The sequence below is a fragment of the Patiria miniata genome, unplaced genomic scaffold (genome assembly GCF_015706575.1).
Source record: "Patiria miniata isolate m_02_andy unplaced genomic scaffold, ASM1570657v1 HiC_scaffold_7, whole genome shotgun sequence".
Lineage (NCBI taxonomy): Eukaryota > Metazoa > Echinodermata > Asteroidea > Valvatida > Asterinidae > Patiria > Patiria miniata.
Genome location: NW_024037074.1, coordinates 42,512,829 through 42,657,007, shown reverse-complemented (window position 1 = coordinate 42,657,007; position 144,179 = coordinate 42,512,829). Strand labels below are relative to the sequence as shown.

Sequence of the window (144,179 nt, the reverse complement as noted above, 5' to 3'; positions counted from 1 at the left end):
TAGATAATGTTGGATTCAGCGGGCTTGGTACTTGGAGCAATATAAAATGGCTTAGCTTTATAATGGATTAATTATCCTTGAGTTCTGAATGCAGAGCAGACTAGACTTGCTTCTGTGCAAATTTGTGAAGCATCTTATGTACCTAACAGAGTTATAAAGAGTCTATCACACGTCCCCACAAGAACGTCCCTGCAAGTCCATCACAAGTCCATAACATCCCCTTCAGTTTTTAATCAAACCATTAGCTATTCAAATGAACTGTAACAAAAGTCCTTTGTTATTGTTCATCACGTTAATTGTGACTGGACTAATATGAACGGACTTGTGACTGGACTAATGTTCTACCATGGAGCTAGGGATCCGGCTCTGTGGTTCTACTCAGACCAGTGGATCTGGAGGGCTCAGAATTATTTGTGCAATTTCAACTATAGAGGGGGCTATTCTACTTGACTGTTCACATCTCTATCTTGAGGTCAGTGACTAGATCCAGTGGGATAGCACCAGATGTTGGCTGGCTTAGGTTAGATACTTTGTATTGCCACAGCATTACTGCCTATGGTGTGGGATCAGAACTGTTTGGACCATGAATTATTTTTACGCTATTATTTCACTGGTCATTCTTGCACTTGTAATATTTATTAGATTAGATTTGGTTTATTGCTATTTATATACACTTGTATACAATAGAAAGTGTCGTGGTTTTCGTGCTCAAAACATTAAAATACATAAAACTTTATATTAAAAACATTAAACTACCACATAATAAAACTAATTCCCCCTTCAGTCCCCTGAATGGAATTAAGTAACCTTACTGTGTTATTGTCGCCCATACAATGTTTTTTTTCTTCAGAATTGGGTTTCATCAATTCTATCAAATTCCTAAAAAGTGAAGTCTGATTTTTAAAGTAAATTTTAAAAAATTCTGAGATGAAACGTGTAGTTTCAATTGAAAAAAGATCCGATGACCAGAAAGTAATTGGTAATTGATACAAATGATGAATGTCTGAACTCTTTTAGTGTGGAGATTAATCCCCGATTTGGAAATTTAATCTCAACTTTAATATTTGAGAAAATGCTGTCTCACAGGCTCTTGTTTTTAAAACACATTATTTTTTTTACAACATCAGAAAATGTCCTCATGTTCGGGGCTTTGTTGCAATAACCGAAATGTGTGATACCAAGCACACTGCTGCCAGAAAAAAAATACATTTGTTCGTTCATAAAAGCAAAAACAGTGTAAGTGTTTTAGTTGGCAAAGAGCCAAACCTACCAGCTGCAAGTCCTGCCACATGTGGTCCAATGGACGGGGAAAATTATGAATGAAACCCTGGAAGCAAATCGAAATCTATTATGTTTGTACTTAAAGCATGATTAATTCATATTATGACACAACATGTAAACAGTCGTTTGGGTTTCTGTTGTCGCGGTGTTTTTCAAGTGGAACAGTTTTGGAGACAGATGCTAGGAAGAGCTGTCCACTTCACACAGAGGTTGGTGCAAAATAAACAAAAATTAATATTTTTGCACGGATGTTACAATAAAGTTTTATGAGCAAAAGATATTTGTGAAATCTTGATCGATAATTTTGAAGCTGTTTGTCTGGTATGGGAATGTTTTGGGGTGAAAACAAATTAGGGACAATAAGTGTATTGTGCAATATCATGTGGAAATGCAAAACAGTTGTATGCATTGAACAAAAAATTATGCAGCTTCTCTTAAAGAGAAGAATTATAACAAATGGAAGAAAGAAAAAAAAACTGTTTCTGATGAATGCCATTTGGTTATTTTCAAATTTTGTTCAAAGTTTTGTTCAAATCACTTGCACAAATTCATCGCTTTTAACTTCAGTACCGTAGATGGACATTCACTAAGACATTCAGTTACTTTTTTGGATGTCCAATCAGGGCCAGTCTACCTAAATTACTCACATTTAAATATTTGAATATTCATCATTTGTGGGTATGAGTAGGCCATACGTAGTCATCCCTCGGTTCTGGCTCTATTGTTCCTGGTGCGGGCAACAATTAGGCCTATATCACGATGAACTTTGATGAAGGACCCTTAATTGGTAGTCTGAGTACATGTACCTTCACCCATCAGGATTAACCACATTTTGTTCGGCATTGTTGACAGTCTCGCTTCCCCGTTTTGCCGTTTAATTTAAGTCAATATGCACCTCATCAGTTGTCTTAAGTGCTGTCTCAGCGGTCTTCTATTCATTGACTTCAAAGCTGTTGCAATTTCCTTGCAGCGATAGGTTGGAGATGATATTAAGGTTGTATTATGTGTCTAGGTGAGGATGAAGAATCCATCAAAATACAACCTGGCTTCAGCAGTACATACCCCTGCCCGACCTGATTAAAGCCAGAAAAAGGGGGGGGGGTAGGGAAAGCAAAAATACAAAGGAATTTTGTAACGTTATCATTGGGTATGGCTTTAAAAACCTTAAGGAATAGTCATAAGATTAAAGGGGTAGGCCTATAGTATAATTTCTTTTCAGACATAATATTTTTTTAGGAAAATGTTTGGAAGGTGCAATGTCCTTACTGAAGAACTAAAACACTTTGCAGTATTTCTGGCTGGGGCTTGTGCAGGTTTAGGCTGAGTTAAACAAATATTTACTCCTCTGGGGCTTTTTGAAAAATGAAGGAGGCAGGTGCTTTTTTTTTCCCCAAGATGGCAGATATTTTTAAGATAACAAATGGATTCTTCGATTTTCTCAACTCTTTTGCAGACACAATGTAAAATTGTGTCCAAAGGAGCCGTAACCCTTTCTACCAGTATATACCGGTAGCTACCAGTACAATTTTGTTGGAAACAATTAAGAAGACAATATATTGACAATATGTGTAAAATATGTACATGTATTGCAAGTGTATGAATAAAAAAAAAAAAAATAGGCGGGCGGCAAAAAACAAGCTGGTGGAGATGAGAAACTGGTTAAGTTTTTGACTTGGCCTTAATTACGTGTATTCAAGAAACTCACGAGAATGCCTTTCAGCTTTGAAAATGTGCCCATTGTGTGACGTTTTGTCCTGGGTTTATTGTAATATTGTGATTTAAATTAATGTTCTGCTTCACAGCCTCAGTCAATTAGATCATTTTCTCTCGGGCAGTCATCGTGTCTGGCTGCCAAGTCGTCCGTCTGGATCCTTGTGAGGAGGACAATTGATTTTTATTTCATAATTTGCTACTTGAACCACAATGAGTTTAATTACCAGTCCGCAGGGAGTCCCTATCAGAATGTGGATGATTTATTATGGATGCAACATACATGTGGCGGTTCCTTTGATCTTCTTTTGTATCAAATTTTTGTTTTAAATTTCTTCCTGTTAGTGTTAGGAAAATTCATAAATGTGCTCAATGTTGTTTTGTGCATTGTAGGGTGTAGGAGTTTCACGACGGTTCAAAAGTGACCAAATCTTATGTACATGTATGCTTTTTGGGCAATTTGTCATTTTTTCCGCCATTGTTCCCTTTCGAAGAAGTCCTTTTGTAATGTGATAAAAAAATACACACTAAAAATTGAATTTAATGTCAGTGGAATCAGGGCCAAATTTAAGCAGAAATTGATGCTATTAAATTTGTGTTCCCATTTAAAAATCAGTGGGGAACCAGTTGGAAGCAATATATGTCGTACAACTAATTTGGCTGGTAACCATTTTTTTTTTTTAAATTGGCTCCAATTGTTGATCAATTGACAATGTGACATTATTTGTTATTTAATTTCAGAGCTCAGTCAAGACTTTGAAATTCCATAAGTCCTTTTATTTTCAATACAACCACCATTTATGCCGCTAACCAGCTTTGTCAACAGTTGCATATGTTTCTTTGTCTTTTTTGTTTTTGTTTTTTGGTTGCCTTTTGCTACAGGTAGCAGTAGTTGAGTAGCCTTTACCTATATCAATTTATTTTGTTTTAGGAGAAAATGTGAGTGTGTTTGCACAACTTAGGAGAGTGAACCACTGAGAAGCCAAACCACATGTACATGTAACCCTGCACCTCTAGATTTCACCAAACGAAGAGTTCCGTTTGCGTTTGCTGCTACATGACATTGAGGGGATACATCATTGTCCTATTAATCATCATGTTTCTAACACTGCTGCCAATCTCCCCATCCCCCCCCCCCCAAAGGAAAAACATCTGAATGACCATTTCGATAATTTACCAGAAATGTTTGACTCTCCATTGAAAGAGGTGAGTCATCTGTAGAATGGATACGGTTCGGGCCCTGTGACGAAGCGGAGCAGAAACAGAGAAGATAAATTGGTGGGTACGGTGAGAAGGTGTGATTGGATGGGAGTTTGCATTGGTCAAAAGCGTAGATGATAAATAGGACTTGATGTAACAATGATACGCATAGGACCATGGGAAGGCCTATTTGGATTGTGCAATTGGGTATTGCTAATAGCGCAGTGTGGCACGTGCAGGACTCCCCACAGATGCGGTGGATCGGTGGTAGACAAAAAGACGGGAGAAAGACAAAGAAAAGAAAAATCCAATAACCAATTGGGATGCGAGTGTGGTGCGGCATCGCACCCAATCCCTTTGTTGATTATGATCAATAGCGATGGCATGAAACAAACTGATGTACCCAGTCATGGGTGTTGGGAATCGATGCAGGAACACAAAAGGCCTCAGAAGTGACGGCGACTGCCGCTGTGTGGGTGTAGAGGGACCTCGTGCCGATCGGGGCGGCATGCCCACAAACGATTCATCACTTCATTGCTCTGTAGATTTATCACGTTGCCGCCGTGTTGCTGGGATGGAACTCAGTGTAGCTGGATTCCTCTCACACCTAGTCAGTGTAGACGCCCCTTGTCTTATGTAGTTTTTCCTTTGTACAAACAGGGCACCAATTAATCTCTTTCACTTAAGATTGCCTGTCACTGGGAAGACTGGGAAGGCGTAAGTACCAGGGATGAGCCTCCCCCCCCCCCCTTAAAACAGGGAAAGACAAGCCTCTTCGTGAAGATACTTGAGTCATTTATCAAAATTGGAGTATTAAGACAATGAGTTTAATCATTGAAGTCACTGAAATTCTTCTCTGCTGTTCTGTGACAGTTGGCACGGTCGGCATGAGCAAAGTAGGAGGTACGCAGTGACGAACCTCCAATATGATTAATCTCTTTGATGCTCACCGACTGACAGTGCCGGGCTGGTACACTAGACCTTGTCTTTGTCATTTTATTTTTTCTGAGTGGCCTGTTTCTGGCAATTATTCATAAATTGTCAGCTTGTCCTGTCCCCCGGTGTGGACGGCGTTGTCATCACCAAGCAACTGCGCAGCACCTCATCTATAATAAAGAAATTAATTTCGAAAATTACATTATCACAGTTCAGTGAATCAAATCACCCCTCAACTCCATCTGTATTAATATCATTAAGTCAATTTTTCCAATTTTTCCATTCAAAAACTGTAATTCAATTTCATATTTTTTTTATGTGTCTGAAAAGTTCTCGTGACCCAAAAAAGGGAATTATGCTTTGAAATTAAGGGCAAATTACGGGCATCAATCTTTTTACAGAGTGTGCTGTGCATTGGTATTGTCACATTAATTCCGCTCATATGGACACCAAGTGGATAATGTGAATAAACTCATTCAGTGTGAAGTGTTGACTGAGTACCGCCTTTTCCATCATAATGTGGGTTCTAATCACCAAATGGATATTGTGTAAAGTGTTTATCCAGAAACTCATTGGTACAGTGTGTATATTTAGCTGTCTGGGTTTTCAAATACTGTACTTCACAAGACGCATCTCTCTTAACCAGAGTGTTCAGGCTTTTTCGGGTCATCACCCACCAACCCGTGTTGAAATCAACACTTTTTCACCACAAGTAGAATGGGGCACCATCAAAACATGGGTAGGCAAGGTGTACCGTGCACAGTTTAAACTAGGTTGTACATGTACATGGGTCAACTGTTGATTTTGGATTTCCTCCTTGGGTAGATCCTCATAACCCTGGTTCTGACCGGGGGTTGGATTTTACCTGTATAGCGCGTCGGACTCATTTAGAAAACGTGTTGGATTGCAGAGGGGTTCCTGAAATTTCCACATTGGAACCGAGCCTAACACTGATTTCTGGTAGTGTGAACTTGAAGGGCCTATTGAATCGGAAAGCCCCTGAGATTGTCAATTTAATAAAAATCTGAAAATAGAATGAAAGGACTCAAAGCAGGCTCGTGTGGTTCCGGCGGTTCCCCGGATCTAACCGGTTCCAATATGGGAACCTGAACCGCGAGTCCAAAATTTTCAAGAACCGGGTACCCGCTATCGTCAGTTCCGGGCCCAAAAGAATCGGTTCCAGATTAACCGTTATTCTTTACATGTAATTTCAAGAGCTTATGTTTTTCATTGAATTATCCGGAGCCGGTTCCAACTCAGAACCGGTTCTTTTTTGAGAACCGGAACCAGCTCCAGAATGTTTGGAACCACCCAAACCTACTCAAGGTGCAACTCTTTCTAGATACTAATAATGACTTTCCTCAGATTCGAAATGTCTGATTTCAGATAAAAGTCTGACAAATCTGATGCCTGTGCCTGACTCTGTCTCTTTCTTGAAATCCTACATTGTAGCTCTACTCTCTGCAAAAAAGTAAACTATCATTAACTTCTAAACCAAATGGTCTTTTAACCCTAACCCTAATGCTAGTTTTACTTCATGTAGGATTGTAAAACGCAGCCAGTAGTACATTATTTTGTTGAAATGTCCCCCCCCCCCAAAAAAAGTGATAATAATAAATAAAAATTGGCTTCTGCACAGTGCATGCGAAAAACCACAGATTATGTTTAGATGCACACAACATCTGAATAATATTTTGATAGTTTTATTTTACGATTAACTTTCGTTCTCATATATTCTTACTTTACTTTGATTAATGTAGTACTCCCGAGTAATTAGTAGTGCTGAAAAAATTGCTGAATTTTCGTTAAGAGATTCACGGAAATAAAAAGACTTTTAATTGCAAAAAGGTTTAACAAATAAATCAGAATTTAACAGGAACAACAGTTCCAGCTTCCCTTGGAAAAAAAAATTGAAAAAATAGATACTAAAAAAGTAAATTTTACTTGCATGTAAATATAAGAGAATTCTAAAATTACATATGATCACTAGTAATAGCTTCCTTCAAAAAAATTATTGAAAAGTAAATTATGCATTCAATTTTACTTAAATATAAGAGGTTTTTGTAGCGGGCCTATTGGCAGGCTTTTAGGTCCATCAATCCTAATTAGCCTGTAGCACAGGGTCTGCCACTCATTACATGGTCAATGACGAGAGATGCCAATTCATTAACCCTGGGGATCGCAGACTGTACTATGATGATGTCATCGGGGTCATTGTCCTGATGATCCGGGGGGGGGGGGGGGGGGGGGGTAGAGATCATACCGGTAGAACAAAGGATACTGAACATAAGTCTGTGTTGATGGATACCAATGCTGATTGGAAAGGGGGGGGGGTGACTGGGGGCACTGACAGTGACTATTAACCCTTACATGTACATGGATCTTTTATTTTGCCCTTTTTTTGTTAGGGATATCAGCTTAATGATCCCTCCATCGCAAGGTTACAAATTTCCAATTGGCTTTATTTTCTGGTTAATTGTTTTACCCCCCCCCCCCAAGAAAAAGGCAGAAATAAGTATTCACTCAGAAAAATAAAATACAGGTCTGATGATAACCGTTGGTATTTGTATAGAGCATTTTCAGATTGAAGAAATATTTCTCCATAATCAAAGACATTAAAGGTAACAAAAATGAGCATTGCATCATGCAGTAATATGTTTATTTCTTATTGAAGGATTAGTTTACATGTTAAAATCCTGACACTGCCAATCTTATCCCCTCCCTCATCTTTCAGAATTTGAAAAGCGATGATAAAAAGATGTTTAGATTAAATAACCGTTAAGGCATTGCAGCATGTGACTTTAACGACAGTTTGCACATTTTCAAGATACGCAGTAATCACTACGATCGATTATAAAGAGCAATCTGTCATGTCAAGCGTTAACCCTCAGATTACGCTCTTTTGAACCCTCGGTCCGTCGATGATGTCATCGGGTCATTGTCCTCAACCAGCGGCCGGTTGGTGTTTAAGACAAAGAAGACGAGGATTTTGGTATCTAGGGAGCATCCTCGGTTCCCTTGACAATGAGCCTACCACCTGTGCAATCACTCAGGCTGAGACGCAGCCTATAGTGGCTCTCTTCACTCGTCGCGATCACACAATTCTCAATTTCTCAAATTCTCCCCAGGCTCCCCAGCTTCTTTCCCTTACATTTGTATTTCTCAGTCAAGCATAGATCACTTGTAGATGGCGCCCCTCTGTGATTGTCTTTTTAGCCTCTGATTAGTTTGGTAGACTAGACGCTCAAATTGTCGGATCTGAAACAAGAATGTGTTTTTCTTAAAGCCGATTTGAAGAAACCAGATTCCGTTTTGACTTGGAGCTTGGTTTTCAGTCTCAAAAAAAAAAAAAAAAATCAGTCCTTCGTGATTATATTTGAAAGCCTTCTTCACAAGAAAATACTTGTTCCTTTCTTTGAGTCATTTTAAAATCGGGCTTAAAGGGAAATGATGGGAGTGATCTTGAGTTACAAATTAAACAGGTAGACATTACAAGAGTTTTGTTGGAAGAAATCTAAGATCAATTCAGAAAATTCCACCTTATCATCTGAAAGCATCACTAATAAAAAAAATTCTTTGATGAATTTCCTGGCTTCTATTCCTTACGTTGTTTACATCACACACTCACAATGCCCCACCAAAGCTGAAAACCATCTCAGCGGCGACCCTTTCTCCGTTTCCTTTGCACTGACCGTCGGTCAATATGTTATTCCAGTCAGGCCCTCGTGCAAATATTGCCATGTTTGCTTGGTCACTTGTGGAGGCAGCTGACTTTTCACTCATTGGTCGGGTGGCCATTAAGTGGACAACTGACTCTCGTATTAAACAGTGTGCGTCAGCTGAGAAAGAAAAAACTTATAGTGGATGGAGATAAGATTAAAATGAGTAGCAGTCTTTTCTTTTAATCTTAAGATTTGTATTAACTTCTTAAGTCATCAAAATCAGGGGCCAAATGAAAAGAGGGAAGCAGGCCAGTGGTTGGGATGATGAAGATTGATTTGGATCTGAAATCAGTCAGAAGATGAGAATGTTATGCAGGAAGAATTTAGGGTATTGGTTAAACACTGTGTACAAAATAGTACCAATTTTACTTTGTTCAAAACCTTTTTTTTTAAATAAATGAGTAAGTGTTTTCATCCTTGCCTCATTATGTGACATTTAGGACCATAAAAAGAGCATGCAGTGATCACTTAAAACATTACAGCAAAGTTATATAAAAGGAAAACCTGGCATTAATGTGCAACATATTTAAAGTGGTTTTCAGTAATAGAAAAACTGAAAATAAGTTATCAGGAAATTTGTTTATTCATTTACTATGTATTTTCTTAGTGGAGAGATGTCTAGGAATTTCTTGCAAACAATCTTTGAAGTCATACAGGGTGAGTCAAAAAAAGCGGAACCCAAACCCCCAAAAATATATTTCATTTTTAAAAAAATATGTAGCATCAAATGATGACTGGAAAGCCAATTTCTTAGGCTACTTTTAGATGAAGAAAATACTGAAATTGTTAAATCAGTTCAAAGAATATCACTATTTAAACGCAATGACCCTAAAACCTGTCTCGTCCAAAAAAAAGCAATGTTTGGAACAACGCAGAAAATGATACAGAATACTTGTTTCAACAACTGTTACCAACTGTGATGCACAATATCTTTATAACAACCCTGGTTAAGCAAACAATATGATTTAAAAAGACGGGCCTTCAAAAGGACTTTGTTGAATATTTTTGATGTTTAAACTGAGATTTTAACGCCGGTGATGTTTGAAGACAATTGTGACGGATGATTCTTGATATCGCATATTTTGGATTAGACAGGTTCTAGGGTCATTGTGTTTAAATGGTGATATCCTTTGAACGGATTGACCAATTTCAGTATTTTTTTCATCGCAAAGTACATGTAGCTTATGAAATTGTCTTTCCATTTATTATTATTTTTGGTGCTACATATTTGTTTAAATATGAAATATAATTTTGGGGGTTTGGGTTCCGCTTTTTTTGACTCACCCAGTATTACACAAGAATAATCCTCACAAAACCGATGCACTATTTGTCCGATCTACATCCTGTTCCATCACAAGAACGAAACTTGGTGCGGCGATAGCATAACACAATACCTTTGTCCACAGTAATGACTCCATCAAAAGCAAAACTGGGTTACCCCAAAAAAGACTGCGTGTCGCAGCAACCCCTTGCTGGCCTACTTTCAAGAACCATTTGATGAAAACACGCATCCCGTTCAACCCAGCAAAGTTTCCATTTCAGCGTATTTTGATGAAATACAAACAGGCAAACACGACAACAAGGTAGAGCCTTGAAAAGGGGGCCGAGGGCCGCAGAATCATAAAAGGCCCAATTGGATCAAGTAAACGATTCCCCTGCAAGTGCCGTAGCACTCATTGACTTTCATTTGAACATTTATCGTAAGCGTGACGGCTGTGTGCCGAAACAACAATGCCATCATATCTGGGCTGTACAAATTAGCTTAGAAATTGTTGTACATTGTACATAGTGGTGCATGCCTCGTCGAAAAATTGACTGATAAAAACTAAGCATGTTTGGGTGTTACGGAAGTTGAATTTGCACTTATACTGTTTGGCAGATGGAATTTTCAAGAGTACTTCAGAATGAATTGTGTATTGGTTCTAGGATCTAAACAAGGTCAAGATGGACTCAAATTCAGAAAATTCGAAAAGTTTGGGTGGTTGTCCAGGACTAAATTTAGTTGAATTAAAAGATTATTATTGGGTCAGATTGACAGTTTGCTTTGTGTCATCAATTGTGCCATGTCAACAATCTTGTTTTCTGTTAGCTTTAAAAGTAGATCAGACTTAACCATGTTTTCAACTCACTTTATTGGGTTTTTCTATAGTTAGACATGAGTTTTGTTTTCATAGTTCAGAACGTCGTTCAATAACGGACAGTCAATATGAACAGCTGTCTGATATGGACTAGAAGGGTTATGTTAAGGTCAGGATTATAGATCGCTGTGATTGGCTGTTTGATTGATTGATTGATAGATTGATTAATTAATTATTGATCATGTTGTTGAATATCAGTGACATGATCGGGTCAGTGATTGACGGAAAATGTTAGTGATTGACATATCAGGATAATTGAATGATTCATTGATCTATTGATTAATTACTTGGCTGATCAATTTATAGACTGTGGTAGCTTCTATGATGGAGTGAGATGGTGATTGATTCCCTAGTCTCTTGGGGGAATTTTGTGGCAACTATAAAAAGAAAAGGTAGTGAAACTTGTGCAGAGATATGCCGGCCCTGTAATACTAAGAGAAAACACCTGAAATAGTATCCTTCCTTGTCTGGTTGGCCCAGTGATGAATGAAACTGGTGACATTTTGTGAGCCACTGTCTTCCAAACCAAACACAAAAGCTGTTAATTTACGACCTGCAAAGAGTCCCCAGGTTCCCCAGGAAATGATTGGGGTAGCTGGTCTGGTATGGTGCTGATCTGTCCACAACAGGTGCCAGGATACACAACCCAACTTGTAATTAAAAGCAGTCAAGTGTTTGAGCCTGTTAATTCCATCCAAAGATACTCCATTTGTGTCAGAGTGTGTGAGAAGAATGGAAGACTTTCAACACTTCACCAGAGCAATTTATGGGCTTCATTGTATTAGGTGTCGGTTTAATGACTCCTGGTCTGTATCCTGATCATCACTGTACTTTTGTTTAATGGATGATGTTACAGTGCATTGTCTGGGGGGCTAAGTAGTCTCATCTGTTTTCTTCTAAGACTTTGTTTACATTCTTAGTACAGTTAATGTTTACACATATATACATTGTACATGTATCAATAATGTTGAAATATTTTCTAGTTGATGAAAAGTCTACTGTCTAATGCCTTAAATGGTAAAATACAATACTATTCTTTATCAGTGTGACCAGGTAAATGGAGGTAAGAATTTTTCTATTTTCCAATAGATTTTTTTCAAGAGGATGCAAAATCAGACATTACCAAATAACTGCAAAATGCTGGAACTTTAAGCAAATTCATTTCTGCCCAATTCCACCAGTGTGCCAAAATACAATTGTGTAGTTGTATACACAAAGGAAATAGGCTTAACAGTCACATTGCTGTTCCTCCATGGAAGAATAATGATTAACCCATGGTTTTATCGATCCATCAGGGAATAAAGAATGTACATTACAGGTGAATACAATGTAGCACAAGTGTGATCAGTGGGTTCTGTGAAAAAAATTAACAAGAAAAAAAATCTCAATTTTCAGCATACTTACATACAATACTTCAGCGATCTAAGGAATGAACTAAGACTGCATGTTCTTGGGCTTACCACACATTTTTTTTATGAATTGCCAACGGCATGTATGTACATGTACATGCATGTACCTAAAGCAAAATCTGCAGTGAACATACATGTACACATTTCTGTAACATGTCTGTCTGTCCAATGAATCAGCATTCTCCGCATCTGTATCTACTCACAGTGATCTCCTTGAGTAGCCTGGTCCACTCAGTGTGTCATCCTAGTTATCTCTGTGTGACATCAGCAGCCCAAACCCTACACCAGATGGTAGAGGTGGCCACCTGTAACCTTTCTCAACAGGTGCAACAGAATGTCTTCATCCCAGCTAATTCTGAATGTCCCGCTGGACAGACTATTAAGGGATGCCTTGTGTTCAAGGAAACAAGTTCCCCATAGCAGTACATTGTCTGAGCTGATCAGAAACATGCCTTATATGATCTACTGATTCCAGAAAGGAAAGTAAAGGATACAACAATTACCGGTATCTGGGTCCCCAGACCTTTTCCTTTGGGACATGCACATTTACATATTTGGCATTTATTTGAAATGTTCAAAGCACTGTAAGTGCAGAGCTTTGAGGGCTAAACAGAAACCTTTTACAAGCTTACTTGGGTGGAACCCAGACCCATAACCTTCTGCTTATTAGTGTACCGGTAGATGACTTGGCCACCTGATCACTGAGCTTGGAAGGGTCTGCTTGCCGATTCATATATGGGTAGACCACAATTGGAATTTGTACCAGTAAGTAATAGTTCAAAGCGTTTTACAATAATTACCCCTGTTCATCACGTCATGAGACTAGTTTTTACAGCATGTTTACTCCTGGTTGATGAATGGCAATTGTTGTGAAGTGGCTTGCCCAAGAACACAAACACCATGTTCTCATCAGGGCTCGAACCCACATACAGACGTACATGTTCCATTGCATAAGTGTACAGGCACTATGACCATTGGACTAACGCATACCCGTACTTTCCCATTTGTCATATTGCTCTCTCAGAGTGAGTGAACAGGACTTGACCTTCCAGTGGTGTTCACAGTTCACAAGGATTAACTTAATGACAACACGTGTCTGACTGGTTTTCTAACAGGTTGTTTCCATAATTTGAACAAACCAACTCTCGGATTTGGGATTAGTAATACTCATATCGGCCACCTGTCTCAATCCGGCATCCTTCAAAGTTGTACAAAAAGTGCACAGGGAGCTGGGAGCACAAAAGGGAAGTGTATGGATTAGGGTCTTGAGCCCCTCTCCCCTCCCCTACCCTCCCCGAGGGACCCCAAACCTGAACCTGTAGCAGTAAGCCATGGGTTACCTTTATCTAGCGACATGCAAGGCCCTGCCCTCATGTAACCTTGCAATTACTAAGCCGGCATGGCAATTAATTTCCCTTTCTTGTCTGGGAAATTACCCAACCTTTCCTCTCGCATGGAGGGTAAATCCTGGGCGAGTCACTGAGAATGCTACCCCCCCCCCCTCCAACTTTAAAGTTGCCATCAAGCAATTCTCTTCAGCAGATAGTGAACATTTTGCGTCGCTTTTGAAAGTTGGTTTGTGTGAAGGATTTGTGGCAATAACAGCAAGCTCAATAAGTAGGCGTTAATGGAATTTTTACATCAGGGGAAATACTAGCGTTTACTCAGTCCTGTCACAAGCTTGCTTAGGTGGGAATCGAACCCACGACCTCCAGCTCTCTGGTAGGGAACTCTACTATCAAATTTACCGGCTGGGGGGGGGGGGCGGCTGGTGGATTCGAATGCAATGAAGCAGTGGGTATCACGATCAGTAGTTTTGCTTACTAATGTAGTTGATTTTTACTTTGTTTGCTTTTAACTCAGTTGTTGACCAGCTCAGCTTCAGATACTTTGAACAGCGATTTTGTCTCTTTAAAGCCATTTTGAGGTTCAGCGTGTAGGTTGTAACTCTACATGTACTTGGATCACCATGCAATCCGCTGGCTTCCTGTGTGCGGATTATCAAGAGTAGTTCAGTATTTCGGGTAAGACCTTCGATGGGGTGGGTGTGCCAAGACAACAGGAGTGTCTGCTCCTACCTGTTTCCTTCAAGTAAATCTGTCTCAGCCAGCCTAGACACTCTTTGACTGGCCACATCCCTTGAACCAATCACAGAGCTTTACCTTACCCCGTGGTCCAATCAGTGGCCAGATTTTGGAGGTCTGTGGCTTGATTTCAGGCACCCCTGCCCAAGGCCTTTTTATTAATATCATGATAATGAATCACTGTCTTATGCTATTCTGTCAACTCACCCCTTTGATAGCACACATGGTTGGGGAGTTTCCTCCTGGGGTTATAAATAGCTACTTGCCCCCTCAGCTTTTGGGTGCAGTCTCAATTCAAGTCCCAGAAAAACTGGTTTTGTGTCCAAATTCCGGCTGACATGAATGCAGCAATGGTCAGACGTGAAACCTACAGTGTTTTTCTCAGCAGGGTATAATCATCGGACATAACAGAGAAGAAGGTGCCACTATTTGGAGTGCTGTACCCCTGTTGACCTGGCAAAGACATTTTCTAACTGGATTAGCTTGGACCCTGGTTTTCAGAGGTTCTGTGTACCTGGGGGTGTACTAGTGTACATGGTTGAGTTCAACTTTCAAGGTTTAAGGGAATCCGAGTGACTGGCCTGAAACAATGCATGTCTGCTTGGTGAGTGGAGGCAGGAAAAGACAGGGGTTGTTGGTACGTACATTAGTACAGTAAGTTCAGGATGATGGAAACGATTTTTTTTTTCAGTTGTTTACATGTATTAGTAGTTGACTGATTTTGAGTTATTTTAAATTAAAGGAAAGATAGATTTAGGTACACTCAGCAGTGGAATGCACAGAGCATTCCTGATGAATAATTTGATCGATATGCAAGGTTTTGAAATTGCCCTGGTTTAGTTGGTGCATGTAAATATGTAAATTTTCTAATTTAGATTCGCTTCAAATGATAAATACAACACATTGCTGATGCTAAATTGCATTGACTTTTTTTTAATCCGCACAGTTTAGAATTTTGTGAATCGTTCTGTACTCTCTACAACATCCGAAGAATTTCCCATTTTCCTCCCAAAATAAACATGGATAATTCAGAAAAGCTGAGTCAGACAACAATAAATCTTTCTTCCGCACTTATTTTAAGGTCGTCCTTTTAATCAGGATTTTTTTCAAACCCTGTTTATGATTCTGGGAGGTTTGCAAATTTGGATTTTTTTCTTCGTTTGCACCGGGAATTAGTTTTGCAGATTTACAGGGCTGTTTTGTTTACATTTCCGCATCGTGTCTCATCTTGCCGGTCGTTGCAGTGGCTGTTCGCATAAGATTTATGACTTGTTGGTTCTTTAATTAGATCAGTAAGTAATTTATTTCCTTTGTTCACTGGCATGAATTTTATTGAAATAAATAATAAAAATTTTAGAAAGGAAACTGAGGAATCTTGATTGTGAAAATGCTAAAGTGTAATTTGTCTTCATAACTCATAATTCATCAAAAATCTTATCTAAAATAATTTCGAAATTGAAGATGTAAGGAAAACTGCCCTCTTTTCTATGGAGCATTTTTTTATAGACTAAAAACCAAATCAAAGCTGATAATATGTTGATCAAAAGAAGGGGACAGATGTGAAAGGTTAGAAAAGCATTCTGACACCCAGACCACCCCATGCGATGCCATCCCGATTTCTGGCTCCAGTGAAGACAAGACCAAAACACAGCCTTCTACCCAAACAACTGGAGTGGTTGCCTAATCCTTAAATGCAGTCACTTACCTGGAAAACACGGATACAGACTGACTTATCTAAATGGACTTACTACCCCTCTAGAATGTCCTTGTAGTGTAGCCCATGTTTGCTGAGGAAACAACTACAAGTTTAGAGCTGGGTTGGAGATGAGACAAAGTGCATTCCTTAGGTACTTTAACTTCCCTAACAAAGCCAGTGATATGGGTTATTGGTGGTTTCCCTTTAAGGGTGTTAAGAAGAATGGATATTATCGTACATGTACCTTCAAGTATCGTGGATTCGTAGTGGGAGGTAGTGCACAGCATTATTCTTTCCACCGTCCTTCAAAATGCTGTTTTGTGTCTCAAATTAATGAGAGGGATCACAATTTTTTTCAGTCAGTAAATTGAAAATCGTACATACATTGTACACATACTTTTTTTATCTGCATGTACAATATCTCATTACAGTACAGTTTTTTAGAAGATTGACTTTTAGCTGCGGGATAGCAGCTCAACAAATCATCATGTCTCTCCGGTAGTCTAGTTAGTTATTTTGACATATTTTGACCTATTTCAACCACACTTTGTCAAAAGTATCAGTAGCCCAGCTCCAACATGTCACATGACCAAAGTGGGGTCAAAGGTCATCATGGGGTCACTGGGGTCAAAAAGGATTTTTTTTTTTACTCAAAACACTACTCCTTCCAGAAATTACATGGCACAATCGCGTAACTCATGCATGAACACCCATTCATTGGCCCGCAACTTCCAAAATATTTCCGATGGAGGTTGTTATTTCACAAAAGGTAATCAAGAACCTGTTGAGCTATTTTTAAGGATCAGTGTACTTTTTTCTTCTTTATTCAGCTTTGCTATATTTGAATATTTGAATATATGAATAATTTCAAAGATTTGAATAATTTCAAAGATCACTTTCAAACATCTGTAGTTTTTTTTTTTTTTTTTTTTTTTTTTTTTTTTTTTTTTACATAACTTCCATCCGTAGAGCTTGCACAGATTTCGCTGTGGTTTTCAGTGGTGAGTGCTTTGTCTCCTGTTTGGTTTGACGATTGTCTTTGTCATTTTGGTGATTATTTTGAGCTGTCGGTAAGATTAGTCATCAGTCTAGTTGCTGCTTTGATTGACGTGAAGAAGGACACAATACCCAACTGTGTCAACCTAGCCTGTTGACTTTGACCCAGGCTGTCTGGGAATCGAATGTTGGGCTGTCTTGTAGACCTGTTTCTCTTGTGCTGACTAATATGACCTTGCTACAGTGTAGGCATGCAACTTTTCAGCTGATTTCCTCTTAAAAAAAATTGCAATTTGCACGTCTGCCATTGAGAATGAAAAACACTGTACGAAAGTCATCTGAAGTCTTGGAATTTCTCTTTTTTGGGGGGTGGCTTTACAGTTGCATGCCTGATCATAGTGCGATCCTGTCTTGATGCCCATTTCGCCACCTGTGCAAATTGCCTGGAGGGCTCGGACATTAAATGTTTTGGGGTTTTGGTAATCCTAAATTGACCAATCAGACTTTCATCAGGAGATGATGAAAAACGAGCTTTAATCACCGGAAACTGCCCTCAGTCCAAACAAGCTCTCATTTGATCACCGTTAAAGCCCCCCCCCCCCCACACCACACCAATGGAACAGGTTGCTTTCAAATGACAAGTATTGTATCTTGTTTTGCAGAGTTTTCCTGCCTAGAGGCAAGGGGGTAATGGCTTTTCATGGGTATTAAGCAGTCCACTGGTCCCCAACAAAACTCAACTTATGGCATTCATAATCGCACCCATCAATAATAAGTGTCAGTGTGGTAGGGTGCACCATGCAAGTAGGACAAAGCAAAAGCAAGGATTTGGAGGCAAGTTATAGCTCCATGATTTACAGGTCCTTCGTATAGAAATCTGCCAAATTTAGACTTTTGTATTGAATGGAAGAAATGGTTTGGCTCCATCACATTTAGCCTAAATCATGTCAGTGCACAAAGTGGAACTGGGTTTTAGGTAAAGTCTGTAATTTTATTTCAAATGAAGATTAGTGGCTTATTTCACAATGAGTCTTGCAACTTTAGCCTAAATCATGTCAATGCACATACCCCCTGTAGTGGAACTGGGTTTAGGTACCTGTAATTTTATTTCAAATGAAGATTAGTGGCTTATTTCACAATGAATCTTGCAACTTATTGGACTACATGTACACGTGTACATGTAGCTGTGCTATACATGCAAACTATATACCAGAATTCTACATTACATTTGATTGTAAACATGTACCGGGTCTGTTAACTGAGTTTGTTCGGTCACTTGAATGGCAGACATTTCCTGACTGTGAATTTTGTTGTTATTTAACTCCAACTTGAGATCATACCACTGTGGCCATTAGATGGTTTGGAGGGGAACTAGTGGTGTAACCTGTATTGGTTATTATTGGAGGGACTTGTGTTTTCTGCGTTGTGTTTCTATGCATGTTTCTAATCTATGTAAAATATCTTGGTGATTTGATGTCTCCAGAATGACTTATAAGAATGGTAAAGAAGAAAATCCAACTGCTGAGTTAGTTGTACAGTTTGTCCTAAAGAAAGGAATGGGGATGTAATCCTTAAACTTAATCTCAGCCCACGCCAACAAGATGAGAGGAGCAGATTTAAACTGGATGATGCTGTTTAGTCCGTCATTGTGTTAAGCCATTCCTACCGGTACTATGTAAATCAGAACTAAAGGAAAGATGCAAGAATCTAGCTATACATGGAAAGTGGAGACTCTTGTGTAGTACACAAACCACCTCAAATCAGATGAGATTCGAAGTGGCAGTTCTACTCTTAGTCTTTTTCCCTAGCTCCAAGCTTGTATTCAACTGATGCAGTTGGTTTCTTGGCTCTGAAGGGCACTGACCAGCACCCTCTCCAGGCCAGAAACTGCCCCACTGCCTGGCCACCAAGAGGAACAACAGAAGGCCCACAGTCGAGCCCTCTGGGTCCTGCACTTGTACAAATTCACCATCAACTTATATGTTTATTGGCTCGGACGACCATTTTGTTATTTTGGTGTGAAACCTCACAAGATGCAGTCTTCTCTTTAGTGGTGTTTCAAAGGGAGGGCCTTTTGTTGGAATTTTCTTAGCAAAACAGAGCTACCACTCTGAGTGGTTGGTGGGTACGAGGTGTTGATTTGATTGATAGAATTGGCTATATCAGTTGATGTGAATGGATTGGACAGCTTTTAATGTTGAGGGACTGGGAGAAATGCGAACTAAACAAATCGCTAAAGACTCAAACAAGTTGGAATTTATTCTTGGTTAACAAATTAATGTCATGATACTGCCTTGTTTGACTTTGTATCAAGTATTGTACACAGAAAAATGAAGGATCTATTCATAACTTCATATTTATTACATCACTTTTTTTCTTTCTTAGGTGAGTCGGATAGAGTATGCATGCAGCCTAGCTGCATGTGTGTACACATTACTAGTTACAGCTGTAGTGAATAAGCATTCAGAGTTTGTTGTAGAATGACTGAGTCCACAATTCAGACCGTGATTAAAATGTCAAACGTCATCCCGGCATTGTTGAGTGCATGCTTGTCTAGTCATTGTCTTTGGTAGGTTCAGGTGTTTTTCGTCGGATGTAGGCCTACAGTGTACATAGAAATATTTCTGTGAAGAGAGGAAACTGGTGATTTTCCACTCCTGTGCATGCTCCTCAAACACACATCTCGGTACCCTCCAATGTCGACCACTTCACGATTTCATCGTCTGCCGACAGAAGTGTAGCATTTCTGCTTCCACAAGAGGTTCCCCCCGGATTAGTCACGGTGCATTTGTGTGTACCGACGGTGAGAACAATCATTTACTTTCGGATGCAAGGGGAAAAAAAAGCGGTCGGATGGCAGAGGGTACACACCGGTTGAAACAAAATCACGGACATTTACACGGGTTAGGCGGCGGGTCAACATTGACTGTGTGGGACATCGCGGAGAATTGTGCTCGTCGGTCATAATGGCATCTACATGTTATCAAGTTCAGTCTAAGAGGATTTATGTCAATAGATGGACCGTGTAACTTGACCATTTGCGGTTACTTGAGATGCAGTTGCTCGGAAATGATTTGCTACAGTGCTTGTAACTACAGACTCCAACAATGCCTTGAGTCTGTGCGTTTCCGACAGCTCAGGCAGTATTTGTGAGATGCATTGTGTAGGCCACTGTTGAACGATTTTCTTTTTTTGTGAATCCACTGATAAGCATTAGATTTTTACATGGAGTGGTGAGCTTTCTGTTACAATATTGATTTCCAACTGCAGTCAAAACCAAACATGGGAAACAAAACAGCAGTCATGGCAGTGAAATGTCCGTGTCCCATTTTACCAAACAATAATTTTAGCTCGGTAAATAGCTCTTGTCCGTAACCTCATTTGCTGCATCTGTTCCCAAATGCATAGGGGAAAAAAAGTAGAGGGGAAAAGGTGCATACTAAGATGACTTTCTTATTTTGGCAATGAGTACAAGTACATGTGTGTATGTGTTGGTCAAGAAACAAAGAACTTTTTTTTAAATGTTATTTCTTGCTAGTATAGGTGTACCAACCCTTCAGTATCCTTAGTGTGAACCGGAACTTGCTGATACGTATTTATGATTTGCCCAAGTCATTGTGACCAAGTCATTGTTAATGTTATGCTTGTCTGCTTCATTATTTGTTTATTTTCTGCACAGACTTTCATTTTTCCTACGGTGATATCAGCCAGATTGCATTTTCTCTGTGATTCTTTCCTGGTCAATTAGTGGAGGCCATTTATTTCAGCGGCCAGTGCTTTGGTCAAGCAGTCGGTCCTTTGTGTGTGACTAAGTGATGACCTCATACCAGCGCAGAGTGCCGAGCATGATAACATCTTTCAGATGGAGATCTCTCGGGCGGGCTGCAGTGATGACCAACTGCGGCAGCAAGACTCGTTACTTAGCAAGATTGACCATGATGCAAATTCATCTTGCACTTTTCTTAATTTCATTTCCCGATGACACATTCATTCATTTATTTCCATAATCATCATTAAAATCAGAAGTTTAATCAAAATTTTTAATCATGCTTGGCAGGGATTGATTGAATTATTGAAGATTGAAAACTTGGTGTTGATAGATCTCGTGATCTTTTCAGTGATATCTTTGCAAAAGCAAAAAAAGGAAGAAGTGGGAATGAATTTTCGGACAATCGGGTGTGGGACGCTAAAAAAAAAACCAAGTGGGGATGAACTTTTGGACAATTAGGTGTGGGACATTAAAATGATATGAGCTACGGTATTGCACCTTGAAACACTTACAAATAACTTAGTTCGGACAAACAAAAACCTGATTAATCTAAGGATATGATTTTCTGTCCATTTCTCCTGTATATTGAAAAAAAATAATTACGCTTTCACGTGGATTTTGAAATCATTGGTGCTTTCAAATAGATCTTTCATCATCGACAGAAGACCTTGCCATATGCTTGCAGCTTTAACAGTTGTTTCCTTCTATACTCTGGTCCTCTCTTTAGTTTCAGTTGATGCTGCCCAAGACTTGTTCCTGACTGACACAGTCCTGTCACACATCCCAGCAGCAGATGTCAAAGTTGTCAATCAACCCAATAATCCTGTCACTTCTGATTAATCCAGTCTGGTTCCCTGACTAATTAGACTTGACTAAAGTGTGAACTCACACACACACAGGGACTGATAAGAAAAGAAGGGACCATGCTAACAACCACAGTTCTCCAAACTTGCCAATCCAATCAGATAAAGCAAACAGAGTTGTCACTCCAATGGCTTGTCTAAAAATAGCATCTGACTCTACCATCCACTGTAGCACACGTTGATTGATCATTATCACAGTGTTATTACCGGTTATGATGTGGTCGGCTGTTATGATTTTTCGGGAGATAATTTTGACATTGAAATTGCAGCGCTGCATTTTTTTTACCAAGGTTTTAGCCCTGGTTATGACCCTGCCTTGTATTTTGTTGTCATTACTTAAAGAAAAGCTGGTTATTGAACCAAAGGCCCTCGAGTTCTCTTCTTCAAAACCTTGATCTCTGCAATTTTTTACCCATAAAATTGTAGAAACACTGAGATGAGAAATAAGTCGCGACACATTTGTGACACAAAAAGAATGTGTAACCAGTGGTGGATTATGTAAGAAATTTCTTTGCAGTGTAAGGTGTCTGAAGTTTTTTAATTGATTAAAATTATTATGATTATTGAGACACCAGTATCTCATTTGAGTTGACTGCTGAGTGTTTGAAGTTGGAAATGCACCTGTTCGTGCGGTCGACATTAGATAAGTCTAAAATATATCTTATGTACAAGGCTTTAGAGTTTTCATTCGTGATTTCCCGTTGGGGGGAAAAACTGCTGTTTCACTGGACTGGCTTCCAATGAGCAGAAGAAACAGGCGGTTCTGTGGATTTATAATATGAATTAACAGCTGTAGTTTCACATTGAATCATGTACAAATGATTCAAAATCTTGCGGTGGATCCTTACCAAACTCTTGAGATCTCTGCTACCGGTACTTTGGTATTAGAATACTGGGCCTGGTTACAGATCTGCACCCTCAAAGGAGTCCAGTAAGATAAATAAAAACAATCTGAAGACATTTTTTCCCCTGTTGGATGTATCCATACATACCGGTAGTGTTTTATATTTTTTAACAAGGGACCACATTCAAAACCGGTTGGGTTACAAAATCCTTCATTGAAAAACACTGACATGTTTGTCGCCTTTTTAAAAACTTTTACTTGATAGTTATGTTTGAAAAACCTTTGCCAGAACATGTTTCCAATGTCTGTGTGAATTCCACAAGACTTTACTATTTATCAAGTTTTTGGCACTCTTTTGTGCAGAAAAGATTACTCTGTCTATTGATTGCTTAATTTCAAATGGGGGGGGGGGGGGGGTAACTGTATGGATACCAACGTGTATACTTCAACAGGGCGTCAGGTGTTTTCTTGTCATTTTATTTGATGACCTTTTATCCAAGATAAGCACTGACACTGCTGCTAATTGCATTTGCCAGACTTGTTCAGAGGAATGTTAATTTACATGTATGCTCATCAAGAGAAGAATTTGAATGTATTTGATGTTTGCTATTACTTTGCTCAGAAAGGCAGCGTGTTGTTGCGACAATGTTGAGTGTAATGGGAAAGATGAACAGAGTATGGCTTTTTAGAAAGATTCATCACATGTGTAGAGGAACATGTACAATAATGATGTTTGCAAAATCCCTTATCTAGTTCAATGGCCCTCTGGGTTGAAACCATGTAATTTTTGTTTAACATGAAGGTTGACAAACTGAATTAAAAAACCTGTTTCTGTTAGAGCGCACATGAGTTATAAATTCGCTGTGAATAATACTGTACATGTATACAAGTACATTTCCATTTGTGTTGGAAATTGTTAATATAAAGGGTAATTGTTGGAATCAAATCAAACCAATATGACATGATTAATTTCCAAATCACTAAATTGAAATGTATTAATGCCAGACAAAATGGGGCATGTACCCTCTATAAAGAAATTACCAATCTAGAAACCAAAATTGCTAACAGCTCTTGACGCTAATCAGTTCTAAGCATTGCAACATTTGTCCCCAATAATGACACCTGGTATTTGATTGGCCAATTCCACCTGTGCCATCAGGTCACAGCCAATCAGAACTCGCATAATTCCTCCCTCAAACAACAGACAGTATTGTTCCTAGTAATACATCCGGACGAACTGCCAATCAAAATCCTTTGACTGTCATAACCAGATGTTCTGGAAGTACCACACTCCAACATGAAACACGTGTTTTTCTAATGATACATAACTGGGGGTATCACAATGCTCTCCATTGCCCTAGATTTGGGGTGTCCTGGACACAGGGCTCCCAACAGGGTCAACAGTTTGACCCAATTTTTAGTGGCAATATCCAGCAGGTGTGAAATTTGGAAAGCTATTTGGTGGCCAATTTGACTTCTTGATAGAACTATCAACCTACATTTGCCTGACTTTTTGCTGAGGAGATCTGCCAACACTTGTGTGCAGACACTGAGACACTGTTTTGTATTGTTCCCAATTTTTTTTTCCCCTTCCAAGATAATTTAATAAAATAAGACCACTCGTTTGTAAAACATCGCTCTTTATACTTGCTCAAGATTCAGTTTTCTTCATACCATGGAGGAATGTTCATACAGACCTCTTTGTGAGTTGTGGACAAAAGGTTTTGGCAAAGCTTAGGCCTATAGCACAAAGAACTTTTTTTTATCAAGATAGGTATATTAGTATTATTTTTTTTGTAATTATTATGTTGTTTTTTCCAAGTGTGTGTGCAAACTAGATCTTTGAAACCCAGAATATAAAATTATCATTGTTTCCACACTGCATGATTTAATTTTTTTTAATTCAAATATTGTCAGATCAAGCAAAAAGAAATGTCGCAAGTGTAAAATACACCATGTTGTATTTTATTACTCAAGCAAACTTCCTTGTTATATTAATTTTCTCAGAAATGTGGGGTCCCAATAACCTCAGGCAAAACTCCAGTGACCTTTAGACCTGGTGTTCATGACCTCACAGGCAGCACATGGGCTGGTCAGTCAGTCCATGGTCCCTTCTGGTCAATCCATGGTCACTGCTACCCTAATCAGGCTAATTGTTTAGCCAAACACTTTGTTTACTTTGCTGGTCACAAAAGGCTGTGCTTTCACCTATGCCCTTAGGTGTTAGTGTCCAACACAGAGAGCCATACCATGTGCAAGAGAGCCCTTCAGAGTGTAAAGTCTTCAGTTTTGTCTCCAGTGAAGTTTGGTTACAATGTCCAAACTGAATGATGTGCTACAGTATATACACCACAGAGCAATCTAGAAGACAGTTGTGTGGACTTCTCCAACTCCCTTCCTTTGGATACTTGTGATATCAGTGGAAAATGTTTTCATACAAGAATAGTAAATCTGCCGGTTACCATAACCATAACTTGCCATCTGATGCTAAATCTAGACCTCGGGTATGTGAAATCATATTTGTCTATTCTTTGATTTTTGACTTGAATTATTTCGTGTGATGACTTCTTGTAAGTTTTTGGTACGGATGGAACATAGTCTTCCTATATTTGTGTATGGAAATAGGGTTTTGTTTACAAGTGAGAAATACACTGTACGTGTACATGCATTTGTAAAGTCAGCTTATATGACACCATTTGTACCTTCGGACATGTCGGAACAAAGTGTCAACAAGATGTCTAGACAAATTGTGTGTGGTGAGAGACAAGCAATTTGTCTCTTTCTGAAATCTGTGACAGATCAGAGTGCATAACAGCAAAAACCTTGCTCTTCATAGAATAGAACGTATTAAGTTGTGTTTGGATTATTTAAGTTACACTCTATGATTTACTGTTTAGGTATATTGATGATTCCTCTTCTATTCAGACAAAATACCACAACAATCAACAAACGGTGGTTTCAAAGTTGTAACACTGTTGCCCGATAGTTACCCCAACTTTCCAACCACCACCACCACAACAGTCAATTGATCATACTTATAGGTTTTGTGGTTTTGATTGGAGCTTTCAGATGCTACGAAACAGTTTGATAACAGTTATGAATACCTGAACCAGCTCCTCAAGGAATGTCCCTCAAACTTGAGATAATTGCTGAATGCTGATTAGATAAACATTGGTTGGAGTCTGATTGACAAGTGGTCCCCTTACAAACAGGTAATGACCACAACAACTGCAGGAAAACATGCATGTGTTTGCTGGTCGGATCACCAAGCTGCAAGTATATATGCATTGGCAGGTTGCATGGTTTGTGTTTGATCTTTGGAACCCCACCACAACATCCTGAACCTGTGTTATTACCAAAGCGTACTTTTTACTTTATCCATGAGACATTAAGTATTATGGACTGGTCATACATGTACACCTGACTTGGTTGTGGTGATTTTTTCGCCAATCAAACAATGCTGCAACCAGATGTACGTCCAGTACATGAAACAAATTAATTTGATCTTGTGCTCATGCAAGCACTAACAATACATAAAATAAGACCGTTTGCTTCCAAAGTCTCTGGATGGAACCCACAGTATCTGGATTGTAAAACTTGTGAAATCCTCCTTGTAAGTTTGTGATTAATGTAGCTCTTCAAGTCAGCGATTTTGTCCCAGCTACTGTTGTCTGGATAATGTGAGGCAACAAGGAGTGGATGACATTTTGTAATAACTAACTTTGTTTTTGACAACTGAAACAGGTTTTCTTGAAAAGGAACTACAGGGCCAAGGAAGGAGTGGGAGTTGAGGGGGAAAAACTTCTATTCTGTTGGTCTCAAACTTTGTCCTTTTGATCCTTTCCATGCAGGATTCTTCTGCTCTGTATGACAGACTACACATCCCCAAGTCACTCCATGAAGCCTGGAACGGCAGCCAATGTGAAGTCTGCTCCACCCAGCTGAAGCAACTCAAGCACGAAGCAGTAGCCATGGTGCAATCTCTGGAGGAGGCTCAGTCTCAGAGTGAGGCTGCCTCCCTGAGTAACCTCCCCGCTCTAGTCGGATCTCGGGACCTGGCATCCTTACAACGCTACCTCTACTCGCAGCACTCTCATGGGAATGGATCAGGGCATGGTCGCTCCTCCCGTCAAGCCAAAAGCACCTTGCCGGCAGCTAGTCGTCTTCCTGCTTCAGTGCCAGTAGCTATCCAGGCACAGCAATACTTGGAGGAGAGTCTGGGTGCTAAGTGGAGGGGCAACCAAAAGTCTGGATCTGTCTTGACACAATGCCAAGTTCAGGTAAGTACTTCCTGTCTCTTCCTCGCTTGATCTGTGATTTATAGCCTGAATACAGGATCAATACTTCTCGTAGTAAGCATCGCTGTTTGAGTAGCAACTGGCTTCATTATACAGTTGTACAATCTATGTGAATTATTTTTTTTATTTGTAAAAATCAAAAGAGCCGAATTTTTAATACAATGTAATTGGACTTCAAGTACATTTTTTAACAGTAGTGTGTATTTGTTATTTCTTAAGGATTAGTTTCTAGTTCAGCTGTTTTCATTCCCGTACCCTGGTTCATGTTTTTCAAATTTAAAAAGATTGTCATGTTTAAACTGAAAGGCTGTGATTTGTGGGTTTTGAAAGGAAGTATGTTGTACTTCCATTGAGCAAAGCTTCTTTGATACATACATGATAGTTTTTAGTTTACAAGTTTCTAATTTAATTTAGAGGGGCAGATTTTTTTGAATACCTTTTCCTTTGTGAGAAAATGTATCAATTTGTTCCAGAATCCTTACTATTTTGACCTGAATACTTGTCCCCTTTCCTTGCTCTATATTCTTTTTTTTTTTGCCAGAACAGTTCGCAAAATCATAACTCACTTTTCCACATCCAGCTTGACATGTGAGAATTTATCACTCTGGATTTATGGAGTAAAAGAAAATCCTGATTGATTGCCCCTGTAAATTCTCCCAGTGCCTCCGCCAGTTACTAGAGCTGGACCAGGGACCCAAAGCAGAGAGGGCCAGCCTCATTTCCTGGGGTAATTAGGAGCCAAACCTGCAACCCACAACTCAACAGGTGTTGACATGGATTAATTATCACCTGCCTATCAGGGGGGCATTGTTCTAACCAATGAACCTTGGGAAGTGTGAATTCCTTTATAACCAGACTGGTTTTCTGTTTCTTTTTTCATTTCCAGTTGGGGAGGGTCTATTTCACACTTCAGTAATAATTGGCACTTTATGTTAAAGTCTCAAATTCCTTGAATGTGGAGGTTTTGTATTTGTTTGTCTTGTTGGTTGGTTTGTGGTATTTATTTTTCCCCAGGGCTTAGTTTTTGTTGGCAAAGTGCTTATCCTTTCAAAGTACTTGGAGCATTATGAATGAAAATGGACAGGGTGCACATACTTGCTGTATGGTAAATTTAACATTTAAACCTTGAATCTACTTTATGTTCTTGTTCAACACCTGATAAAGAGAAACCTGTAGTCCATTGATGATTTTTTTTTTTCATTTCAAATATTCTGTCCAAAAAGTCTCGCTCTGTCTCCATTGTCTATTTTTTTTTTATTAATGAAAAGAGTAAAAAGTTCCAAGCTTACTCATGCCCCAGAATGATACATCAATTGATCTAAGTAGGTTGTACTGAGGTTGATGTTTGTCCTTTTGCTTTTTATTCAGTGCAGTTTGACCCCAGGCTAAGAATAAATCCCCTCCATAATAAACCTATCATAACTAATAGACTGAAAAAGACGCCTACAACAACAATCTTATGTGAGTCTAAATGTTTTATAATCCCGGTCCAATTGTGTCCATTTCCTTGGTAGATTTCGTTCCATTGTTGTTGTAACCCTCACAATGAATGAATGTTAGTTAGATTTATCCAACCTTGATTTAAACACGAACTCCGGAAGAAAGCAAAACATGTCAGACTTCTCTTCATTGTGGAGATTTTTATTTTCATGTGACCTCGTTACTTGCCTAAGCTCCTCAAATACAGACAAGCTAAAAACACTGAGGTGACATTTACATCAGGATCCAGAAGGAATCTTTTGAGCCATGGAGATTGAAGAATCAAGTCTAGCTTTGTTATTATTGGCTGAGAGAACCTCTCATTGTTGGACCAGGGCCAACCTTGGGACTTGTTGAGTTTAATACAAACATTGGTGGATCTAATGTTTGGTTATAAAAGGTGACGACTGACAGTGCTGAGAGGTGGGAGTTATTTACAAGGACTTTTCCTGATTGAAAAAGACATTGGTAGAGGAAAAGTGCCAGACATTTCCAAGAAACTAGAGCTAAACTGCCAGCCAGTATTGTAAGAATTCAAGTCATTTTATCAACTTAAAAGTAGAGGACTCTATGGGCTCCGTGCGCCAACAAAAGAGAGCGTGTTTTTACCTCTTTTGAGAGCTCCGTGGACGGGACACACAGTGTGCGCATACTGTACTGTACTGGTTCGCGCGCGAAGTACCCACGACTTCCTGAATGTGCAAAAGCTATAGCCACCGCATCTTCGCGTGAGCATCAGGCGTCATCGGTGCGCGAATACGTTTGAATTCAACTTGAGATGGTCTCCGAGACTAATCCCCGGCTCCAATAACTTTGGATACATTTGAAATACGCAGTGGATAGATCGGGAACCAGCCTAGGTCTCCCCCAACTCTCCTTTTCTTGCCGTACTTGTGCATGGAGCCCATAGCCTTTTCATACTATAGCATCTCGCCTTCCCCAGTTAAAATCACGGACCATTTACAATGGTCCATGTTAAAATCAACACAGGACACTGCAAGTGGAATCGGTCACCATCGAACACTAGAAGGCAAGGCATACCGTTCACACTAAAGTACGATGGTGTGTTCATTGGACGGCTGTAGATTCTGGATTTTCTACCCGGGTAGAGCCTCTCAAACCATGGTCCCAACCTGGATTGGATTTTACCTGTGTAGAGTATCGGACCCGTGTACCGGTAGCCCAAGCCATGTTTGATTCTTGCTGTAGTTGTGAAAAGGATTCCCGAAATGTCTGTGTTGGACTTTGGAAATTTTGGATAGTGTGAAAAGCCCAAAAGTGTTTCAACCCATTTGACATTACTCCTCCCCACATTTCAAACCCAACACAAATAGGGCCTACGCCCTAGCAGATCATGATCGGGTACCGCGGTACATCAGCTTGTAAGCCCAAAAGTGTAGATACATTTTGTATCTGTAGATCTTGGCTTGAGCAGCTAGGGTGTTTCAGATGTAGAAAGTTGAATGGAAAAAATTCTACCAAAATTTTCAAATGCCTCACAAATTCAGTAAGAGTTTAATTTGAATGGTGGCTGGTACACAGACCAGATAAATGCATGTACTGTCACTAAGCTTGTTACTGTCCATGTGCTTCATCTACCAACATTTGAGTCTGGTGGTGATTGTGTCATCTTTCTTATGGTATCTGATACATTGTACCTCAACAATCGGTCCCTTCAGCAACATACCCATATCAGGTGATGTACAGTTTAGTACAGTTTGGTCAACTGAATTCGAATTGAAAGTGCACAAACGTTTTGTAAAACATGCATTTTACAAATCACAAATTATTTTTAAAAAAAGATTGGCACAAAATAAAGAGGAATTTTAATTATATGGAATTCATTTCAATTTTCAAAGAAAATATCTGTCACCCGAGCTGCATGACTATCTTGAATATATTTATCAATATTGAACAATGTGACAACACTATGCTAACATTCTTATGTTTAGTCACCACAAACTACAGTAGGCTACATGTAGCTAGCTTTTGTGTATAAAATATGACATGAAATGTTTTGCACTCACAGGTTTAGGTGCAAATTTTATCCCTCCAATTAAGTCTTAGCTGTGTTGGCAGATAATTAAACATACTTACACTCCAGCTGTGGGTGTAAACCCAGTCCACTTATCCAATTAATCATTGAGTGATCAACAAATGAAACCCCATCCCACTCTGTAATTAAGAAGTAAAAGCCTAGCGTCATGCCCGGGTAATTATAAAACTCCCTAAGCAATTATAACGAAACCCAGAAGCGAGGAACGAAGAAGGCTTTTTACTATTTTCCCCTGGTTTGGTGATTATTTTTCGTTGGACTGGGTTAACTCGGGTCGTGCATTGCGGCGCGGCTGCCAACTACGGCGTGATGAATCTCTCCTCGCATGGATGCACCGAGGATTACGGGTATGGTAGGAGGCAGGTGTTGGGCGGGTCGTTACGGAGTGTGTTATGGATGCGTAAGGAGGGTCACTTGGACGTGTTGTGGGTACCCAGATGGTAATGCCACGCCTGGGGTTGGCTTAGCCCTTCCGGTTGGATTGACCGGTCAGCTGGTATTACGTGGTCAAAAATAATGGCTCGTATGAAAATAGATGTCTCATCTTATGAATGAAAGAGGGAACAATGGGAGATGTGCTACAACACAGGTTTTTAATTACATCAACATATCGTTACAATTTTCACGAAGAGACAAATTTCCTGTTCCCTCAGTACACAAAATTTGCCACTTTGTGAAAACTGCTACGATATGTTACTGATCTTATTTTAGGTTCACTGAATGCACAAAAGGTTCAATATCCATGCCATACAAAACTATTGCCTCTAACTCCACCCTATATGCATGGTCTTTTGTGTTGATGATCACCATTCTATACAAGGCTACATTTATACATGTACAGTAGGTACATGTACATGTACATGTGCATGTATATGTATACATGTACACAAACTGAAATATCCTGCCTATCCATGAAAACACAGATTTTTCTGCTAGACATGTAGTTACTACTAGTTAGCAATAATTCAAAATTATGGGGAGGAAAAACTTAAATTTGGCCATGGCTATGGCGTATTTACAACCAATTAATGCATAAATTGAATAATAATTATAATAATTTATTCTTAATATAGCGTTTTACAAAAACAAAATGTACATTAAAATCTCAAACCTCTTTACAAAATATCAGAAACCGCATAAAAAGTAAACCAGTTACCAGTAGTTGAAAAGTTAAAAATAACACCTTTTAAAAAGAAATATCTTAAGCTGTGATTTAAAAATTCCCAATTTTCATTCATGTTTCTCAAATAAGTTGGACTGATGTTAGCAGGAATATCTTAATCAGTTCGAAAGCCGATGCTACATGTACAAGTACAAGCTATGCTTAGCCTGCGGATGATGCATCAAGACGTATTGATTAGGATTTCACAGAATTAAACAGATGGGTTTGTTTACAAATCATAATTTGAAAGTTGCAATGAACTGCACGTTGTTCATCCGTCCGCGTAGTCATCAAACAAATTATATTTACCATGACCAAAAAGATTTGCAAGTTTAATCAATCCGAGTTGTAAATCAAAACACTAAGAGAGACGAAACAGAACTGAAGATGACACTGCCATCGACTCTGCTTCCCCTAGCAACAAAGAGTCTCTAATCATGGAGTTCATTTGCTCAAAGTCCACATGTGTTTATTTACATCAGCGGGACCAAGAAAAAAAAAAGGGAGAGACAAAATAGAATTGACCATCGCTATATACTCCACTCTGTTGATTCAACGCGGGGAAGTAGGCACTAGTGCCGCCTCTTCCAAGTTAATAATCTTCCATCTATCAACCGTGGACAATCTTGGCTCTGCCAATCTCTAGATTAGAACCAATTATTTGAAGGGGAGAGAGAGAGGAAGGGGGGGGGGGGGCTCCGAGAAATAGTGGTAGTGAATCATCCTTGGGTGGTGATGAGATGGAGGGTTGTCCTGGTAGTGCGCATCCCCGGTACCCAATTCTGTATTTATAGGGAATGTGTGCTGTGTGAAGTATCTGCTAAGTGGTAGTTTGGGGGAAGGTGATCACTCAACTAGTGGTCTATGAAGTACAGGATGTATCTTTTATGCTGGTGGGAAAATTGCAATGGGCACCTTGATTGTGACAATACTACAGTTTTGGTAAACCAACAGGATTAAAATTCTTCTTTGTTGTGAAAAAATACTTGTTAATTCCTAGCTTTATCTGTCTTAAATACAAAGCTTTTAATCTGAAGAAGAGCTCATAGTGTGGCATTGGATTTGTACAAGATGCACATGGATGAAATGTTTCTCTATTGGGAAAAAAATGACACTGGTCGTTAGCACTGGAAATCACTGAGGAGTTTGTTAGTTTGAGTTCCTCCCAACCAAGCTTGTGTCTTTCTCGTAGGCTGTTGTGTGATTCATACATTTGTGATTGGCAAACCCTTGACACTACACGAATCCGAGGTTTTTTTTTAACAAATTAAAGAGAAGGATACGAGTCCATTACATTTGACATCATGCACATCTTTCTTTTTGTCACCCTCAACCAACCAATATTTTTGAATGTGGACAATAGGCCTACCAGTTTTGGTATTTTGTATACACTGTACATGTAGGCCAATGGTGAGTGCAGCAAGTGTGACACTATTTCAAAATGTATTCCCCCGTATCTATATTTCATTCAAAGATCTTCACAAACAGCCACACTAGTGTTTACACATATCAGCGTGCTCATGACAGTATTAGCCTACATGTATATGAATTTGTCTCTATCGAATCAAAATTAATAATGATTGTGGCGTCCCCCTCAACCCCTCCCCCCCCCCCCACCCCCACCCCAGCATAACCTGTCAAGTGTATGTACAAGTAAGATAATTCTTCAGAAAAAAACAATCAAAGTGTCCAAGAAAAAGATTTGGTATGAGGACCCATCAAAATGATAATGATCAGAAATCTGTTTCCTGTAGAATTTACACAAATTAGACTAGTGCCAGTTTGTGAAGATGACAAAAAGATTAGAAACATTCATTTTGCATTTCAAGCTACATTAATGTGTCTTCTTTTCTCTGAACTTTGTTCAAGTTTTGATGTTTGGTACAATCTGATTGTGTTGTTCGTGTAACAAAATGATTATATGTTGTCAAGGATATTTATGTGTTGTCAAATGAACGTGCCAAACATGTTTTTAGTAAATATTTTATTGTCAGGCGTGTCGTCACTTTTATTTGATGCGGCTATATTGGTGTCATTTTGCGGGTGTCACTTAAAATATAAACAAAATTAATATCAATTTTTCAAGAATCATGACATTTGCCTTACCATAATAGCCAGATTGCATTGCCTGTCCACTGTCTTGTCAGTTTCCAGCTCATTGATTTGTGATTAATTTGCAAATTAATCAAAAGAAAAGAAAATGCTGAGCAGTTCAAAAATTAACCGTGAGTAAAAATGGACCCAGCTTCCACCACAGTAGGTTCGGTTTACTTGCATGAATATTTATGACTCGTTGAAGTCCTGTTGTTGATATGCTAATGAAGATTGAATGAGTCAAGACCAGCCGTCATTACAACTATCAGTCCCACAAGACACCAGGGGTCTACTGTGATTGAATTCATTCCTTCTACCCTGCTGGACCGGTACCCTGTGCCTCAGGCCACTGGTCCCATGCCAGGACATGGTTTCACTGCCTCGGGCAATTGTGTTTCCGCAGAAGGTGTTAACAGCATTAAAATCACAAGCCCATGTGTTCTGCTGGTGGACTGGTGTCACATGCTCAAATTGATGCAAACTGAATTGCATTACATTGGACTACCAGGGAAGACATTGCCTTACTTTGTACATCATCTGTCAGATTTTTTCCCCTTTAACTTGGAAAGATGAGAGGGCGGGATATGTGTACAAAAACACATTGCAGATTTACAAATAAAGAATAATTAGATTTAACATTACATTTTGGAAATTCTTTTGCACAGTACAACATTTGTTTAACGCAGTGGAGATGTGTGGGGAATAAGTAAATTGTAGGCCTATTACATGTATGTTAAAACTAGTATGTGAAATAAACACAAATCGTATTCCGAATATCACCCAGCAGTGATTAGCCTATAGAGAATATGATATAGGCCTAATTACTGATTTCGCCATCCATAAATTTCTTTGAAAATCTTGTTCAACACAAAAAAGATGAAATTGTAACTGTCCTGCGAAAATACATTATTTGTCTTTTTTTTTTGTTTTGATAAATTAGTCTTACTCTCTTCAGTTGCTGTCTTAGTTGATCTGTGTTTTCCCCCTTTTGTTAGGCGCTGTGATCATGGTATAGCGCGATATAAATACTCTGTACATTATAATCATTATTATTATTATTATTAATACTCAAACATGGCAACACCTAGATGACATTATTTCTTTATCAAACCACTCCCCCGCCAACAAAAGATGTTCCGCAATCTCTCCTTCTAACATTTCATCAAGCCATCCCGATGTCAAGAGTGTGTCTTAATGAGGCTCACTAGATTCAGAATCACATTCCCGACCCAACTTTGCCTTGTCCCATCTCGTTCTCCGCGTACCCATCTTAAGTATTTACCCAGTTAGTACTCATCATGCGCGGTCATGGCCAGACATGTATACTTTCCCATCGTAAGAGGGTAAGGCTGCTGGTAAGATTCGGGTTCTGTTACAAAGTTGACTCGGTCGTAGCGGATGTGAGGCTCTGTCAGCAAATATTTTGACACTTTTTTTTAGGCTGGTACCGGTAGTATGAATCATGGAATTTTAAGGAAGTTTACATTTACATGTACATGTAGTTACAGTATCGGGAAGTTACCGGTACATGTATTCTCTTTTTGTCTTGGTACTCTTGAGGTCGAAATTGGTACACCGAAAAGTAGCACTCTAAATAGATATCTTTTGTGTGAACGTTTTGTAAAATTTGCAAACTTGTATTACAGATAATGTGAAACACATTTAATTGGAAGACGGAAATTGGAGTATAATTTACTAGATTTATACATACTTCAGCTGTAGTTTTCAGGGTGAGACATCAGGTATAAGGCCAAAAAAAAAAAAAAACAGTTCTGCTTCCGATTACATGACATTTGAAAATAGGGTACATGTAGGTATCGGTAGTTAGGGAAGTTAAGGGTCAAGAGTAAAATGTAGAAATTGTTACAGTAGTTTTTTTTTTTTCTCATTTTTCGCTTAAAAAAATTAGGGTAGGTGCTGTCAAAATAGGGTAGGTATAGGGAAACCGAAGCAGAACTATTTTTTTTTTGCCTAATGAAGAGTGCTGTAAGCAAAGTGAAGAATGGAAGAAGTGAACCATAAAAAACATACTTTTGATAAACAATTTTCCAGCATACGGTTAGCACAATTGAACAAGCTTATTGACAAACCTTAGCAACATATTGCTTAAGATTATGACATATTATTATCGGGCCGTATCAGTAAAAAATTACTAACATGGTTGTGGGACAGTTGTAAAAACTTTTAATCCATACAGCCCAAATGAGCCCATGCAGTTGGGTTTTTGTAATTTTATCCAGTTTTTTCTTAATGTTCCAATTCAATTCAATTCAGTTCTGTAACATTTATTTCAATGAGGTCATTCTTTAAAATATCCATGTACCGGGTACAAACAAATTACATGTACCGTACACAGAGATTAATAATAAAATTTGCATATTAAATGACAACATTTAGGTATTTAGGGTTAAGCAAAAATGCTTTTGTGCCCTTACCTATGGTCAGACAAACATACAACCAAGATTCCAGTTGTCTTATCAGTCTTTTATTCAGTTCTGTAGTCGTCCATAGTTTGTGTGGGTTTTTCTTTTCACTTTTGGGGAGAACTCTCAATTATTTTCCATTTTTTTAAATTTCAGTTCTTTCATTGCTCTTTATCCCTGTTTGATTTTTTATCTTCCTTTTTAATACGTTTTGTAAACCTTTGTAATTTTTATCTTAATTGTAATCAGGGGTATGGATGAACACATTCGTTACTTTTGTTCATTCCCTGACGGCCCCTGCTTACCTTCTTCTATAAATCTTTTTTTTCTGATTTTTTACCTTTTTAACTCTTACTCTTGTAATATCTAAATATTTAAAATAAATAACACAAAATAATGTTCTCCTTGTTAATGTTAGTGACACACTGAAATGATAAAGATTTTCCCTTTAAAACCTGGAAACCCTGGCTCAATCTGGCGAAGATCTGGGTATACTTGACCATGTTCAAACTACTCAAACTAAAACTAACAATCAGAAATGTGTAACTCGAGAGAAGACCTTGGCTATTATGAGGGCAATGGCCACACAGGCGCGCTGGCCATTCATGGTCCATTGAGCATTGCCTGCTACCTGTGTGTCATGTGCAGCCAGCCCCAGTGTGATTGTAGGGTGAACGTCCCCTGCAGACATCATAAGTATTGATAAGTCTGGGTAAAATATGTGGTCCTTGATGGAATCACCTGCGTTTGAGGTGGATATGACGAAAAAGACTTGTAGGGTACACGATGTGCTACGTAAAAAAATTGTGTGCAAAAATTCCTTTGCTGTCTTTGTCTTTTTTTGATGGCTTTTGTTTTGTGCCATTGCTCAAATTTCTATAAAAAAAAAAGTAATTGAACTGTTTCAATTTTTAAAAGTCTGAATGTGATGGGCCTATATTTATCATTTAATGAAAATAAGACAAGCATATCTTTTGAAATTTTTTCGTGTGGAATTCAAAATATCCCTTGACTGTGTTTATTAAACAAGGACAATCCTGTATGTACATGTATATATGAAGAATGTGCACATTTGATGAAATTGCGTTAGAACTACAAGATATGATAATATTTTGGTGTGCCTTAAGAGAATAAAAAAAAGTCTCCGGTTTCTGGTATGCGCGCGCGTCGCCGTAGCCATGCGCGTCGGCAAAATGAAAAAGTTTTTTTTTCAATACAAGATGATGTTTCAAAACCGCCAAACTCACTGGTTTGACTGGAATTCTGCTGCTGCACAATTTTAACGTGTTTTTAGATGGGGTTATGATCGAGAATAAGATTTATGTGGCCTCTCTGGACTCCCATATATATGCACTAAGTTTAGTCGGGCACCATTTGCAGTCATCAGCCGACATTTGAAGCCAAAAAAAACCAAAAAACAGGTAAAAAAAAAAAAAGCCGCGTCGCCGAACCACTTTTGGGGCAAGCTCCATACCAGAAACCGGAGACTTTTTTTTTTTGGCCTAATATGGACAATTTTTTTCGCTATTTCCATCAAACCAAAACCGGCGCATTTAAGTACAATGTATGAGATCAGAATGCATTCTTATCACACATCTGTGGCTAGGCATAGAGCAACATATTAAAACTCATTATGTTGCCATCTAATGGCTCGAAGAAAGCATCATGATAATCATTGAATTGCTGCATTGCGGCACGCGCATGCACCATGTTCCTCCTGTAAACCGATGCTGCGAGATGAAAGATGCATCAGGCATGCCACGGCAAACTCACAGAAACAGTGAACGCAGCGGAGCATGAAATAATCTGTTGCAGGGACCAGCTGCCAGATATGGGATGGAACGGACTGGAGATGAATGGGTGCAGAGGAGGGGAAGGAATCCAAGGTCAACATTACGCTGTCCATGTGACAAGGTGATGTCAGCTGTTATAGGAGACAATCAACCAGTTCTTAAAATGTAATTTTCATGTTGTGAATGTTTCACGTGAGTCTAGACAGACAGATGCTGTCGAGCAATTATTCAAACAAAGGGAGGCGGCCAGCGTTTTCAAATTCTCATTTAGATAAAAGGTTTATGTTGTTGGAAGAGTGTTTTTAATTTTAATTGTTCCTTTTTGGGGGGGTATGCTCATGGAAACATGAATCAGTGACCTGGAAAAAAGTTGATGGAAGATGGAAGGCATGGTTTATGGCAAATAATAATGGAATGAATCAAGAAATCTACAGCTCCTTACAAAATAAAAATAACCCCTTGCCTCCCACTGATTCTGTTAATTGCAGAAGTTTTTCAATTTTGTGTGTGTAAGGGGGGTGGGTGTTATAAATATAATAAATTTATTGGAACCACAGTTCAAAGTCCATTTAATTAATTTATTGTGTTGGGTTACGTAGCGTTTTCCACCAGTGTATCATCATTATATTCATCTGGAATATACTGTAGGATATCAATTTCTGTCACTTGCGTCCCACCATTGAGTAAGCAATTTGACGCCAAACGGACAGCCTGTCGGACTTTTCAAAGACATAAATCACCGGAGTTAACCCTCTCTGAAGACCAAAGATTAGGAAAATGTAAAAAGGTACACAAATTATAACAACTGTTTTGGTGACAGATCATCTTCTTCCTAAGCCGTCTGTAATTTGAGAAATTTCCACTTTAGTTAAAAGTCTTCTTTACAGGAAGCGCCGGTCTGGTTTAAAAGAAAAACAACCCTATCATTTATTATTTACAAAGTCGCCTCATTTCCGTTTTATTCAAATGCATTACAATTAACTCGGTCTAAGGTTTCCCTGAAATAAAGAGCTTTTGTAACTCTACACCGCTGGCCTCATTACGATTTATGACTCATATTATGGTTTGGTGGTTTTTTTAAAGAGTGAGTTTCATTGTCTTTTTGACCTGCTGTTGCCAGGTAACCTCACCAATAAATCTGGATTTGGAACAAAGACTGTAGGTTTAAGTGGGATCATTGGGCTCTGGTCCCCAGACTGCAGCCACCCCTGGTACCGTTATGATCCTTTTATGGTGCCCGGGCAATCCCGGACGGCACTTAAAAGGAACTTGGCGGTAGCGCGGCAGCCAGGATTGTTCATTAGACGAGAAAAACCAACATTTCGGTGGAAAATGACTTGTTTTATGACTCAGCAATAAATGGACGCAAGTCAGTCTTAATTGAAATGAGGAAGATGGACATTTTCTTTTGTGCTAACAGCTTTTTTTGACTCTCAGCCCCCGCACACACACACGGAAATTGCTCTCCCTCAAAAGCCTTCTTACAGGTACCTGACCCTCAAAATCATGGGATATTCTACCTCTGTTTAGGCCGACAGCCTACAGGTATTCTCGTTGTGATAGTAGAGATGAAAGATGTGCCATATTTTCTCAATATCGACAATTATTCACTTGCTTTATGCAGCATAGGCCTACTCCAAGTTAAACATTTACAGATTTGAATATTTTTCAGAAAGCTCAACCTAAGCTCCAAGATTAAAATGTTAAAATGTTCAGGTTGTTAAATTGCTTAATTGTAAAATTTCCGTACTGGTACTGGTCTTGTTTCCTGTTGAATTGTTGACAATGTAGACACCAACATTAAGCTATACTCACATAGTCATTCCCCTCCCACCCGAAACCCCACACTTGGCAACGTATCCCTTCTTTGCCCTATGTACCCCCCTCCTTATACACTTGATCTTTCTCTGACACCTCATGAGCATGCCCCCCACCCCCACCCCACCCCCCCCCCTTCACCATGACACAACAACTGGTACTCAACCCTATTAGGCTTGTACAAATTGACTGGTAGGCAAAGCCCGCATTGTTGCCGAGTACCAATCAATCAGTCTTGAGGCTTTCGAACCCTGCTCACTTCACTGTTGACATAGGTGCTCTGCAGACCCCGTTGTGATTCACAATTTCACAGGTGTTTGGAGAGAGTATTCATAACGTTTTGAATGCAGTTCAATGGTAAAATCAATGTTTTTCTGGAATGAATGGGTGGCCATTTAAAGGAAGAAGTACTGGTATTTGTTGTAGGCTACAGCAGATTTTAAAAATTGTGTTTTATGAGTGTGGACATCTTTCTTTGTAATTAATATAGGGATAGCTGATTTGTTTTGGTTTAGTTCTTTTTTAATTAACATTTAATTTTCTGAGTGTATAGAAATATCTATTGGATTTTTACTTACAGTTTGGAAAAGAACTAGACCATTCTGTTATAGATAATAGGCTATACACAATATTTTGATTTCTTTCGTATGTTTTTGTATGGATTTGCTAAGTGCTTCCAATATACAGGTATATATTTTCAAAATAACTGGTTTTCAACTTTGGCTGTCCGAAACAAAAAAAATACAACTTCAATTACAATTCAATTGTCGTTTATTTTAAAAACACTACAAATACCACCAAATGAGAAGTCATAGACATACAGTTAGTTGACATTAAAAAGTACAAGACAAATTATTTCACAGATATTTCAATAGACATTTAAACAAAAATTACTGTAAATAACTACATGTGGAGTCATTACAGTGTAAATTACAGGAAATACCTTAGGGAGCATCGATCTACTTGTAGCCTATTTGCGACAGTAAAATGTTGCCTATAAAGAGGAGTTGTGACATTAGGAAGACATTGAAATGTCTCCCTAATGTCTAATGTCTGGTGTCTTCCTACGGTACAAGTACGGTAATGACGACAAAATGTCTCCTTAAGGGTAAATTAACAGGAAGTTTATAATACTTTAATTTGATAAATAAAGTACAAGTGTCGGGGTTTTTTTGGTGGGATTTTTTGTGTTTGTGGGTTTTTTCTTAGGGGGGGGGGGTTTAGTGTTTCAGACATGCTTGTTGAGTAAAATACCACAGGCCAGCAAACAGAGAGGTATCTGTGGTAATTGAGACAAATTTCAGGAACCTCAAATGTTAAAAGCCTCAGCTGGTTTGAATTTTCTTCTCGTTTGTGGGTCAATATCCAGAGCGGGCAGAAGCCTTTGCCGTTTGGGTGCGTCTCGCCATTTATCCTCCTGTAGCTGAGCATGTACCGGTACCAGTATTAGGTTACTGTACAGATCCTAGCCTCTTCAATTTTCATTACCCTAGCATACTCATCCTAAACAGCCACCACTCCAGAAAATCAGAAAAAAAATTGAAAGAAAAAAGTCCTACATGTACGTGCTCCGTGACTAACTCCTGCGGAATGCACGTTTTTGGCTTTGTCGTCAGTTGGATGGGTGAGTGGAGGAAGGGAAAAACAGAGACATTTGGACAATGTGTCAAAACTGTTTTCATTTGTCTTGAATAAATGAGAATAAATGGTGTTTTGATTGAGGCCTCTGAAGCACTTTTTCTTGGGGATGGGGCCATAAAAGTCTGGGACTGGTTTAAAATTAATTTTTGTTGGGTCAACATGCGACATGCGTAAAATTATGAATGATTTCACTATAAAACATGACAGGAATTTTTTTTTATCACCAACGATGTGTTGGGGGAGACGGTGAATGCTTATCTGTCAATGGATAAGCGAGGTAAGTTTGCTAATGTGGAAATTGAAAGATGGATGGTTTATATTTTTTATAGGAGCTGTCCATACTCTGTGCAGTAAGAAAGCATTGTGCAAACAATGGACGCCATTTGAACAAAAATATTGCACTGACTTACCCCAGAGTATAGAAGCAGGAACTGTCTTCAAAGTTTTCATAATTAACTGTTTTTTCTCTCTGACTGCCCAACTTCAAATTGACCAAATGCCAATTAAGTCGCTTGTTGTCATTAATTTTCCAGTACTCACAAGGGACATTGACTTACAAGGTATTGTTTTCAAACCGTTTTTGACTCTGCGACCCTACGGCTTGTTGTGTCTGGCGAACCCCTGATTCTCAAAGCCAATATGCCCGCCCGAAACCCAATCTGCTTCCGCGTACCTTACACATAGGATCGGATCCATTTGAGATTGCGGGTACACGGGCGGCATTTTGTTGAACATTTCCCCTCTGTTCCTCTGTGGTTTTGTTCCCATTGTGTGCGCCACTGTATCATTTGTCCCCAGTGCTCTAGAATTTCCAGCGCTGAATTTAATTTTGTCACGGTTTTTGAGCCCTCGTTTTGTGCGGCTGAAGTGCCCATTGTTATGGTTGTAGTACTGCAGCTTGTTGACTCGTATTACATGCACTGCTTATTTTCGCACCAATGATTTGAATATTTCGTCAAAAGCACTGTCTAATTATAAGTATATTTGATTGTGAACTTTATGTTCTTTGTTAATCATTAAGTTGTACTCAGTGTGTATTTAAGCATCAAGTCACTTTGCCTACATTTGCAAATAAATCACCAATAAAAACATTATATATTTGGACAAAAATGTACCATTAGGCCCCCCAAAAAATAGCATACGGTTTCTGGTATGGAGCTTGCCCCAAAAGTGGTGCGGCGATACGGCTTCTTTCTTTTTTTACTTTTTTCTTCTTCAAATGTCGGCTGATGACTGCAAATGGTGCCCGACTAAATTTAGTGCAAAATACCTGGTATTTGGGAGCCAAGAGAGGCCACATAAAGCTTATACTCGATTGTAACCCCGTCTAAAAACACGTTACAATTGTGCAACAGCAGGATTCCAGTCAATCCAGTGAGTTTGGCAGTTTTGAGACATCATCTTACATTGAAAAAAAGAACCTTTTTAATTTTGCCGATGCGCATGGCTACGGCGACGCGCGGGTATACCAAAAGCCGGACACTTTTATTTTTTGGCCTTACTGCATATTTTTTCTAAATATTGTAGGCCTAGACAAGCATCCTGAATAATTCTAGTTTTTGACGTTGGAATCAGAATGCCTCTTTTGTTGGAAAGTCTTTGTCCACTCCATCATTGTCACTGCCAATCAGTTGATACATTCTTCATTTTCTTCACAATGTCAATAATTAATTACCGGACCCTACATCCATATCACAGATTTAGAATTGATATCTTGCCTTCCACCATCTGCACAAGGGTTTTGTTTCTGTGCGTCGTCCATTTCGGTGTCTTTGTCATCCACCACCTTCCGAAGATGAAGTCAGGTCAAGAATTCCCAACGGGAGGCGGTATATGCCGCTCAGAATTGCCGAATAAGATGAGTGAGGCTTGAACAAGGACCAAGCACAAGAGGGGATAAAAGAGGAAAGTCTCTTCCCAAAAATGGTCAGAGGTGATTCATTAAAGTCTCCAGAAAGTCTCAATGGGATTGGCAGATTGTGGGGTTGCATGAGTTGGCCGTCATTGTGGGCTCTCGGAGATCGTGTTGCAAAGTCAGGGGCGTTACAATGGTCCAAAGCCAGGTATTACTGGTCCTTAAATCAGATTAATGTGTTGAGAGCTTCAGTTTCCACCCTAGGGGATGTTTTCTTCCAGAATCCCAGGTCTTTTAGATTTTCTTCAATATTTCAGCCCCTCTTCTCTTTCCTTTGTAAGGTGTTGCCGATTTTGTATTCACGATGCATGACAACCAGTTGATGATCCAAGCTATATACTGTAGAAAAGGTAGAGGACGATTTGAAAAAATTCAATCTGCTTTCATGCAGGGTCTTAAAGATTCAAATTCGAATTTTAAAGTTTCCCAAAACAAACATGAGTAGTGAATCACTCACTTGCTTTTATACCTAAGGTAAACAAATGTGTCATTTTTGTGGTGAACTTATTTCATTTTGGGGTTAATGGAGGTTGGAAAAAGTAGAAATATTTTTACGAAAGTGAAGGAGTAATTCAAATTACTTTATCAAGATTTCAAACAAATTTCCTCTTTAAAAAAAAAAATCCAAAACTCATCTAGGAATTGTAAAAATGGATCCAGAGGGAGTGTGTAGCACTCTCATTATATTCATAGCGAAAATAAAATACTATTTAACTAGAGTTGCTCTGAAAATTTAACATAACGACCCAGAAAATGCCCAACTACTGGCAGTAGTCACCGTTGCTGGGGACTTAACGATCGGCAAGTTAATGAACTCCAGAAGATTTATTGGAAAACACAAGCTGAGCTCATACCTGCGTTGGCCCGGAATCCGAGTCAAAACTAATGCGTTGAACTCTGGAACAGTCGTTCGTTTGTTTCTGAACGCACGAACGGAGCCCCGCACAAGTCTATCAAAGAATAATGAATACAGATGCACCGTGATGAAAACTGTATAGGAAATATTAACTGACTGCTAAAATTAGTCTTTTTGACATTGTGAAGAAAACGTTCAAACCTAGCAAACAACGGATGACTGTTTATTACTAGGTGATCCATCGACCCACATGAAAGCATGTCTAGTTTCTGCATTTCCTCACATTTGTCACTCGTTTTGTTGTTATGGTGGGTTCATGTAGCAAAAGCAGCTTGGAGTTTTGGTCAGTCATACCGGTACATGTACACATTGTCCTTCATGCAACAAATCACAAATTACTATTGAAAAAAATTCCTTCAAACTAATCCCATGAATCACATTTTTTTCTTCGCACTATTGATTTCGATGAGTTCATAAAATGTCAAGCAATAATTTGGCAGTCCAGATTGAAATGCAAGTTATACATTTGTAAAATTTGCCCCCACCCCTCCTCCAACAAAAACATCATGTTGGTTTGTGGAATAATTTTCAAATCATTGAATTTGGACAACAGGGAGAACAAATCCATTACCCAGAATTGGACAGTGTTCGGCCCCATGTTTGATTCGGTTGAGACAATATTTGGCCTGTCCATACAGTCAACCACTTAGGGCTGTGTGCTCTGTACGCAGGGCATTGTACGCTAATGATTTGTCTGTGCCAATTTGGCTGTAATTAGGGTGCCCTAGAACACACAGTGATATCTGCACGTCGCCCTGGAGTCAGCACGACCTGTTTCTGTAAACTTGACGCTCGATGACATCATCTGTGCATCACTTTGAAGTCGAATACGTACATACTCACAAATCAAAATATATTTTCATTATTTTACATCTGTAAATTAACCCTGGTTACAAAGGCAATTTTAAATTTCTTCCTTTTTTCTCAGTTATTTAAATAAAAAAAATCACTTTATTGTGATTTTAACATTTTGCTTACAGTGTGCGTGTTTATGGTGTAAATCGAGGACACACACGTGCAACATCATCGATGAATTGAGGACAGGAACCAAATCGAGGACTCCTCTGTTGGAAAACGTGTACAAAACCAATGAGAGCTGTTGCGAAAAAGTATAGGCAAAGGAAAAGGGAAGAGGAACTATAAAAAAATCCTCGATTTACACCATAAACAAACCTGTGTGTACATGATGATGTACATGTATTTGTCATCAACATAAATATCATCAATGAGTCTTTAGACAAGCCCAGTGACACAACATGAATAAAAAATTATCAATAGCTTTATCAACAGCTTTTCAAAGCCTTGTACCAGTGTTTTATTCATTCCTGTCGTGGGACATTTTGCGCACCTATCATCCACCTCCGTCAATTCTGTATCGCTGAAATAGTGTGGAAGACAGGAACATTATTAGTTTGACTTCTTGGCCATTTACACCGAGCTCCTTCCTCAATTAGCTCAGCTTGATAATTTAAAGCTGGGAAACTCTGTTTGTTTGTCCACTCATCTACCTTTTCTCATTTGGCCAAGTCTCACCGCACTGCTAGAGTCTTATTAGAGCCGACCACATTAGTCTTTATTGCGTCAATAATGCCCAGCGTTTCCTACCCTAGCACCTATCATTTGTCTTGTCTCCACACCTTTATTGTTCGGCGTTTCCTGGCGAGCTTGGATAGCTCCGTTCTTTGATAGCTGCATCAATCCCCGCTGCTCAGGGCAGAATTAAAATCGTTCCTCTATGGGGCTTGATACTGTTGTCCTTTTCAATAATACAAGCACAGTCTAGTCATACACACTCGCACACATAGAATGCAGCGTATTCCAACAGCCAATGAGATTGCGTGGAAGCAACCATTATATCACATCACTGCTTTTGTAGGGGTGTGTAGGCTTAACTCCTCTCGGAGGGGCAATTTGCTGCAATAAAAGCTGACAGTGTTTTGTGTATCTCTGCACTTATGAGAGAGAGACAGCTTTTAGGAGAAAGTGGGCAGAATCAAGAGTATTGCAGCGTACTCAGTTCATGTGCAGAAATAACAAGTAATGGAGACAATTTACGTCATGCTGTTAGGTTCAGCGCAACAACCACTGTCTGTGTCCAGGAGTTTAACAGCTGCTGCATCCCACACAATGGATCAGCCCGGCCTTCTCACTCATGCTTCACTGTGCATCTGAGAAAAGACCCAAGTTGTAATTGCTGACAATGGTAGTTTGTGCAGACCAATACAGGGGCATGGAGACAGAGCACAGATGAGGTGAGATAGGATCTGATAGGCATCAGGACTCTTGGAGCCAACCTAGGAGAGACTTGGGCTACTGATGCAAAGAGGAAGTAAAAAAGGGGGATGCTACTGGATGCGGGGAGTACAATCATTGCCGCTAACGGTGCAGCAGAGATGAAGCATCTTCACTTATGATGGTCCAAAACACCTTCGGTTTCATCAGTCCAGCATTGAAACTCTTGTTTACAAAGGATTATTACAGATGCTGTAGTTATCTCTCTCCGAAAGTTTGCCTGCAGACAACAGCCAGCAGCGAGCCCATCACACCTTGATTGTCAGGGGAGTCTTGCTACCTGTCTGTCACCTCCTGTTACCTGGGGTGTGCCTTGGGGATTTACCCTTTTCTTGACACTTCAGATATCTGGAGTTGATGTCGGTAAATACATTTCTCCCAGCCAGGATGGTACTACATGTATATATGGCGACAGAACGATACGTTGTTACAGAAAACAACCCATCATTTCATTGTCTGTGACTGAGTTTCGAACCTCTTCTTGGAAGTTTAAGTCAAACAAATTCATCTCTTGAAATCAAAGGAAATTGTTTTTGTAGAAGCTTCATGTAGAGCTGTTTTTGTCTGGTTCAGGATCATTTTGCTCAAATCATGGATCTCTATCTGCGGAGCCTGCCTGAGCACCATCCCCTGGTAAGTCCCCAAAAATCCCACCAATTCAAAAATTAATTTATGAGTTAATAGTTTCGATCTGTTTTTGTACATCATTTTAATGCTGTGATGTCCCATTCTTTTCTTTTAAACATATTTCTGGAAAATATGATTAAATGCTGGACAAGATGAAGTTGACATTTTTACCATTAATGTCTTGGTAAAATCAAAGAAGAGGCAACGATTTAATACATTATCATACAACAGTAACTCTATACTTACAGTGAGCTGATATACATACCGGTAGGTTCAGAATGGCGCCACCTTTGAGCAGCGTAAAATAGATTGATTTGGTTGAATTATTATTTTCACTTCATTAAGTCTGCCAAACAATGCTCATTACAATGGTCATTAGTTATCTGGTTATACAGGCAAGGAGTTAATGAAACATGATTGAATGAAAGAAATGCAAATGGCAGCGAAAACGCAAGAGTTGTTCACAGCTCCTTACGGAGGCAAATTCCTCCCGTGCTCAATTGAGCAGAAGCGCATTGCCATCTTGATTGCTTTTAGCACCAAGCCTGTATTATAAATGGCGTAGATTTGCATAATCTGGAGGGCTTTTGGGGACATTTATCACAATTTCGGCAAAGAATCAGCCGCCTGTTGGCAAACAATGAATCCAACTACTGGACGGTGTGTTACGCTTCCATCTGTTGGGCAAGTGGTGGTATTAAGGTCTGGTCAGGCATATTGGATTGCAGTGGAAGGATCTAAAAATCAGTCACTAACGCAGAGAGGAACTAGGTCTCAAGGGAATGAATCATTTAACCTTGTAAGTAAGGTGTCATAGCTAATTTGTTTCATCTCATAAAACACCTTAGACCACCTCTGGAGGTTTCAAAGTTCACAATTTCAATAATTTTTGAGTAACTGAGCATCTGGGCAAGGAATTGAACTAGGGACAGAGTCTGTTTTGGAACTGTACCCACTGAGAAATTGATAGAGTTCCATGTTGGAAACTTAATAGTCTACCATCTTTGCTGTTGTTGGTGCTAGCCAGAAATCATAAAACGTTTTTTATTTCAATAGGCTTTTCTTTGGAGGAAAGAATGAATGAACTACTGAAATGCAGGCTTAGGTACAGTGTTGTAACAATGCGCACATAATGGTGAGACACAACTTGTCAACCAGAACTGGACTTTCTACTATAGGCCTACTGTTTGCCTCAGTTGTGGTAGTAGTTTCTACATTTGTATTCATTTTTATATTAAAAACATATTAAGACTTTGATTTCATCATAAATCTAATCTATTTACTGATAACTTATTAGTCAAATTTGTTTTTAGAATCTTCAAAGATCTGCAGGGAATGCTCAAAATGTAAATTATGACAATTGTGTTCATTTGATTCAAGATTGCTGGCTGCTGGAAAAAGAACAGGTCTCACTGTTTTTGGAATCTTAGTTGGTGGTCTGTCCTACTCATATATTCTCCCAATGTTCAATGGTGTAGAAAACTCTTTGATATGGTCTATTGATTTACTGTTTTTTTGTTGTTAGTCTGCAATTGGCTGACTTAGATCCAACAGAATGGCCCATTTCATTCAGATTTACTGGCCAAGAGTGGGGTTGAAATAATGGTTTGTGGTGGTGGGGGGGGGGGGGGGTAGTAATTCAGGCAAAGACCCTGTCTGCACATCCACTGGAAAAGACAACAGTGACTCTAACAATGCGATGAGAGTAATCGCAGCAGGGAGTGACCCAGTGCGGCCATTGTCCGTGATAGTGATACACGTTTGACTGTAGTCGGGCCTTTCAGCGTACATAAAAGAAGGGTTTAACTCAAAAAGCCACTGTCCTCTAAATGACAACAGGGTTAGACAAGCATCGCGGCTTGCACCCAGTTGGGATTAATGACCGATATGAATGGGGTTAATCGGCAGAAACCGTCACAACAGAGAAAAAAAAGAAGCGATCTGTCTCAGGGATATGTCGTACTTAGCTGGCCACCCAAATCTGCTGCAGCACAAAACTTACGGGATTTGTGGTGGTGTTCTTTCTTTTATTTAATGGGTTTCTCGTACCAGAGCAAGACCTGAAAGCTAGCAAAGAAGTCTGTCAATTTAATGCTTGATTACAAATTGTCACAGTGTGACTGCTGTAGATCAATCATACTGAACAATAGGTCGGCAGCAGGCTTGCCCACAAGGGACCCGATGATTCTATTGGACCACTACAAAAGCCTTTATTCCGAAATTAAAACTCGAGAACTTGATACGGAAAAAGCAATTGGGGTGTACAATGATCTTTTGCACAGGACATAGATTATTTCAATGGTGAAAGCACAATGGGTATTTCTTGTACCCAGAAATTGAAAATTTGTTGACGAGAACAAGAACAGGAATCGCTACAGGTTTCTCCATCTTTCTGAGGTCATTGGAGTGCATTAGTTCGTCCTTGGCGAGAGTTGTTGAAATGGATAGCGACTATTGGATCTATTGATATCGCCTGGCTTGAAAGGGTTTCTCAGCCGCGGCGGCATCCCTCAAAAGGAGTTACGGTTACAAAAAATCAAATTGTAGGATGCGATATTAGGCTGGGATTGGATTGCCGCACTTTACTGAGAAGTGTGAGTCTGCATGTGTTGACATTGCCGTCATATCCATAATAGTGGGCAGTGGTGTTTTCGTCCGTTCTCAAAAGCCCCTCGAATTGGCGCATTGTGCGAAACGAAATTGATATTATTGGCGGTGAGGGTGGGAAGGCTGTGCATGCGTAACGTTGTGTGTGTGCGTGCGTACGCGGTGTGTGGCATTCAGTTTCTTTATCCGTGTCACCGACAGAGCAAGGATGATCAGCGAGGGTAAAATCGTGTCAACCTTGGGTCGTGCGTTCCCCTGTCTCCTCCATCCAGATTCATTTGTCTCATTGCTCACTCGTCCTGAATTGCATTATGTAGGCATGCCTTAACTTATCTCTGTCTACACTGACTCAGAGCCTCTCTAAGTCTAACCATCTTTTGCTCTTAAAACTTCGCTCAAGGAATTTGTTCGGCGATCACTGGCCCAGCGCGGCAGAGGGCTTCTTGTTGTGTTAAACCCTGTCAAACACTCTGTGTCCATTCAATTGAATTTGTTCAGAAGGTATTGATCCTTGTAAGGTCATGCTGGCTCACAGTGGTCACTCAAGACACTGACTACAGCTCCAATGGATGAAAAATTTGTCTTGAAAATATCATCTGTATGATGTAGATATTAAGACACATCATTAATGTCCACAATAACCACAAGTAAAAAAATACAATAAATGTGCACAAGAGGGTTCACACAAGATATTAAAGCTGGTCTAAAATTTTATTTTCAACTCAAAAAGTAAACAATAATCCACTACATAATTTCTCTTCTTTCTTTTGTGTTCAGTTTTTGCAACTACAAGTTCCAAAGACGCCTGCCAACAAATGTGCGTTATCTTTCAGAAAGCAAAACACATTGAGCCTGTAAAAGCACAAAGCAGCCCTCAAGATCCACTCAGAAAAAAAACTTCACGGCATATATTTTCTCATTACCGGCACTGATGCAACTTGCTAAGTCTCTTTTCCCATTTTGTCTGAGTACCGAGGACAGGTGGAAGCAATACAACATGATGGCCGGTAATCCATAGTGCCATCCGATACACAATTTCACTTTGGAGCTATATCAGAGTATATTACTGACTCTAAGAGGTGAGCTCAATGTTGGTTCAATTTGTCACCCGAGTCCGCTGTCTAATGTTTCATCTCAGATCCTTCTAAGGATGGAAAAAAGAAATCTATGTCCATTTTTGTCCCCTGTGATTGACCCTAGGAAAAGTTTGTTATTCACAATTACGTGTTCCTTTTCAGAATGAATTTAAAAAGATGATTCAACAGACACTGTTATTTTGACTTAAACTATAATTTGAAGATGTAGTTTAATATTGTAATACAGTTTGCATAAATATGCAAATCTGACGTTGTAAACTTTGGGTTTTTTTAAGATAAAAGTTCAGTCAAGTTGTTTTAGTGTGTGTGTGTATTTTCCCAATCGATGAATCTGTTCTCTTGAGCAATGCACCATAATTGATTTAGGCCAATTACAAAAGACAGATCTTACCGAACAAGAATTCTGTGGATTTATTTATTTTTGTACGAGATGTGAATTCTTGATTAAAGAGAAGGTTGAAGCGATGATTCAGATTTGTCCGCTCATTGACTGCAGATAATGCGCCACTGTCTATCCCAAGTGTCGCGATGGGCTAAGGTTTCAGCTGGCCCTCTCTAGTTTCACTTGGAGGTGACTCCGGCTCTAACCGGGCAATCTGCCGCCCTGCAGGCTATTTGCATTAGCAAAATTGGTATTGAACTGCAAAGTGTGAACAGCAAGGGAAAGGGGATATCCCGCCCTCCCCGAACTTGAACCAGAGAGCCATTAAGAGGAAAGTTAACCGTGGGATGAGTCGTGTCTTACGGTCTGCGTTGTTGGAGGGGGGGGGGGGTTCTGGCTGAAGGTCTCTTTGCTCAGCTAAAATGAGACTGGATTACAGATGTACCTGGGCTGGAAGTGGATGAGATTGACTTCCGTGGATTATCTTTCTTGTGACGCAGCTGGAGCGAGACAAGAGCCTGTTTGATGATCATCTACAGTCTAGAGTCGGTCATAGAGGTGTCGATAGCTGCGATTTAAATGCCTTTATAGTCTGGAAAATCTGCTATTCCCTCAACTTCACTAAGATTATACTGCAATTGTTGGAAGTATTGGGGTTTACTGTGTCCATTGTTGGAGTGCTATCACCTTTTGGAAAAATTCTCTGTTGAACAGAGTCTACAAGATTTTTGTTTTTGTTTACCGTACCCGATCACACGTATACTGTGTGGAGTGCGAACAGCGACCTCACGCTGCTAAGCTAAAATATGCAAATCAATTTCTGCTGGTCAACCCCTTGGCACATCCATTCGTCTTTGTTTTTTTTTAATTTTGTCGCTGGATTTCCAGCAATGATCTAGTAATGGTATGCGAATAGAAATGAGCTTGTTATTCAGTGCTTAAGGCTCATATTCTACATGGATAGAGAGCTACATGTAGATACTAGTGTGGTTACATTCTCTAGCAAGTTTGAAGTTCACAGACCAAATATAACACGCTATTTTTTTTTAGCTATAGCACTTTAAGTACGTAATAAGCTATATAACACGCTATAGCACTCTAAGTACGGTATTTTTAAAGTGTGTAGCACTTTACATGTAAGTAACTTTCATATTTTGAGTATTTTCATCGCCCAAAGGTTTTATAATTTTTATTGTGAGGCGCTTTGAGGTATTTTTACATAAAGCGCCATAGAAATGCCTATATTATTATTATTATTATTATAAATCGAGCGACAAAATAACAAAAAATTTCATGAAAAAGCCACATTGTGCCAGGGCATTCGAACAGCATCAACTGTTTTGCATAGCCTATCGCATGAGGTTGCTGTTCGTGCTTAATATACAGTGCGGCTACCCGTACTGTTTATCAATATCATTTAGCGGCTGACCATGGATCATCAGAATTCAGATGCTAACCCTCGAATGTCTCTTGACCAAGGCTATACCTCTTAAAATATAGCCCTATGATGCAAATTTGCATTAATATACTGTACAGCCTGGCGTAGTGCATGATGTACATGTACATGTACAAGCTCTCCATAGTTCCCTCCAAATCCCAATTAAAGCAACCACCAGCAAGTCTTGCATGTTATGTAATTCCAGGGTATCCAGATAATTGAAGTGTAATTACACTGAGATGATGATAATACTGGATTAGTACTGGATTAGTACTTGTGAAAACACCCTCAAAGTGGAGAGGGAGGCGTTTGGTGGAGCTGTCTTTAAATTGTCTAGATTAAGGACTGAGAAGACATCAGAACTCCATGGAGAACACTAAAGGTTTTCCTTTCACTTCAGTTTAAATAGAATTCTCTGGGTAAACTCCTGCACTTGTTATGGTCACTGGAGATTGGAAGTATTAATATGTATGTAGTGTTCTTTTTTACATTTCAAAATTCAGTAGGCCTACATGATGCATAAAAGGCAAAGCTTCAGAAACAAGGATTATCTTCAGAAATTAGGTCTTTTGGTAGTGACCGGTACATATCAGGAGGTATGAATTTATTGGTGTTAAATCACTTTGGTTTTTTTTTTTTGAGTTTTAGAAAGTTTAAGTTTGTTGTCGAGAAGAGTGCCAAGATACGGTACAGTAATCTGTAATAATAAAAATCCCCCTACCCTACTTATGCCCATGCAGCCAAGGGCGGATCCAGGGGGGGGGGGGCCAAAGGGGGCCATGGCCCCCCCCAAAACGAAACGAATTTTTCTTATTTTTTCATGTGACATCGCAATAAAGGCAGGCAATGAGTACATCACCATCTTTTCCTCAAAAAACATTGGTTAAAGTGGTCAGAAATTGCCTCAGATCGCACCACAGAGCATCTAGAATCCAAAAAATTTTCGGGGCCCTTAAGCGGGACCCGAACCCCACGCCGTAATTTTTTTGACCCACTTTTTTGGGGGACCAACATTTTTTTTGGCCCCCTCCAAAATTGTGTTCTGGATCTGCCCTTGCATGCAGCTGTACATTTCCCTCCCATCTGTTAAACTTTTTTACAAGTTTCCCAAAGAGCCTAGAGATGTTTCCAATTTATTTCTGGAAACTTTTTTAATGCACTCGGAACCATTCTGATTTATGAAACAGGGCTTAATGGTTCACCACTTGGTAATAGTTTCGGGATTCTTGTAATTGTGGTTTCGTCTATAAATTGGATACTTGTCACAGGAAACGTGTGTGTCCTTTATGCACAAGAGATTGTGGTAACTTTTTGGTAGACACTTTGAGAACACGAACAAGCCTTTGTGGAGTCTTGCATGGGCTCACAAAACGGAGAGAGAGCCAGTAGGTTTACATCTGTTCCGTCACTGGCCAAAGAATATCTGACCATAAAAGTACTTGACCAACTTGTAGGTTCAGTCCTGCAGACCCATGGGTTTATGACACCTTTGTGTATGACTCAAATCCTTGACAGGATCCTTAGTGTAACGTGAAATGAAGCTGGGGTGGGTTGTGGGGGCTCATAATAATTCCCTTTTTGTCTTGCGGTTTATTGCTTAGTCCAGTTTTTTCCCACCTTGTTAAAAGCAAACACAATGGGCTTTGTCAGTTGAAGTGTGTGGGCTTGTTGGGTCTGAGTGACAGGCGTGAAATTCATTGATTACTGGGTTGTTGATGGAGACCCACATATCACTCCATGTAGAGATATATAGGGGGTGTAAAGCCACCTAGCTCTATGGTCTAACTTCTCTCACTGGAGTGCTGACCATCGAAGGGTGAACAATAACTGTGACTCAGCTCTTCACACAGTGGGCTTTGCTGATGTCTTACTTTGGACTTGTACTTAATAGTGTCAGTCACAGTCTTGGAGAATACAGGAAGATTCTGAACCCAATCGTGCTTGACTTAAAGGTGTTATCATCACATGGACCAGTTGTCATCTTGACGACTAGACTGCATCAGCCGTTGGGAAATTTCAGTCCCAGTTGTGGGGCTGAAATCTTAACACTACACAGGTTGTACTGTGTGCTTATCCAACTGTATTGCAGCTTTCTGTGGTTGCAATTTGTACGAAACTTGTCATCTTGTAGCTAAGAGTGACGGTACGGACGATTCTGCTGCTGTGACTGCAAATTCATGTTGTGTGTATACTATCATCAGAATGAATGAGTACAAGGCAAACATCCTCTTCAGTTTGACCCAAGTTTCACCGGTTTGTTGAGTTTCCATACATCCCCGTTTGGCAAGCAGTGAACTGCGTTTCAAGATAGGATTAAGCATCCATGGATGTGCTGTGATCTATATTGCCTGCATGCCTACGATACTATGAATGATGTACCACCCAAAGACGCCAGTTCTAATGGATATTACGTCTCGGAGAGACAAACGTATGCCGCCCACACGCAGACTATGTCAGGTAAAATTACCTCCCCAGAATAAATGGATTTAATTTTAAAAACCAATAAGCTTACTGCATGTTCAGCATGACTAGGCTCTGTGTATGTGGTCTTAGGAAACGAATCTCAGATTTTGAACAGATTAGTACCTTGTCTGCATAAATTTGTCGTGGTGCACTGTGCATTATAAAACATTGAAGCAATGCACTCTTCTAGTTACCGGCCATCATTTTTTTAAGGTGTATTCCTGTTTTTGTTTTATTTGATTGTTACTGTTTGTTGGGTTTGTTGGATTGGATTATTTGTTTGTTTGTTTGTTAGTTTGTTTATTTGGAGTTTCTGTTAACAGTGCACTTTTTAAAAATACTAACTCGACAAACTCGTCGTACGTTTCGCCTTTGTGAAATAATTTTAACTTATGTTTATATGCTGAGGGTGTTCTTTGTCGCTATTGTTACCATAAAGCTTTTTTTATGTTCCAAACTTGTTCCAAACTTATACAAAATTTGTCGACGTTGGGTTGACGACTGTTGGTGCTTGTTGACGCCAGTTGACACTTGTTGACGCATTTTAGTAGGACCGAAATGAAGTGCATGTTCAGTACTCTCTTTATCAAAATCATGCCTCCAGTAAACTCTAAGCAGAAACAAAGATCTGTTTGCTTCTGTGCTTTCCCACCCTTATACCATAGGTTTTATCTTATTTTCATTCTCATGGTTTGTGCACATTCATCTTCTCTCTTTTCTGAGTTTTCTGAGTTGAGCTCGATGCGGTTGACTTGTTTTCTTAGAAGTAGCAAACAAGGCAAACAAGGCAAACAAAGACACCTGTGGTTATTGTGGGGAACCAGCTGTTGATACCATGCCATCCCCAGCATGCATGCTGTGAGTCAGCTGGGATATGTCTTGTCTCTTCTGTGTACTCATCCAGAGATGCTTAGCATTGTGTGGTGAGGGTGCGAAGATAATGGGATATTCACTGCTGTTCTGTGTTGCAATGTGATTCGGCAACCTAATGTCTAACACCACTACCACCATGCTATAATGCTATCACTACAGTACAAAAATGTCTCAACTATCTTTCTTATTTTTGAGAAGTTGAACCAAATTGACTGGAGCGGGGTTTGAACCTGCGACCTCCGGATTACTGTTCAGGTGCTCTACCAGTCTAAGTGTTTGTTCAACTTTTCAAAAATTGCTATAATTCACCTGGTCAGTTTCCCTTTGAGGCTTTGTGGTTCAATTTCTTATTTTCAATTAATGTAAAGTCATCAAAATGCCATAAACCAGAAAATTTGGTGTGGAGTTGATGGTATTGGTTATTACAGTTCATTATGTAGACCACAAACCTCTCTGGAAAGATTTACAATGTAGCACATGTATCTGGAAAGCCAACAGAGCCAAGACGTTGACATGATCTACTGGTTGCCGTTGGAAGCATTGTATCATGTACAGCACAATACCATGGACTTGCATTGCCACTGCACAGCATATTATGCATAATGGTAGTCACTTTGGTGTGAGCAGGTCTGCAATGTAGTGTGGAGCCGGGGTCACTAACCTGTGACGTGTGCTTATTATTTCTCACCTCTTACTAGTCTTACAATGTATGCCAGCAATTTTAAAGCATGCAGCTTTTTGATGATGCATTCAAAGTCCAATTGTCTTCCATTCTCATTTGAAGTTTTGTAGATTCTGTTTACTCTAAAATTATTTACAATGGATGTTTTTTTCTGCGACTCAGTGTCTGTTTTGACAGGGGATTTTTATTCAATTTTTAAAACCCATGAATTTCAGCTGTGTCATTAAAAGCTAAGTGCTCTGGTTTATTAATAAATGTCAGAACAATTTCTTCAACTGGCGTGAAAATATTGAAGTGTGTTAAAATGTTTACGGTGAAAAATTGGAAAGACGTAAAGCAAATTGGATTAGGGAGAATAAATTAAAGCCAGGTGGTTCAATAACATAAGGTGCATTGTGGTCTGTAATGGTTTTACTTCTGTATGTATGGCCTAAATTAACACAGTGTTTGTCGACACCTGAATGGCATTCTGTTTTCCTAGTTCTATGGTTCAGCCAGCATGTTTGTGTTTAGACAGCTTGTTAATCCCTACCCAAAAGGTTATTGGGGCATACTGGGCATGAACCAACAAAATGGGGCAAAAATGGACAGACGGTTGCCTGGGGAACAGGGTACCAAAAACGTCCAAATGGCAGCTTAAAATGTGTGAATTACTGTCTAGCGTTGCGTGTAATTAATACGGCTGTAATGCCCTGTGGTGGAACGGTCGTCTGCTAAGGTTGATTAACTTGTCTGAGGCAGGGATGAGGGAGTGATGCATATCCTGAACATTCGCGAATGCTTTTAAGAATGATTTTAACTCGGTAATCAGATTTTTATTGAAGATAATCTTCTGGAGATGTTCTCAGCAGAGGCGCACACGTGTGGAAGGAATTGTTTATGAAACAATGATATGTATGAATAGCTTTTCCTCATTTTCTTATTCTTCTCATTTTACTTTTCCTTTAGCACTAGTAGCAGTGACATTGAAGTTACTGTTGTTTTTATTTTTTGGTCGGGGGGGGGAGGAAAATGTGTAAGTTATTGCCATTGAGATAGTAAATATTAACTTAATTTGCAGGGATCTGCAGTAGCACCGTCATTACCAGAATTTTCAATAATCGATATATCGGAAATCCAATATCGATAATTGTCGAAATATCGATTATCCATGTAAAAGTAAAAGACCATAAAGATGACCATTAGATTTTTTTTTTTTTTTTTATTTTTAATTTTTTTTTCAAAGTTAGGACCCAATTTTCCACGACTTTCTCTGGCGCATATTGCTCAAACTTTTAAGAACAAATCTCAGCACTGAGAGTTTGTCCAGAATGTGCGGTTTCTTTTGAGGTTTCACATTGGAGGAGACTGCGAATTCCAGCGAACGCAGAGCACAAAGCGACGCCGCTTGGCATTTCATCATGTTTTTTATTTTGAGTCACAAGCACAAGTTGTCGCCAAGTTTTGTTTCATTATACAGCAAACGTTAAATGCAAAGTAAAAGCACAAACTGGAGATGTTTTTTGACGATAATCTGTCGCATTTATGATATTTTCGATACTATTCCTCAATATTGAAAATTTTGGTACGGTATTTCGATATGATTAAAAAATTGCTATTGGCAATATCGATATCAAAATAATATTGAATAATGAAGTAATATCAATATATCGACGGTGCTTAATCTGCAGGGAATGGCATCTTCAAAAAATATTCAAACTGAAAACTATTTTTGCTAAATTTGAGACAAAAAGATCTCTGCCCACTCATCTGTTTTGCACAAGATGTGGGAGGAAATTATTACACCTTCCCAGACCACTCAATGAAATTTTAATGTAAGACTTCTGGCAGTTAAAAATAATGACATGAAAAGTACATACAGTGACTTCTTAATTTGCATAACCTGCATCTTTAATTAAAACCTGGAGATTAAAATTGATTCAAATTGTCTCTGGGGATGAATGTTAATGAGTTTTAGAGAACCATTAGCAAATGTTAACTGTACCCATGGTTCAATTTTAATGCAATCTTTCTGCCAGTGACAGAAACAAAAAAATAGTAATTTATGGCAGGGGAAGGAGTAACGATCGTGCTTCTCTTCATTTCACAAATGCAGCCCTTTGAGGCTTTAAGAAATTTAACATTTCAACCTCTGGATAGTGCATTGCCATTTGGGGCTCGTTGGTTATGCGGTAGAATAAACTACGGTAAGAAATCGTAAGCATCCGTGAGTGCATATTAAGACTTGAAGAAAAAAATATTTAAAGCGTGGTTCTGCAGTGGCGTTGACACATCCAGCTACATGGGAAGTCTAAATCATTCTGTCATCAGGATGAAATGATCGATAGCAGTTGTCAGAATGGGCAACACAACCACACACAGTGACAACTCTCTTAAACTTATTCCCTGTGGAACATCCTGTCTCCGACAACATACATTTTCCAGACTGAAACGTTTATAAGAGAGGTGGACAAACTTGAACTTTGGGGGGGGGGGGGGGTTGAGGTTCTCCTTTCTAAGGCTTGACATTTCCAGATTTGGATGTGAGTCCCGCCCACCTCTGGTTTATTTCTCAAAGTGGTTGTGACTAAGTTCAACTGAACTTTCGGGGTCACCTGACTAGAAGTCACAATCTAATTGGTCAGTTCACACTGTGTGATTTACAGGAAGGGACGGTCCCCTGCTCATGTATTTAAGTTGTCTCAATGAGATTCTTGGGTACCATTTATTTTTGGAAAACTATGTGACGTTAACCACATGTAGGCGAAGATTTAAGTTAAGTTACCAGTGCCCAATTACATGTAATTCCCATGTGGGAATATATTATGTAATTTGGATGATCTTGTACCTTTATTTGAAGAAGAAAAAACTCAAAATGATTTCTTTTGCCATTGTTTCATTTCATAATTGACTGGGTTGACTACAAAGAAATATGTAAGAACTCAGTATAAAAACTTTAAAGACTTTTATTGCAGTAAAATCATATGAGCAGAGTTAATGAAACAATATCTTTACTTATGTGTAACAGCTGAACTTAAAGCTGTCTGCAAAAAAATTGAAGCTGCACATAAACTGTTTGGTGAAATTCCGCAGTAATTGTCTTTGTGGTGTAGCTACAATTGATAATGATTAGTGAATTGTGTTACTTTTTGTTGCAAGACTAGAATAATTTTAAAACACTTTAATCACCCATTGTCTCGGTTTTTACTCAATGTATCTTTTGAGTTTCCTGATTGAGAAATAATATGAAAAAAAACTCTGCGTTAGCAACATTGTGGCTTTAACAAGGCAATATATTTAAATATTACCGCTAGCTTGTCAGGCCCTCACACCACAGGGTAATAATTATTATAGGACATTTGTCATACTCCAGTAGGTATCAGACTCAAAGCAAAAACAAGCTTCAAGGAGATTTACTTACCAAGAGAATTTGTACTGCTCATCCAAGCAAAATATCAGTGCAGGCTCTTAATGCCCGAGCCTGTCCCTTAAGTACTCTGGGTGGATGCTAACACATTTGACCTTCAACTTGATCCTGCGTGTTCCCTCTTCAGATGTTGCAAGTACAAGTGTTTTCAGGTGTTAACAGCATATCCACTTACTGTGGCTGCTCACTTCTGTTCAGAGTGCCAATAGATAGGAGAATGGCCAGCCATTTCAACTGCAAGTTGAGTTTAGACAGTCGATACAGGTGCTTACTTCTCCTAATTCTTTTGTTACAAAACTCAAACTGAAATGATTTGAATATCATAAATCTGGCAATTTTGGGGGCTCAGATTCACAGTTATAGTTATAAAAAAAACAAATGAAAGTAATTTTGGCAAGTAGTTTCGGTAAAGCGTAGAAAAACAGGCTCACTCCATTCAAAAGATACGGGCTAATTAGTTGAGCAGTACATGCAGTCAAAATTGAAGTTGACCAGCACAATTTGTTAAAAATGTGTATATTTTATGTTTCAATAGATTAGAAATGAGTATACATTTTTCAGGCTTTCAAGCAAACCCAGACCTTTGAAAAAGTAGGAAAGCAGTAGGATCAGAATTTTCAACCACCCCCCCCCCTCCAAAAAAAACCCAGAACAAAAGGACTTTGGACTTGGAGGGCAAAATCAGGATAAAAGTAGGACTTTTGCGGGCTTTCAGAGGTAGTTTTCGTTGATACTCTCCCGTGTCCACAGCATCATAAGCCTCATTTTGCATGTTGTGTACTCACACTTGTGCTCCATCCTCAACTAAGCTCTTGGAAATACAGTTGCAGTACTCCTGCCCCCAAGCCCTTCATTGTGTGATTTACATATGACAGTGTGTATAAATATTTGTTATGAAAAGTATTCTATAAGATGTCATTTTCCGTAGTTGTGGGGAAAAGGTAGGAAAAAGTGTGTACTTTTTATTTCAAGAACAATGTAGGAAAAGTATTAACAAGGTAAAAAAAACCTAGGAAAAGTAGGGAAAAGTAGGAATACTTGAAAGCCTGATTTTTCTTCATCCAATTTGGAGAAATTGAAAAAAATTCCAATGACGAAAACAAATGTCCGAAGGGAAAATAGCTGAGAACAGTCACTTGTTTACATTGTTTTTTTAGGGGGGAGGGGGTGGCTATCAGACATTTTCTGCACTCAGCGAAATGTTGCAAGCAGCTCTATTAATTTGACCCCAGTTATTAGACATTTATCAGGAAAAAAATCAAGGTAAAGCAGCGGAAACATTCACAGATTTTTAATATCGAGATCCTCAATGGTCAAGGAACGCATTGCACAGCATATGATTATAACATTGATACTGACAACTTATCCAAAACCTTGACAGGCCAGTCAATCCATACTGTGATAAACCCTGCCTGCCAGATTCATACCATCAAGATACAATGATAAACCTACTAAGTACACTCCTAATAGCATTTCCTAGACAATGAGAAGCCCGCTTATTTTATTCCATGTTTGTTTTCTTCTTGTCATCTGTATAATGCGATGGCTAGTCTGTCTGGTTGGGAAAAGCTCCAAACTGTCTACGAGTGTTTGTTTAAACAAAACAGGCTTTGTTCCGAATATTGTCCAGGATTAAATGAACTGGATTGGCAGTTCCAGTAATGAAATAATCTGTTCTTATCCAAACAGAAGAAATATTATAATACCACCCTGGATGCTATCGTAGCATCTGCTTATCGCGGACGCTATCTGTTCCATCTCAGAATCGGAGTCTTTTTCCGTCTGTGAAGAGATGATATCGTTGCCGTATGGATGACAACAAACAATATTGCCAAATTAATATTTCTCCAGGCGGAGCGAATGTGTTAAATTGAGCACGGCCATCACCAGCACACAGTGCCTGCATTGTTGGGGCACGGACTTCATTTCAACTGACAGCTCGGCGAAATACACACATATGCAGGCGATGCATGTCTGTATGTATATTGCATATTGATTTTTTTTTTTGCTTGTGGAATATTTTCAGGTGAACCAAAAGAATTGGCATGTGGGAAATTTCTTCCACAGTCTTTCTCATGCCCCCATTCTTCGGTGGTTGTGTGGTAATCATTAGGAGATGCATTTTTCTTTAGTGGTGTAAAATTTATTTTACAAGTTTAAAAAAAGTACTTATGATTTCATGAATCCATATTTGTCTGGGCCAATCAGAAGTGGATTGTCTTGTAGTCACAGTCTGTGATTGGCTGGTTTGATGGCTTGTTGGGTTAAGGAGCAAAGTGATTGGTCATGTTTCTATGAAGTGAATTCTTTCAATCTGTTTAGAAGATGGGCACTTTCTAAGCATTGCAGTGTTGGTTCATAGTACTCATTCATGCACTTCATATTGTAAATGTACAATGTAATATATGTACTACTCATTATTCATTGCTATTCGATGGCCATATCTTTCGTTTCTTTCCACCGCCCCGTTTCGTTGTCTTTGTGCGATGGTCTCCAGTGATGACCAAGACCAGCCAAACCAGAGACGGCAAATGTGCCCTTGAATTTGAAAACTCAAGCGGCGTTTATTGTCACGCCGGAACGAGCTGAGGCGGAGCAGGGCCAGCGTGCTTGAGTGGAAGTGGCTCCATCGCAATGAGTCATACAACTCCAGATACCAATGGTCTCCTTGCTCGGCTCCGATACCGTCAAATCATTGTATTGCGTTCGAGAGAGAGGCACAGACGCCAGCCTGCCACTTAACCCAGCTCTTCAAACCTTCCCCTCCTCCTAGCCCCACTAACCTTGTGATTATTGATCAGGCTCGTCGTCATTGTTTTCTTTTCTTGACATTCATGCGAATTTCCTAAGATGACTGTTTGCCTGCTCGAGTATACCACCCGCAGTTTTCAGGCATTGCTCACGTATATTTACGGAGACGCTGGCGTAAGCGTCAATTAGAACCAAGAACAAAAATCTGTGCCAGCAAAGACAAAAATACATGTATGAAATAATTCAAATGACAAGTCCACATTTTCTGGCAGACTACCAGCATCATTGACAGACTGTTGGTTTGTTTAGTCGCTCCACCTTTGAATGATTTCAGTTTTAAGTAAACCAAGACTGTGTAGATTACCTAGTTATGTCAGTTTCGTTTTCCCTTGGAATTTTTTGATTGCACATAAAAGAGACCAGACTGTACAGGATTTTGATACGAAGAAGTCGAACACTGAAATACGATACGTACAATCTCTGCAGATAGTGTCAATGGTTTTGTTAGACTCAATGTTTTTTCTTTGAAAATTGAAATTAAAAAAAGTAGAATTGCTACAGTCTTCAAGCTATATGCATCTCCAAGTAGCCTTCAAGCAGTATTACATCCCAAGTGCTCAGGATCAGGTATTTGTGATATCATAAAGATATTGGAATTCATAAATTCAACTTACTCAAATATTCCCCGCTGCCTTCCTGCGAGCATACATGAATGCCTCCATCATGATATGGCAGTCGTTGGAATCAATATGAGTGTTTCACACTAAGACGTCCAATCAATGAACCTTTTTGCATTCACCGAGACCCGTGGGGGTTCTTACAATGTGTTCGGCACATACAAAGGCGTAATGGGATTACGCTTAAGATCATGATATATTGTAACAACAAGGACTCCTGGAAAAAAGAAAGACAACTAATCGTAAAGATTGATTTGGCAAGAAGCCTAAAGCTGGCGGGTGATTTAAGCATACAACCTTGTTTCAACATTCAATTGTTGACTATGATAGTGTGTGCAAAAGGGATTAGAATGAGAATGTTTATTGAAACATAGAAGTTGTAACATAATGAATATATTCCTTGAGTAGTGCATCGTGTTTTAAGCTCATTTCCATGTACTTCCACAGTAATAAAAATGTGAGCCCTCACAATGAATGAAGCACACTTTCCTGGTAACCAGCGATTCTCAATGTGGGATTCTGTAACAGTGTCTGGTAACCAGTGAGGTGGAGTTCTAACTTGAGGGACCTTCCAAACTCTAAAGTTGTAATAATTATACAGTGTATTGCAAATCCGTTCAGGGAAGCATGCTCGAACCAGCAAATAAATATTACACTCCGATGTTTTGTCCTGAGCTATAGGGCTCCCTCTGTTGTTCATGCCCAACATCAATAGCATACTCAGTGGTTGAGCCATTCTCCAACATCATTGATTTTGCATCTTTCGCCCTTACCATCATATACCACGGGTTCCTTAGGGGATGCCCCAGGGGTTTTTTCCTCCCTCCAAGGGTCCTCGGGGTGATTTTGGCCCCTCCTCTTCAAACACAACAGCCCATTTCTTCATCAAACAACAAGGTGTTTTCTCAGGGCTCTATTGAAAGATGCAGATGTGATGTTTTTCTGTTGTTGTTTGCACTGGGGAACCTGTAGTCAGTGCCAACAATTGGGAAAAAATTGCTAATAAACCTTCAGCTGTGGTTGCCATGGGAACACTTGATGAAAAAAATTAAGAGAATTTATGTCTGTTGTTCTGCGGATCGATAAATGTTCGCGCCGCCAGAGTAGTGAGTGTTTATGTTAATAGCAGAATCACATCAACACTTGGAGACTGGATATTGAGTACCATTGTCATACATCATCAATTTTGTCATCATTTTCCCCTGTCTGTTGAAGTGGCATACGGTAGCTCTTCATGTGTGTTGGCCTTTGTCCAAGTCCAATAGTTCATCATTATTCCATTTTCAGCATACATTGTAGTTATAAATACAATTGATTCCTCTGTGCAATATAAACATGTACACACCACTTACGTGTATGAGTAGGATTTCATGTACGATATACAACATAAAAGTAGGTCCAAGCACCACTTCTGATGCTATTTTGGGATCCACGTTTACTGTGAAATCTCTAGGTTTTTACAGCTTTTGGTCACAATACACACACATAACAGAGATCACCTGACCTGATCTGGCATCTAGACTTCTTTTCCTTTTTTTCCTTCGGTTTTTCAGAATTATTTAGGGATTGTTTTACATGTAGAGTGGTGAATCATTTTGTTAAAACAAGATGATCCCTTTTTTTATTGAGCAGTAGTTTTATATGCAAGCTGAAACATAGGCCTATTGCTATGTGTAGTGTTACAGACTAAGCAAGATGAGGTGATATTTAAATAATTCTTCACAACAAGAATTCACAGGATACAAAATTTAAAACAAACTTTTAATATCAAATGGGCTATCCCATTCCCTGTTAAAGGAAACATGCAGTGGAAATTCAGCTCATCGTGTTTTCATGCACATTACTGTGTGTTGCAACAATACCTACATATCTTAATACTTGTTTTCATTGGAAGTGACAAGAAAGTGGTATTTTTTTCAATTATTAGCAAATCCTTTCATCAATACATGTAAGAGGGCGCTATTTTGCTTTTGTCACACAAGGTACTCCTTGTCAAAAGTGCATTATGAACAGTACAAAAAATAGTCCTTCAAAATTACCCACAAAAAAAGTTTTGAAGAAATATTGGCTACTACGATTGTCCAAACAAGCTGTTTAACATGATAAACAAGTAAAAAGTGAAACTTACTCCAAGAAAATGAAGAAAACTTTATAGAGACACTACTGTTCCGCCTTGAATGACATCACGCTTTGGCTCATGAATATGGACATTTTCATTTGCATAAGAACTAAAAGTTGAAATTTCTCCCTTTAATACTGCTACAAAGGAGGTGGAAAGTCATAGAAGCATGGCAGGAAAGCTGTTTTAAATGTATTTAAGTCATAAAAATCCTAATTATGGCATGTTTCCTTGTAAAAGATTTGCACAGGTGTGTACACACAAAAGTGAGAAGTGAATGTACTGTAGTTGTGCGATTTGTTCAAGTATTTGAAGTCTACAAATCTGAATAGTTCACTGGTTATAAGAACTATTACATGCTCTAAAAACCACTCATAGAAATGATTGTGTCTATACATGTACATATGATGTCATTCCAACAAACACTGATACAGACTGACATATTTTTTCTCTGAATCGTGTAGTTTTTTTCCGAGAATGTATGGCCCTTTTTTAATCAGTTTGTGGTCAAGTACGTAAAGAATGCTTTCTGCCTGAACTCAGTGCCTTTTGTGTTGTCAAATTCAAGTCCTTGTACTGGTAGCTTGAACCTATAACTTCAGTTTTGCGAGTGTACTTCTTGAGTTTATACTGTACTACGTAAACCGATAGTGTGTCAGTCCCTAGTAAAAGAAAGTGTCTGCTGTGCAATCTATCAAAATATTGAGAAAAAAATGTCTGTTCTATCCACTTAAAGCAGATTTGATACTTTGAGTTACCCCTAAGTATTTTTCCAAATGAATGTTTAAACGTGTGTAAAGATGTACCGTGCAAAGATGTATCGTACAGTTTAAAGCTGTTCTTCTTTTCACCAAACTCTAAAAAAGTGGTACTTTATCCTTATAGAGGAAGTCAATATAATGTGGGCATTGTCACCAAACTCAACCGCAAACACAACACTGAGTGACTTCACCTCTTATACAGGCAATGTGGAATTTCTCACATCCTGCCTAAACCTACCAGAGAAGATTCCAGACCGCATCTTCAAAAGAAAACAATAGATGAATAGTGTGACACCAGACCAAATGGAGTCACTGAGCATGATTCAAAACGTTTTCGAAATTGGCAACCATTTGAAAATGGAAATGGATATATTTGTAATACAAAGGCAAATTTAAACGGGTCAGGCTCTGAGATACATGTAGTTTGTAGCTGTACAACCAAAGTTTATTGAATTGTTACACATTCTGGTAAAAGGTTCTTCATCAACAAGTTTTTCACTGGAAAAAAAAAGTAAAAAAGAAGTGGATGATTCATTTATCAGGCCATAGCAAATTGGACTAAAGTTAAAAGTGACGTACCTTGAGAATTGTAATTTGGAACTTTTCCAGATTTTTGGAAATGATTTGCAAGTGAGGAGTCATTTGTTTGAAGCATGGACAGACTGTGACTGTCTGCAAGTATGCTGTTTTTTCCCTTCTTTTTCCCCTCTCTACCGGGTCACATTTGGAGTCAGCAATTTTTTAAGTGATCCTTTGTGATGTGCGCCACTCACAACTTTACGACGGCTGAAGTCTGCTTTTTATGGCCAAGTTCATTCCGACGCAATCAGCGAAGGGACAATAGGCGTCACGCACTGTCAGCAAAGCGTGGAGTCCCGTCTAGCGCAGTGCGCCTTTTGAGTTGTAAAGATTAATGAGAGAACGTCAGTGGTCCTGTGTGGCATGTACCAAAGTCGGAGGACAACTGAAGATTTTGCACTCATTTGGGATACATGTGTATTTGACGAGAGAGCACTTTTGAGTTTACTTACTGTCAGTTGGATACTTCAGCAGAGGAAGTTGTTACTATGGAGCGATTAGTCCTGTCCTGTGCCCATGGATCCTCAGACTCTGAGGAATCTGGTGTAGTATCTGGAGAACATAGTGGGACTGGGAGGTCTCTCTGTGTTTTGTCAAACCAGACAGAGGATTTCATTCCTCTTGAAGCTGATTGCACTGAATCCCAGAACCTTTCGGTAAGGAATTATTTTCAAAACTTGCTCATCTTGGTAGCGATTCAGTTTTCCTCTGAGAAGAAATGAATCTTCTTTATTGATTTTTTATAAAATGTCCTTTCAGGGAATGAATTAATATGTTGCATGTACATTGTATCTCCCTGGCAAGCCATCATTGTACCTTTTAGTTTTAATATCACGATGTGGAAATAGCGCATGACTTATATACTTAATCCCCTTCCCCTTTTTGAAAAAAAAAGAAGTACTCGAGCCCTCTTGCCCCCTCCCCCCCCCCCAAAAAAAATTTGGTTCTGGATCAGCCCTTGGAATGGGTTGATACAATTGTTACACTATGCATTGTATACCACTCACAGTGCCTTAGAAAGGTGAGAAAGGTAACTAAACTTTTTAACAGTACTATTTTTTTTTATTTGATTACATGTATTTAAATGTCAAAGTCCCATTGCCTATTTACAAGCTGTTTGAACAATTTTATCTGGAAACTGAAAGTAACAAAAGAAACAAAAAGTGGCACTTACGTGTAGGCCCTACTATTTCTGTTTTTGGTTTTTGGTCGTGACGCACATTGTTGAATTTGGTAAGGAGTTCAGGAAACCAGTTTGAAAGCTCTCTTGTTAGGTCTTACAGAATTACCTCAAGTATAATAGTAATGTAAGGAAGGCCCATGTCATACTCCAAAAGCCTAATCAATCATTCTTTTGTATGTGGATGTAAGGATTTCCCAGTAGGCTACCTTTTCCAAAAGATTGTGGTTTCTCTTTTTGGCCTGTGGTTTTATTTTATGCAATTTTACAAAATGTACATCTGTTTTTAACAAAAGAATTCCATTTCCTAAAAATTCTAAACTTAACTATGCCAATGCCTGAAGGGATCTTGCATAGAATAAGGACATGTCCCGGTATTTGACAATGAGCAGAACCTCTGTTTACCAGCTTAACTTGGATGAAAACCAGGCATCTGGGATAACCACAATTATTGAAAAGAGATGCTCCTTTTTTTGGGGGGGGGGGGGAGGGGGGTGGACACCCAATGGAACCAAATTGATCATTGCCCGTGGGAGTGAATCCCATCTCCCATCCCCTATTGTTTCTGTTAGGCTCAACCTGAAAGATAGAGGTCTGATGAATAGGGTGATCCTAAATAGCTGTTGGCAATGTGATAGATCCTTCTGACTGATCACAACCCCGGAGACTTGGAAATCTAATAGAAATCTGAAATCTGGGTCTTCTTTTTCTCCTCCACAGTTTGATTTTCAGATAAACTGTCTCATGCCACAGGACATAGATTATTCGCATTTCGTTTCTCTTACCGTGCACGTGGATTTGTTACATCAGCTTAGCCTTTATTTTTTGTATGAGTCATGTTTACAGACTTGTATTTCAAAAACGTAGTTCATTTCATGGATTTCTTTCATTCTATTTTCTCAAATTTTTAGAAAGGGTAGTTTTGCAGTTCACTGTGTAAAACATGTACCGGCACATCTACTGGTATAACCATAGTATGGCCACTTGACTAGTCGTTGTATCCACCCGTCCATTGTGGCCTGCAAATTCAGTGGCCATTGTGCGATGGCCAGTTTGTACCTGTGGTGACATGCCCCAATCATTTTAGGGTATCCATCTAACTACCCATCGAGACAAGCAGGTTCCTTGGCGATTTGGTCAACTTGTCCATCCAGGCCACTCTGGCCAACCTGACCATCAGGCCTGCAACTTTTCGTCGGATCCACTGATTTCCTCATTTTTAAGCTCTGGCAGGAGCAGGAGCTTCTACATGTCACTTGGTGGTCGATCGGTCGGATGGTCTGTCTGTCTGTCTGTCCCTGAAAATTGGCCAAAAGTACCTGTACGGTGTTCCATATGTGCCATTGGCGTCGCATTTTTAAGCTCAGGCAGGGATCATTTTGATCGATTTCATGCAAGACTTTCATTCAAAACTTCTGGCAACACAAAGCTTATTTTGCACTCGCACTTATTTACTTCTCATGAATGCCATTACAAATTGAAAAAACACTGTACAAAGTCTTGTGTGGTTTGACATTTCCTCGTTTTTTTTCTCTCTAAATTTCCAATTACATGTCTGTGACCATTTTAACTGCTGATCTCTCAATAACTGGCCACCAGTGGTTTACCACTTTGGCCAATCGGTTTCCAGGATCTTACATTGTATCAGAGAGCTACTGGGTTTGTAGCTCTATGATTGTACGTGCAGAACTTGACGACTATATTTCTCTCCTCACTTTGGTCGGTAAACTTTTCTTCAGTCATCCGTGTCTGCATGCTAAAATCAAATTTTACTGGGGTTCCTTTGTCCCTCTTTGTTAAACTTTAGACAAAAACTTGACTTCTTCACCGTTCACTGACATTTGAAAGTCAGACAGGGGGCATAAAATCTTTAGAGAACTTTTGACCCTCTGCAGCTGCGCTGAAGTTTTCAACTCGTCGCTCTAATCAACTGTATCCAAAACCCATTAAAATTGAACAAGGATTTGTCAGAGCATGACATATTGAAATGAAACGAAGCCTTCAAAATGATTGCCAATTCTGTTTTATATTCGTGTCATTGTGCATAGTACGTATCGATACTGACAGGGGTGAATTCACCAATGATTTCATATGAGAAATTGTGAAAGTCCCAAGTGGAGTTTTTAAATATTTTTATTAAAATTTCTGCACATACACTGGCTTCAAAGGGCTTGGAAAAAAATGTTGGCTTTTGGAAAAAAGGATGATCATACCGGTACAGTACAATGTATTTAAATACATTTCAACTTATATTCAGCTCAAGAGAAAAAAAAAGATGTAAGTCCGTATACATGTACATGTACATGGTAAATAGCTTCAGTGGGATGAAGAATGTTGAGAATTTGAAAGTCTCAGCTACTATTTATTTAAATCCTTGTCAACTTTTCTCTGCATTGCACAGCTCATTCATTTTTAAACTACATGTAAATATCAGACTCCAGTATCTCTGTACTCACTGCATTCTTATACACCCACCTTTACTGTGAAACATTCTCGACTGAAAAGGAGGTTAGACAAAATAAGCAACCGTAGGTCTTCCGTAAAGGTTAATTGTATCAAAAACTTTCACACTTCATTTGCGACACAAGCCTGACACAGGGCGCGACTGATGAGAAAATATACATGGATATTAATAGTAAACGATACTTGCGTTGTTTTACGTCATTACCAAAAAGTCATTACTCGGCACCGGGCAATTTGGCACTTGCTGGGGTTCGGTTACCAGGTTCTGTTGGCCGGTTCCCATCAGATTGCAGAGTTGTGATCCGTGTCGACCGTTCTAGTCTTGGCTTCAGTTGTGCAACTTCACAAGAAGGTGTTGTAATGAAATACTTGTCCAGGCAGCTCATAACTAAAATGGATCACGAGCGGACAGCAAACAAGCTTGGATTGTGTAAAACTGTAAATTTGTGGTAAACAGTGCTGATGGTTAAATTTGCTTTTTGTCCCAGTTTCAGATGGGAATGAAAAAAGTAGTTTGAGACAGTATTTGAAAAAGAAATCAACTTGAAATAGTTGCTGTTATTTGGACACCAGTGTTCAGTACTTGGTGTACACAGTTTAATATTTTAATATTTGCAGCCATGAAAATCCAATTCAGGGTCAATAATGTTGACCTCTCCTCCGTGCTGTACAGCAGACCTGTTTGCAAATCTTATCAAAATATTTGTTTGCTTAGCCTAAATTGCCTTTGTGGTGGAGTTTTATCAGTTGTTTTGGCCCTCAGCAGAAGATCAGCAATCGTCAGAAATGTCGCAGATGGTGGTGATTATGCCCTGTTTCTAGTTCAGGGTATACTTTGTGCTTGATAAAGACTAACTTGAATTGGCATTTAGAGTAATTTGTGGTTTCATTTTGGTTATCATTAACAGGCAAGTTATGGGGGATCGGCGAGTAGCAAAGGCACCGCATCGGAGATGTCAGTTGGGAGACCGTCCATACCTCAAAATCTTCCTCAGAGCCTGAGCTACCTGCAGCACCATCAACAGATGCAGCAACAGCAGCAACTCAAGCAACAACAACAGCAGATGATGCAGCAGCAACAGCAGCTGATGCAGCAGCAACAGCAACAGCATCACTTGCAGCAGCAGCAACAACAACAGCACCACTTGCAGCAGCAGCAACAACAACAGCACCATTTGCAGCAGCAACAGCAGCAACAGCACCACTTGCAGCAGCAACAGCAGCAACAACACCACCTGCAGCAGCAACAGGCTGACAGGCTAGCCGTAGCCGCTGCAGGTATGAGACCGCCGTTTAACCCAGCTAATCTGCGGTCTGGCACCGGACCCCCTTTGCCTGTTGGAACGAGCATGGCTGGCACCTCGGCTGCAGCCTCTTTCTTTGCAAGGTAAGCCTTTTTAAACTACATACATGATATTCCATTGAAGGCTACAAGTTTGTTATAAAACCAAAATAGGGGAAAGTTGTCAAATAAAACAAGCAATACTGTATTCATACACCGGTTTAACTTAGACAATATTCATAAGGTCGTTGATATCCGTGTCATTATTGCTCAAACTCAGTCCATTTCCTGTCTGGAAGTCTAAAAGTGAACACATTCACACATTAACCCTTTCCCAACTTTGACGTCAGAACATTTGCGCACACACCATTAGCTCCCCCTCCATCACCGTATTCTTGATGCGTATAACTGCTGACATTTAAGGGCGGGCATAACAGAAATAATCTGCGCATGGAGAATTTTCCATCTGCTTCGGCGGGCTGGTAATCCGCCGTGGCTTAGCTGCGACATCCTGGTCGTAATTACGCAAATCTGAGCTCCGGCTTGCTCAGCTCTCTCGTGCCTCCTGGGTTTCTTGTGGTAAATCCACTCCCCGAGCCCACAGGCATGGCTGCTATCTGGCCATGATCATTTGCCCGTCTGGCCAAGTTTGCATAATGCTGAGGCCATGACACCAGGTTGACTGAACACTGGTATATTTGTAGAAGGCCTAGACATCATCAACTCTAATTGTATTCTATAAAATGTTCTTACGTTTTTGGTTTATTTTTTAATCCTTTTGTAACTTTTGCCAGCCCTCTGTTAAAAATAATTTTTAATGAAACTCTGATAAAAATAATCAAAACAAATTTAATCGAATCTTTCATAATTTAGGGCTCTTGTCGCAGCAAAACAAGTACAACACTTTAAATATTTACAGAGTGCACATTTCTCATGCATGTATATGTTGCCTTCTAAATGATCTCCCTATTTCCTGACACATAGAAATATCTTTAAGAAAAATAAACTGTAATAATTAAGGGAAGGAATATCTGGCGTTAAAAATCCTGTTATTAGTTTCACATCTGTAGAAATCTGTGGAAAGTTATGACTGAGTAACTTTCAAGGATAAAATTAAGACCCTTTTTATTGCAAGGCAACATCACAGTCAAGAAATGGCAAAGTGTTTCCTGTTCTGAGCAAAATTTCCAATGACTGTACTTGTACAACTCCTTTAACAAACATCAAGAAGCCACCTTTTACCAGTTGGATTCTGTCATGCATTCTGACAGCCCATGGGGTGGTCTTGTTTGGATAGAAGCTCAGGAGACAGGAAGTCACCTCTGACAGATATATTCCTGGCGCTTCAAGTTCATATCCCTTGGCAGCCCTTCTCCTTTCTTATTCCTTCATAACTCTATGAGGTGCCACATCTTATGGATTGGATTTCCTACACCAAGGGACCCCTGTGAATTTTGCTTTTTACAGGTGTAAAAGTGACCCAAATAGAGTGGGGTAATTGCACAGGTACCACCGCCTCGGAAGGACAAATCAGACACTGTTCGGCTGATGGGAGGCTGTATTCTAGTCACGGTGTCGTTCCTTTGACTTCATCGCTTCATTTGGGTTGTATACTGACCTGCTAATGAAAGACTTTTCCAGCAGTTCTTATCATTCCTTCTCTGTTTTCTCCCGTTGGGAATACTGGCACTTGACCACAACCCCCATCTTTGGGTTTCAGAGCTCACAAAGCGTTAAAGCTAACTGACTCAGGAAGTGACCTCCGTGATGGTCAACAAAACTGAACTTGAGCTCTTAAATTTGGAATGGTCCAAGGAGGTGCTAAAATACCCAAGTGTGTCCGCATACCCGGGGTTTAATCATCATTAAAGTTTAACAACTGTTTTTAGATGACAAGTGTGTACCCATCAAACCATCTGACTTCGGGACCACAGTGGCCAAATATTTTCAGTGAACAAGTCTGTACAAGACAATGGCTTCTCATTGGAAGACGCTGACCCTACAAAAAAGTCAAGACACTTATTTGGGATAAAAAGTATCACATACAATTTTTGCAAAGGCAATGGCAGCATAAGTATTGTGGTCGAATACTTTCAATGAGCTAATCTCGTCACTTCAAAATCTGCTCAACGGGAAGAGAAAGACCCTCAAAACAAGACAAGACAGTTAACATTTGGAATTGGGAAAGATTTTTACTAAATACCGGCACTTCTTTATTCCTGGATAGGCATTGGCGGTATAACTTATATAAATGCTGCATTAATGAAATACTTTTTAATTACCGTAAGTGAAAAGTGTACAGTACATTTATGTGGAGTGAATAGATGCTTTTTGACACCAAAAAAGTAATATGAAATTTTTAATTTTCATGGGATGATTTTTTTTTTTATTAAAGGAAGTTTAATATCTTCAAATAAAATTAAGTTCTCAAGTTGCATCACTTTGCAGTCCATGCCTTTACTTAGGTTAACTTCCAATTTAAGTTTGAATTTTATGGTACAGTACATGTACATGTAGATGGGGAACATTTTAAAAGGGCACAAACTTGATGAGGTAAATTTGTCCCACATGCAATTTGCCTGAACCTAATCAGATGGCATTTCCCTCCACCGGGAGTTCAAGTTTGGGTGTGGAATTCCCTCGAGTAATCCAACAGAGGATCAACATCTGTAATCCCAGCGTCCTATCAAGCAAGACCAGGAGTAACTATTTTTGCCTACATCACGCTGACTTTGAGCAGCCCTATATCCCTGCCGTTTGGAGAGTATTTTTAGACTGTCAACTCAGACCTCTAGTTGGTAGACCAGACCTGTGCCTGTCTGGAGAACCTTACAAAAGACAGAATTACACAATTGACCAAGCCAAAGAGATAGTGAAATCATCCCTTCCATCAAGAGGTCTTCTCTACTGTCCCTCATGCATGCCTGGCTCCATGGCATGCCATTCTTAATGACTTGAATAGAGATCCCTGAAGTCTCAGAGATGAAAAGGGCAGCCGACACCTCCGCCCCTGCACATCAAGGATTCCTTTTGTTGGACCTTCTGTTTGATGATGGTGTCAGACACCGGCTTATTGTCTGGTTCTGTTGGGCCAGGATTTGTTTGTCACTTGAGAGGGATTTGTGATGAGGAATAAAAAAAAAATGGAAAAGGTCGCTGAGGCTTCATACATGTTCCTCTGTTGTTCAGTGGAAGATGAACACAATTGTGCTTGGAACTTTGAAGTTTTTGAGTTGTTTGGCGTAAACCTTAAACTTTTTTAAAAGGATCTGCTCATTTGGCCAAAATGTTTGTTCAGTTGTGTCTTCTGTTTGCACTTTTTTTGAGAATGTCTACTTTTCTGTGTTTTTTTTACACGAATGTCGGGTTTTGTCTTTGTGTCTGTCAGAGTGTTGTTTCTGGTAGTGGTACCAGTATCTTGTTCTATTATTAGCCTCTTTGCCTTATTTTCCATTCATTTCAGAAACTTGATCTTTGCTGTTTGTTCAAAACTTTTCTTGGATCTCCATCTTGTCAACCCACAAGATCTCTTGAATTTGTCCTGAAAAAAATCCAAGAGTATTTTTAAAATTGCATTAAAGGGAATATACAACATTTGCAAACATCGAAAAATAAAACTACCAAGTTTTTGCGAAATACCTTAATAGGATGTTGGTAAATGACAGTCTAAAGCATCCTGTAAAATTATGGCACCTGGTATACTGTCATTTTCAAGAAAAGTGGTATTTTTGTATCAATTTCCAACGCTGATCGGCCGATCAGCGTTGGAAACAACTGGCTTTTTTTTCAAATACTGGCCCCAATTGACAATTGCACTTGTTTGCAATCGATTACAAACCTATGAACGGGTACGAGCCAGCTAGACTGGTTCCCTGACCTTACAATTCCCCAATGTATGTAAACTGCTCTGTTTCTTCTTATATGGAGTCAGGGGACCAGACTACAGGAAAATGATCGTTTTTCTTGGTTTTTATAGCATTTTCGAACCCAAAACCTCCAAAAAGTCAGTGTAACTATATTTGCTTTATATTTCCAACCCCCCAATTCCATCCATTTCTGAAAATTACAGCAAAAGCCAATGATGTACATTCCCTTTAACTTGGGCAGATACTCCCAGAGATGTAACAAACCAGAGTGGGAGTTTTGGCTTGCTGCATAAATCAACATGCCCTGTCTGTTCATGGGTCCTTGCTGTCTGCTTGACCCCATTAGAGGTCAAGTGAGGTCACGCCCCTTGAGTGGGAACAGATTGATGAGAACAGTTAAGAGGAACATCTGAAAATGTAGAAGTATAAGCAGAAACAGTATTAAGTTACTGCTAAATTAAGTTTGCCTGCTATATGAAACATTAATTACATTTCATGGTAACAAATATTATGTTCCATTTTCAGGTACAGTGATTTCAAATTGCATAAATTTCTAATGTGAAGCCCTGGGGGACTCAACGGACTATATTTAACATTAGTAGCTGGCAGGATAATCTAATTTGTCTACAACTGGAGATGGGAAGTGTTAAATACATGAACATGTGTGGCTGCGGACATTTACCTTGGCCTGCGGAGATTTCTTGGGATGTGGTTGGGATCTTGATTTCGGTCTGGCCATGGTCTGGCCTAGTTTATTCAACCAACATTTGTTAACCATTACATTGGGATGCTCAAACCAATGCTCACAATCTCTTTTTGGTCAAGGACAGTCGTGAGTGGAATGACTTGCAAAGTCCTCGCAACATGGCATCACCAGCAACACTGAAAACAGGTCAGCTGCTGACATTCTTACTCCTTCCCGACTAGGGCTTCATTTAGATTAAACTGTTTGTGACAGGATGGGTGGGTAACAGTGTCTTCCATAACCCAGAACAAATATTGTTGATAACCAATTTAGAATTTTCTTCCAGGGCTGCCTGGACTATCCAAATTGCATCCCTAGGTTTTGAAAACAGCTGCTAGGGGAGTTAACGCAGAGCCCCAGGGTAAATTTGCCGCTCGTTTGCACTCCAAAGCAGCTTGAATGCCAGATTACTAGGGGCTTGTATCTTCTTGACCAACGGCAACACTCCATGGTCCTAGATCAGACACTCACCTTCATCAACACTGTGAAAAGACCAGAGGGCTTGTACGTGGTGCACCACGCAGACTAGTAAGCCCTCAGCACATTCCGGGCAGGCTGCAGCGGTTTTGATTGGCACAACACCGAAACTGGGCCATGCAAACAGATTCTTTTCTTGGGCAAATTGGACCAAATTAAGCAGTCAATCAGTTTAGCGTTGATTTTACGCTGCCGGCATTTACTCGGAGTAGGTTGGGACAGCCTCTTGCTACATGGAAGAAAATCGAGTTACTGGAAATGCTGCAATGCTTGTCCTGTTTCTCTGTTAGTGTTGGGGGGGGGAGCACCAGTCCCCAAAATACTTGTTTTCCGAGTTAATTGTAACATCACTCAAGCTCCTTTTAGACTCTTAAAAAATGGGAAGCACTGGATTATTACCGTGGGAATTCTAGGGACACAGATGTTTATCATTTAAATGAATTAATGGAAAGGAAATTAAATTAATCAAAGATGTAACATCCTTGCTGTCACAAATAATGAGAAGTGACGGACAATATGATGTCAATATTGAACAAAGTAAGTCATGTTTGGTTTAGAGTACTTCCACATGTCAAATTTCTTTTAACTACCACATGTTTTTAGTTTTACATTTATCTAGTATGAAAGAAGTGGAGCAAAGGGTACATTAATACCCGATGTTAGGCAGGAAGTTATATTTTCTCGTCAGGATGTCATATTTTCCAGTTATATTTAAAATTAACTTTTCAACTTATTTAGCAGTGCCAGAGTTCTGTCATTAGGCACGTGCATTGACCCTGATATTGGTTGTTGGAGCAGGCAATGAACTTGGAAAAGTGAACTTGGAAAAACTTTGAGAGATTAGAGATGCATGTAGAAAAACTTTGTTTAATTGGAAGTTGCCTGTGTTGGGTGCTTTCACACAGAGTTCACTCATAGCTTTGTCTTCCTGTACTCTGTAATAGAGTCAATTACAAATTGTCAGGACTTCAGAAGTCAAAGCATGCATCTGGTCACAAGTACCCTAACAGGGGATGCACAGGGATGCCTGTGCCGAAGTTCTTTTGTTTCGTCACTTGATTTGGCACTGGATGACCTGTGCTTGCATTGGGATGACTTGGATTACTTGATCACAACTCTTTGTACTGCGAAAGTATGTCAATGTGGGCATTTCATGCAATTTCTCCATCAAAACTCCCGTGCTCACACCCATTCCTCTCACATGAATAATTAAAACAAAAGAAATGATCACTGAAATGATCAGTGATTCGTTTTGCGTACTCAGCTGGAATTAGAACACTCTTTCTTTGGTGTAGTGCCAAGGAATCACTTCACACATATAAGTATCAAGAAGCCTACGCAAGTGTCCGGTTCTCAAGTGAAGCCAATAGACTGCCCTCTAGAGACCCTGATGAGAGATGTGGTTACATGGGTATTAGGTTACATGTATCTGTTTCTGAGGTTTACAACTTGGGGATTGTTTCTGGTTCTGTCTACAAGGGGATTGTTTTGGTTCTGGTAGTTTATTTCATATAAAAGACATTTAAGAAATATTGGACACTACTGTTTTATTCAATGAGATTTTATTAGGAAGCCACTTCTGTACGCTAGATAAAATGCTGGTTGTCTTAGGAAATCGCATGTATACAAACATACGTACGTGTACAGCTTCTACCCTGCATTGTAGTTTTCATGACACTTAAAATTGGCTCTGTGCACAAGTGCGCCCTCAATGGTAAGAAAGGGAGAGTTGTGGGAGACCACTCGGATGGAAATGTTTAATGTATTGCCGACAATACCTAACGCCCACGTGCAGATAATATGGATATGTGCACAATCAGAATGAAATGTCTTGTCTTGAAATGAACCAGTACGCACATGGTGGTCTTGCCCACTCAGCTCTCAAAAATTGTAAAAAGCACCCTCTCTTGTTTGTGCATGGAGCCCATAGCATGTGAAACTGAATCCAGCAAACAAATTGTCAATTGTAGAACTGTCAGAAATAATTGAATACCTAACATGTCCTCTTTTGCTCTCCGTCATAAATTCTGCCCGAGTCCTGTCCCATTACGAGCAGAGTTCAAAACTATTTTTCCAAGTGCATCCAATCCCTGCCAGATAATGCATGGCTCTCTTCACGTAGTTGGCGTTTTGATGAGTCCCTGTAGACCTCCTTGCCCCATCTACGCTCTGTGTGGTCTTTCTGGTTTGGAAGTGGCCACACAATGGGAGTGTAAACATAAGGGAATATCAGTGCCACTATGTAGCCATCCATCCATGCAGTCTGACACCAAATTGATCTCCTTAACTATGGATATTGTCAGTTCAGCGTGTTGGCTTGCTCTGCTGGCCCAGTGACAAACTTCAACAAACATATCCTCCTCATATTTCTTCTCTAGTGGTCTTTTCTTCATTGCATTTCTTCAATGTTGACTGATCACTGTTCGAACAACTGGTGAACACTGGGTCCACATCAGATATCTCGGTGTGGATGATTCTAGGCTCAGATATACATGTACCGTACTGTAAGATGGTTCAATGATGGGATAGGAAGGGTAAGGTGATGTGAACGTTGGATGTTGGATGGGCCATTGCTTACTTAATTTAAAGTCAAATGTTAAACAGAAATCTTTGTGCCATGTTATATACATAATATGAACATGTAGGGAATGAATAAAGTGTGGAATAATATGTTTAATGTTCATTTTCCTTTTGCAATCTCATTCAGAATGTCAGGGAAAGTCACCGCTATAGTGGTGGTCTCTAGCTATAATATTTCTATAATTATCAGAATTCATAACAACTTTGCGTTATCGTACATTCATTCAAAGCACATGTAAATGCCTGTAGAACACATCAGAATTTGCAGTTCACAGTAGGCCTATACCATTGACCTAAAAAAAGAAGGAAAAAACACTTTTCGAGTTTACATAGTGAGTATTCTTGCTCGACTTCTTTTTTGTCAACCTGCCCAACTTGTAACCTTTCCCTCTTGCCCCAGGCCAACGATAACCCCAAAACAAGTCCAGCAAGTCTTCCGGAATCCAAGAGGCTTAGCTTGGCCTGCCTCTGAGATACCTGAGCAGGCAGGATACAGATCAGATGTTAGCAGCAAGTAATCTCAATGCTTCAGGCAGGGTTTTCTCTGGGAATCTTGATGATACTGTCTCCAGTTTGTGTTAGATATGTCAGTCTGTATCAGAGATTTGCATCCTTACCGAGAAACAAATCAAAAGTGATCAAGTGATAAGGAAACTGGGAAAGCTGTTACTGAGTTTGTTGCTTGATTGTTTTTACTATCTTATTTCCAAAGACTGGAACTAGAGATCAGAGGATTAATAGAGAAAATCACACCAAGTTTAGATTGAAATGCGTTGTGACAGATTCATTCCAATGGAAAGTCGTGTGATACCGGTAACTTGATCTATTCACTTACATGTACATGTACATGAATTTCAATTTCAGTTGTCTTTTCTCTAGTGCCAGTTTCAGTTGGCTGGAGTGAATTTCACTCGGAAGGATATATTTTCACTCATTGGAAACAAAGTATCCCAACTCCTTTATTTTTCAACCAAAGATTCACTGGACAAGATTTTTGACTCAGTTTTATATTCTGTTGAGGCCTTGTGAGTATTTGCAGTAGGGAAGTGTGCAGAATTCATATTTAACTTTACTTTGTGGAGAACTTTACTTTGTGGAAAATTTAACAAAGGTGTAATGCCATGTTACAAGCTTCACAAAGAATTTAACTTGAACTGTCAAAACGTTTATTATCAGATTTTAAACCAGTTCATCTTAGTATTTATTTCTCAACTTAGTAGATTACTCTCTTTACAGAAATTTGACATTTAGGAACTTTAGATGAGACCGTTGAAAATGAAATAAGTTTGGTACCGGTAAGTCTGAGACATTTCTATTAAAGAAATGAAAACATTAATAGCAGACAAATTTATAGAATTTCAACTGAGAAATTTTCTGATGTGAATCACCATGCTTCAGCATTTTTAACATTTCATCATACATGTGGCAAATGTATCATTATGCTTGTTTACATGTATACACAAAAAAAACAGGCACAAAGTGTACGCGTGGAGTTAATTGGCCCAATGGCTCGCGAGGCATTCGTTTGTGATTTTCCAGGACAACTCATCCTTGACAATAACCTTGTCAAATTACCGAGTAGGAATGAATGCACAAGATCACCTGCTGACTTTAAAGACACAAGACGAAGCTGAGATTTCAACAGGTTTCGTCAGTCCTTTTTGTCATCACTTGGTAATATTCTGGCCAACTACGTACGCATGACTCACGGATGGAAGGATGACGGGCTAAAGCTTTGTTAACACGTCGCTGCGCGGTAATGCGCGCATGTTGAGAGCTTCAATACACTCGGCCTGTCTTGTTTTTGTTGGAAAGATAACGGGACATGCCATTTTGGGAATGAGTTTAGGGCAATCGGGGGCCGGACCAGCTTAGAAGAGCTGTGAGAAAGGTGGGAGGCTTTTGTCATCACTGTCACTGGTCAAATGAAGAGTATTAGAGTGGAAAATGTTAGGGAGTGTGTGCACGTCTGCTTGTTTTTGAATAATTTGCTTAATATTTAGTTTCATTGTTATCTATTGATGAAACTTGTTAACTTGCTGGGCACCTTTAAAAAACAGTGTTCCACTGAAAGGTTTCCCCAGGACAAACAAGAAATAAACATAAGGTTTGAGATTATCAGAAATAAACAGAAAAATTTCAACCCATTTTATTGATATTTGCATGTACCGTAATTTGTAGAAAAGCATCAGGTTTTTCTCATTCCTTAAAAGCTGCTTGCACAGTGTATTATGAAGTCAGAATTGAGTGAATTGCGTGGGCGTCGGAATTACTTGTGCAGTGGAAGATACCGGTAGTTTACATGTACAATGTAGTATTGTTCCTGATTTATGAGTAAACTTGTCTTGAAGAAATGAGAATGATGTCTTCCATCTAGGTCATGACCTGGTCAGTTTAGGGGTCACGAAAGGTCAAGTCCACCACAAGTCATTCCAGCCGGGGCTTAAATTGATTGTGATTTATTCCAGTAAGAGGGATTTGATTATTTATCCCCGGCAATTTGGGGAGACATTTGCGGCATTACTCCACCACTCAATAGTCATTGGTCCGGCAGAAGTTTCTGCAATAACTTTCCCCTCCCCTGGGGATGTTTGATGTAAGCTCCAGATCCTGGAACCTGAGTTTACAGATTTGTCTCATCAGAGTCTGAGTAATAGCCTACGAGCTCTTGCCTGGATGAATTATGGTATGGGCTAGTGACGAGTGACAAACCATAACATCCATCCTTTTACCAATATTAAACAAGGCTGTGCAGGTTGGTTACCAGTGCAGTCTTGGTTACTGATGCAGGTTACCAGTGTGAAATCGGCCAATCACCCATACTTCATCAAAACTGTAGCCTCTTGCTGTAACAGACTTGTATGTCCGACCAATGCACTTTTTCAAACAAAAACAATTGTTTCTCCGGTTGTCGAGACAAGAGCATTTTTTTCTTTCTGTTTTTCCCTCTGTCGGTCCTGGCAGTTAAATTGATGATTGGCCCCCTTCAACCACAGTTGGATAATTACTGTCAGATTGTCGTTGCCGCTTGGTTGGTTCCCATCCTGCCAGACAAGGGGTAGGAGGAGACTGGTAGCAACTTAGCCCGGCGGATTTAGTCAGCGCCAGTCTGCTTACGGCGCAAACAGCAGGAGGAAAAATGCGGCAGAGGAGCTTCAAAGTCCTGATTGATGCATTCTAAATCCTGCTTGCCTGCCGCTGTCTGTGGGTGCAGTTGGCGCAAGCTGAGAATGTTGGAGCACTCAGAGAATGTCTCTGCCAAAACTGAAGTTCATTTGCCTTTACATTTAGAGGAAGCTAAACTAAAATTCAAAATGTTGCACGTAGGATTTGAAAAATAGTTAGACAGTGGACAAAATGTGTATTGAATCGTTTCTGTGTTCGAGTCCGATGTCTTTCCATTTTGAGCAAAGCTACATGTGTAACCAAAGTGATAGCTTTGATGGCTGCAGGAAAAATTAATGGGGACGAATTCTTAGTTATGGATGCCTCGGTAATGTGTGTTTGTGCAATGATAGACTACTGGGGCGTGCTCAGGAATATATCACTCCCTGTTTGGATTAATCAACTTGAGATATGTGTGCCTGCGCATAATTGAGTTTAGGGGGTAGAAATAACCCATCTTTTTTAGACATGATTTAATTTTTCATTTCTTGTGTTTATTGGAGTGGGGTTTTCTAGACTTGTTGGCTACAGGGGGATTAGTCACATCTTTGCTGCTGGTAGGTCAAGCTAGTATCCAGAGTTTCTGTTTGGATTTCTAATTAGGAAGTTGCGCTGGAATCAGTAAGTCATGATTGACATCAGAAAGTATAGTTGATGAATTAAAATTGTAACAGATGGTTAAAGTGTAATGCAGTGAATACAAAAATTTGACATTCAGTCATTCCAAATATAAGCTTCTGGCTTTCTTCCATAGGAAAAAAATCTAAAAGCATGGCACATTTGAATTGCCAAGTTTCGTTTATTTGTCATTTAACCTAAAATAACAGGTGATGTACATATGCCTGTATGTTGGAACTACCGGTTCATGTATCAAGTATTTGACTCAGTTTAATCATGCTTAAAATGTTGGTTAAAACAGTGTACAATTCCAACCGATGTAAAGGCAGAACGTGGACTCTTGTCCAACAGGCTTGACGATTACTTGACAAGTGTCAGTAAAAGGCAGGTGTAAGGTTAAGCTCTGTTACAAAACTGATCCATGCGGCCAGTGAACTCCGAAGTCTAATGGGAATCAGAATGAAATTAAGAAACTCCTCCCAAGTTGGGACGGCTAATTTGGAAACAGTGGGCCTTTTGAAGCACTTGCTGATGAAGATAGTGCAGTGACATGCTCAGAGGACCCAATGTGCGAGCCATTCCGTGGGGAGTTTCATGGAGAGCTTTTTTTTTTTAACTGTGTCCGAGTTTGCAAGGACCTGAATGCATGTGCCCCAATAAGAACCTCACCACGTGAGGCATATTTATTAGGATGTAGGTAGCATGAGGATCTGCATTCTTCTTGTTGGAATTTAACACTCTTATGCACAATTTGATGATTGTTTAAAGGGATACAACTTCCTGGAAATGCCCAGTTGGGCTACAAAATGCATTCTAAATGAAACGATATTAATTGAAAAGAACATTTAAAAGTAGAATACATGTCCACACAACTGTCCGTTAAGAATTGGTCGTTTGTGTGTTATTCTTGTGAGAACGAATTTCGGGGTCAAAAATTTATTTGACTCTCAAAAATCGAGCTGTTTGGGTGATTCCACTGGCACACGTTTCTTTCAGTTCATCCCATGCTGCAGATGTGCGGGAAACAACATGTGTGTATTGGTGCTGTGTGCACTTGTAGTTGTAGGACATGTACATAATTAATCGGTACCATAATTTGAATCGTCTGACGTCATGGTCTTTATGGACACAGAAGATTTATATTTTAGGTTGCAAATACGTACATGCAATTTGCATGCCAGTATGCCACAAAATGTCTGCCACGTTAGAAGTAAACGATTAGGTGTTTTTGGTTCTTTTCAGGAACAGTGCGACATTAGGTTAGTTTCCTTTCAACCAGACTTTTGAAATAGGATAAGTAAACAATCTTGGATATAAATATTTCAGCGATTTACGGATGATGTGCCCCTTTAACAAGAAGTGCCCTCTGTTGTTGATACTCAGAAAGTGGTTTGTAGAATTCAGTCTTATCATTCCATTGCAGTTCTTAAGACTCCAGACTGTCAGGAAATTGGGATAGAATCCAGAGAGAGTGCATGTACTAAAATATCATGGAAAGGAGTTTTTAACATTGAGGCTGTTATTAACAAGGACGTACCAATGATCTTGCCAATGATCAGATTCATATTGGTTGAAAGTAATTAGTTCTTGGTACCCTGTATGTGGATGGTACCCACGCTGCAATCCATACAAAGCATGTGCCAATGTGAGGCTGTGACCGAATTACTTGGCTGACTTCAAATAACACACGGTTCTATATGAAGTGTCTGCAGCCGCTACGATTGGCATGTGTGTGTAATTTCTAGCCGTAGCCAAATAATTCAGACGCTACCTGAGTTTGTCATCAATCTTTGTCCACCAGACTATCTCAAAACAAACTGATGAAATGGGGCGAGAAATCCAGATGTTTTCAGCTTCCCAGAGAAAAAGAAGTCAAGTTTCTTAATTAAAGATTTTAGCTCTCCGAGTTTTATGTCTAGTGCCCTGTCCCCTGATTAATGAATGTGTGATTGAGAATGACAGGTGTGCAGGTACTGAACTCATCACACCCTGTACCCCTTGCGCATATAAGTCATCACTGACCATACATCAAACCATTGCTTGGAGAAGCGAAACTGATGCTTTGTTTCTCCACTCTTTCTTTGTTTTTGGTTTTTTTTCTCTCCTCAATCCCTGGTGATTGAGAGTTCACCCTGGTTGTACTTTTCTGGTCCACATTTGTGATATCGTTTGGTGATGAGAAACTCAGAGCATACATGTACAAGTCATTAATGTTACCAATGATTGATGAATGTGTCTAGTTGTTTGTCATACTAATGGTGTGTATTGGTGTGTTTCGGATTCTGAAGAAACAAAGTTCAGACAATCTTTCATCAAAACCAAATTTAATTCCAGTAAGCAGACTGACACAAATGTTCTTGGAGTGCAGAGTGAATATAACAAAACTGAACAAGTGTCTGTCAGCTTAACTGAAAAGTTGCCTTCATTTGACATATTTCTCAGTTTTGTAATGTTATGTTGTTACAACTGACAAACTCTTCATTTTTTATTAGTGCATACCCGAAACATTTGAGTGAGACCATCTGGGATTTCCAAGTTTTCAAATCAATGCATTGTGGGTAGGGCATTAGCTATGAAAACAAGTCGGACCGTTGGTGTGTTATTGCACTCAATGTACTCAGTAACTGGGCTGACAGGAAGGAAATTTCAAACACGTTGTCCAAACCTCCGTGACAAGGATCGATTTCAACTTGCAAGAGTAAATAAGAAGAGAATAACACGTTGTCCAAGAAATTAGGACACATCCGTTATCGGAAAAAGTGGGACAATTTAGTCACCTCTGATTGATCAGAGGAGGTCTGCATGTGCTTCAGTCAGCTCGGCTCAATAGGTCACCGTTGCTCACTATGAGGACCATGCAGAAATCATCGGCCATGTACGATGATTTGCTGTGGACAGTAGAGCCTGATGATATTATTGGGTCTGTCATCTCCACGTCAACCCTGGAGAGCAATTCCTCAGGTTTAATTCTCGTCTATCGATAGCTCCGAATCTGGGTCCATTGTTTGTTTTACGAACAAGCTTGATTTGTGGGTTTGGTGAGATAATGCAGTTCTACGGAGGCAGATAAATGACATCTAAACCCTCCTCTATCATTTCTACCCCTGATCACACCTCAGCATCCCCCCCCCCCCCCCATTTCTGGCATTTGCTTGCAATGTCATCTTGTATGATTTGCAATTTGAAATAATTGAAGGATCGTTATAATATAACTTTCATAAATTATGAAACATTTCCGTGTAAGCTATTGAGAAGTGGTTGGTAATGTCCTCTGATATCACTCATGCATCTGACAAAGTGTGACCTCAATGAGTTCACAAGGATAGGTTTGTTTTATCGTCAAGTCTTTCTGCTAATTTGACAGTGTGTGCTTATGTCAGTGGACCTACCGTCCTCTTCTTTGCACTCTTGTCCACCCCCCCCCCCCCTCTCCTCTCCTTTGCTTCCCGCGAGGCAGCCTGTCCATTACGCCAGTGCAATTCTGCTTGGCTGATTCTCTCTGCTCACGCTCTGTTGCGTCCCATCATCTCTTGAGAGAGATTCCATTAACGAGGAAAAAAAAAAGCATTATGATTGAAAGCCAAATTATAGTGCTAATGATAGTGCTTCACTGAAAAACAAACTGCTAGGGAAAAAAACTGAGCTGAATTGCGTAGGGGTTTGGGAATGAGTTGCCACCTGCAAGAATGCAATGACCCTTTATTACATCGCCACTTTACATGTATCTGAGAAGTTGTCATTAACTCAAACTTGTCTAGAGCGAGCTTGTAAGAATTCATTTTACCCAACTGACACTCTGAAAAGTTCAGGCACATGTATTATTATTTTATTAATGATACCGTAGGCTGAAAATTCCATGTTTAATTTTGGATGTATGTGGATTGCAAACAAAAGCCCACTTTTTAAAAAATTAGCGTGCTGAGGGCAAATTCCCTGGGCATATTTGCTAGGATGTAACCTCAATCCTGCAAAATCCTCCAACTGCCTCCATGTAAAAATAGCATACAGCCTCAATCCTGCAAAACACTCCTCTATTTCTTAAATGTGGTCCTTGGAGGGGTGACTTCTGCCTCAATCCTGCAAAATCCTCCAACTGCCTCCATGTAAAAATAGCATACAGCCTCAATCCTGCAAAATCCTCCGTTATTTCTTGAATGTGGTCCTTGGAGGGGTGACCACTGCCTCAATCCTGCAAAATCCTCCGGCAATCACTTTCGATATGTTGAGGCAGAACCAGTGACATCCTGGACCAATGTGGATGGTTTCAAATAAAATAATGTAGGCCTAAATTTATGCATAGCGGAGCACAAAGCAACACAAGGTCCGGCCCAAAACCTTGACAAAGTGCATCCTCCGAAGTTAGCAACACACTTTTGCCATGTAGCCTTAATCCTACAAAAGAGAATTTTGGAGGTTTTGGGAAGGTTAGGGTTAAAGTTGTATTCCCCGTGTTCTTCAACAAAATCAATTTTTTACTATTAATAATTTTCAACATGTATGTTTTACTCACACCAAACAACCGCTTTGTGTTTTCTGTTTTTGAATGTCTTAACCCTCTGGAAAAAAGTTGTTTTGGGCACAACAGATCCGCTTGCGAGCAGACTGGCTCCCGGTCTTATTGATACTGATTGTGGGGCGGGAACCAGTCTAACCCGCAAAAACAGAAAAATTGTCTGGCATCCAATAATTCAAAATTGTAAATTAAAAGTCAATTTGTAAACATGGGCCAATATTTTTTCAGTGGATGTCTCATTTTAAGTGAATAACTTTTGTGTTGCTACAAAAATACATGTAGCAATTTGGAAGAATTCTGTTTTTCAGGATGAAACTCGAAAATAGCACAGGGAATATATGTTTAATTATACCATCTCCGAACTCGAAATTCCAATAGTAAGAGAGAATCCACTTTTATAGTAATTGTCATGCAGTGTGGAACTTTTGAACATTGTAATTTTGCTATTGGGCATTATCTGATCACTTGTACATGGAAGAATAATTTTGGTCTTCTTTCCGTTTTTGTGTGTGATGTTTTTTGTCATGTATTGTCACGGTTTTCAAAACCCTATTTCATAATCATTTGAAATTAACTTGCATACTTTTCAGCCCCTTTCTTCAGAAGGGTGGATTGCACTTTGAAGGCCTTGTATCAAGTCTCTCCGGCTGTTGCTTTGTCTTATTCAAAACAAATACCAAACTCAATTGTCCCAGCTTGCTCCTCCCAACCGATCAACCCAATCTGTCTAATAAAGGCTCTCTGTAAACAGAACAAGTTGGCTTGACAAGGATGCAGTCCCCAATCTTCCTGAAACCCTCCAGACCGCACCCTCTCTATTTAGTCGGTTGACGAGGGACAAATTGACTGCATGCCTTGTTGATCTAAGTTATCATTTTGGAAGGTCTATTAGAAAGAGCAAACAATGGTCGCTGAACTAAAAAGGCCTTTGTAGCAAGTGACGGAAGTGGGCGGGGAAAGAGGCGGGAGAGGGAGTTTAAAGTACTTGTGGTGGACCTCAGGCAGTGCAGTTTGATAATAATTGCATGTGTGGATAGGCGTCTCTGGAGAATTACGAAAGCACTTAAATACGGGCTTTTAAGACCAGGAAAACCTAACGTGTTGTCTAAATCACTGTATAAAGGTCATTAGCAAAAGATGTCTTTTCATTTTACCCGGGACTTTGTTTGTTCTAGGAAACAGAAGAGGCATTCTCTTCATGTGTTGGGCAAGGCTTTGCAGCCAACAGAGCCGATTTAAGATGTTTTCAAACAGTCACTAAAATTGTCACATACATTGTAGTCACTGAAACTGTAGGGGAATTGTTCAAATCTTGTTGATGATTGTGAATCTGCAGCGATCTGTAATTTGAAAAATTCTGCCTAAGTAATCAACTTCCATGCTTGAGTTACTAAGATTAAAACCGGGTGCATACCTCATGCAGTTTTGATGGGACTTTGGTATTCATGCATCCCACGGGATGAATATCACACGCTTATGATTACCCTTAGCCATACTCGTGTCATGCCCCATAAACTTTTGCCTGGCACATTTGTTATTCCTCCTGAATAATGGACGTTGCACTCTTGTCTCAATGTTACTTTAATAAATAAATGATTCAAGCTCACTGAGCTGAATTCCCGCTAGGCATTTACCAAATAACGCTTGGTGTGTGTCTGTTAAAGGGGTGGCGAGCACAAATTACAGCAGGTCTCAAATTTCATCTCATTGAGGATACTTACAAAAACAACAAAACATCAAGTAAATTTGAGTTATTTTCATTTAAATGCTACACCCACAGTTCCATTTCCTTCTCAGTACATTTACTTCTCTGTGCAAATTTGAATTTCCAACCAAAGTATCAATATCGCCACACATAGACCTAGCAAATTTTAACAGAAAACTGTTTCCAATGAAACCCAAACGATCTCTAGTCAACCTTTCTGAACTGTTGAGGGGGTGCACGGTGTCTATACTGGATGTCACAATAGAGAATTTCAGCAGTCGACTGATAAGTCGGTATTGTAGCTTGTGTGATGTGTATGGTTAATTAACATTTCACTATTAACCAGTTCGCGCTAGGATTATTTTGACATTGACCCGACCCAGGCACGGGATTGTTTTCACGAACCTCGATGCCAGACGGGTTCAGGCCGTCATCTGCAGGTAGCACACCCTGATACCGGTATTTCTGGCCTCACTCGCTGCGAGCGGGTCACAGACAGATATTTCCGGCCACGTTCGTTGCCTGTTTATCCGTCATCTGTTCCGAATACCGCAAAACCTTTGCATGTATACATGTCATCCGACATGAACTGGTTAATGAAGTAAAGGACTATACTGATCACATGGTGTGCCCCTTTAAAATGGCTCGGTAATGATTGATATCACACTAGAGGTCACTTCAGGTCATCGTCGGGAGAAATTTAGTATGTTTCAAGATGGCAGGCAAACATTCGCTGACTATTTATCACTTTTGTTTAGAAAATGACTGAAAAGATACTGATCAAAATATTTGTGTCTTGAGCTGCCCGATAAACAGTTTCACATTATTCATGTCAACATTTCAAGATTCATTGTGTGTTTTACTGAAAGAAAACTGAGGAACAAAAGAAGCGGTGTCATTCCAGATTGTACTGGTGAGTTGTTTGATTTAGCTGTACTTTTTATATCCGCAGACAGCAATTTACAATTTACCAACAGTTTTGTTGATGATGGAAGCTGACATTCCAAGCAGATAAATGACTTGATATCAAGCATTTTTATTGACAGCTTAGTTGGGATAGGTCTCCCAAAGAGAAAAGAAAAAAAACAACGCGGGTTGAATTTCAGTGGGATCGTTTGCTATCTGTCTGCATTTTATAGCTGCAGCTTTATTTTAAAAGACATTTGTCACTTTAGCGGACAGTTGTGATGTTTGGGCAGAGCCTGTAATGGAAGATTTGTATCAGTGCGCCACAAATAAATAAGGCTATTAATTCTAGGGAACTGGGACCCGTTTTTTGAGCTCATTTATTATTCGTGTGGCGGGATACAGGAGTTTAATGTCTGAGGCTCTGGGGCATTGGTAATTATTCGGTTTATGGATGGGATATCAGAGTATTGCCCCCAAACTTCACAGCAAATTATAGCTGTTTTGAAGAGAATAGTTCCGCAAGTTCTTTCACCAAATGTGTTGGAATTTACAGCCATTGACTGAATGCTGATCAGTGTGTGTCTACGGCCCCTCCGGATGTTAGCTTCGGATGATTATTGTATAAAGAATGGAGCGGCGACAAACAGGGGATAATGCGAGATCTTTGTAACCAATCTAATAGGCTTAAAAGGCATATTTAACGCTTGAACAAGCATACACTTGGTTTGCAATTGAGCTTACAGACACTTGGCACCAGTAGTTCAAGGTGTTTTTTTTTTTGGAAGTGTTCAATGAGTTTTGGCAGCTCAACAAAATGCAAGTCTTTATTATTTGTACTAATTTTGTTTACATTCAACCTGAATATATGTTTGTGGCATTAGCAACTTAGTTTTGAAAGTGACCAGCGATATTTCTGAACAATCATTTAGTCATTTTGCAGTAATGTGCATTAACATTTTTGAAACAGTCTCAGAAAACATGAGTAGATATTTTTTTCCAGCTATGGTTTATCTGGTAATTTATTTTTCTTCAATTTAGTCAGTCAGTGTCGTAGCATCCATGTCATCACCCTAATTTGAATAGAGCCTTAACAAAAACACCCAAAAAAATGCAGTCTCCAACATTTCAGCAACTCTCAACAACCTATCAATAATCTGCTAAGATTTTACAGACTCATGCTTGTAGTACAGTGTCACTTTTCTCTTGAATCACCTATGTAAATGAAATTCTGACACAGTGTAGTTTTCAGGTAGGGGGAAAAAAAATGGTCACCATAAAAGCTGATTTTAAGAACAAGAATGATTGATGATATTTTTGTGAAGTCTGCAACAACTTGCTCAGGGGACTGTTCCATTATTAATGAACCATTTTGATAAGAGACAACCCATGGGTGTCAGGCTGACAGCCTTCCCTGTTCTCATATAGGGAATTAGTGGGTTCAATTTTGTTGGTTTTGTAGGTGTGTAATTTCTAGTCTCTTTTATAAACATCAACCATTAGTACAACCTTTTTTTATGTGGAGCTTATTTAATCAAATCAAAGTTTGCAATGTAGGATTGGGTATTACAAATGGAGGAAACCGTATAGTTGTTTGACTAAAAACGAAGGAATATTCATAAACGTGTGTCACTGGAATGATTAGTTTCACGTTACTCTTACTAGCTGAACGATCTTTGACCACATACATGAAAATGGAGGAAGAAGGTAAATTGAGTAATTATGAATGAGACATCGAGTCTTAAGAAGAGGAGTACATTGAACTTTGGAATATCTCTGAGGATAGGGGCGTAACAAATATTCTTGAATTCTTACGTTTCATTGACCAACCCAAATCAAAGTACACAACTTGATTACATTTGGACCAAGACTTAACCAGCAAATTAGGTGTGAAGGGATCCCCGGAGACTGGATGACTCCACCAAGTCTGGCCTTGCTCTTGGTGAGCCAACTTCGCGATAGCAGTTTCAATTTTATTGCCGGGCGATGTCGGCCATAAAGAATATTGAAATGCACAGGGATATCGGATACATGCTGATATTTGCAAAGCGTAAAATGGTCTTTGTGCTTAGGCACCGAGGATTTCCGGTTGGAGACGACCGTCTGTAAAGTGTCGGGAGGATTTCTTTCAGTTCAATTTTTTGTTTGGTCTTGTTTTTGGGGTGCCCGGCCGGACGGTTTGACTGTGCCGTCCAGACGTGATTGGAACTGTATTGGCTTGTTTGCCGAGCAATTGAATGCCTCATAATGGGCTAGTGCCTCATCTGTGAACAAGAGTTTGGGCATTGTCGTGCGGCTTGTGTTGTTATGTGTACGACCGGATCAAATGACTTGTGAAATTTGTGAATGGGACCTCAGTGGGGCGGATCTAGTGAGTGAGGGGTATTGTTTAGGGGCGGGTCAGTCAGCCGTAGTGCGTTGGTGCCAGGCAAACAGAAGGAGGGGCTTTCAACAAGCCAGTCAGCCCTGGTGAGTGGTGATCACAGTCAGCCCCTCACGTCTGATTGTCGTGGCGTGGTGTGGATCAACAAACTGGTTCATTCAGTTCGGTGTTAACTAGCCTGCTGTGCTGCTCCCCGTAGGATTACTCCCGGCCCATGTCTGTTATTACTTGGAATATAACATTCCTTTAATGAGAGTCTCGTTCCTATCACTTCGCCGATGCTGGGCATACCGGATAGTACCAGTGCAGTCAGGACCAAATTCCAAATGTGAGTATCCACAATACCCAAAAATCTTAGCAGTAATTCATATCTTGGAAAAAGAGAAGTTTTTCCGGTTTAGGACAAGGAGGCAATCAATCTTAAAATTATATAGAACAGAAAATAACATTTGATCAAGTGGCTTATAACAGACTCACAGGTATGCATGCTTGGAATTCAGACTTTGGAAATGAAATGCTTCAAAACATTGTCCTTTTGAGTTTTTTCTCTGACAGTGCAGAATTGAATTGACTAATGCAAACATTTGAACATAACCAGCTACATGTACACCTGTTTGACGGTGAATTGATATTTCTGGGTTTTTTTCCTCTAAGAATTTCAAACAATAATGTTTCCCCAAAAGTATCATTGAGCAGTCCAGAATTATGAAGCTTTGCGATGACTGACTTGTTGGAATATAATGAAGGATCATCAATCATTTGTTGCTTAGTTGACACATGGTGTTTAATGTACCGATTCTATTGTGCTGATGTGAATGGTGATTTCAGGGGTTGCGCACGAGCTGCCACAGCTGCAAGCACATGCGTGAAAGCAGTTCTGAATAATTACATGTACAGTCTGTTATTGAAAGGAATGTTTGACATAAAATATGGGTACTGAGAACGTAAAGCAGAAAGTTGGGGTTTGGTAGGCTTGCTGGCTGGCTTTCTGGCAGTTTGGCAGGCTGGCTTGTTGGCTGGCTGGCTGGCTCACTCCCCGGCTGTTTGGCTGGTTAGTTGGCTGGCTGCCTCCCCCGGCTTGTTGGCTGGCTGACTGTGGTCGGCCAGCTGGCTGGTTTGTTGGCTGGTTTGTTGGCTGGCTGACTAGTTGGTTGCTGGCTGGTAGGCTGGCTGGTAGGCTGGCTGGTTGGCTGGCTGGTTGGTTGGCTTCCTCCCCCCTTGCTTGTTGGCTGGCTGACTGTGGTTGGCTGGTTTGTTGGCTGGTTTGTTGGCTGGCTGACTAAATGGTTGCTGGCTGGTAGGCTGGCTGGTAGGCAGGCCAAAATTCTGAGTGACTGGCTTGTTGAATGGTTGGTTGCTGGCTGGTTAGCTGGCTGGTAGCCCGGTGGCTGGCTGAAACTCTGAGTGGCTGGCTGGTTGAATTGCCAGCTAGCCAACTGTCTGGTAGCCTGCCTTACACCTGCAGGTTATCAGATTGGTAAGTTAGCTGGTTGCCCGGTGTGCTATGTGGCTATCAAGCTGACATAAATACTTGTTGCTCTTGTGTGTCTGAAAAAGTGGGTTAGTGCTGGATTAGAAGTGGTGTTTGTTTGCCACCCATTTTTGTCCCAAAATGGGTTATCAAAACGCATTGGAGGGTCTGATAGTTCAATTGTCCCCCCAATATCCATGGCTAAGTGTTTAGTAGAAATAGCAGTGATAAATTGATAACTACCGTGTTAGTTTGAAATGGGTTATCTATGACACCGTAATTTGGTGGTATTCTGAGCTTGTCAGAGACTTGTCAAAATGATTCCTGAATCTTTGTACGTTTTGGTAATCATTGCTTAACTCTGAACAGGGGATGTCATTTAAAAACAGGTGACTATCCAGTATGGCTTGGAATGCATTTATCATAGAAATTATTAACTTGTCATTGTGAAAAATTTGCTTTCTATGACGGAAAACATCTTGAACTTTTGAAACTTTCATAGTTTGTTACACAGTAGCACTAATGTGGTTTTTGTTGCTGCAAAAAGTACTGACCATAAGGCCAAAAAAAAAAGTCTCCGGTTTCTGGTATGGAGCTTGCTCCAAAAGTGGTGCGGCGACGCGGCTTTTTTTTTTTTTTTTTTACTTTTTTTTTTTTTTTTTGGCTTCAAATGTCTGCTGATGACTGCAAATGGTGCCCGACTAAACTTGGTGCAAATATATGGGAGTCCAGAGAGGCCACATAAAGCTTATTCTCGATCATAACCCCATCTAAAAACACGTTAAAATTGTGCAGCAGCAGGATTCCAGTCAAACCAGTGAGTTTGGCGGTTTTGAGACATCATCTTGTATTGAAAAAAAACTTTTTCATTTTGCCGACGCGCATGGCTGCGGCGACGCGCGCGCATACCAGAAACCGGAGACTCTTTTTTTTTGGCCTAAACCGCCTCTTTTTTTTCCTGCTTGTTGATTTGAAAACTACCTTTTATGCCTTTTTTTTCTTGGGAAAAAAGTGCAAAGGGAAAAAAATTCAAGAAGTTTAGGGTTTGAATCCCATCAGAAGCAACTTGAGAACTCTCTTTTTTCTCGTAAGTTCTCAGAAAGCACTGAGCATACACCTCGTTACATAATGCAATATATGGGTAAATCTCTATTTTAGAAGTGTTTTGAAAACAGTTCTTTTTTTCTTATCTATTCATGGATGCCAAGCTTTTCCATCCCAAGGTCTCACAAAAACTCTGAATGTATTTGTGTGACTTCTAAAGTCATTTTCATCAACTCTGCCATGCTACACCCGTTTTCAGCAACATGGATAGATATGTCCAAGCAATTAAAACTTGACAATGGCTCCGGTACGTGGGCTGAAGTTTTCCAAAGTTCACTGTGTGCACGTAATTAGGAAGCGCTTATCAACGTCATATTGGCCCAGTTATGAGCGAGTGTGTTTGCAGAGTGGAGTAGGGCAGTTTAGCTGTGACAACGCCGGACCTGCTCAATGGGTTAAGGTGGAGCCAGCCCGACTCATCTGTCTGACGTCCATAGATAGAACGGTGACAAATGACGAACAAAACACGCAATATATCGGGTCTTGTCCTGTAGAATACACACACTGATAGGATTATAACGACACTCTTCAGCGATTGGGGCGTCAACGGCTGCAGATTATGCATCAGTAGACAAGGCTTGTCAAATAATTTGTTTCCTTCAAAAACTTGATTTTTTGTCTCTGCCTATTTATTTGTTAACTCTGCAAAATCCCCCAAATCAACAAAGAGGAGTCCCATTTAACATGCACTTTGCAACTCTACAAGTATTATTTATAGGAGTAATTACAGTCGAGTTCAGCCTATGTGATTATTTAGCTGGAGTGAAAAGTTTGGTATATAGTTATAAATTACTACTGCGAGGCCTGGATGTTTTTTGGAGGTACAGTCAGAAAATTAATCAGTCAATCAGAGGTTCGGTCCAGAGCTAGATGATTATACACACTACCTGTTGACAGGATTAGAGAATCCTTGACAGTTTGTGTATATTTGTCTCTGCCTTGAGAGTGGAAGGATCGTCCAGTCATGAATGTTTTTTTCCTTTGTAACAAGACAAGCTTTTTTGACGGGCCAGCTGGCTAGGCCAGGGCTGGCCAAGTGTGACATTTGATGGTTCAGATTTACAGCTTGGTAACATTCCACGAATGCCGGACGGGGTTTGCGATGATCGGCGCGGATGCGCATGATTTGTGCTGGGATTGTAATGACGCTCATTCTGTTCCCTTCACTGGCTGACTGAAGACCAGAAGGAAATAAACTCTCGCTGGAAGTGGACTGAAACATTTTTGGACTCAGTGGGCTTGTTGGTGGAGGTCTTAGGTCTCCTGGTTCATGGTACACGGATCGGATCTGTCGCTGTTCAGAACTCCCCATGTTCATGTACCCAGTGTAGTTCCCTGCTAATTTAAATTTGGGGAATCTGTAACACGCTTCGGTACTTTTTGTGAGCTGGAGGAAGACTGGAAGTTAGCTACCTATTCATGCAGTATGTTTTCATCCGGCGGCTCAGTGTTAGAGTAAGTACATGTACACTAGTTGCTATGCATTGGATCATTTTTCATGGCCAACAGTACTTGCAGTGTCATTAAAGTAAACTACAAAACATCATATTTGGAATGTTTGTGGCAATTTGGGGAATAAGCAGTAAAGTTGTCAGACAGCACACTCCTTATTCATTAACACCACCCTGACTACAGTTATCAGGGAAAAATGATTTTGAAGAACTAGTAAGGGGCGTTTTAATTATCAAAGTTAGTGTGTAGTTTCTGACTGTATCATGCTTGCAGTTGTGCAAACGTTTGGTTTTAGATTGCGCAGTTCCTTCATACCTAAGATTACTTTTAATAGTATTTACAACCCTGTAGAGGTTTTGTATGCACGGTTTGCGTGTAAGCTTCAGAGTTTGCTTGGAATGTTGTTTTCTCTTTCTGTCTTGCTTTGTTCATCATCATTCATTACACACGCAAAACAAAAAATCCACTGCAAAACAAAATGTGGCATATCAATTGGACTGACATGCAACCCTCCTCTCAGGAATTGTCACGAAATCCTGACGTTGGTCTGAGACAAATGTCAACCTGTCTGTCTTGTGAAGTGTTTTCCAGAGCTTGTGTCTGTGTGGTTATCAACTTTGTGACAGCGCCAGCGGGCAAGAAAAATATTCCTTCTCCTGTTGACAAGTGTGAATAACAAGAACTACGAAATTTGAGATTTGTGTAATTGAAAGACTTGAATCAGTCACAGTTTTGGAGGGTGGAGGGGTGGGGTGTCTGACCATTTTCGGACACCCTGTCGGCAATTTTGGAACCCAATGTTGTTATGCAATGGTATGCAAATGCATTTATTGGTATGTAAAGAAAGCTAAAACTTCAGTAACTCTAACCCCCCCCCCCCCCCCCCCCCGCCCTCTGATTTTCAAGATTAAGGCAAATTTGGGCGACCGACAGTCGAATTCTGGAATCAGGTATCATTAATAGAAACCTTATGGTGTTCACGCTATTTATTCCCGTGTGTCTACATCAGAAACATCGTCTTAGGGGTAAAGAAGTTGGCATTGTTAGTTCTTAAGGAAATATTCTGGACAATTTGTATCTTTAAAAAGTGCAAATAACCGGTAGAGAAAACCAGGGGAATAATTACATGTATGAGTAAGCTACCAATTTGGAACAACATGGACAGAAATGCACCGTGGTTAAAGATCCTGGAAGTTCTGCTGACTACCCCTCAGTCCACGCTCCAGACAACACAATAGAGACATGATGAGAGTGCCTGCTGGATCTTATGTTCATGCCCATTATTTGATGTGGATGTATGGCATGGAGGTGACAAGACCACAATGACATACTACTTATCCTGTATCTTGACCCTATGGGAAGGCTTTGATAAGGGTAGGGGCTTAGAGCAAGGGCTGAATGGCAGTATTAATTAACACAATTAGGGAGATTAGGGGTGGGTGCTGGGCTGCCCCTGTCGGATCACATTACATATAGTTCACTTGGGTTGTTCAGCTGGGGATTGGGTTGGCGTCATTAGTGATAGATGCCTGAGCGTGGCAAGTTTATGGAAATAGGTCAGGCTTCTTGCATACCACTGTCAGATGTAATATCGGTGTTATGGTGATGATCTGACTATACTGAGAAGAAAGGATATTCGTGACTGTATATTCGTAGATGTACGTGACTAAAACTAGATTTGTTTTGAGATTGCGCATGTGGAAAGTGAATTTGTTGTGGCGTCATTATTTGTTTGATGTTTGAGTTTAAGAGATTCTTAGAAAACGCATAATGGAAGCTCAATGTGCTGTGTATGTAGAGATGTGGTTTTACAGTAAATTTTCAAGCTTGAAGTATACATGTAATTGTAACAGAACACAGTTTTAAAGTGTATTAAGTCAAACACGAACATCGTCTTATTATCATGTCATGATACTTCATAAAGTTCTTGGAATGAATGTGTAAAGTATGTGTTGATAGTCTGCACTTGAGAAACAAATTTGGTGAACTATGGCCAGGTGTTTGCTAGATGTATTAAAGGTTTGATTAGATGAACTTGAAAGATATGTTTCAGACTCTATTAATGTGTGTCTGATCTGTGTAATGAGAGAACATTTCTGTAATTACCGTATTTGCACGACCTTCGTTCAGTGGCTTAATGGCTTAATGAGTTCTAAAATATTTAATTGCACCTTAAACTAGATTAAATAAAAACGTGATTTTCTTTTTAATGATTTTACAGATTGGATGGCCTGAATAACAGTTCAAGCTACTGAGTTGTTTGGAACCAGGTTGAAGTTGAAACATGACAAATAATTGATGTTGCTTTCTTTTGTGCTTCTGTAAAACAGGGCAGCACAGAAGCTAAACCTCAGCTCCAAGAAGAGAAAGCAGCAGCAACAGCAGCATCAGCTGCAGCAACGGCTGCCAGTATTTGTTCCGGACCCTCACGCCAGGGAGCCGGAGGCACCGCTCTTCCCAACCAACTTCAGCCAGGTCATCGCCAGATCCCCACCCCCTGCTCCCCCTTCCCTGCTCCGCAATGTGGCCAGGGTCAAAGACAACCCTGGTGTCGGAAAGGTAAGAGCTCAGTTTGAATGGACAAGTTTTTGTTCTAATGTTAAGGAGCCTCAGCCAACCCTTGACTCGAGGCAGGCAACAAAACCACATGGATCATCTCCATACATCAGTATCAAATATCACCTTGACTTTGGTCTTAATTTGAAGCACCGAGGTGTCTTATGTCAAAATCGAGGAATTCCATGCACTTGTTTTCTGTTTGCTGAAAAAGAGCGCTCCACAAATGAACAATGAACAAACAAAAACAGAAAGAGAAATTGGTCTGAAACATCAGAGGATAATGTTTCTAATGAGAGACTGTAGGGATTGTGAATGACTTACAGGACTAGGAAAAGCAAAAAGAGTCACCTCCTTTTGAATTGAAAGGTTGCTCACCTGACGACTTTACCTTTTGGTAGCCTGCAGTATTCATATTATATTGAAATATGAGGCTCAAAGTTTTGCTTGTCACCAAAAACAGCTTGTCTCAAGAACTGGCATGGTAGGCCTCGATTCATAGACATGTACCGGTAGGAACCACCTTTCCCCAAAAAAAAATTATAAGGAAATATTTAAAAGTCCTCCCCTCCAAAAACAACAACAACATATGATATAACTACCGTTATCCATTGATACAAACAAGCTTTGCTTCCTATCAGGTAAATTGAGGGATCAAACAATTAATTGCAGTTCAAAGTCAGCAGTCATATTCATAAGAAATTGAGGTTTTTATGTAACCATCATTCTTGATTCAAGTTGTGTATTAGCTTTTGTTGTTCACAGTGTAGTGGTCTCCATTACTTCTGCTGTCAATCACTGTGTCCGATGTCATATCATCTGGACTCTAATTGTGAGATGGGTCAATACCCATCCATTATTACCCCATCCTGACTTCCATTCCCAGAACAATCCCGCTGACAATTTACCCTGGGGTCATCGGCTGTCAACAACCATCTCAGACAAGAACTAAAATGCCCGGGTCTTTAACCAAATCCTCTGTCCCCTCCTCCACCTTTTGTCAGTGATGGACACCATCGATAAGCTTAATGCTGTTGACAAAAACTCACCTCCTCAACAAAGCTTGTACTGAAGCAGATCAGAGATAATCTCTGTCAACAACGCTGTCCCATATTTTTTGTTCTCCCATCACTTTCCCCCGCCATCACTCCCCCCCCTCCCCCGCCTCCTTGTTTATCAAGATCTACAGCTTCTTGATAACTCCTCACTTTCCGTGCAAGCTTGAACCTTACACCAGCCCCGTAGCATAATCCCCTTTAATCTCCTTGTTGGGAAGGCATCATCCGTAACGCTCTCCAAAATCTGAAGAGGCCGCTGGAATCGATCGCCCATGTCTTTTTGTGCCTCTGTCTTCTGAAGAACTGGGGGAAAAAATGGGGGGAAAAAAAGACATAGCACTAGGAGGCAAACACTACTCAAGTTCCCAGAAATATGTGGAGTGTCAAACTAATGGATAGCTCATTGTCTCCAGTTTTTCTCATGAATACTCCAAGACTTTTAACCGCACACTGCATGAGTATTATTCCTTGCCCTGCCATCTGTGATGTGGAGTTTGAAACCTAAGCCAAGATTTCCTCTCCAGCCAAACATTTCACGAGTCATTTCAGATTCACTGTTGCATGCATGCATGAGAACCACCAACAACCTTCGCGGTAGAGCAACTGAAGTGGGGGAAAAAAGGAAAAAATGGTGTATACGGTACATGTACAAATTGTAGGTCATTTGTATTCAAGCTGTTCTCAGTACACCTCATCAAGCAATTGGGTCTGTGAAAACCATGGCAACTGATCATAGTCTGGTTCCAGGAAGTCTGTGCATGGTGTTTGGTTGGCAAACATGTACATGTACATTCCATGTGATGTTTTACATAAACAAATATAAACCTAATACATGTAGTTGGAGTTCTTTACTTGGAGAAACATGTTCCATTAGGAAATAGAGTTTAAACACACATTGTGATGGTATTCTGCTGTAATGTACGGTAGCATTAAATACCGTATGTTTCTTGTTTTATCTCATGCTTGGGAGGTTTTCAAAAGTTTGGCACCATAAGTGACGTTCTCTTGTATAACCATCTTGTTTTTAAATTCCATTTTTACCTTTTTTATGCACTCCCCCCCCCCCCCCCCCCCTTGGTGCAACATTACAATTCAAACTGTCCTGCAACTTTCTTTGTTGCACGTTTGGGCATTAAGCATGGGCATATAAATAAATATTATTAATAAATTATTAGTCAAACGTACATGTACGTTAACACAAAGTGATTTTATTTTGTAAATTAAACAACAATATTTAGACAGAAATATTCCCAACATTTGCAGCTGTGACGACCTGGAAGTAGATTTTCTTCCTCAAAATTGTTTTAAACGATGATCCTCTTTCCTGCTCATACCAAAATAGTTTTGCCGATCATTTAAGGAAGTGCATAAGAATTTGCGGCCCGTCTTAAGCTTCCTGTCGCCTCCTATTTATGGAGCAGCCCCCTCATTATAGGATAACCAAAACTTCCTCCTTCTGCTTCCCAAGAGTTGCCGATATTTGTTGACGGTGGTACTTCAGAGATGGAACTGCCTGATGAATGAAGGAATTGGCCATTAGCACTGCCCACCCAGAGGACCCAGGGTCCGTGATGATGAGAAAATTGGAATGGAGGTTGTGTGTTTATGCATTGGGTAGAGCTCCCAGGGAGCTGCCTTGTACTCAGGGGAATGCGCTTGGCCTTTTGATGGAGGGGGAACCTTATGATAAATTTACCAGCTGATGTACACGTAGATAATCAGCGGGTCTGTGTCAGGAAATTCAGATGGATGACGAAAGCGACAAACAAGATTTGATGGGAGGATGTGATGACAAACATTTGAGCTATAATTTATTGACATTAACAGGAAGTTTTAAAGATTGACAAGAAGTTATAGACCTGATAAGATGGTAAGGTTAGATGTTTTAGTTACAACATGTAGCACCATTAAAACGTCTGATGATTATTTTTACCCTCTTGAAGTGAGTCAAGTGTGAGTCAAAGTTATTTTTACAATTTTTCGTCGCAGTATCAAAGGTAACTTAATGATGTATTTACACTAATATTCTTTGTTGAGAAAGATAGATGCTTTAAATGCCTATTAGGAAAAAAAGATATTGGCCGAAAAAATTATCAAAAATGAAATGAGAAAATCTTACAGGAACTTGTGTTGTGAAATGAAAGCTTGCATGGGAGCATTAGGCATAGATATTTGACTTCATTTAAAGCCCTTTTATTCAGTGCTGGCAATAAGACAACTACCAGGTGACCCTTGCCATTAGTATGGACACTTAATTCCGCTATTCATTCAAGTGATAGTGTCCCCTCTGCCCTTTCCAATTATCCCTCATCCTCACACCTTTCCAATGATGCAGCTTCAGAGGGAGGACCTTCACAAAACAACACAGCTCCTTGACAGCTCGCTAATTGCATTATGTAAACTGCTCTGGTCACTCCAGCCACGCTGGAGAAATAAAACGGGAAACATTTGCCTTTCTCCATTGTCTGTCCAACCATCTCCAGATGCTTTGCTGTCAAGATTCTGTGATCTACAGTCTCTATCCTGTTTCCTTAGATTTCTCCTCGTATAACCTAGGAGGAATCACGGACGTGATCATTAGGGATGAAGAGGCATTGTTGGCCAACTCTCATTGTCTCTGAAAGAGAATCGTGACCTTGCCAGGTCTTGACCAGTGCCTGTGTTTGCGCTGAATCCTAATGAACCCTAATGAACCCAGGCAATTCAAACATGACAGTGTGGATTGGCATCCATATTTGCTGCTTGTGTTTCACCCATGTTCAATCTAGTTTTGGGATGTTGCTGTTAGCAGGGTTTTTCCAATCCGTGGAAGGGAAGTCGACAGTTGTGTTGATGAATCGACATTTGAAATAGCAACCTCAGTGTAACCTTAAGCTTAATTCATTGATGATTCTGTTGACGTCTCTAGCATATGGTTAACCCATATTTGACAATTCCTCTCTCTTTATTGCTCAGTAAATCTAATAAAATTATATTCACATTCAAAGGGAATATTTTGACCTTGCTCGATGCCAAACCAAATTTTCATTAGGGTCATTTTTCAGTCAAAGAATTACACAAGGGCTTGCCTGGTTGCTGCAACACCAGGTATTTCTCCAGCATTCTGTGGTTATCACAGTCCACACATGCCCGTGAGGAGAAAACTGTGCAAAAGACCGTTTGACAAATACACGTGAGTAAACCGGAACTCCGTTTTGGAAACTTGAATGAGGTATAACCGAGGGCTATCCTGAAGTGTTTGGATAACTCGCTGAAACCTGGATGAAATGCTGGAAATGTTTTTGTCCAGACGTCTGAGTTGAGGAAGGGAATATTTCGCTAGAAATGGAGCAGGACTCGAGGGCAGTATATTGAGAGGAATGCAGAAGATTAATATTATTACGCTGGTCTTTTGTGGGATTTGTTGAGCTTTGAGCAAATATGTATTCAGGTCTTATTCAATCGTAACACGAACGGCCGTTTGTGATACTCCAGATGTTTTTTCTGGCATTTATCTGATGTTATTTCACGAACATTCCTTAGAAATTTGTGGTCAGAGCCCAGTATACAAACCGAGTATATACTGGCATTTCATACTTACATGTATATCATTTTTACAACCCTCACAGGACAAATTAGCCAAACAGTTCAGTCGTTAATCCTGTGTCCAATGGCCGTGCTATATATATATATTTTGTAGACCAACATTCTACGGTATTTCTTAGGTCATCAGGGAATAGAAAAATTAGGAATTTCAGTTTAAATTTTTCTGAGAGAGAATCACGAATGTGTTCTTCCAAGTATTAAAGCTGAACGAAGCCAAGTGATATTATGATCTTATAGTCAAACTGTTGCTGCATTTCATGCGCTGTAGATTATAGAATGCTCGATCCATAAAAGCCCTAGAAACCGAAGGACAGCGCGATGGAGTAATGAACCAAACAATCATTCTGACCCAATTTCATTCCCGGTTTTTTCTTTCCTTTCCACTACCTCGTTCTGGCGGTCGTTCTTGTCAGGTAAATTAGCGCAATGAGGTGCCCTGCCCCAATTATGTCAACCGTGTGCAATGGATCTGAAATTTCCCGCCTGGCTAATAAATGTTGCATGTTGATGTGCTTGTATGAACAGTTGATGTACATGTGTGCCTACACCGAACATCAGAAACAGTATGCTGGGCAAATTGATTTTCTTTTCGATTCGGGGGATCGATTTCTTTTTACATGTAGGTGATAAATTTTCAAACTGTGTCATTGCTGCTTTTGCACACCTCTCATGTTGCTCGTGGTCTGACGAGTCGAACAATTCAAGCTAGTCAATATTTCTTGGCCCACTTTTCCTCGGTTTATAAGTTTTCAAAACTTTCCTGTTGTTTGTTACACTGGTTAAAATGAGCCTCTGTCATAGCAATCATAATTGTGAGAACACAATGATAATAATTTATAGTGTACATGTACATCTAGTTCCACATGGTTCTTTTTAAAAATAAACAGATCATATCTTTATTTTCAAAATGAAATTCTTTCAAATATCATTCCTTCTGGCATATGTTGATAAAAGTTGAAACTCGCCAGTGCTTTACCGTATTAAAAATCTCGACACACGAGTACCTTCTTCTTTTTTCTCTCATAAATAGAGTTTGTGTGCAAGACACAATAATGTGCTTCTTTATAAAATTGAAGCACTTAATAAGGCAATAAAATTTCTCCACCTACATGAACTGAGGCAAGTTATATATTTGACTGAGCCCTTTTTCATTAAATCTCCCGATTGTGTGCCATTGAATTCAGTTTAGTGCATTGACTGCGTGCAATCCTTCCCCTCGGCCTCCTAGCGGTTGTTTGCACAGTGCTAAGGGTTAGTCAGCTGATCTGTATTGCTTGGTTCCAATCCTCCACGCCACAGGCACCAACCTCCCTTGTCCCAGACCGAATTCCATCAGTCCGATGAATTATTTTGGCATTTTCGGAAGTCAAGATTTTCTGCCCAGGAGCTGCTGAGACCCTTCTATCTTGCTCCAACACACACACACTCTCGCTTAACCAAATACCCACTGGGTTTTTCATTTTCTTACATTTTATAGTTTTTTCTTGCCCTCTCTACGTGCCATTCATGGTATTATTGGCTGTCACGGTCACAATAACCAATCGCCCTCTCGTCAGAGTAAGCCATGCGTATATGAGGAGACATCTCCTAGCCCAGTGCCAATCCCATCAATGGAATTTGACCACCCCAGGAAACGTTTGACAGTTGTGAAATTAAATTTCTTCCTTCCATGGGAACCTTCCACGTACCACCGCAGCAAACTACCGTTCAAATAACCCTTCAGATCCCCTTCATATCATCAGTGAGCGTGCACGAGTTTCAAACATTTCTTCAGTCATAGGGAGAAGGTATGGTAATCAAAGCCCAAACCCTGCATTAGTGGATACGATTTTTCATTCTGCTTACAAATAGTCAACGAGGATTCAGAATACCATGTTGTTTTTTTAATTCAACAATTGAATAGTAATACATTTGAATGGAAACTATTTTTTTAAAAACACTTAATTTGGCCAAGTGATAAACGGTCTAGCAGCAGACTATGACTGTGTATCATACCAGATTATATCGGACATCCCACCAAGTTGGAGATAATAAAGACAGTAATGAATCACACTCATGCAATCGGTACCCTGCAGGTTCCCACCGGTTTCCCTGAGGGTTCTCCCTCTATACTTGGACACCCAATAGGAAATCAACCATTAATACTGCAACATCTCAGCATTCTGGTTTCTGTCTACCATGGGGGAGTGACGGTGGGTCTTGTGAAGCGTTGCGGTGCCCCACTGTTTCTTGTGCGTTGCTCCACGGTCATGTTTCAGCCCCATCAGATATGATGGAGGAAATTGAAAGCGACTTGATGATATCATTATTTTTTTCTCTGTCTGCTTGAAGGAGTAATGACTTCCCTGTGAATGAGACAGATGCTTGTGTAAATTTTGATGATTCATGTTCAACTCTGTTATGACCTCTTTTTTTTTGCCCAAGAACCACAAGGAAACATGTTTTATTAATCAGATATAGATTTTTGAATACATGTAAGTGTATGTACGGAGACATAATTAACTTAACAGGAGATACATGTAGGCTCTACGGATATCATGTTTTTGTTATTCTTGTAACATTGTATCCCCGAAACGTATGAATGGAGACCTGCAGAGCTGTTTTGCACTGCAGAAATCGCCACAGTATTTATTTGTGTTACCGAGACACCTTTCTGCAGACAGCGACGTCCATCAATAGAGACGAATTAACCGCTCGGCGGGTCTTAACATCAGAAATTAATAAGGCAGAATTGCAGAGCAAACAGAGTTATTCAGGTCAAGCGAACTCTGCGGGCGCTAAATATCAGTGGGCAGCGTCGTCAGGGCGCTGACAGTGAGTTGGCGGGAGTTTTTTACCTGGCGACCCAGAGTCCCACCAGTTGTTGATTCTGAGTCGTCCTGGAGCAGCTTTTTCCGCTCGTTGTCACCAGGGTAGTGACACCCCCTTGCTGTACCTTTGTGCAGCGCGTCCACAGTGCATTAAGGAGATCAGTGGCTTAGTCTGTGCTGCCTGCTACCCAGCAAGATGACTGCTAAGGAAAGATTGGTTCTAACCAACCGTAACGACTGACACTATTAATTCAGGGGATAAGCATGGCTGTCTTGGAAAAGATTAACAAAAGAAAATACTTGGTCTTTATTGACCTTGCATGATGTACATGTTCCAGTATCCCCTTCCTTAAAGTAAGATGAAACCCGGACATTTTTTTTTTCAAAGGAAAATAGCTGGAAAAACTTGACAACTGTAGACAAAAGATATATGATTCTATTAGCTGATGAGGTGTTTAATTTTGCTGAGTAATCTAGAAAAGGTTTTGCCATTTTCTATCCTGCATTTTGCTTTGTGTTGTGCAAGGGGTGCAATTGTCGCAGCCCCTTGTGTTCTTATGCAGGTTATTGCACCGTAGTGTACTAGTTTAGGGAAGGGTTACCGGCTAAATCACCGTGGGCGACAGCCAGTCTCCATTCAGTAACGGCCTTTTGTCCCTAAATGACCCCAAATCTCACTTGAATTACACTCAACGGTCTGATGATTCCCTACAAATGTTGCTTTCCGTGAATTTTGACGCTGGGTAAAACTGTAAGAACAACTCACAACTGTTGTCAGTGTCTGGTGCAGTGTTTAGTAAAAACGTGGATGACAATGAAATAAAAGTTGTGATATATTGTTTACAATTGCATATTGAGTATACATTATAGCCTTTTATACACATTTTGTCTGCAGCCTTTTTTTTTCTCATTTTAATTTTGTTACGACAGCGAAATTGCACAACTTTGAAGCATGAAATGCTTTCAAACATTGAAAAATGTCTGTATGAAAAAAGTTGCAACATCACAGTTTATTTTACTGTACTAAATAAACATGTAGAAATATCTCATAGTCTCAAAAAGTATCAGACAAAGTGAAGTTTCATTGGAAAAATGTTTTGTGTGAGAGAAATATCTTTCAGCTTCTCAGCTTGAAAATATTGATACATTTTTAATTGCATCATTTCATTTTTTTTTTTTTTTTTTGCTGCCTAGGTTAAAGTCATGCTGAGGGTTGTGCCCTCAGGTAACCCCACGGACAACGCCACGTTTGTCACCGTGGATACCAAGAAGAAGCAAGTGACCTTGTTTGACCCCACCTTTCTCTCCGGCTTCATCACGCCGGCCAATCGCAGGGCAGGGGTAGCCGCGCCCAAGATGTTTGCCTTCGACGCGATCTTTCCACAAGAAGCCTCGCAGGTAACTCTCAATAACAAACTTCATCTCTGAGATAACGTCACAATATTGTTACTGTATCTCTGATTAGTGTTTGGTATTCTCGCTGTTTAATAACTTGAATGTAGGGTCAACAATGGTTATTTTTCTTGCACAAATTAATCAGCTGGAAGTGACTTCCCATAGGACCCTCACACTGAAGTCTTGCCTTAATGCCGCTCGGCTTCATATACATACACACGTTTGGTTTCCCGCACGGCCTACGCTATTTGTTTCCCCAGCTCATTTGGAAGCTCCTTCCCGCCCTGCATTTATTCAATATGGAGACATTGACCCTGCGAACCAATAATGTCTCTGGTCTCAAGGTGATAGAGAATCAAGCCATACTTGCTCCGGGTGATCACGACCAACGATCAAACCCAACATTCAATGTCATCAATTCTCAAACCTCAATGGATACTCCTGTACAATTCTACAGTCAAAGGCACAGTCACGTTGCTTTAGCTTTCATCCCACGCTTTTTTTTTGCTTGTGGCATTCTAAATCTTTTTTTAGGGTAATACACTAGAATGATACGGCTGACGAAACAGCACCGGAACACACACAAAAAAAAAAAAACACGGCGAGATGTCTTTCATGATTTGCATTTATGAGCTTGGTACACGGGAGGCCCTGCGTGGGTTCAATTTCATTGAATATTGATGCTGATTTCACACCTTGATGATTTCTAAGGACGTGACTCGCAGTTTGAAGTGACTCGGAGTTGGAATTGTCTAGCCCTGTCAACGACTGCAGCTTGGCTCTGTCCAGATCTGCTCTCCTAAACAGACGCTGCGCCAATTTTATTACTTATTTAGAGAAGAAACGTTTCCGAGCAAAATAATCTAAATAAATAAATGCTCTACGTTGTGTATACTAATTGGCTTGTGGAATTTGGGAAGAGTTCACTGCGGACATCTGCCAAAAATGAGATATTTTAAAACTGTTTGCAATTATGTTCAATTCCTCAGCTCAGTGCTTCAATTCTTTCTTGACTAACTTCAAGGCATTACTGACAAATTTGCTTTGAATACCACATTAGGCATGAACAAAATGTATTTGCTATTCTTTCAATTTAAGTATTCATCTAAGCTGAGAATCAGGAAGTTAACTTTTTTACAAAATCATTCAACTGCTGTAAGAATATCATATTATTATAGTATTTTGTATGTTAAACCAGTTTGGCTTCATTAGTCTTTTCTCTCCTGAAGACGGTCACAATTTGGCTTCATTAGTCTTTTCTCTCCTGAAGACGGTCAGAGCATACTGACCGGAACGTCGAGTAGATACCTCTGGTTCTTTTCACAACCATTCTCTTAGTTTGAGAAATTATTCGCACATGGTGTTTCCACAAACTTTTCATTCATTAGTATCTCCACCATGCAAAGCCTTAAATCTTACTAGTCTTTTCTCAATGTAAGATATAATGATTCTTTAAGGTTAAACAATGTTGTCCTGCCCTTATTGTTTTTATTACTGTGTTCTTTTTTTTTACCTTCATATTTCATCTAAAAAAAAATGGGGGGGGGGGGGTTTGGAAGACCAGTCACAGAGTCACTATGAAGATACATGTACGGTACATTTTGATTTCCTGTGTGTGCCATTAATCCCACAGGTGTACAAAACCCTATTAACCACATCCCATTACCTAATGTCCATGTCTCTTTCCTTTTCTTCATCTCAAGGCTGAGGTTTGTTCAGGCAGCGTCTCAGATATTGTCTCATCGGTAGTCAACGGAGCTGATGGATGTCTTTTCTGTTATGGACACTCGCATCTCGGTCAGTATAATATCCCCTTTATGAAATCCTGGCTCTGCCCCTTTTAGTCTGACCTTTCACCTGCATAATCACGGCTGGTCTGGATCCACGATTCTATGGCTGATCACACATTTCTTGGCATTCTGTGAGACAGATCAGTGATACAAGTTTAATGCACAGATGTTATTTTTATTCAACTCATCCAATAAACCACAGTGTTTCTTAGCCACATGGTAAATGCAGGTGAACCGGTTCTTATTGTGCCTCTGAACAAAGGCATTGATAAACTACAATACTGCCAACATACCGGTAGGGCTGGGTAGGCATTACATTCATTGTGTGGACTTCGAACAAAAGAGGTCCACATAAACCAGGTAGAGGCGACGTTGTGTGGACTTGGGCAAGTCCACACAGTGTTTCCCCATTTCTGGAAAACAGGTTTAGAGGCATTTTTGGGTTAGGTTTATCTGTGGCAGAATGAAGAGAAACACTAAAGGGAATCATAGAAAAAAATTGGGTTGAAAGAGTTTTCACAGTTTGAGAAAAATGAGTTTTTTTCACTGGTTTTTCTTAACTACACGAAAGCAATGGAATGTCCACACTAGGTATGTAACGTAAACGTGCGTGGATAGATAGAGTGTAGAGCACTGGTTCAGTGTTCTGAATTTGGCAGGTCTAATCCATTCTTTATTCAACCTTTAATTCACTCTATTCTAATTGAAATGCAATATGTCTATCAAACTTATCAAATTACATTTTTCAGAATTCCAGCACAGAATGTCAAACAAAGTTAATGTGTGCTTAATCTTGAGCAGTTGTGTGCAGTTTGAAGAGTAAATGGCACTGTGCTTAGCCCTACCCCCTTGAGTGATAATCCAACAAGACATGAAGATGGATTTTGAAGGGATGTGGGTGGTTATAGGATGAAGAACACTTTTGAGATTTTTGGGTGATAAAGGGGTTCATTTGGAGCAAAAATATAGTTGCAGGTTTTGTTCAATATATTGTCCCCTGAAGATCTGATGGTTCCATCAGAAGCCCTAATGCTCCAGTTCTAAACCTTGATGAGTACATGTACAAACAGTTTATTTCTCAGAACCACACAACTTAATTGTCACTTGGTGTCATTGTTACTTGGTGTCATTGCCACTTGGTGTCATTGTTACTTGGTGTCATTTCCACTGGGTGTCATTGTTATTTGGTGTCATTGCCACTTGGTGTCATTGTCATTGTGTCATTGACGTACCACGAAGTCGACTTTATCAATACTTTCTCATTTTTAAGAATCCTGTGGTCTCTTACAGGCAAGACATATACCATGGTAGGCAGCGACAAATCGGTGCACACTATCGGGATAATCCCCTGTGCTATAGCCTGGCTCTTCAAATTGATCAACGAGAAGAAAGAGAGGACTAGCACACGTTTCTCGGTCCGGGTCTCGGCCGTAGAAGTCTACGGCAAACAGGAGAACTTGAGGGATTTACTGGTGGAACAGGCAAATGGTAAGTCAAACTTCAACAGGAAAAATATCTAAATCTAAAAATTCTGAATAAAAAGTTCATATTTGCAATAAACATAGACTGCCTCGGTTTCAAACATAATTAAAGCCTTTAGAGCCTAATTTAAAATGGAGTCTTTTTAAACATTTGTAGAATTGCGTTAATACTTCAGGACATCTAACTGTGACTAGTTTTTTGTGTAAGAATAATCCAAATTCTCATAACAGGAATTCTTTTTACGGTTTAAATCATTTATTAAAACAACTTTTATTCAGTGATGCACTGAAGTAGACCCTCAGCCTGGGTGGGCAGTTCCATAAATGTTGATGTATTGGCCTTACCTTGTCAGGAGATTTCTGTAATCATAAGAAAATGGTGGTTTGTGTTCCACTGAAGGATAGCAAATTCTCTGGTACTAAAAAACCCCCAACAAAACACTGCAAGATGTGCATGATATAGTGGTATTCTTGCAAATGAGGCAGGCTTCCCGAATTAAACCTGCATTTAATCATGACACTGCCCATATCATGAATACAGCCTCTCAGGTATTCTAATCCTAGAACCCACCACCTCCCCCTCCTCCTCCAAAACCCCGCCGGGATCAGAAAGCAATTCAAACACTGCCCCCAGCTAGAATTAAACTTCTCCGGTCTTGAAATGACAGAGGGTATTTCACGTTACTCGCTCGGGAATCGCAAGAAGTAGACAGTTGTCTCCATACAGGGCCAACTACTTTTTTTCATGAAATAGGAAAACTCAAAATAGATACCCTGCATTTTTATCCTTCCCTTTTTTTGTTAACTTCTCTTCTTATTAAGTTACTCAGATTGTTTAAAAACTTACACATCTGTATCATTCCACAGTGGTATTATTTTTTTTTCATTTCAGAGCTAGTTTCTTGAATAATTAATTTAACTGTTTATTAATGATCCTCTTTCAAACGGTCAGTGCCCAAGAAAGTTCAAAACATTTATTTTTTTTAACATGTGATGTAAATAAAAGTTAAAGAGATTTAATGCCAATTACCTTGAAGCATTTTTTTCTGGACAAAACAAGTGTTATCTTAAAGGGTACGACATTTCTTAAAATTCTCTATTGGAATTGTACATTGTCTGTCATAATTTCTGGTTTTCTATCTTGTTTCATTTAACAGGTAGTAACAATGGATGTGGCACCTCCCCCGCCTTATATCTCCAAGAAGATCCCATCTGTGGCATACAGCTGCTCAACCAGAATGAGCTGCGAGCACCGACGGCAGAGAAGGCCGCCTTCTATCTGGATGCCGCCATCGCTGCTAGGATGAACAAATCTAGCAAAGGTAAGATGGCGCATTAAAAGATATCAACCCTTTCATAACTGTATTACATTGTATTATATTGTAACTATTCCCCGAGTGCTGGGGTGCTTTTGGGCAGTGTGCAAACACATTTACAGTTAGAGCCATTAGTGGTACCATGCTTTTACACACAAGTCGTACAGGTTAGTGTTGCCAACATGCTATTGTTATATCATGTGCTAGAATACTGTAATTTCATTGGTCTAGGACGGCCACGTGTCTGGACAATAGCATGTCACACACTGAGGGTGATATCGCACTGTGTTCATTGCGCGCGTCGCACGCGTGTGTGGAACCTGCCGGTGTGCTAGCTTTGTGCAATGAGAACCGCAACGATCAAACGCTCAGTCTCATGTCCGGCAGGACATTAAAACCTTCAGTTATCAAAGGTTACATCACAGTGATTTCAGTTATTTCTCAGACAGTAAGTTACAATCATTTATCTTTTTGACTGCTTTGATGTGGTATATGCCGTTTGTAACCCCTTCGGGGCGCATGGGTGTTAAAACGTCATATCCCACATCACAGCAGTCAACAATTGTTAAGTGTACCACAAATATAAGTATACATGCATATGGGGGACTTTCAAAATGTCCCCATTGTCTTTTAATTATCATCACAACCATCCCATGATTCAATGTAACAGTATAACAAATATAGCCTGGCTCCAGTTTAAGGCATGGTTATGACTAAATGTTCAATTTGAGGTACAAGACAAGATGGCTGTTTTGAGATTATAACATATGTAGAAATGATGTCATCTAGTGAGTCCAACGCTTTTGTAAATAAAACCTCTCCGACGACGCAAACTCTCATTTTTCACAGCCACCATATAAGGAAAAGTCAACCTCTACTAAAACCACATGTACTGTACCGTTCAACAGCTGAGTCCCTGACAGTACACTATGTCGGATTCATGATTTAGCATCTGTCAATTACACAGCCTTGTGTGTATTTTCCGGCCTTAATTAGTACCACGTACCGGAGAGTTTACCACCGCCGCGTTGGAATGTGTGCTTCACAAGTTGGGACCTGGTTTGATGTTTATATCCCTCAGCACAGCACGGTGGCCGTTGAAAGCTAGATCGGTGTGCGAACTACAAACAAATGTTGGCATGTGTCATGTTCAGTGTTCTGTAGATCGTTAGTCAAGTTTTAAAATACTTTTCGGCATGAAATTTCTGTCCATGAATCATAAACTTCAGAGGTAATGCATCCGACTTCTTCATTTCAATTTTATTTTTAACAAATAGTATGGTTATAAGCTGAGCATGAAAGCACTGTTTAGTGTCAGCTAAAATAAACAGAATAAAAGATTTTTGGAGGAAAATTTATTGTGTGAAGAAGCGTAGCCTTGGGATAAAACATAAACACTGTCATTTTAACACTTCAAGTCTCCAAAAATTGATTCCATACATGAATACTTCCCTTAATGATTTCTAATGCTACATGTGCATTGTACATTGGTAAACTTTTCGATGTACATGTAGATATTCTGGAAATTATTCTGAATTATTGAAATTGAAATATAGGATTTATTTCTTTTTGGCTTTTGCAGGTCTATTGAAAATCTGGTGACACTGTAAACTGTTGTTTTCAGATGTCAACTTTTCTCAGATCAACTTATTACCTAACTCTCCACTTCACCTGTAGGCAATTTACAAGTTAAAACGGTAGAAAGTTGAAGACCACATTGAATATCCTCATTTAGTAATTTCTAGTTGAATGTCTGTAAACAAGTTCCATTTATTAGCAAGTTTTTAATTCTTCATACAAATAAGCCAGGTACATATTTCCAGCATTATCCATACTCTTTCATTTTGGCCTACAACCCCTCTTAAAATGGCCCACAAATTTCTGAATGGTTTGCCTGCAATGTTGTGAAGCCCGGTACATGTTCATATTTCCAGCATTATCCATACGCTTTTCATTTGGGCCTACACCCCTCAGAAAGTGGCCCACAAATATCTGAATGGTTGGCCTGCAAGGTTGTGAAGGCTCTGACTCAAGTCAAGAAATCACTTTCCTCTCGGATTGGGGATATATGCACAGACCTTATGGTCCTAGTGTAAATCAACATCACATGCATTCATACATACATTGCAGCCATATATGGAATTAGAGATCACATCTGACGGCAGGAGTGTGTAAATCAGACAGTCCTGCTGTTAACAAGTCAGCCGTTTTGTTTGTTTAATCAACGCTTAATGATAAACCATCCGCTGTTCGTGGGCCCGATTGCCCTGCCCACTGGGTATTTGCCTGGACGATGGGAGTAAATTATCCAGAGGCATTCTGGGTATGATTGAAGATGGCGAGAACAGAATTTTGAACGAGTGAGATATTGGTTGTGAAGGCAGCGATGCGAAATCAATCAGCACGAATTGACAAAGGTTGTAAAACTCTTAGTTAACCTGTGCTTCATGATTTGAAATGCGATACCGGCACTGGACCAAATCCTGTGTATATAATCCCAGGGCTTCAAAAGGCAAATTGGAAGTTGCGTTAATGGAAATTGCAGGGTTTGGGACTGAATTGTAATTATCGGCAGGGGCCCTGTTAACAACGGACCCATTACAAGAATGCACAGCATACCCTTTGTTTATTTGCATTATTTCAAATTGAAGTAGGCAAACAGGAAAGGGCATTATAGCCCAACGGGAAAGAAATAATGTATTAAAGTTGCTCACTAGGAGCGATCACATTTACGAAAGAGGTCTTTTTTCTCACACTGTACTTGCATATATATCATTTCTTTTCAAGGAACAGTTCGCGCTTTTTAAGATAGGGGCAGAAGGATTCTAAAAAACTTGGAAAGCCTCAGCAAGTTTGTTTAGGGGAAAGGAGGCTTGTAGATGGTGCAGGGTACAAAATGTAGTCAGTGAGGTGTGGCTTAAGACTGCTTATCCACACTCTCTCACAGAGACGATGCTCTAGGTTCAAACTGAAGGACTTGAAGCATGGGTCAGAAGAACAAAGGTTACTGGCCAATTTAGACTTGGAGTGACTTCCAAGACAGCGGGGACTCCAGGACAGGCTTTATTTCTACACCTATGAACTTGTTGCACAAGTGTCATCGTAATACCAGTGATAAAGAGAGAGAGATGACCGACAATTGAACACCATTGCAGCTATGAAATGGTTTTCAGTTTGTTGACATTTAGATACACTTCATGCCATACATGTATGGGCACAAACAAGCTGCATGCCTGCACCAAGAGTTACAATACTGTAGCCATTTACTGTGGCCATTTACTGTTCTTGTACAGAGACCATAGCTATTGTGTAAATGTGTGATTCAGTGGCGTAGGGATGGGGGTGTGGGGTTGAGGGTTGGAGGCTGAACCCCCCCCCCCCCCCCCCCCCAATGACACAACAACAGAAATGAGGGAGGGGGGGGGAAGAAAAAAGTCCTCATCAATAGCTTTATTAAACCAAAAACTCCTTTTTTTTTGTAATTTTTTTCAGAAGACCCAGAGGACAGCAAGTACTCTCACATGCTCTTCACCCTGCACGTGTATCAGTATCGCATTGACAAGTCCGGCAAGGGCGGTGTCATCGGTGGGCGGAGCCGACTCCACCTGATTGACTTGGGAAGCGGGGATAAGAGCGGCGGGAAGATCGTGAACGGAGTGGCGCTGTCATACTCGGCTCTTGGCCAGGTCATCCTGGCGTTGCTCAACAACCAGAAACACATCCCTAACAAGTGGGTAGAGATTGATGCAGTTAATGGCTTTGGATCTGTGACCTGTCGGGTGGGAATCTAGCATGTCATCTAGCACATATGGGAAGACTCATTGGCCCAATAACAGTATTCTTGTAAGCAATGAAATGACCTTTGTGCTCCGTTTTGAAATATTGCATACATTCTGCTGTTCAATATTCAAGGTTCTGCTTTTGAAGAGATATTAAACAGCACAATGTTGAAGGAGCTGCTTACACCATAATTATCAACACAAAAGTTGTGCTAACTGTTGCACAACAATAACTATTGCCTTCAGTGTATTTCATCATGTTGTTGCATCAACATTAGTGTACCAAAAATGTTCCTCCGAAGTTTGGTCTTTTTGCATCTAGTACAAAAATATGTTCCTACGGGAGGCAGTGCAATGAAATTGCCCCCACTGAGATGCTTTGTAAATAACTTGCTATTTTAGCTGCGATCTTGTTTCTGCTATAAAGCAATTTGTCTGTTGTCTGGAAATATTGTTTAGTTGTTTGATATCGTGTCGTACTCTCCATCATAATTGTTGCCATAAACGGAAGCCAATTTCTTTTTAGGTAACTGACGCATATTGTTGATTTCTGACTGTCATATTTAATCACCTTTTTGCCCCAGGGATAGCAAGCTGACACGAATCCTGCGTGAAGCCATGGGGAGTTTGTCTTGTCGGACGGTCATGATAGCCCATGTGTCTTCAGCCATCCAGTCCTACTCTGAGACGCTCAATACCATCCAACTGTCATCCAGGATCCATCGCATGAGGAAAAAGAAATCCAAGGTAGGTAGAAACATTTGAAGACAAATTTACAAAAGTTGTTAAACTGTTTCAGCTAATATTTTCCAAAATTTTGGTTTCACCTATAGATCACCATTAGTGAATGTTAAAGTGAAATTTACATGAGTTTTGTTAGTCTCAAATTCCTTCTTTATGTTAAATGTGTCCCGAACAGATGCTACTGAAAACAAAGTCATAACTTTGTGGTTAAACATAATGTTTTTGGCATACAGTGTGTCTGTCTCTGTGTGCATTTGTATCTTCAAATTAAGGTTGTTTTTAAAAAGGTCTCTCGTAGTTCATGGGAATCCAGTATTTGGATGCTTTTTGAAATAGTTGCCTTTTTTTAAGAAGAAAACCACAACAAGACACGCTCAATTGCATATGATAAATCTGAGTATCTGTTGGCTGGGGTGAATGGCTTGCAAATGTCTAAGATAAGTGTTGTACATTACTTCAGCTATAACTCACCGGCTTACATATTTCCATCTCAATTAAAGATTACTCAGGTGCATTGAGAAAAGAAATAAATGCCATACTGGCTAGCAAACTGTTCCAGAACAACCCCCCCCCCCCAAAAAAAATATTTTTTTTTTACAAAATAAATAAAATAAAAAAACCTCCACTCCAACTAAATCAGCTTTAGTTGTTTGCCCCGTGGCTGTGCAGAGATTTTCTGGCAAGGAAGAAAAAATCCTGAGTGCAGATGATTAAAAAAAATACACGAATGGAAAAAAAATAAAATGAGAGAAAGACTGACGCCAGGAAAAGACGGGATTAGGACCGTGTCTGCTGATAATCGCAGCAATAAAAACATGTTGCCTGGTAGAAATTCTAAAAGGAGGGGGGAATTCGGGTAGACAGTGATGAATAACGTGTAAGTCACTGCGGCGGAAAGGGAATGCTAGCTGTACAGATCAGCTGACTGATTGATTGAATATCTAACAGGCTAGGCTGTGGTCTGCCAGAGGCACTGCTCATTACGTGCACCATGTGCGTCATTATTATCTGTATATCATCATTGCTGTGTGGATGCAGACACGTCGGGCTTCGGGCCGAGGGGCAGATGTGATACCATTTGGATTGACAAGAAAAAGACACATCCTCCGTAATGAGATACCACACATTCTCCAATAATGTCAGATGTCCTGCTGCTTTTGAACAACTTACAAAAAAACTTCCTTAAAGTTCTTGGGCACTGTAATTTTGAGAAGTGTACATTTCTGGGTTTCATGTACTTGGAACATAGAACATGTCAAAGGATCGTTGGAATTTTGCCTGGTTCAGATCGGTCACATGCCCTCGTCTGGAAAGAATTCAGTTAACTAATGCTGAAATCTAATTTAAGGTTTTGAGATATATATATACTCACAGTCTGAGATGGTTGTGGATGTCATCTTGTGAAAGCTATGTTGGATCAAAAGTAGAAGATGTACCGTTATGTGGGGAATGTTCTTGTTAACATCTCCAGATCTCTTGGCACATATATAGTAAGACTTAAAGTGGATTTTTATTTGGTGCTAGGTTTGTAATATTCATAAAAGAACATCAGCAAGGAATGAATTTTAAGAGACCTCATAAACTGTTGAGGAAATAAGTTATGATTGCGGTCGGATTTCGTGTACTGTTGGTTCTCTAACAGTTTTTGATACTTCAGCTTGATTTATGGTGCATGGCGCCACAAGTCTTAAATCCTTCAAAATCCCTTCTACATGTATGTATTTCATAGCTCTCCACTACTTCCTATCATTTTTTAGTTACAAAATGCCAAATTTAATCCTCTGCTAGCTAAACGCTTAATTCCTAATTCCCAGTGCACACTTGTTTGTCCAGAACTACGCCATGGGATTTTCACTCAATGATTCTCAAATTACAAAAAAAAGTCCCGCGGGCAAGTATAAATTACTGCGTTTTTTTTTCTTTCCTTTTTTCCCTGTGTATTTTTGCTTGTCATTATTGACACGACATTGATTTAGTGTCTTGTAACGCTACTGGCTTAGCTTCGGCGCCATGCCCCAGAGACATTTGAGCCACCAAACTCAAAAAGATTCAAATCTCTTGTGACAGTGGTTTATTCCTATTGATTTATTGTCACAAAAAATGATAGCAGTGAATTAGAAAAGTACATGTGCTCCAACCATTTGCTATAATACATCCGCGCGTGTTGTGATAAATTCCCTTGTAATAATTTGGGAGGAAAAAAAGGGGGGGACAGGTGGAATGGGCAAGCACTTGACAAAAGTGTAATCCAACCATTGGTTCATATGATTGAGGTCAATCTCTGTAGCGTCACAGAGTCTCAACATTTTAGGGTTTCAGTCAGTCTGCTAAGAAGAGTGGTATACATATATATTGTTAGAAATGGAATGCAGATCTGTTATTGAAACACCAGCTCACAAATGTTTGAAAAGCCACGTTATGCCTTAGAAAGCTTTTACTTGTCAAAGCGTAAAGGATTTTTTTTTTAAATTTGGGTTGCGTCTCTGATTCCCTTAATCTGTGGATTCAGAATCATGGACAAGATTTATAAGTCTGAATGAAATTATGTTCCTCACAGGGAAAACATGGACAAATATTCAGCCAAAGAGTTCCCCAAGTTGGAGGTTTAAAATCCCCTAAAGCAAAGCCTCAATAATCTTGTTTACTATATTTCTAAGTAGAATACAGTCTGAATCAAGTAACTTTAGTATATTTGTTTTCATTGCAGTATTCTGGTACCAGTTCATCGGGCGGTGAAAGTTCCTGTGAAGAGGGTCGGATCCGGCGCCATGTACGCCCCCTCCACTCCCGTCACCAAAGCAGTGGAATGCAGGTCACTAACGCCCTCAACCAAAGTGAGCCGGAATACCTATCCAGTAGTGAACAGTCTTGCGATACGGTCATCTACTGTGGTCCTGATGGCTGTGCCTTGAGCGACCGAGAGTTGACGGACAATGAAGGACCGCCTTCACATGTTCCGATATGGAGACCCCCAATCCTCGAATCGGACGAGGAGGAGGTCAGTGACCTTCCGAAAGACTCACAGACACTTGATAAAAGTGTGGCAGATCCAATTTATGAAGTGATTGAACCGGAGGAATCTACTAAGTCACTACTGGAAGCTTGTCAACCAGTATCACTCCAACAGGCATGCGAGGGTCCATCACCAACTCAGACTCCTCCAACAAGAATTCCTGTGGCCGCAAGTCCGGTTAAGAAAAGTGGGCTTCCTGTGCCCACTAGAAGACATTCACCAAAATCTGAGCAGCCTTCTTCACCCTCAGAGAAGGGTACAGTTGCAACGGGGACATGCACAGAGCCAACAGCTTCACCTGCAGAAATGTGCCGCTCACATGACAAATCACGGCCGAGTGTTAGCGCCAAACCAAAAGTTCCCATGAGGAGGACTCAAGGAGTAAGTACAGTCATGACTGGGGAGTCTTTAATGGAGGAGCAAGACGGTTTGCCAACAGTACTTGAAAGTCAGGAGGATGAGGCTTATGGTAATGGAACACTAGAGGAAAAAGCTTCATCAGAAGATTTGACAACTGCTGTTTTGGATCAGGTTCAGTGTTTGCAGTGGGAGGAGGATGTTGAAAAAGAAAATGAGGATGAGCCTACAAACCAAGAAGATAAAACACAGCAAATGAGCAAAGAAGAAGAGCAGAGACTCAAGGCTGGCATGGCTCAACACAAGGACCTCCCTCCGATCCTTCCTCCAAAACTCTTCCTGAACTGCAGCACAAGTAAAGTCCCACCACCCCCTCCGAAACCCCAGATTAACAAGCTGACTGAACCGTGCTTGGAGTCAGACGATGATGATGAACTGTCCGAGCTGCGCAACATGGATAAGAGTCTGTGCTCTCAGCTGAAGGCAGTTGAGCCAGAGACCCCAGGAGGCGATAGCTTAAAAGATGGAGACTTCCTGGAAGGCTTCAGTCAGAAGAGGATGTCAGTAAGAGAAAGATTGATGCTGATGCACAGCAATCTTGGTACAGATTCAGATGCTATCCTTAGATGTCTTGGCTCTATTGATAATCTGTCAGACATGCTGGAGAAGCCAGTATCTGAAGTGTCTGAGGGTGATCTATCTATTGCGTTCTCAGAACAGGATACAATGAGCTTTGTATCCCAGGACACTAGCGGAGCAATTTCTTTTGATGACACCATGACCCTTGATGACCTCCCCATGGGATCAGAGGCAATCTGCTGCATCAAGGAGCTGGAACAGCGCTCCATTGATTCCTTCTCTGAAAACTTCTCGCTGAGTCTGAACGAAGCCAGCGTGAATGGCTGTGTCAATGAGCCCTACCTACTCCTTGGGATGGAAGACAGAGCTAATCTGAGTGTGGGTAACATTGGCCACTATGTGTACTCTGACGATGAGTCAGAGATTGTGGAGACTGGAGGAGAGAGGCATATCCGGAGGAGGAAACGTTCAGAGTATCTGTCTGAGCAGGAAACCTATGAATCTGCCTCCCTTGCTAGTCATGACCTGGAAGCCATCAAATCCATGTATGTTATCTCCAGTCTTAATCTTGAGGACATTTCTCTTCTTGATGACGATCTCTTGGAAGGATCTGAGATCACCATGCCGGAGATGAATCTGCAAGGAGGCTACATGGAGGATGAGGCAACAGTTGTCACCTACATGACCATCAATGATGAGCAAGTTGTGATGAGAGAGAAGCATCTTGCTATTGACCATCCTCTCAGGAGACTCAGTTGCATCAGTGATGCAACCGATGCCACCTTCAGCACAACCTCCAGGCCAGCAAGCTTCATGGAGCAAGATGATGATAACACCATCGTTGATGAGGAAAATGAGGAATCAACCCTTGATAACTCAAGCAGCTCTCAGTGGCTTCCAAAAAACGAAAGTCTGCCCGGCCTGAGGGACGCTAACAGGAACTGGAACTGTAGCTCAGGCGGGGCAATGGGGTACCAGGCTTTCAATCTCAATCACCAAGTCCAAGGATTCACTGGTGGTGTGCAAATGAGGACTAGTCCCCAGAAGGGGTTGGTGTGTTTGCCACAGTTGACAACGAATGGATATCAGACCAGACCAGACCCTAGGGCCGAATCCCCCATTTGGCAGCGAATGGATGGAGCAGTCCCTGATCACCAGCTGTCAAAAAACGGGGAAATGCTGCCGATTCCAACAAACGGCAGCAGTAACAGAACAGTATCCCATTCATCAGACAGGAAAGATTCCTATGTCAGTCAATCAACAACTAGCAGTAGCCCTAAGCAAACCACCCAGAGGAGCACGCAGAATAAAGGCGTGTCGGTCACCAAACTGGCTGAAATTGAGTCCAAGGGAGTACACACCTCCCCCATTCATAAACGTTGTGATCCGGTCCCATCTGAATCAAGTGTTTTAGACCAGGTGAACCCAACGCCAACATCCAGATCAGAGCCCTCATCTAAGTATGACAGCCCCCAGCATCATGCCCGCAACAGTTCTCGTCTACGCTCTCTCTCCCATCAACCGTCTCCTTTGATCTTGAGTGCCGCAATCTCAAGAGCCAAGGAAGAGATTGAGTACAGACATCATCGCAATAACAGCAGGGACTCTGATCAAATGGCCAGAGATATATTGCTTTTACGACGGCCTGATGGGGCTGATGCTAAAGAGATGGATTCAGATTGTCATTTCAATTATATCGCTAGTAAAATCCAGCAATATGAACTTTCTGAGGAGACAAAGGAATTGGCTGAAATCCTCTCAACATGCAGCTCTGAACGACCCCCTGCAATCGGGGCATGCTCCTCCCCGGCGTTTGAAGTGGAAGTGAACCCATGCTTCTCTCAGGAACTTGATGATGCATTAATCAAGGATGCTCTTAATCCTGACTTGCCAGTTTTGGATGGTAAGCTGGACAGAGAATCAGTGGATGAAGTGATAACTTGCCAGCAATGTTCATCATCAGAACTGGACAATGAAGGGTCAGTTACAGCACCCCAAGTACCATGCAAACCAAGCAGAGGCCTTGTGAAGCCCAAAATGATCTCCTCCCACCTACCTCAGTCAGAATCAGAAATTCAGCACAAGAATTCAAAAAACCTGAGCGCTAAAACCAGTGATACTTCAAGGATACCTGTGCCACCAACAAAGAGCAAGTTGCTCAAAGGGAGTTCAATACCATCTAAAATAGAGAAAGGCAGCAAGCTTCCAATCAGGTCCACTAGCCTGACGTCAGTCAACTCACAGAAGAATGTACAAAATGCCAAAACGTCTTCCAAGTCTAAGGCTTCATTAGGTCCCTCGAAGTCAAATCGCAGTGATGACAGTGCAAGTACCACAAGCAAAAGCAGTTCAGTGTCTTCCAGAAAGACTGTGCCACTCACAAGTAAGATCCCTCAGAGCAGCACCAGTAAGCTGAGCCCACCAGGACCCAAACCGGGACAGAAGACTTCCCAGGGTGCTTCCTCCAGCCTGCCGGTCAGGAACAAATCTCTCAGCAAATCTGCACCGTCGCTAAGCAAGTCATCTGGAGCAGCAGCTGCTGCAGCCGCATCTAAGATTCCAACCAGTGCTGGAGCTTCGGGAGAGAAGGCACTCTTGCGGAATGTCAACAGCAACATTTCACAGCTCCAACCTGGCAACAGACTAACCAACTCTTCAGATGGCAGTAACGATAGTGGCATTGCATCTAGTGAGAGTGTCCCAACACCTTCCAAACGCTCCATCTTATCTCCGTACTCCACTGTCACCAAGCCGCGAGTCCTGCGCGGTTCTAGCAGCGGGCACGGCAGTGATAACAGCAGTACATTGAGTGACTGTCAGACATCTAATAACGTGACAAAGTGCCGTGTTGGTGGAGGAGCAAGCAGTGGATATGAGAGCATGCTCAGAGACAGTGAAGCAACGGCGAGTGGTTCATCCTGCCATGATTCCATGAGTGAGTGCTCCAGTGCTCGGCTGAAGAACTCCAAACTCCCAAAAAAGAAGTTTCCAGGTAGGCAAACAATAATACCGTTTTAAGAATTATGAAGAAAACATTTATGAAAAATATAAATTGATTATATTGAAACTTGGGGTATGTTACATTAATAATGCTGGAGCTTGCTCATCGATATTAAAGCATTGCATCCAGAAATGTAAATATATTTTTCTGTGTATTCTTCATAAATTATTTGAATTAATTCAATAACATAGTATGCAGATATTTCCCACACCAGTTCGTGTTTCCCATTATTCAATTATGTCAAGACCTGTTCCATATATGAATCAGTTTGCAGGCTTTAATTAGAGTGAGCCAATAAGGTTTTTTGTTTTGTTTTATTAAAAATAAGTTTAAATTTTCATTCAAAACTGAAGATAAATTTTATCCACTTTAGACTGCAAATGGGAATAGAAATCAGAGGAAAAACAAAAGCTGCTGAGTGATTGAACTCCAAATACAACCTGGTTCAATTGCTGTTTCACATAAAGAGCAGGTTTGGGATGTTCGGTTATAGGCAACATTTTTAAACCACAGGGGAAACACTGCCAATGTGACTGACCTGCATTACCATATTTTTGTGTTGCACGGTTTTACCCTGATATGGGTATGATTCAGGGATGTAGTCCAGTCCATCTTATGTCTCTGCAAGTCCCTGCAAGTCCATCACAGGTCCTCCAGTCCCAATTCAACTCACAAGCTATTCAAATGAGCTTTGACAAAGGCATTCCTTTGTTATTGTTCATCCACTGTTACTTGTGACTGGACTTGTGATGGACTCGACTACATCCCTGGTATGATTTGGCGTTGATGGTACACTTATTTTATATTGACCCAGGGTCGAGGCGGAGTCGCAGTGCCCCACCCCGCTCAGCCACAGACAGTCACCAAGGCAAGAGCAACCGATGGAAGGACTTACCACCCAGACCTAAATGCCACGAGGAGGGGGTTGAAATCAAAGTCTATGAGGTAGATGACGTACAGAAGCTGCCTCAGCAGAGATCAGATGCTGTCAAGGTGAGAGGGGACAATATTTTTCTAAATGAGTTTTTGCCTTTCAGTTTTGTTAATGAACTCAATTAGTAGCCACTTCACCAACGCACTTCAGATTTTGAATCGCTTTTTTTATTTCTGTTATTTAGTCTGTTTGTTTAAAAATAGTACTGATGAACCAGTATAAACTAATCCCGTGATACAATCAGAGCCATTTCTGAAGAGGCACTACTTTGGCACGCGTGTCCAAAAAATTCTTATTGTGAGGTTGACATCTATTTTGCCAAGTTGTAAGCACACCATTGATCCAAGGAGCATCGAGTGTAATAACCTGCACCAAACATCATACCTCTGCAGTAATGGCTGCTAATTGTGGTTTCTGGATTACTTTATGCATTTATAGCAAAATAAGTGAAATCAGGTGTACATTTGTATCCATATTTTCGGATGAGAAATTCCTTCTGTTTCAAAATGGCATTTCCATAAAGCCTCAACACATTTTTGGTTTCCTGTGATATACAGTACCAACAGTACCTCTTTCATATGATCGTCAAAAACCTGAATTTTAAATCGTCACCTTAAGAGGCAGTGTGTTGAGCCATTTAGTCCAAGCATGATTTAGTGTGTAAATTAGAAGATACCGATGTGATGGCTTTGGTGTATATTTAGACATTTTTTGTCATTGTATTCACAACTTCTTCATTACCCCTACCCCTTTTCGATCCCCTGTGGTATCTAAACCCCACCCACCCCCTTCTTTTTCCATTCTCATTTGTCAATCATCGATCCGTTGTCCACCTGCATAGCACTTGGAGACAAAGCCAGGCAAAACCTTGTACGTGTACGTTAGTCTGATGAGTGTTTTTCCACACTTGTGTTGTCAAATTCTGCACTCGGTATTGATGGTGGGGAATCAAATTATTCCGCTGATCTCATTGAGAAAACTTTCGGGAAAATTTGGGAAAACTCCCCTAAAATCCAAGAAATAAGTGCATTTACTTAAAAGTTTGTGGTGTTTGTTTTGTTGGAGTCGGTTCATGATTTGTGTACTTCAAGGTACCCGATACAGTACAAACATTTATATGACTGAAGCTGAAACGTTCTATACCAAAAAAAGTTTGGAAGTGTATCTTAAAGTTTTGAAGTTGAAAAAAAATTTTGATGCATAGTCGGTCAATTAATTGCGCGTTATTGCTACCAAATCGTGATCATATAAATTTAAATCTTAGTGAGTGTGAGCATCATATCATGAACCATGGGTCCAATTTCTAGTTTCGAGGAAGAAAGAAATTCTGACTTGAATACACTGCTATTGGTTGTTAGTTGTGCAGCAACAGAACTAAATGACAATGACCTTGCCTGTGCCTATGATTTTATAAAATGTTTTATATGAAAGAGAAAGTGTGTGTAACAGTTATGATTTCTTTATTTTCTTTTGCTTTTCAGTACATTAAATATATTCTTTTGGCTAGCGTGTGTCTTAAGTGCATGAAAAATACCCAGATTGTGCATGATGTTTGAAACCTTTCGTTTCTTTTCTTTTTAGTTGTAAAAAAAAAAAAAAAACCAAAAAACAAGGTTCCAACCTGGCGTTGTTTACAAACATGTGCATCTGTTTTCAAGTCTGGAATTTTTAAAATCCGCACTGAGCCGTTCAAAGTCTATGCTAAAATTTGCGTGGGTGGGGAAAAAAATCGCTTCAGAGGGTGCATTAAAGTCATGCTTCATTAGCACGCACTTGCACACGCAAGCAACCGTCGCCCCTAACACATCAAGTATTGATCGCACTTACTACACCACAACAGCAGATTTCCTCTCTGTCTTGAACGTTTTTCAAGATGTTTCCATTTGTGAGTTTCACGCCTCATTTCCTTCTCTCCCTATTCTTTATTCTTTCACCCATGGTTTGTCATCTCACCATCACCCACCACCTCTGCTCTCCTGGACCCTCAGAGTGATCCTCTAACTTCAACTGATGACAGAGTACTCAAAGGCACAAAGTCCGAGGTACAGCTTTGACAAGTAGTCTTGTCCTTTTCTTGTTTTTTTCCCCTTGTTTTCTGTTGTGTCTGTTCAGTGTTTGAAGTGGTTGGTTGTTCTGTTAATTGGAAGTTGATGGGTGTAGCGTTCAGGGAGCTCTCGACCCATGATGGTTTAAGTGGAAGTCTTTTGGAAACTATTCATTACGCGCTTGATTACGTCTTTGAAGGAAGATTTTTTTATAATCTCGGGTTTGGGAAGAGCACGATGAACACTTTCTCATGATGTTTCTTATGAACTTTTTCGAGAGAAATAAAAATTCAATCACGTTCACCTAAAAAGTGGAAGTTTGTAAAGAAGTTATGTACCAATTGTTTGAACAGTGCCATGGTTTGGGGCTTGCAATTTGTAAATAGGACACTTAAAAGCTAGAAATAAAAAAGAATGAAAGGAGGGTTTTTGTTTGTGTCTTCTATTTATATACTGAAATCAAGACACTATTGTCCCCTTTAATCAATTTCTCCTTAACAGAATAGATTCATGTTAAAAGTAATATGAAAAAAAATAAAACAAAACTAATAAGTCTTCACACGAAAAAGTTTTTTTCTGAGGGTTTTGGTTATAATAGTTACAAACAAAATGGAGAGACAATTTATAAACTGAACTCAATTGTTCTCTTGAAAAGAAAAAAAAATGTACGTAAACAAAAGTGGAACGCCACAAATGAAGTCTTTCCTTTTCCTTCACAGGCCTCCTCCACCACAACCACCTCCCTTTCCTCTTCACCAAATTCTGACCCCTCTCCACCCATCACCAACCCAGACCTAGCCCCCACTGCACCTCTTCCTCCATCCCCGCCCCTGCTTGACTCTCAGTGCAGTCTTCTGGACCAATTGTCTTTCCACCAAACCAGAGCGGTTGAAAGAGGAGCGCGCGAGTGCCCGCTGCACCAGTACGGTGAAGCGGTCTCGCTGTACGCTTGAGTGTAAGCAGAACACTCTCTTTGTATTTGCATTGCAAGTGTCTGCTTGGAAAAACTCATTCGGGTGTTGGTTTTTTGGCATGAAAAGAAAGAAAAGAAGTGACTGATGCCTTGGTTACTCTCATTTGAAAGTTTGCTTTGTATTGAAACTTGTTGGTACACGATTTCACATATATTTATCTTGGTGTTGGTTTAATTGTTGGCATGGTTAAGCATGGATGTCTTTCATCACTTTATGCTTAACTCCTTTGGAACTTTGGTTTTTTGGGTCGAAAACTGCCTGAATTTGCCCAAATCGGACACTGCTGTAAACCAGCGGAACATTCTTGCAGTAAGCCAAAAGCTCTTTTTTTTTTAATTGAACAAAATTGAGACATCAAGCTCTGATTATGGCAGGGTTGGAACACCCACTGATTGGATTTGGGCAGATTTGGTTGGGGTCCTGTAATCCTTTGAGATCCATCATCAAGATCCCAGGCATACATGTGGACACCTTTAGTCCATTATCATCACCCCTTGCATATTTGCCAGTACTGTCATCACAGATATCAAACTATAACTCGTTCCTTACTTTTTCTTAGTGACAATGAATCATAAAAGTCACTTCCTGGAAATCTGATCCTCATTGTCATTACACTGATCCAAAATGTAAATGTGAAAAAAAAAAGGCATTGAAGATAAAAATCTATGTCCCAAGCATTGACCGTATCACAGATAGTAATGTTACAGCCTTGGCATTAATTAAAGCTGCATCAGTAATTGTGCTTCAAATTTCAAATTTACCTTCAAGTTTTGGTTCAGTGTAACAACGATGGTAACTGCACATAATAACCATGGGAATGATGGACATTAGATTTTTTTCATCCATATTAACTTAATTCTAACTCATTAAAAAAAAATGCATACAACGCTAGAAAGAATAATTTTCTTGTGGCTCAGGGTTTTTGCCCCAGATGTTGCTCCGCATGAGGGCATGTCTCTCAAACAACTAACCCACGGTGTTGTCCATAACATACTGAGCCTCATTTCAAGGAGTTGTTTCGTTATGTCTTTCCACACAGGGCACTTTCTGGAAGAGATGGAGCCCGGCCCACCCCAACTCCCTCAGACCCTGGCGCAAGAGACAGCCCTCCTGGAAAAGTGACTGAGGACCCCGATGACCCTACTACTTTAACCCCTGGTTCCATTGCAAACCTTGATTCTCCCAGCTATCTAAGCTGTGAGTCTGAAGAAACTACTGGAGGAACTGAACACATAATGACTGAGCATCGGTCTGGCCCTGTTGACCCTTCAACTTTGACCCCTGGTTCCATTGCAAACCAGGATTCCCCCAGCTATCTAAGCTGTGAGTCTGAAGAAACTACTGGAGGAACTGAACACACAATGACTGAGGATCGGTCTGACCCTGTTGACCTTTCAACTTTGACCCCTGGTTCCATTGCAAACCTTGATTCTCCCAGCTATCTAAGCTTTGAGTCTGAAGAAACTACTGGAGGAACTGAACACATAATGACTGAGCATCGGTCTGACCCTGTTGACCCTTCAACTTTGACCCCTGGTTCCATTGCAAACCAGGATTCCCCCAGCTATCTAAGCTGTGAGTCTGAAGAAGTCATTACTGGAGCAACTGAACACACAATGACTGAGGATCGGTTTGACCCCGTTGACCCTTCAACTTCGATCCCTGGTTCCGTCGCAAACCTTGATTCCTCCACCTCTCAAAGCTGTGTGTCTGAAGAAGTCATTAGTGGAGGAACTAAACACATAGAGACTGAGGAGCTGTCCGACACTGTCGACCCTTCAACTTCGACCCCTGAAGAAATCGTAACTCAAGAAATTGACCACATTGAAGAGTCACATAACGATAGCCCAGAGGGCAGTCTAGGCAATGACTGATGAAAACTGCCTGCTCAAAAGTGGTCACAACTTAGCCAATCAGAATGCAGTAAAGACGAGTGACAGCACGGCACGAAGCAGCGCCATCCCATATAAGCTCTAAAGTCATTGGCTACATTTTATATAAGTGAGATTTACATCTTTATTGTACTGTGACATTTCAATATTGACCTTTGAACCCTGAACCAGCGTCATTACCTCTGTACATCAAGAGGCTGTGTTTACACAGTGCATTGACCTTTTGCTGTCATCAAGTTATGCGATGTGTAGACCTTTCGTCAGGACTTTTTTAAGTACAGTATTTGATATCTCAGTGACTCCACAGACGTCATTTTATCGGGCTTGTGATCTAATAAATATGGATGCCGATGCAAGAAAACCATTGATATCTGTACCTTTTCTATGCACAAAGGCGTTCACAGGATTTCAAGCTTTCGATGCAACGTGATTTATGCATTTTCCCTTATGCAGTTTACCCGGTGGTATGTGCATAACTAACAATCTTTAAAAAACAACGATGACCATCTTTGCTTGAAGCTTACTTCAGCTGGCTATGCTAGAATTTGCATTACAGGTGCGTATGATGTCAAAGGCTACATTTGTTTCAAGTTTTTCCACAATCACAATTGTGAAATTAGCCTTTTGTGTGGCATTTCCTTAACTCGTCTTGGAGTCAACTAAAAATGATGTATTGAAATTTTAAGACCTTTTCTGTAATCGGGGAGACTGTTTTGTGCCTGGATTACCAGCATACTAAGGGTCTTGATATCTTAGTGCATTGAACTTAGTTGTTGAACTTATACACTGGGTACTATCTGTAATGGACATTCAGTAATATTCACTAAGAGTTAGTATTGATTCATGCATTTCATCCTCTGAGATCATTCCATGTGGAATTTGACCCAACCACAGAAAGCATCAGTCGTTGACTGAACCATCCATGGCCTTTCAGAACACTTTATTCCATCGCAATTTGGCCTATGTAAGCTGCAGCTTGGCGAGGGTGCTATTTCATGGCTTGTTTATATGAAGATTATCACATTGAATGTTAACTCCTAGCGACCCAAGAATGACTTCAAGAAATCGCTTTGTAGCCGACCTAAATGCTAATCAAATGGTACTTAGTATACGGCTGGTCAATCCATTAGTTTGTGAGAATTGTCAACCATGTTTTGTATTGTAATTACTGAGAATATGTTTGCGAAAAATATTTATATAATGTTGGATGGCTTTGAGGGGATACAAGAAAATATTTCACGAGCTGTAACAATATTGCACGAGTGGAAGCCAGCTATATCTTGCAAAACGGTATGTTCAATATCCTGTTAACTGATTACATTTCAATACGGTTCAGCAGCCATTAGAGTGGATTCCATACCAGGAGCTAGGTATTAGATGTTTGAACAAAATTTCATCACAACTTTGTGCAAGCACTCCTTGTATGGTGGAAACGTAAAGACAACTTTCTATGGGCATAATTATAGCCTTGATATCATCCAAGATCTTGAAAACAAGTTTCAGAAAACTTTTTTTTTAAACGAACTTTGTTGGCCTTTTAATTTGATTGCATTTTCTATCCTTGTGAAGTTGGAGACAATCTGAACTTAACTAATGCATTTTTTTCCACCTGATTTATGCAAATACTAAAAAGTTTGATTAAATACTTCAAGAAAGACACACAGCCTTGTGAAAGGACTATGCTCAATATCTTCATTGACAAAGAATATTAAGTGTAAATTTGCCTCAGTACTACTATGAACAGTATTTATGCAAATCTCAAATTGTGACTGCATTAAAGTATGAATAATAAAAAAATGACTACCCAATTATAAATTTGGAATCCAGCAAATGTTAATTTTGAGTGCAGATGTTTTAAAGGGGCATGTTCCCAAGTTTTATTGAATACACAGGCCATGCTGATCTACCCTAGAATGCACTTGTACGCCAGCCAATTGTTTAAAAATAACTGATTTTATAGCATTTGTGTACATAAAGTTGACATGTACAAATGTTGCCTTAAATTATGTGAGACTTCGTAGTGATGGCAGACAAATTAATTAAATTGTAAAATTTAAGGTGGAATGAGCTTCGGAGATTATGGGGTGGGTTTTTGTAATTAAAGAGTGGACCATATGGTGAATGTCCTAGTTTTGCTTTATACCCGATGTGTTGTTTTTTTCCGCTGTTAAAGAAAAGCTTTGGAAAATTTGTCAGATTTCTGCTTGTATTAAGAACAGATGCTGTCAAGGTATTGTCCTCCAGAGTAGCTGCTTCTGAGAAAAACTGTTCTAAAGCCGCCTTTCTTATGAAATTTTTTAATCGTTGGTCAATTGTTGAGCTCATAATTTTAAAGGTTTAGATGACCCAGATGTTTCTCTCTGACATAACCAGTTGATTGTGTGAGCGTAGTACAATCTTGCCATTTTGGAATTTTAGCACGTTTCTGACAAAGTCTGGACAGGGTAGACTGCTTTGGAGGCCCGGTTTGATGCAACGTTTTACAGTTGCTTCCACGACCAATCATGTTGTTTATGAGAAACGAACATTTTTTACTGTGAAACAAACAAACTACAAAAACACCACTATTTTCTTGTACAGAAGATGACAGTTATAGAGTAGATGTGTTTCATTGCTAAAACCCAAGTAATGCAGTTGTCATTGATTTGGGATTCAGTTCACTAGAAAAACCGACGTGTTTTCTTGAACTTAGAGCAGAGTTTATTTATGAACTAATGATTATTTTTTTCTGTGTATAGCTGTATAGTACCATGTACAAAATGGATAGAACTTTGTCTATTATAATGTTGGAGAGACACCAGTCAAAAAGCAGTGAATTTTGCTTGATTTTCTGGCGTCACCTGCAACACTTTGTAAAATATTTCATAAGTTAGTTTGATTTTAATGTGAGATCAAATGTCTATCAATAAGTTTAAAGATGAATTATTCATTTTCCTCATGACTTCTGTGATACAAGCCACAAAAACAAATTGCTTAAAGGGAATATACAACATTTGCAAACATCGAAAAATAAAACTACCAAGTTTTTGCGAAATACCTTAATAGGATGTTGGTAAATGACAGTCTAAAGCATCCTGTAAAATTATGGCACCTGGTATACTGTCATTTTCAAGAAAAGTGGTATTTTTGTATCAATTTCCAACGCTGATCGGCCGATCAGCGTTGGAAACAACTGGCTTTTTTTTTTAAATACTGGCCCCAATTGACCATTGCACTTGTTTGCAATCGATTACAAACCTATGAACGGGTACGAGCCAGCTAGACTGGTTCCCTGACCTTACAATTCCCCAATGTATGTAAACTGCTCTGTTTCTTCTTATATGGAGTCAGGGAACCAGACTACAGGAAAATGATCGTTTTTCTTGGTTTTTATAGCATTTTCGAACCCAAAACCTCAAAAAAGTCAGTGTAACTATATTTGCTTTATATTTCCAACCCCCCAATTCCATCCATTTCTGAAAATTACAGCAAAAGCAAATGATGTATATTCCCTTTAACGACATAATAGCAGGTTATCATTGGTATTTTTTCCCATCGTTTTAAAAGGTGGTGTCTACTATGGCTGACCATCTTCAATCCTATTTCAAAAAATTTAAGAACCGGTTCTTTGCAATCCTTTATTTTTTTGGGGGGGGTCCTTTTTCTTATTAATTTTAGCAACGTCAACATGCTAATACATCAATGTATACACCAACGCACTTCAAACTGTAAAGAATACCCAAGCTGGAAAATGTCCAAGTTGGAAAATGCCCAAGTTGGAAAATGCCCAAGTGTAAACTATATTGTACAAAGAACTAATATTTGGTATTATTTAATTTAGCATCTGTACTTTGATTTGTATTATTCAGCAATTTTTAAGCTGACATTTTGTGTTATTTTAAAGGAATGAGTCCATTAAGGAATGTCATCTTCTCTGAGTTTTGTCCACAAAATGTAAATGTTAAAAGTGATCTTGAAAATAGAATTTAAAGACACAAATATCACACAATTATAGTAAATACAAATCTCATCACTCATTTTGTACCTGAATTGATTGTGAACACATCTTTAACCGATATACTTTGTTTGATTGTATGAATAAAATGATTTGTGTTCTTTGTAACCGATTCCATGTTGTCCATATCTCCTCTGTGTTTCTAGTTCTATGTTCATTATGACTCAAATATTTTAGTCTAGAAGCTTGGGCAGTGATGGTTAAAAAAAAAAAGAAGGTTTTTTTCCAGAAAAAAAATGGAGAGATTGAATAAGTGCACAAGTAGTTGTTCAGCAAAATGAAACAACCACGATGAATATCCTGAAATAAAAGGAGCGGGCAAGGCAAAGCCTCGTTATAATCCTCATTAGTTTAAAGGGAATATACATCATTTGCTTTTGCTGTAATTTTCAGAAATGGATGGAATTGGGGGGTTGGAAATATATAGCAAATATAGTTATGTACACTGACTTTTTTGAGGTTTTGGGTTCGAAAATGCTATAAAAACCAAGAAAAACAATCATTTTCCTGTAGTCTGGTTCCCTGACTCCATTTAAGAAAAAACAGAGCAGTTTACATATATTGGGGAATTGTAAGGTCATTGTAAACGGGGGCTAGTATTTGAAAAAAAGCCAGTTTTTTTTCCAACACTGATCGGCCGATCAGCGTTGGAATTCGATACAAAAATACCACTTTTCTTGAAAATGACGGCATACCAGGGGCTTTACACTGTCATTCACTAACAGTCCAGCAAAGTATTTCAAAATGATTAAGTATTTTTATTTTTTGATGTTTGCAAATGTTGTATTTTCCCTTTAAATTTGCATCACATTTCCTATACCAAATGATGGCTGCATATATTTAATATCGTATTAGTAGACTTTGAAGAAAGGAGTGAAATTTGTCGCAAAACTAGAAGCAGAAATTTATTACAACTAATAAATTCTTGAACATGAAACAAATTTAGTGTACAAAACAGTACATTGTACATCTCACATAATCACTGCACGGCAGTACTATTTAGATAAATATCCGTAAAGTCTAAAACGTGAAAAATCAATCCATGAGTTGTAGTTTCTGTAAATAATTTCTTTTGAAAACATGCTATGTTCAAGAGGTCTAGTATGGCATAGAGGTCTCCTTATTGCCCAAAAATTACACAGAGGAACTCTTCAAAGTGAGCACAGAGGTGAAAAATACTGCATGCATGGCTGATGACGTGAATTTCTGTTAACATGATCAACGTCCATGTTGACTTTTTCATAAATTTCTAATGACAACCCTCAACATAGCCACCACTCCCTCTCTCAACCACAATTTCAACTATCCAAGGACAACAACGAAGGGGAATATTTAATATCCAATCAAGTTTCAAACACATTTTGTACATTTGGGTGTTGTTTTTTTCTTATTCTTTACAGGCAGTGTTCCATTTTCATCAAACGAACTGTTTGGGGGAGGGAGGGCACAGCTGTAACAAAATATGTTAAAGCTATAGTCCATCATTTGCAGCCATCCGAAAAGTAACTGGCGTAATTATTGTTGAAAAACAAACTTGGTTGAAAGATAGTAAGGGAACTAAACCCCCTGTGAAATTATTCTTTCTGGGAAGTTGTCATTTTGAAGTAATCAATGAAAGAAGGCATTTCCAACGGTGATTCTTAAGAAGCACCGTAGGAAAATTTAAATTAGTAGTTCGTTTTGTTATTCAGCGCAGCGCGCACAAGTATTGGAACGACGCACACGCGCGCGCGGTTGTTGTAATTCGTCGGATCAGTGCGCGACGTCACCTTTACAGGCAGTGTTCCATTTTCATCAAACGAACTGTTTGGGGGAGGGAGAGCACAGCTGTAACCAAATATGTTAAAGCTATAGTCCGTTTTTTTATTCAGCGCAGTGCGCACAAGTATTGGAACGACGCACACGCGCGCGGTTGTTGTAATTCGTCGGATCAGTGCGCGACGTCGCCTTTACAGGCAGTGTTCCATTTTCATCAAACGAACTGTTTTTCAAAAGCTGCAATTCAAAACAATTCAAAACATGATTCAGTAACTTTTGATTTGAAATTGAGATCTTAGAATGCTGTTTTTCTCGGAATGTACAGCTGAAGCTTAGCTGAAACTTCATCAGGTTAGTTGTTCAGTATCCTTCATTAGATTTTGAACTCTTTTGTTGCTTCAAACGAACAAAATGCACAAATTACAAATGATGGACTGTAGCTTTAAGTGTTCTTAGAATTCACACACGAGGTGTCAGAAAAAGATATTCCAGATGAAAGCAGGATGGGCAGTTAGCAGAGAATTTTTTTTTATGCACTCACTTCTCTCTACATAATTTTAAAAAAAAAGTTTTTAAATTTTTCAGAAATTCAAGCATGATGGAGCAGGAGACTGACCATCTGTTTATGGTTCCTAGTTTGTCCCAACAACCCAATAATAGTGGAGGGAAAGGGGCATTCACAGCCCACGCCCCATTTAAGGACGTGCTTCCTTCTCGTCTTTGTCCTTTAGAATTTTCAACCCGCATGCAAAATCTTTCAATTCTGAAAAAAAAAATTGCCTGAATAGTGAACAAATTAATGTCCATTAATATTCTTCTGAATAAATGTACAAAAAAATTAACCTCCCTGCAATAATGATTAGTCATCACAAATTCAGTGACCATAATTTTTCTAAACAATTTTTTTTTTTTTTTACTGCAGCATTCTACGTACATGTAATAGCTCAAATTGTGCTAGGTCATTTTTATACAAGCAGAAGTTCTTAATAAAATGTTTGAAGGTCCAAATTGGTTGAGGTAGCAAACAGATTTTCTGTACCTGATCTATGTAAACAAAAGTCTTCGGTTTCTGGTATGGAGCTTGCCCCAAAAGTGGTGCGGCGTCGCTGCTTTTTTGTTTTGTTTCCCCTACTTTTTTTTTTCTTCAAATGTCGGCTGATGTTGAAGATGATGCTTTGATTGCCTTAAAACTCTCAAAAATATCCTTCAGGTTGGAGCTTGAGGTGACCTCAGTAAAAGAACGTTCTTCGGGAAATTTGGATAGTCAAGACAAAAATCAGATAAAACGGTAACGTCAGACCATACAGCAACATCGACATCGTGCATGTGCTGCTAGGCTGGTCATTAGTCTGCTCCCTTACATATTGCCCTGATTAAAAAGCGTTTACGGGTTCCAGATACACGACCATCACTCCCTCAGTCTGGCTTCCAGACGCACAATTACACATTACAACACAATCTGCAAATGGTGCCCAACTAAATTTAGTGCAATATATATGGGAGCCCAGAGAGGCCGCATAAAGCTTATACTCGATTGTAAACCCATCTAGAACACGTTAAAATTGAAAAAAAAAATTGAAATTTTTGTGTTTTTGATTTTGCCGACAAGCATTGCTACGACGATGCGCGCACAGACCAGAAACCGAAGACTTTATTTTTGGCCGTATTATTATTTTTTATGTCAATTAGTAGGCCTATTATTTCTTTGTTTAGAACACAGCTCCTGTCAATTTGACAAGAATATCCCAGATCTTGTCCTGCAAATCTTTATCATATGAGAGGTTTGAGGATTTAGTGTCCTTATCATCTACAAAATATTTTCCTGTTACCCCGTCCAACGCAGGATCAGTGGCTGCAATATACTGTGAATTCGCTTCATTGACTGGAATACCGATCGGCCCCCAAGCCTTCATGAGCATGTTGGTGTTGACTGTCCCTGGATCAAGACAGTTCACCGTTATGTTGGTGTCTCGCAGGAGTTCAGCCATCTGGTATGTGTACATGATCTCGCAGAGTTTGGACAGGGCGTAAGCGGGACGGCCGTCACCATAACCATGCTTCAAAGTCTTCAGATCATCCAAGTTGATCTTGGAGCAGTTGAGATGTGAGATGGAGCTGACATGAACGATGCGGCTGGCCTTGCCAGTCTTGAGGAGGTCCATCAGAAGGGATGTTAAGAGAAACGGTGCAAGGACGTTGACTGCAAATGTCATTTCATGACCGTCTTCTGACTCCTCCCGTTTGGGCAAAAACACACCAGCATTGTTAATGAGGACGTCTAAGCTACTGTGGTTGTTGTGGATCTCCTCAGACAAACGACGGACCTGTTGGAGAGAGGCCAAGTCGGCGGTGTAGACCTCCAGACACTTGCTGCCCGTCTTCTCTGCGATCTCGCTCTTGGCTTGATGGATTTTCTCTGTGTTCCTGCCGTGCATCAGTACCGTAGCCCCAGTCTGGGCCAGCCGTAGGGCCGTGTGCTTACCAATGCCATCTGAGGCACCAGTTACAAGGAATATGCGACCAACCATCGATGCAGCAGACATGGTTACACCCAAAGAATCTGCCAATCAGAAAAAGAAAAAGAAAGTGTCATTTTATTTTTCAAGACAAATTATGATAAACCTGACATGCAATTTTTAAGTTAAACTCATTCTTAAAATAAGAAAATCAGTATCTTGTTAACCCTTTAGTCACTGTAGCGCCTGAAACTTCCCTGCCTATTACTCACTGTAGCAGCCAAAACCACCCCAGCACTCTATTGTTTCATTGATTTCTCAGTAAATAAACACAATGTAATACAATGAAAATGGAGTCCAGATGCTAATGGTTTAAAGGGACACTGCGTCCTGGAACAGCCCAATTGGGCTACAAAACGCGTTTTGAACGAGATAATCGGATATATTATATAAATGTAGGATATAAACATCCACATAACTATCCTTTAAAACCTGGGCGCTTTTGTAGTATTTTTGTGTTAGCCTATTCGTGCGAGAACGACTTCCGGGGTCCACTTTTGCGACCCCAAAAAGTCGGGCTGTTTGTGCCAGTTGTGATTCCAGCCGTAAGGGTTCGCTTTTAGCGGACGTGTATTAAATCACATTTTGTGCATTGGTGATTGGTCACCGCTGTTCGTGAGCACAGTGCTGTACGTACGTGTGTACGTTGTGTAGACACACAACGTGTATCGTACATTGTATGAAAACGACAGGAAACACGTATCATACTCTGTCATGTCGGATGTAAACAATCGGGTTTTTTTTTCTTTTCTCGGGAATGGTAAGACATTGGGATGGTTTCCTTACAACCAGATGTTTGAAATAGGATAAGTAAACAATCCAAAACATGACATTTTCGGGGATTTCAGGACGCAGTACCCCTTTAACTGTGTGTTATGTTCATTTTTATTCCTCCATGTTTGAACACTGTAGACCTTGACAGTTGTTACTGTCTGAAAACGTTTGTGTTTTAATACTGAAACTAACCCTAGCATCAAGAAAACATTTTTGTAGTGAATATTGTTATGGCAACCGTAACGTAATTATCAAGTGCTATATTTATGATTTTGCAAATCATAAAATGTTGCAAATCTAAAACGAAGTGGTTATCGTTACGGCAGCCGTTGTTTAGCGCCCTCTACGATACTTTTTTGATAGCACGCAGGCATACAATTATTTGTTTTCCCACGTTTTAGTGAGCAGTGCGACAGCTCAGTCGATAGAGGGTAGGATTTTGCACCGCGAGGTTGCGGGTTCGCATCTCAGTTTTGCACTCGAATTGTTTTCCTTTTCTAACCTGAGGCTTTGGAGGATTTTTTTTAAAAGGGAAATAAAGTCCGAATTTCATAACGTTCAAATTCACTTTTTTCCATCTAATTTTATATTTTCTTCTCATGTTTTTATAAAAGTTGCAGTAGGCCTACTACCGTAACGATAGAAAATGGGAAATGCATTACGGCTGCCGTAACGATAGCCACCGCGAATCTAAAAACCCACGTTCAACCCGTCCAACCAGATTGCTTTGTTAGCTCGATAGACTACTGTGCCGGAAGGGTTCGAAACCGCTGCTGTACTGCTCAAACTTAAAAAAAAAAAAATGATTTTAATAATTTTCTTTACTTTCATGTTTTTAATCAAATCGTTCTTTTGAAAAGTAGATTTCATTTTCTTCTTTGTACTCCGTAGCTTTGAAGGATTTTTTTTAAAGGGAAATAAGGTCCGAGAACCATTCGGTTAAATGATACTGACCATAGTCTAGTTCCAACAGCCAAAGATCCTGACGTTGAATACTATTATAACTGGTCAGGGAACCAAACGGTTCCCATAACGATTGCAGTTGAAAATCGTATTATGGCTGCCATAACAATAACCACTGCATTTCACAATTTCCCTCAAAAAATGAAAACATATCAATCTCTGCCCTCGTCAAGCTCTTGTTTTCCATGACATTCCTGTTGCTTTTGAAGGTCGCCAACTATTTTGATACCGTAAATGTTGATTGTCGTTCTCTTATCAGGAATAGGGACCCAAACTATGCATAGCGGTGGCCAGTTTGGCAGTGTAGGACCTACAAATGTATTCGTGTATTCCACCATGAACCGAACGTTCACAGGAACACAAATTGCATGGCTGTACCGTGACAGAAGTACTATCAGTGCAACAGTTCAGGATCACTTCCTGCATTTTGTCCTGGATTCATCTTGGGTGAAATCACAAGGTGAGGTGAAAATTGATGAGTTTGGCGGCAAGTAAGTGGTGTCCCAGTATGGAATTCTTTCCAAATGTTGAAAAGACATGAATCTGGGACTGAGAACATTTAACGTTACAATTCAGTTAGAAAAATGAAAATACTGAAAATACTAAAAATGCACTCGATTCTCCCATGGACATGATGGATGATGGAGTAGTATAAAAAGGTAGCTCCATGATTCTCCATAGACTTTGTACACAACCAAAGAAGTGTGGTTAAGTGGCTACCCCTAGAATTATGGGTCTTACACGTATGACCCAGTTTGGTGTGCATAAAATGGAGTCATAATTTTCACATTGATACATTACCTCAGATTGCTGGATAATGTTATTAAATACGGCCTTAAATGGGCAGAAACGAACATCAGAAACCAGCAAAATTATGTGCGGCATGCAGCTAGCTGCTGTTCACCTTGCGTGTACCGTACCTAGCCCTTCGCCGTATATTGGTGGCGCTATTTTTGTTTTGAGGTTGCCGCCCCCGGCGGCGATTTTTTTTTCTCCCAAATGACATCCATTATGTACGGAAACGCATTACCGCCACACATTTTTTTTTTTCACGTACGTACGTGATAAGTTTCACGTACGTACATGATAAGTTTTCTGTTTCACGTACGTACGTGATAAGTTTCACGTACGTACGTGATAAGTTTCACGTACGTACGTGATAAGTTTCACGTACGTACGCGATAAGTTTCACGTACGTACGCGATACGTGAAAACTATCAGTATATCACGTGTTTTACTGCGTGCGTTTAGTTAGTCTGGTTCCCAAACCAAATGATTGTGACTATTCCTGATGAATCTTAGGTCAGGCAGCCTCCGTGGCTAAGAATAAACATGACGACATTGATGGCCCTTTTTCAAAGCTCGGTTTCGTTTCTAATTTCGCTTTATCACGTTTAGCTTTTTAATGTTTTGATCAAACTTTAAGTTAATCACTTGCTTCGTAATATCATACAGTTATGCTAATACAGTGATGTTTTTGTAAGATAACATTGACTAATGATGATTTGGAATCTTCAAAATTAGGCACCCAAATAGCACTGTTAGCAGGCGGAGCCGAATGAAGACAGAGTTTTGGAAAATCTCAGTAATGGTCGTCAAATTCAAAATTGTACATGTCGCGGCAAAAAGTTCGCCCATACGATCCGACTATATTTGATGCACAAAATCGTCGTTGAATTTCAAGATTTCTAAATGAAAGCAATGAATATTAATTATCGGACCTAAGATTCATCGGGAATAGCCAGAATCTTTTGGTCTGGGAACCAGACTAGCGTTTAGTTTCAGTTAGTCGCGGCATGTCAACTATCACGTACGTACGTGAAACTTATCATGTACGTACGTGAAACTTATCACGTACGTACGTGAAACTTATCATGTACGTACGTGAAACTTATCATGTACGTACGTGAAACAGAAAACTTATCATGTACGTACGTGAAACTTATCACGTACGTACGTGAAAAAAAAAAAATGTGTGGCGGTAATACGTTTCCGTAATTATGGGTGTACGCTATGGCATTTTTGGACTTCAACTTTTATAAAAACATGAGAAGAAAATATAAAATTAGAAGAAAAAAAAGTGAATTTGAACGTTATGAAATTCGGACTTTATTTCCCTTTAAAAAAAAATCCTCCAAAGCCTCAGGTTACAAAAGGGAAAAAAAATTGCCGGTGCAAAACCGAGCCTCGAGCCCGTATTTACGCGGTGCAAATCCAACCCTCTTACGACTGAGCTGTCGCACTGCTCACCAAAACATGGGGAAACAAATAATTAAATACCTGCGTGCGTATCAAAAAAAGTATCGTAGAGGGCGCTAGACAACCATGTATGCGGATGTCGTTTGGGAAAAGAAAATTTGCCCCCGGCGCAATAGACCTTTATCATGCTGCCACAATTTCAGTCATGTTCCAATAATAGTACTGAACGATAATGGGTTTTTGTGCAAACAAGGAACCAGACCATTTTCCCTTCCAGCCCTCGCTTCGGTTACGTTGATTTGAATGGGCAAAATCAAGATGGCCGCAACATGGTGAATACCGCGGCATGTTATCATGATCCCCCCCCCCCAAAAAAAAGAAACCCGTGAAACGTCTGGGAAAGAAAGTAGCCTTTTCCCTAATTTCCGTCCATCTAAATTAAACATAAACATTTAAAATTTGTTAGGAAAAAAACGGAACAACTTTAAGAAAGTATAGACCTATAGACCCAGGCAAGGGCGGATACAGAACACAATTTTTTGATGGCCCCAAAAAAATGTTGGTCCCCAAAAAAATTGGGTCAAAAAATTTTACGGCGTGGCGGGGTTCCAGTGACGTCGCAATAAAGGCAGGCACTGCGAACACCACCATCTTTTTCTAAAAAAAAAAATTGGTCAAAGTGGTCAGCAATTGGGGGGGGGGGGGGGGGGGGGGGGCATGGCCCCTGTTGCCCCCCCCCCCCCCCCCCCCGGATCCGCCCTTGGACCCAGGGTTCGACCTTAACTTCTTTTCTCACTAGCCAGCCGGGCTACGGACTCTTAACTAGCCCGCTGGCAGTTTATTGAGTGCCTCATAAACAACAATTAATGTGCATACAATTACAAGTCATGTAAACGTGTATCCTGAGACAATCTTTTCAGTGTTTTTAATAAAAACAGATCTAATAATGCAACCCTAAACAGTTAATAGAATTAGACACAAATTGATATACAGGTTCTGAATAATAATAATAATAATAATTCACACTTACAGAGCGCATTTCATTAACATTTCAATGCGCTTTACAACTAAGATTTTTTTCTAGAGGAGGGTAAAGCGCATTATTTCCCAAAATCCTTGTACATGTACTTTCTCTAGCATATTCTCAATTTATATTTTTTTTAGGCTGGGGGACAGTTTGCCCACCCCACCCCCATTGACACCCCTGTGGACGCCCATGATGTTAAATGTGCATTAAACTAACAACAATATGACTTCGCACCTCGTCTTCTTTTTCCCCTTCTTCTTTTTTCTCCACTTTTTTTTTGGTATGTGCTTTCCAGGGGGAGCGGGGGGGGGGGGGGGAGGGCAAGCGCCCCCTTGACCCATCCTGGCGACGCCCATGGTCATAACTGTTGCAATACTGTTATTTATGTTATGTTATTTAAAGTTGCACTAAATGCTATTATACTATAATACATAACATATTATGAAAAGTTACATTTCTATTACAATACATTTAATGGGGACGTCTCTATAGTCCGAAGTACCATTGGTCCGACGTCCCATTGGTCCGACGTCGCATTGGTCCGACGTCCCATACGATTAGGTTAGGGTTAGGGTTAGGGTTAGGGTCAGTCAACCTGAACCAGTGGAACTACACACAGTATTATGTTTCGTCGGACCAATGGGACGTCGGACCAATGGTACTTCGGACTATCGAGACGTAACCACATTTAATTACGTTACATTTGAATTTCATTGCACGGGGCAACAAAAA

At 39.9% G+C, this 144,179-nt stretch overlaps 3 protein-coding genes and 1 long non-coding RNA gene across 10 annotated transcripts; 2 read left to right on the top strand and 2 right to left on the bottom strand.

The window, feature by feature from the left end:
• The first annotated feature begins 24,890 nt into the window (after window positions 1-24,890).
• Window positions 24,891-28,196, top strand: LOC119744288 (kinesin-like protein KIF26B). 2 transcript variants are annotated; one of them, XM_038220158.1, is made up of 2 exons: window positions 24,891-25,152; window positions 26,500-28,194. In XM_038220158.1, the coding sequence occupies exons 1-2, from the start codon at window positions 25,075-25,077 to the stop codon at window positions 26,956-26,958; spliced, it is 537 nt and encodes a 178-aa protein (XP_038076086.1). In that variant the 5' UTR covers window positions 24,891-25,074; the 3' UTR covers window positions 26,959-28,194. The 2 variants fall into 2 exon arrangements, with proteins under 2 accessions (XP_038076086.1, XP_038076085.1); XM_038220157.1 differs by lacking the exon at window positions 24,891-25,152 and adding an exon at window positions 26,148-26,261 and having other exon boundaries at window positions 26,500-28,196.
• A 14,697-nt stretch (window positions 28,197-42,893) lies between these two features.
• Window positions 42,894-46,022, bottom strand: LOC119745862. Its single transcript, XR_005273671.1, has 3 exons — window positions 45,881-46,022; window positions 44,182-44,277; window positions 42,894-43,659 (listed from the first exon to the last, which is right to left on the bottom strand). It is a non-coding gene; the product is annotated as an uncharacterized LOC119745862 (long non-coding RNA).
• Window positions 46,023-46,401: 379 nt separating this feature from the next.
• LOC119745861 lies at window positions 46,402-131,960 on the top strand. 6 transcript variants are annotated; one of them, XM_038222497.1, is made up of 14 exons: window positions 46,402-47,168; window positions 71,549-72,027; window positions 99,238-99,466; window positions 108,111-108,314; window positions 110,015-110,108; window positions 111,392-111,589; window positions 112,740-112,904; window positions 116,391-116,628; window positions 117,262-117,424; window positions 120,129-124,362; window positions 125,186-125,364; window positions 127,294-127,347; window positions 128,070-128,305; window positions 129,364-129,448. In XM_038222497.1, exons 1-13 carry the CDS (start codon window positions 47,127-47,129, stop codon window positions 128,301-128,303), a joined length of 6,513 nt encoding a protein of 2,170 aa, XP_038078425.1. In that variant the 5' UTR covers window positions 46,402-47,126; the 3' UTR covers window positions 128,304-128,305; window positions 129,364-129,448. The 6 variants fall into 6 exon arrangements, with proteins under 6 accessions (XP_038078425.1, XP_038078424.1, XP_038078427.1 ...); XM_038222496.1 differs by lacking the exon at window positions 46,402-47,168 and adding an exon at window positions 54,470-55,143; XM_038222499.1 differs by lacking the exons at window positions 46,402-47,168; window positions 128,070-128,305 and adding an exon at window positions 54,470-55,143 and having other exon boundaries at window positions 129,364-131,960.
• A 5,513-nt stretch (window positions 131,961-137,473) lies between these two features.
• Window positions 137,474-141,172, bottom strand: LOC119746467 (dehydrogenase/reductase SDR family member on chromosome X-like). The gene is made up of 2 exons (XM_038223430.1): window positions 141,023-141,172; window positions 137,474-138,528 (listed from the first exon to the last, which is right to left on the bottom strand). The coding sequence occupies exon 2, from the start codon at window positions 138,509-138,511 to the stop codon at window positions 137,678-137,680; it is 834 nt and encodes a 277-aa protein (XP_038079358.1). The 5' UTR covers window positions 138,512-138,528; window positions 141,023-141,172; the 3' UTR covers window positions 137,474-137,677.
• Between the last annotated feature and the right edge of the window lie 3,007 nt (window positions 141,173-144,179).

Excerpts from the sequence above, each read along its gene's own strand:
- LOC119746467 (XM_038223430.1), bottom strand. The coding sequence starts at position 138,511 with ATGTCTGCTGCATCGATGGTTGGTCGCATATTCCTTGTAACTGGTGCC.
- LOC119745861 (XM_038222496.1), top strand. The coding sequence starts at position 55,057 with ATGATGTACCACCCAAAGACGCCAGTTCTAATGGATATTACGTCTCGG. Across the intron at positions 116,629-117,261 it reads CAGAAACACATCCCTAACAA|GGATAGCAAGCTGACACGAA; the intron begins GTGGGTAGAGAT and ends TTTTTGCCCCAG. Across the intron at positions 125,365-127,293 it reads AGAGATCAGATGCTGTCAAG|AGTGATCCTCTAACTTCAAC; the intron begins GTGAGAGGGGAC and ends CTGGACCCTCAG.
- LOC119744288 (XM_038220157.1), top strand. The coding sequence starts at position 26,163 with ATGCAAGCACTAACAATACATAAAATAAGACCGTTTGCTTCCAAAGTC. Across the intron at positions 26,262-26,499 it reads AAACTTGTGAAATCCTCCTT|GATTCTTCTGCTCTGTATGA; the intron begins GTAAGTTTGTGA and ends CTTTCCATGCAG.